This window comes from Trichoderma reesei, assembly GCF_000167675.1.
Source record: "Trichoderma reesei QM6a unplaced genomic scaffold TRIREscaffold_12, whole genome shotgun sequence".
Lineage (NCBI taxonomy): Eukaryota > Fungi > Ascomycota > Sordariomycetes > Hypocreales > Hypocreaceae > Trichoderma > Trichoderma reesei.
In genome coordinates this window covers 40,582-162,537 of record NW_006711159.1, presented here as the reverse complement: position 1 = coordinate 162,537, position 121,956 = coordinate 40,582, and the positions used below count along the sequence as shown (strand labels likewise).

The 121,956-nt window shown below is 53.2% G+C and overlaps 29 protein-coding genes across 29 annotated transcripts; 13 read left to right on the top strand and 16 right to left on the bottom strand.

Annotated features, from left to right (window-relative positions):
- Positions 1–7,869: 7,869 nt before the first annotated feature.
- TRIREDRAFT_36727 (uncharacterized protein) lies at positions 7,870–10,270 on the top strand (the record flags this gene model as incomplete). Its single annotated transcript, XM_006966169.1, has 3 exons — positions 7,870–7,933; positions 8,212–8,292; positions 8,511–10,270. Coding segments are annotated over 3 exons (1,905 nt in total), but the record flags the coding sequence as incomplete, so codon positions are not given.
- Positions 10,271–11,595: 1,325 nt separating this feature from the next.
- On the bottom strand, positions 11,596–13,009 carry TRIREDRAFT_108421 (uncharacterized protein; the record flags this gene model as incomplete). The annotated part of the gene is made up of 4 exons (XM_006966193.1): positions 11,596–12,056; positions 12,238–12,356; positions 12,434–12,567; positions 12,842–13,009. 4 exons carry the CDS (start codon positions 13,007–13,009, stop codon positions 11,596–11,598), a joined length of 882 nt encoding a protein of 293 aa, XP_006966255.1.
- A 1,824-nt stretch (positions 13,010–14,833) lies between these two features.
- Positions 14,834–16,239, bottom strand: TRIREDRAFT_122376 (uncharacterized protein; the record flags this gene model as incomplete). The annotated part of the gene is made up of 2 exons (XM_006966192.1): positions 16,156–16,239; positions 14,834–16,015 (listed from the first exon to the last, which is right to left on the bottom strand). The coding sequence occupies exon 2, from the start codon at positions 15,617–15,619 to the stop codon at positions 14,834–14,836; it is 786 nt and encodes a 261-aa protein (XP_006966254.1). The 5' UTR covers positions 15,620–16,015; positions 16,156–16,239.
- A 245-nt stretch (positions 16,240–16,484) lies between these two features.
- On the top strand, positions 16,485–19,669 carry TRIREDRAFT_108419 (uncharacterized protein; the record flags this gene model as incomplete). The annotated part of the gene is made up of 11 exons (XM_006966309.1): positions 16,485–16,630; positions 16,684–16,763; positions 16,851–16,948; positions 17,185–17,429; positions 17,464–17,756; positions 17,849–17,876; positions 18,007–18,034; positions 18,371–18,541; positions 18,686–18,912; positions 18,951–19,299; positions 19,478–19,669. 11 exons carry the CDS (start codon positions 16,485–16,487, stop codon positions 19,667–19,669), a joined length of 1,857 nt encoding a protein of 618 aa, XP_006966371.1.
- Positions 19,670–19,831: 162 nt separating this feature from the next.
- On the bottom strand, positions 19,832–20,418 carry TRIREDRAFT_108418 (uncharacterized protein; the record flags this gene model as incomplete). Its single annotated transcript, XM_006966191.1, has 2 exons — positions 19,832–20,212; positions 20,245–20,418. The coding sequence occupies 2 exons, from the start codon at positions 20,416–20,418 to the stop codon at positions 19,832–19,834; spliced, it is 555 nt and encodes a 184-aa protein (XP_006966253.1).
- Positions 20,419–23,441: 3,023 nt separating this feature from the next.
- TRIREDRAFT_122375 (uncharacterized protein) lies at positions 23,442–24,353 on the bottom strand. The gene is made up of 4 exons (XM_006966190.1): positions 24,247–24,353; positions 24,085–24,170; positions 23,870–23,941; positions 23,442–23,765 (listed from the first exon to the last, which is right to left on the bottom strand). The coding sequence occupies exons 1-4, from the start codon at positions 24,325–24,327 to the stop codon at positions 23,639–23,641; spliced, it is 366 nt and encodes a 121-aa protein (XP_006966252.1). The 5' UTR covers positions 24,328–24,353; the 3' UTR covers positions 23,442–23,638.
- A 1,653-nt stretch (positions 24,354–26,006) lies between these two features.
- On the bottom strand, positions 26,007–26,775 carry TRIREDRAFT_122374 (uncharacterized protein; the record flags this gene model as incomplete). The annotated part of the gene is made up of 4 exons (XM_006966189.1): positions 26,007–26,294; positions 26,373–26,441; positions 26,518–26,603; positions 26,692–26,775. 4 exons carry the CDS (start codon positions 26,773–26,775, stop codon positions 26,171–26,173), a joined length of 363 nt encoding a protein of 120 aa, XP_006966251.1. The 3' UTR covers positions 26,007–26,170.
- Positions 26,776–28,671: 1,896 nt separating this feature from the next.
- TRIREDRAFT_63717 (uncharacterized protein) lies at positions 28,672–30,393 on the bottom strand (the record flags this gene model as incomplete). The annotated part of the gene is made up of 2 exons (XM_006966188.1): positions 28,672–30,062; positions 30,129–30,393. 2 exons carry the CDS (start codon positions 30,391–30,393, stop codon positions 28,672–28,674), a joined length of 1,656 nt encoding a protein of 551 aa, XP_006966250.1.
- Positions 30,394–34,878: 4,485 nt separating this feature from the next.
- TRIREDRAFT_22564 (uncharacterized protein) lies at positions 34,879–36,052 on the top strand (the record flags this gene model as incomplete). The annotated part of the gene is made up of 3 exons (XM_006966147.1): positions 34,879–35,298; positions 35,463–35,539; positions 35,636–36,052. The coding sequence occupies exons 1-3, from the start codon at positions 35,178–35,180 to the stop codon at positions 36,050–36,052; spliced, it is 615 nt and encodes a 204-aa protein (XP_006966209.1). The 5' UTR covers positions 34,879–35,177.
- Positions 36,053–37,320: 1,268 nt separating this feature from the next.
- Positions 37,321–38,568, bottom strand: TRIREDRAFT_63919 (Cys/Met metabolism PLP-dependent enzyme; the record flags this gene model as incomplete). The annotated part of the gene is made up of 1 exon (XM_006966187.1): positions 37,321–38,568. The coding sequence occupies one exon, from the start codon at positions 38,566–38,568 to the stop codon at positions 37,321–37,323; it is 1,248 nt and encodes a 415-aa protein (XP_006966249.1).
- A 3,983-nt stretch (positions 38,569–42,551) lies between these two features.
- TRIREDRAFT_108412 (uncharacterized protein) lies at positions 42,552–45,362 on the bottom strand (the record flags this gene model as incomplete). The annotated part of the gene is made up of 11 exons (XM_006966186.1): positions 42,552–42,559; positions 42,680–42,712; positions 42,797–42,804; positions 42,875–42,920; positions 42,995–43,064; positions 43,324–43,417; positions 44,387–44,441; positions 44,590–44,596; positions 44,813–44,972; positions 45,061–45,151; positions 45,245–45,362. 11 exons carry the CDS (start codon positions 45,360–45,362, stop codon positions 42,552–42,554), a joined length of 690 nt encoding a protein of 229 aa, XP_006966248.1.
- Positions 45,363–45,400: 38 nt separating this feature from the next.
- On the top strand, positions 45,401–47,111 carry TRIREDRAFT_63532 (uncharacterized protein; the record flags this gene model as incomplete). Its single annotated transcript, XM_006966308.1, has 2 exons — positions 45,401–45,469; positions 45,633–47,111. 2 exons carry the CDS (start codon positions 45,401–45,403, stop codon positions 47,109–47,111), a joined length of 1,548 nt encoding a protein of 515 aa, XP_006966370.1.
- Positions 47,112–47,913: 802 nt separating this feature from the next.
- Positions 47,914–48,956, bottom strand: TRIREDRAFT_108409 (uncharacterized protein; the record flags this gene model as incomplete). The annotated part of the gene is made up of 2 exons (XM_006966185.1): positions 47,914–48,850; positions 48,943–48,956. The coding sequence occupies 2 exons, from the start codon at positions 48,954–48,956 to the stop codon at positions 47,914–47,916; spliced, it is 951 nt and encodes a 316-aa protein (XP_006966247.1).
- A 773-nt stretch (positions 48,957–49,729) lies between these two features.
- On the top strand, positions 49,730–51,825 carry TRIREDRAFT_22563 (uncharacterized protein; the record flags this gene model as incomplete). The annotated part of the gene is made up of 2 exons (XM_006966146.1): positions 49,730–49,900; positions 49,991–51,825. 2 exons carry the CDS (start codon positions 49,730–49,732, stop codon positions 51,776–51,778), a joined length of 1,959 nt encoding a protein of 652 aa, XP_006966208.1. The 3' UTR covers positions 51,779–51,825.
- A 12,197-nt stretch (positions 51,826–64,022) lies between these two features.
- TRIREDRAFT_122371 (uncharacterized protein) lies at positions 64,023–66,442 on the top strand. Its single transcript, XM_006966307.1, has 3 exons — positions 64,023–64,603; positions 64,670–65,683; positions 65,751–66,442. Exons 1-3 carry the CDS (start codon positions 64,450–64,452, stop codon positions 66,098–66,100), a joined length of 1,518 nt encoding a protein of 505 aa, XP_006966369.1. The 5' UTR covers positions 64,023–64,449; the 3' UTR covers positions 66,101–66,442.
- A 2,129-nt stretch (positions 66,443–68,571) lies between these two features.
- TRIREDRAFT_78895 (uncharacterized protein) lies at positions 68,572–70,609 on the top strand (the record flags this gene model as incomplete). Its single annotated transcript, XM_006966306.1, has 7 exons — positions 68,572–68,843; positions 69,069–69,204; positions 69,235–69,363; positions 69,460–70,011; positions 70,086–70,173; positions 70,243–70,438; positions 70,546–70,609. The coding sequence occupies 7 exons, from the start codon at positions 68,572–68,574 to the stop codon at positions 70,607–70,609; spliced, it is 1,437 nt and encodes a 478-aa protein (XP_006966368.1).
- Positions 70,610–71,548: 939 nt separating this feature from the next.
- TRIREDRAFT_108405 (uncharacterized protein) lies at positions 71,549–71,854 on the bottom strand (the record flags this gene model as incomplete). Its single annotated transcript, XM_006966184.1, has 1 exon — positions 71,549–71,854. One exon carries the CDS (start codon positions 71,852–71,854, stop codon positions 71,549–71,551), a length of 306 nt encoding a protein of 101 aa, XP_006966246.1.
- Positions 71,855–73,803: 1,949 nt separating this feature from the next.
- On the bottom strand, positions 73,804–75,289 carry TRIREDRAFT_49099 (uncharacterized protein). Its single transcript, XM_006966183.1, has 2 exons — positions 74,379–75,289; positions 73,804–74,288 (listed from the first exon to the last, which is right to left on the bottom strand). Exons 1-2 carry the CDS (start codon positions 74,863–74,865, stop codon positions 73,972–73,974), a joined length of 804 nt encoding a protein of 267 aa, XP_006966245.1. The 5' UTR covers positions 74,866–75,289; the 3' UTR covers positions 73,804–73,971.
- Positions 75,290–77,226: 1,937 nt separating this feature from the next.
- On the top strand, positions 77,227–78,447 carry TRIREDRAFT_22560 (uncharacterized protein; the record flags this gene model as incomplete). Its single annotated transcript, XM_006966145.1, has 1 exon — positions 77,227–78,447. One exon carries the CDS (start codon positions 77,227–77,229, stop codon positions 78,445–78,447), a length of 1,221 nt encoding a protein of 406 aa, XP_006966207.1.
- A 391-nt stretch (positions 78,448–78,838) lies between these two features.
- Positions 78,839–80,588, top strand: TRIREDRAFT_63364 (uncharacterized protein; the record flags this gene model as incomplete). Its single annotated transcript, XM_006966305.1, has 3 exons — positions 78,839–79,357; positions 79,427–79,616; positions 79,690–80,588. 3 exons carry the CDS (start codon positions 78,839–78,841, stop codon positions 80,586–80,588), a joined length of 1,608 nt encoding a protein of 535 aa, XP_006966367.1.
- A 112-nt stretch (positions 80,589–80,700) lies between these two features.
- On the bottom strand, positions 80,701–82,368 carry TRIREDRAFT_108401 (uncharacterized protein; the record flags this gene model as incomplete). Its single annotated transcript, XM_006966182.1, has 2 exons — positions 80,701–81,949; positions 82,181–82,368. The coding sequence occupies 2 exons, from the start codon at positions 82,366–82,368 to the stop codon at positions 80,701–80,703; spliced, it is 1,437 nt and encodes a 478-aa protein (XP_006966244.1).
- A 931-nt stretch (positions 82,369–83,299) lies between these two features.
- TRIREDRAFT_78886 (uncharacterized protein) lies at positions 83,300–85,255 on the top strand (the record flags this gene model as incomplete). The annotated part of the gene is made up of 1 exon (XM_006966304.1): positions 83,300–85,255. The coding sequence occupies one exon, from the start codon at positions 83,300–83,302 to the stop codon at positions 85,253–85,255; it is 1,956 nt and encodes a 651-aa protein (XP_006966366.1).
- A 1,372-nt stretch (positions 85,256–86,627) lies between these two features.
- TRIREDRAFT_122366 (uncharacterized protein) lies at positions 86,628–90,556 on the bottom strand (the record flags this gene model as incomplete). The annotated part of the gene is made up of 2 exons (XM_006966181.1): positions 86,628–89,559; positions 89,781–90,556. The coding sequence occupies 2 exons, from the start codon at positions 90,554–90,556 to the stop codon at positions 86,628–86,630; spliced, it is 3,708 nt and encodes a 1,235-aa protein (XP_006966243.1).
- Positions 90,557–96,136: 5,580 nt separating this feature from the next.
- Positions 96,137–96,715, bottom strand: TRIREDRAFT_63710 (uncharacterized protein; the record flags this gene model as incomplete). The annotated part of the gene is made up of 1 exon (XM_006966180.1): positions 96,137–96,715. A coding segment is annotated over one exon (579 nt), but the record flags the coding sequence as incomplete, so codon positions are not given.
- An 894-nt stretch (positions 96,716–97,609) lies between these two features.
- Positions 97,610–98,319, top strand: TRIREDRAFT_108398 (uncharacterized protein; the record flags this gene model as incomplete). Its single annotated transcript, XM_006966303.1, has 2 exons — positions 97,610–97,815; positions 97,911–98,319. The coding sequence occupies 2 exons, from the start codon at positions 97,610–97,612 to the stop codon at positions 98,317–98,319; spliced, it is 615 nt and encodes a 204-aa protein (XP_006966365.1).
- An 866-nt stretch (positions 98,320–99,185) lies between these two features.
- TRIREDRAFT_22559 (uncharacterized protein) lies at positions 99,186–102,196 on the bottom strand (the record flags this gene model as incomplete). The annotated part of the gene is made up of 5 exons (XM_006966144.1): positions 99,186–99,815; positions 99,903–101,000; positions 101,076–101,454; positions 101,548–101,787; positions 101,964–102,196. The coding sequence occupies 5 exons, from the start codon at positions 102,194–102,196 to the stop codon at positions 99,186–99,188; spliced, it is 2,580 nt and encodes an 859-aa protein (XP_006966206.1).
- Positions 102,197–107,809: 5,613 nt separating this feature from the next.
- Positions 107,810–109,628, top strand: TRIREDRAFT_27599 (uncharacterized protein; the record flags this gene model as incomplete). The annotated part of the gene is made up of 5 exons (XM_006966163.1): positions 107,810–107,973; positions 108,043–108,738; positions 108,811–109,023; positions 109,097–109,155; positions 109,237–109,628. Coding segments are annotated over 5 exons (1,524 nt in total), but the record flags the coding sequence as incomplete, so codon positions are not given.
- Positions 109,629–110,159: 531 nt separating this feature from the next.
- On the bottom strand, positions 110,160–116,115 carry TRIREDRAFT_63347 (phosphatidylinositol-4-kinase; the record flags this gene model as incomplete). The annotated part of the gene is made up of 4 exons (XM_006966179.1): positions 110,160–111,644; positions 111,709–112,830; positions 112,888–115,845; positions 115,933–116,115. The coding sequence occupies 4 exons, from the start codon at positions 116,113–116,115 to the stop codon at positions 110,160–110,162; spliced, it is 5,748 nt and encodes a 1,915-aa protein (XP_006966241.1).
- A 379-nt stretch (positions 116,116–116,494) lies between these two features.
- TRIREDRAFT_78882 (proteosome beta subunit protease) lies at positions 116,495–117,403 on the top strand (the record flags this gene model as incomplete). The annotated part of the gene is made up of 2 exons (XM_006966302.1): positions 116,495–116,601; positions 116,666–117,403. The coding sequence occupies 2 exons, from the start codon at positions 116,495–116,497 to the stop codon at positions 117,351–117,353; spliced, it is 795 nt and encodes a 264-aa protein (XP_006966364.1). The 3' UTR covers positions 117,354–117,403.
- Between the last annotated feature and the right edge of the window lie 4,553 nt (positions 117,404–121,956).

The window sequence follows — 121,956 nt, the reverse complement described above, 5'->3', positions numbered from 1 at the left end:
CCGTGGCTGGACCATCCTTTTTAAGTTATTTAATATCTTTTTATTTAAAACTCCTAGGCTTATTATATTAATAGTATTTTAAAAAGTATAAGTAATATTTTTAAGTTTAATTATTTTATTATTTAATAATAGGATAATAATAATACTTATTCTTTTAGTTTTTAATATACTTTTATTAAATATAGCTATTATATTAGCTTTATTTAATATTTAAATAAAAATAAACTACTTTAAGTTATTAAAATAATATAAGTTATAGCCTAAGTTAATAATAATATTATCTTAATTAATACTATATTTAGTTAAGGTAAAGTTATAGTTTAAAGTATTATTTTATATAATCTTAATAATATTATTTTTATTATTTTTAAAAAGATTAGGCTTAATAAGGATATTTAAAGTAATTATTATATTAATAAATAATTATCTTACTTTTATAATATTTAAAATATCTTTAAATAGTCTCTTTTTTATTATAAGCTTAAATTTATTTTTTTTATTATTTTTAAATTCTTATTTTTATAAATAAAATTCCTAATATAAGTTTAAGTAAAATTAAAAATAATAATCTTTTAATTAAAGCTTAAGATAAAGTTTTTAATAAGTATTAAATATATATAGCTTTTTATTTACTAAAATAATATAACTATATTTTAGCTTTTTAATTTTATTATTATTAAACTTGCCTTATTCTTATTATTTATTATTATTTAATAAAAAAAGGGCAGGCTGCTTAAAAATACTAAATATTTTTTTAATTTTTACTTTTTTATTTACTTATAAGTATAAAAACTTAATAAGTTTATTTTTTTTAACCTTCTTACCTTAATAAAGATTTATAATTTAATACTTATACTAAGTCTTATTAATATATTTAAGGCTTATAAGTGCTATAGTTATAAACTAAGCTTTTAATACTTTAAAATATTAATAAGTAATATAAGTTTAGGCTTTTATTAATATATTAATATATACTTTTAAAAACTTAAATTAGCTATATTTTAAATAATTAAACTTTTAAATAATAATAAAGACTTTTTTTACTAAGGCTTTTAAAATAATAGTTTTTATTATTTTAAAAAGCTTTTTTATTATTAAGTTATTATTATTAAAGCTTTTATAATTAAGCTTTATATAAATTTTTATTAATAGGTTATTTAAAATAAATTTTATAACTAGTATATTATTTTCTTTTTAAATATTTTTCTTAGCTTAAGTAGCTTTTTTAGCTATAATATTTATTCCTTTAATAATACCTTAAAGGCTTATTAAATATATATTAATTTTAAATATTTATTTTTAAATATTTTAATTATTAAGGCCTTTTAGTAATATTATTAAAAAAAAAGTTAATTTATAAAGCTTTAAAAGTATTATTTTTTATAAATATTAGCTATATTATTTTAAGCTATACTATTTATAAATTTAAGTTAAGGTTATTATAATTAAAGTTTTTATTTTTAATAATAAATTTAAAATTATCTTAGCTTAAAGGGTTAAGTAATAATTATTTTATTAATATATAAGTAAAATAAAGTCTTTAAGTTTTTATAAATAAAAAAGAAAAAGGTTAATTTTTTAAGTTAAAAAAAAGGTAATTTATATTAAATTAAAGGTATAATTTATATTAGGTTAAAGGTATAATAATAATAGCATTATTTATTACTAACTTAAAGGTTTAAGTATAATTTTTTTATAATTTTTAAAAAAGTATAAGGCTTATAACTTAATAAAGGTGTAATAATAAGCTCTCTTTTTTTATAAAAGGCTAGCTAAAGAGAAAGAAGGAAAATAAATAAATAGCTATAAACGCATTATAGGCCTAAGGCCTATAGTGTTATAGGGTGGTCCTAAGTTATTAAGGTGGGGACCACTTAATAAAGTACATACCTAGTGACGCCATGTTGCGTGAACGCCAAAGCCGTAAGAACTCGAAGGCATTGTCGCGCAGGTAGTACCGGCAAGGGCGTCTTGTTGCCATTGATACACGAGCAGGTCGTGGTAGGCGGAGATGGTGGCAGAGGTGGTTAAGCTTTCGAGACAGGCCAAGTCTGGCAAGCGCCGCGTTGTGTGACTCGGGTCGGAAGACGAATCTCGACAAGCGTCAGCGGCACCTTCAGAGCCTTGGTACCTTTTGGCCCTTTCACACCTCTGATTGAACTGGGAGGCAAAGGGCGGGATATTGTCGCGAGGCTCACCTCCCCATCAGCCACCGCCAGCTCGCAACACTCTCGGTGTTCACTTGTATGCTGCTGCGATTGGCCTGCTACACAGGGCAGAAGGAGCTGAAGCAGGAGGGGTGACCGACCCGCAGGGGCTGAGAGAGGTCGGCGCCAGATCAGGAACGCAGGATGGCGAATGGTTGAGCGTTTCCCAATAGTTCTCTTGAGGCATTTGTCGGTGGAGCCTCTCCTGTTGATCTGGAGAAGCGACAACTCTGTTTCGACGCCATATTGGCGCACCATGTGCATCTTTATTTCGGCACGAGCAAGCCTCTCTCCTGCTGTCCTGTTGAGGAAATTGGGCCTCAGCGGCGGCAAACTCTAATCCATGGGCGCAGAGAGGCTTTGAGGGATTTGGCCGTTGGTTTTTCGGACGGTGGCGCTGGAATTGGGGTTGTTGGAGGGGGTGCGGCAGAGACGGTTATTGAAGAAGCAGCACCATCGTCCAGAGCCCATGATTATTCTCTTGACAGACAACAATACCGTACCTACCCAATACCTCAACAGTCTGGAGAAGGTCTTGTCCCTTTTGCTCCCAACATCTGGCAGGACCTACTCTAGGCATCCAGGGAGGCACGTTCCTTCGATACTAACCGAGGTACCTGCCAGCTATTGGCAAGCCGTGGCTTGCACTTGCATCAAACGTAAGGAAATCCTGTAGTTTGAGCACCAGGTTGCGGAAGGCGCTCGTGGCTCAGGTCCCAATGCAATTACTACTACCTTACTGCATAGGTTAAGGCACTTTGTACTCAACGACGGGAAGAATTCAAGTTCCTGTCGCGAGCCCTCCGCTTGCCTGGCCAGACCACATCTCACTTACAGGCAAGCCTTCTTGGATTGACAGAGCTTCTATGTAAATCCTTCAATCAGCACGGAGATCAGTTACCCGAACAAGGACTACTCCGCATCAACTTTGGATCATTGTACGTGCATAGGGTATAGTAGAAGTGTGATCAGGTCAAATCGCCGGCTTATTCGACCAGATCTTGTCAGCGATGACGACGGGCGGCTCAGCCCGACTCAAGGGATCCAGTGTATGTACGGAGTATTACTGATTATGCCAGTCTTTGTGAGCATCTTGGCAGGACCAAGGAATAATACTCGTACTCGCAGAGTGTAGACGCAAGCCCTGGCTGTGCTCGTGTTTCCAGGTACTCGTATGCGGTTGTATCGAATATCATATCGATGTGAAGCACCACACGATCCACATCCTGAGCAAAGCAGCGAATCAAACAGGGCACTCACTTAATATGCCTTCGGACATGTTTCTTGTATGGATACAGTTGCTTTGTGTTACGGTGCTTGTGACTGGCTTTGCCTTTTTACCTACCTTGTAACATGCCTGCCATGTTTGCCAGGGCATGATTCTACGAAGATAAATTGTGCATCCCATTTTCATTGCGCCCCGTCAACGCGTGAAAGGGGGTTCAGTCATTGTCCGAGGCGATGTACAAGGTCCGGACAGAGGTATCACGAAGCAGATTATGCTGCCACCCAGGTCTATTATTGTCCAACTTGGTGTAAGACATTCAATACTGGGAGACGGTAAGACGTGAGCCTCTCGGGGAAAAGGACAGGCTGGTCATCGGAGACACAGGGCAAGGAAGGCTTGTTGAAGGCAAGGCCGTGTAGAGCAGACAGTCGAGATACCTGCGAGTACCTCTCCGTCCTCCCCTCCGCCCCCCTCTGCGCGTCTCCCGCTGGTGCCTCCATTCAGCCAAAAGCGAGGCTCCACCTCCAGGCCAACTCTATCCGGCCGCATGGCCATTGCGGATGTTAGTGCAAACAGCGCCCATGCAGGAGCTACGCAGCAGCCAATTGGGAGCGGGTTGCATTCAGTTTATTGCCCCATGTGGACTAGCAGCCGACAGAGAACTGACTGCTGCTTCCGACGGGCTGCGACCCAGAACGCCGCTATGACGTCGATGGCCAGCTAGCGGCACAGACATGCCAGCCAATGCTGTGACGGCCAAGTCATGCAAGAGAGCGGGAGTCGAGTCCTCTCTGCAATAGGGAGGTCGCAGGTTTGCACTGGAGGTAGCTGGCTCGTACTCCGAAACTGTCTCAGGGAGGAGAGATGCTTGCGGTGGACAGGCCGATACATGGAGTTACTTGCAGATGTGAATCACCTCCGGCATGAACGATCAGGGCGGCTCTTGCCCGATTCGCCACGGTAGCTGTCTGAGGCAAACTTTGTGTGAAATTTTCGCCTTTAACCTTTTGGTCTTCTCTTTTTTTTCATCACGCATGACCAGATGACTCCATGGTGGTTTTCAGAATATGACCAGCACGGCCATCAGCTTTCGAAAATAGAACCGCGCGCTCCATAAAAACGTCAGGCCGGGCGCAAGCCAACACGAGCCAGGAATGACTGATCACTTCGATGCGCGGAGACGCACAGACGCACCCGGGGTGGCCTTAGCGCGAGGATGTTCAAACTGCGGCTTTAGCCTCTAGCTCTGCCTTCAACCTACCTGTGCGATGCAACTTCGGACCTTGGGTCTGCCGTCCACTTTGACGCCGGACATGTCGCAGCTTTGGCTTCTCGACATTCTACCGCTCTTCGTCTTCTGCTTCATTGCATCATCCACGGGTCTCCTTTCTGATGCCCGTTTACGAGCTAATCCTCGCTCGCCCCGGTGTTGGCTTCAGCCCGCAGCCGAGCCTTTGCTGCTAACCCTCCTAGTCCTTGACGCGGTCGTCCTTGGACTGAGCTGCTGCAGCTCTTCACGCGCGCAGGTATCAACTAAACTAACCGACACGGAGCCGGAGAGCTCGCTAGTGATTGTTCCCGACGAGGCGGCACGCCGTATCTGGGCGTAGGCCAGCAATCGATTCGGGCAGGTAAAAGACCGGGCCAAAAGTCACTTTGATTAAACAGATCCCACGAGCAGACCAGAGCGGGCAGACAGGCTGACCTGAAGGATCAATCAGCGGAAGCTGCAGTTCCCAACGAGGCACTGTTGCCGAGTGCCACGGCGAGCCAGCAGGGGTGCCTTTGAAGCCCCGGGTTCGAAAGCATTGCTTGCATATCGAGCCAGCCAGTACCTGTCGAGGATTCGTGCAGACAGGGAATACAGCGCCTGGAAGCAAGGGGATTCACTGCACGCCTTGCGGAGAACAGGGCAGCCGTTGATTGCGCGAGCAGGAGTGACGGCAGCAGACCAGCGAGGTGGGTAATGTGTGAAGTCAAGGAGCAGACTGCAGCGGGCTGAAGCTCCCTGTCCACGATGCGTCTTATCAGCTTATACGGCCACTGCGGCTGCAACTCCTGCCATCCCCAGCCCGGTTATTATTATCACTATTATCATCATCTCGACATTCCAGGACTCCAGACGCAATGAAATGCCCACAGAACGCTGTTGAACAACACCGATACAAGCCATACTTGGACGCTGCGCACGGGTCCTGCGTACCAGGCGCGTCCTCGCATGCCTGCATGGTATCATATCGCCGCCCAATACTTGCCCTCACACGGCGAGTTGCAGGGATGCGCCTGTTGATGCAAATACCTACCAACTGTAATCGTACAGTACGTACGGAGTAGCATTACAAGCCCGGGCACAATCCTGACTCTGCACACGGGCTGAGCTGCTGCAGCAGGCCCTCGTGCCTCATGTTCTCCTTGCTTGCCTGCCAAAGGCGACCGGACTTTTCAAAGTGAGGTGTCCATCTGTCGGCTTCCCCTCCCTCCAACTCCATGGCATGATCTCTGATGCAGCCTGATGCCCGCAAGAATAATTGGAAGGGAGCTGCACGAGACGAGAATTGGGACTCCATCTTCGTACATGCTTTTGTAGTGCGGCGACCAATCTGCTAGGCTTGGTGATGAGTCGGCAGCGTTGCTTGTATGTGATCCATGTCGCCTTTTCAGCCGTCTCGCTGCATCTGTGCTGTCATTCCGAGTTTGGCCCTGCTTGCTGCTGTCCATGAAGGCAGCGGTGGAGACGAGAACCTGTACCTAGTGCGCCCACTGCAGGTGGCTCTAGCGCTCCAGCTCCATGCACGCTCATCAAGCTGCTCGAGTCCATCCACCATTCAGCGCACGAGCCCCCCGACTCCGGTACCCGTCGCCCTCAACTACCCCTAGAGCGTCCACTGTGGCTGCTGGCCTTGTTGCCTGTTCGAGCGCCTCCAGGGCTCTCTCTGCACACGGCGCGGCTGGCAGTACCCCGTACCTGCGAGTACCTGGCATCTACAAGTGAGGTGCCTCACCTGTGTGCGACCTTGCGACACAACCAGGCTGCCTTGCCTCACTCAACCTCTGCTCCCTTGCATCAACGTCCATCTGTGCACTCCTCGCTCTCGCGCACGCCCCCTCCAACAGCAGGGCAAAGGCAGCCAAAATGTCTCCAGCCGCTGCGTCTTTGCAGCCAACCATTGATTCGCCGCCATCCGTTTGCAGCCCTCGATCCGCGCACCCACAAATACCTACAGCAGCGCACCCTTGGCCCGGCCCCAGCCTTTCTCTCCTCTCCCTCCCACCCCCGCCCGTCAAGCGTCGAGCATCAAGCGTCAAGCGGTTTTCTGCACGTCTCTGCGACCTCTAGCGTGCGCAGGGCGTGCTAACGTACGACATACCTACCTGCCACTGTCCTGGCCCGGCCATTACAAAGCTCCCGCTCCCTCTGCCATCCATCCCATCTCCACCTCCAACACCACCACCACCATAACCACCCTAAACCACCCTCCCTCTTCTTTTGCACACAACCTCCCGCCAGACATCGCGCCCACATCCGGCACCAGGTCCCCCAGCTCGCCAACGACTGCGCTTCTCTGCCAGTGTTTGTTTCCTGCGTCGTGTCGTGCCTCGCTGTGCCGTGCCGTCCTGTGCTGCGCTGCGCTGCGCTACGCTACTGCTGGTAGTTGAGTACATCTGCCGCTGTCGTCGAAGCTGAGCTGAGGAGAGCTGCTCCACCACGGTCAAGTCGAGTCGCGCTGCCTCCAACCATCGCCGATTGCCTCTTTGCAGACTTGCAGAGACGCGCACGCCGCCAGACAAAAAGTCGGTCGCCGCTCGTGTTTCCTCACTGCCGCCTAGTGCGATCGTCATCGTTACTGTCGCACACGCGTCGCGCCCCTCGTCCATCTGATTGCTGGACTATCAGAGAATAATAAGGTAACAAAGATCCGAGAAAAAGAACAAGTCGAGAGAGAAGACCCTTTTCCCTCTGCCTTGCCCCCCCATCCAGCCCACTGGCTCCCCCTCCCCCCCCTCCTCGATTCCAAGATTCGCAAAAGAAGAAAAGAAAGGTGCATCAGTCCCGTTTCCTCTGCGCAGCCATGGCCGGCCGTTCATTGCTCGTCTCGTCTCGTCTCGAGCCATTCATTCCCTAGGGCTGGAGCTCGTTGAAGCTGCGCGCCTTGGTCCTGTTGCGCCGCACTCGCGCTACACTACACCACGCTGCGCTGCTCTGGTCTCTGCTGCCCGTCTGTCTTGTCCATCCGGCTGGTTCCCTTCGGTTCGCCTCCGGCCACTGCCTGCCACACCCTTCCGCGCCCCCTTGGAAGCCAAATCTGCAGGTCAGGCCGTCTTCTTCTGCACCTCAACCATCCTTGGAACGTCGCCAGCCCAACTATTTCACGACACGTCGCCGCCATCGCTGCTGCCGCCACCGCCGTAACTGCTGGCTTGGATCTTCTTGTCATGTACTCCGCACAACCAACAGGCGCCGACGGTGCGACAATCAATCCCGCTGCCCTCAACTCTGGTGAGTTGTTGTTTCCATCATGTTTATATATTCTCTTCTCGACGTCGTTGCCCCTCCATCCCGGGCTTCTTACGTCGGCCCCCTCCCCCCACCAGATCTTGACTGCACGCGCCGCCTCAGAGAAAAAAAAAAACATACAGAAAAAACTTCATGGCACAGCTTGTCTTCACTTTGCGCGACGCTACACCCCTCTTCGCTTTCAGTTTACAATGCCTTGCGCGCCATTTGCAGCCTTGTCCTCTCGCGCCTTCATCATGCTGACCCGCCTACCATCATAGACATACTCGGCGCGCCGCCTCGGGGTGTCAAGCGGAATCGGTCCCCGGATCCCGTCGACTTACACCGGCCTGGCGATGACGGTATGTCGGCGATAGATCTTGTGTAGCTCGGCGTCCTGCACCGCGTTCCACAGAGTCTCCGGATATCCTCTACATGTTACATCCTGCTCCGTGCGACGACGCGCAAGAATACGGCCTTTCTGGAACGGGAGGAGACGGGAATGAAGCGACCAGACTTAGACGGTTTCATGCATGTTGGAGAGAGAGCCGCGCGCTGACTACCATCGTCGCTTTTCTAGGGAATCGCTTTCCACAGCACAAGCGAATAAGACCAATGAAGGCCCGAACGGCAGGAAGCATCTCCGAGGCCCCGGGGCAAGCTCCCGGCGGAACCGTGCCTCAAGCCATCCCGCCGCCGCAAGCGCCTCAACCCCAGAGCACTGCGATGCCGACCCAGACCACCTCAGCCTACCCTGCCCCGCCGGCGCAACTGCCGCCCAAGCCGACGCCGCCCAAGACGACGCTCAAGGCGCTCCCCACGGTGCGCGATCATACCACTGATCAGCTCAACCCTTCGGGCGATGAATACATACCGCGTGAGACGGACGAGTTCGGTGAGAAGAAGGTGATGCCAAACGGTCAGCTCCTTGGCGGCCGCCAGTACCGGTGTCGCACGTTCCTGGTTCCAAACCGCGGCGACAAGTTGTTCATGCTGGCCACTGAATGCGCGCGAGTGCTGGGATACCGAGACTCGTACCTCTTGTTTAACAAGAACAGGTCGCTATACAAGATAATTGCCAGCCAGGCCGAAAAGGACGACCTTGTTCAGCAGGAGATTCTGCCCTTCTCGTACCGCTCGAGGCAGATTGCCATCGTGACCGCCCGGTCCATGTTCCGGCAGTTTGGAAGCCGCGTCATCGAGAATGGCCGCCGAGTTCGAGACGATTATTGGGAGACAAAGGCCCGTAAGCAAGGCTTCACTGAAGCCGATCCCGCTGGCGAGAAACGACCCGGAGCCGCCAAGGCCAGGGAAGCCGCCGAGGCAGCGCAGAACAGCGTCTTGATGGGCAACCCGCATACGGAGATTGTGTATAACAACACGCCTGGACCGTACCCTGGTGCGCCTCAGCCTCACCTCGTTCAAGGTATGATGGGAGCACCCGGAAGCGCAACGAGAATGCCGGCATTAACAGTCGGACCAGACCTCAGTGACAACAGATCCCGGGACTACGGCGGCATTGTCAAGGGCGGGCCCCGACAGGAGATCACCGGACCCCCGTATCAAGACCAGACCAGGCCTTCCCCTCTGGTGGAACTTCACTCGCAGGCCCACCACGCCGCCGACTTCAACCGATCCGTGAATCAGCAGCGCGAGATGCGCGACAACTACCTTCAGGGCATCTGGCGCCGGCCACACGAGCAACCCGCCCAGTCTTCCCTCACGCAGCCCGTCGCCGGCTCGACCGACTCGGCTATTCCCACCAGCCGACCGTCGAACTCGCCTCACACCACCGCCGCCGGCATCGCCCAGCCCGGAGTTGTTTCCTCTCAGAGCCCGCAGATGATGATGACCGCGGCTCCCTACTCGCAGTCCATCAATGCGCAGAGCGCGCTCGGCCAAGCTCCCATCCGAGGTATGACCCTTTTGCCTGTGACAACCAAGCTGAGCATCCGCGAACCAACATCCTCTGTAGGCTCCACCGGCTCCATCAACACCGGAGCGGCTGGCTACAGCTACCAGCAGCCAAGCCAGGCCATGTGGTCTCAGAGCCCCCAGACTCCACAGACCAGCTACAGCAGCTACACCACGCAGCCGCAGGCACAGCATCCCTCGCAGTCTCCGGCCTCTCACCTGCGCCAGACTGGTGCCAGCCAGATGCAGCCCAGCATGCAGTTCCCTGGCATGGGCAGCATGCAGTACAGCGCCAGCCAGGGCATGTATGGCGCGGATCAGACGCCACGTCAATACATGCCTCAGACCACGCCTAGTGCGCAGTCGGCTTCGCAGGCCTGGTCGGGCCAGCACCAGCCGTCTCAGTGGTGGACTCCCCAGCAGCAGCAGTAAAGGCACCGCTTGTGAAGTGCAGGCCTTGAAACGATTTGGGGAGGTGAGGCCGTTGTTGTCGGAGCACGAAACGTCATGTGCGCTATGCTTACACCTGTCTTACACTTTTTCTTTATTCTTACCTTTGCGGCACACTCTTGTTTGAAGGGACGACTTCATTTATTTTATTTTTCCTTGCTCTTTCTTTCATTTTTTCTCTTCGTTTCTGGGACCGAGCTCCTGCAGTATTCCAGATACCCCAAGCATACAGGTTGGTTGGAGCGGCTTTTTGCTTTCTTGAGTCAGCGGCTCGTTTTGCAAGATGCGCAGCATCTGGCTCAGGCAGGATAAAGGAGTCGGAGGGAGGTCGGTAGGATGTTTTTTTTTTCTTTCCTCTTGTTGCTTCATCTCTACCCAACATTGTCATTCTCATCCCCCCTTTTCTTCTCTCGTTTTGTCTTTGCTTTATTTCTCTTCTTGGACCAGTGGTTGCACAAGAATCCCACGTCTCATGTTTCTCTAGCTGGGGCCCATTCCATTTCCGCAATGGCCATGGTAAAGCATCCGACGACTCTCTTTTTGTTTTCCCCTGCATTATTACTTTTTGTTGACACCATTTTTTACGGCCGAACGTTTTGTATGTGTCCAGGCGATGGGAATGTTATTCATTATCTGGACAAGGGATGTTGTCTTACGTGTTGTGTCGCTTTTGTTTGTAACGGTCTCATGATGGGAGGTTGACTCCTGACTTGGCATCTCCTTCACGGCTAATCTTGTGTGGGATGGAGGAGGGGGACAATGTTTCGCGTTTGCTGTTGATACCACTTTGGTTTGGTTTAGTTTGTCAGAGCACCCCACCTTGATGAGAGAGAAATTGAGATTTTCCTTTTATTTTTTGGGACGTTGTGTTGTTTGACAGTGTCAAGGGCGTAATGAGCGGTATGTATGTGTGTGTGTGTAAATCCCTGCCTGAGTGGTTTACTTGCTGTCATGCATGGTGTTGCGTGGCGACGACCGTGCAGCTCGGTAATAATCAGTAATGGGACCGTTGAAGTCTGATGGGGAATCGAGGGTAAATCGTTGAACATGGAAACTCTTCTCGGGCTCGAGTTGTTTCTGTTTGACATTGCTTTGACTTGATGTGATGTTCTAGAGACGTAACAGATTCCTCGTCTTCGACCTTGTCCATTGTGAAGAGGGCGATAATGTACAACGGCTCAAGTATATGACAAGATTTCAGATTGATGGCAAAGATACGAAAAGGCCTCACCCCCCTCAACCTCGCGCCTCCTCTCTCACCCCTCTATCACTTTCAAGCACCCCAGGCCCATGGGGATTTCTCAATCACTCTCATCCCCTTCCAGCGCCTCATCAGGCTCCTCTCTACTCCTCCGCTCCTCCAACGCGTCCTGCGTCTCGTCACTACTACCCTCGCCGTCTCCCGCCTCGTCCTCCTCCTCCTCACCAGCGGCGTTTTCCTCGTCATCCTCCTGCGTTTCTTCATCGCCCTCGTCGTCCTCCTCGTCGTCATCATCGTCATCGACTACATCGTCATCGTCATTGACAATGGCGTCGATTTCCTCGTCATCGTCGTCGCCTTCATCGTCGTCATGGGCGGCGGCGGCAGAAGAAGGGTCGACGCGGGCCTTTTTGGCGCGCGGGCCGGATGAGGAGGCGGCGGATGCTTCAGAGGCCATGGTCGTGTCGGCCATGTCGGTGTCGTCGCCGCCGGGGCCGTGCTTGGAGGCGCGGACTTTTTGGCGGTATGAGGTTCGTTTTTCCGTTTGGATGGCGTTGAATTCTGAAGGAGAGGGGGGAGAGGTACGTTAGATCAAAGACCAAAAAAACGTAACGGCATATAGTTGAGTGGAAAATAAAGAGTAGATGGCAGTGATGTGTAAGTGTAAAGACGTTGGTTTGATGTTGTGGATGGAAGGATGAGAGGATATGTGTTGTTGTCGTTGAGGACTGATGGGACATACTGGCAAACTCTGCCTCAAGAGGCCCCTTTAGGAACGAAAACTCAGTGTCATCTAGTGCCTTGAAGACGTCTGCGGGAAGAATCGTCTTTTTGCCAGCAGCAACAGTGTTTTCATTGGCGCTGATGGGGAACAGAATCGTTAGCATGAAGAATGCCTGACAAAGTCAAGGTAATTTTTTTTTCCCCAAGAGACTTACTGTGAAGCTAGATAGCTGATGAAGACGGTGGCGCTCTTGCTCAGGGCCAGAATGGCGTTGCCCTGGATTTGGGTGTTGGGGGGCAGGATTCCCTTTGCCAGTCTTGTGATGATTGACTTGGGGAGGTTCAAGTCCTGGAGAAACAAAAGTCAGCCTTGAATATACACGACTCGTACTGATTGCTCGGAGCTGCTGTTGCTCTTCCCTGGCCGCTGAATGGAACACGGGTATCATCAAGGGGGATTGCGAGGGTAGAAAGCAGCAAGTATGCATTTCTCAGGCTAGATCGATCCGAGCTCAGAGAAGTAATGTGTGTACATGGAAGATTGGCAGAAGAAGGAAACGCTGGCACAAGCATATGAAAGGAAGAAAAGAAAAAGCGAGGAAAGGAACCAGGAGACTTCTCACCTCTATGGTCACAGCATCCTCCGTCTTGCCCTTATCCTTATCCTTTTCCTTGTCCTTATCCTTCTTGTCCGCCTTGTCGTGTGTCTGCGCACCCTTTGCGGAAGAAGGAGAGGCCTCTTCAGCGGCCACGGGGGTGGATGGCCGGACGTCGGACTTTCGAGGCGGCATGTTTTGCTCTGTTCTTTTGGGAGTGAGGATATTGAAGAAGTTTGCTTCAAGAACAGGATGTGGGTTCTGGGGAAAGTGAAAAGAAAAAAGAGCCTAGGGTGGACGAGATGAGGGCAGGTGAGGATATGCGTCACTCGGGGGGGGCTGTTCTCGCGTTGAGTATCGCCGGTGTGAGAAATATTCGATGAGTTGAAGCCAGGAATAAGTGAAGAAGTAAATGTCAATCCGGTAATCTCTTCAAGTATAGCCTTGGGAAGAAGAATCAGTCGAGCAGACTTGGAAAAAAAAAAAAGTGGCGGCGAGTTTTTCGAAAGACTTTGGAGGGACCAAGAAGAAGCCAAGTAGAATGGTCCAGATCCAACTCCCCGAGTGAGGGTATATCCGCTTCTCTTAACCCAGCCTCAAGGAGGTCGAATCGACACGCAACGCGCCCTCTCCAAGCAGGAAAAGCACACAAGGCCAACGCAGCACCTCTCAGTAATTCACGGTGAAAAAGGCGGTCCAGGCAGTCGGTAAAAAGAGACGAATCAACCGGGGCAGCTTTCGTATATTCAAAGCGTGACTCGACTTTCGTAGTTGGGGGTTTTTTTTTTTTTCTTCTTCCGCCTCAGATGAAGGGGGGCTCTAGGGCGTAGAAGTGAGCGAGGGTAGAAGCGTGGTTCTCTGGGCTACTGCTGCTCCTTTTCGTCTCGGATAATGGGTGTATTGATACAATATAGTAAGGTAGAGAAACGGTTTCTGCGTCAATGATGGGCTTGACGATCTTCTGATACGGAGAGCTTGACGGAAGAAAACCGACGGGGAAAAAGAAAGGACAAGCGCCGAGAAGGTAGAAGGTGAGCTAGACGCGTTTGTGGCCCCCCCGCCGTGGCGCGTTAAGTGGTTTGAGCACCAGGGCGCTTGTACCCCATACCGCAGCCGCCTGTCTACTCCCGCGCTCTCCAATGGTACCTTGTACGAGGTGCTCGGTAAAACCACCAAGCATCGTTTCTAAGAAATACACATCATTCATCTTCACCTACTGCCAACCAGTATCTACCTAGGTATTCACTCTGTGGACCGAATTTGTGTGAGGCATTTGGCTATACTTTTTTTCAAGTACAGAGTAGTCAAGTCGTGGTTATTTTGGCTATAGCATTCTGTTGTGTAGTCGACTTGCTCCAAAGACGCTTCCACTTCACTCACTTTCCCCCCTGCCATAAGGTAGTCTGCTCAAGGAGATCGAGAGAAATCTCGTGTCCAAGCTCACCCCCTGGCCAAAATCAACTTTTCTCGTGTTTCCAAGTTGCTCCACCTCCTCCATCACCGTGTCCATGTCCCCAGCTGCTGGGAAGTATAAAAGAAAGCCTCACCGGCAGCGTCCATCGCTCGCAGGTGGTAAATGAGAGAAAGAACCAAACAAACTGGGTATATCCGTCATCCATTAATCAAATCAATCATGCTAACAAAAAAAGGCTCAGCCTGCATTCGTCGTCGCTTGCCAATGAAGAGATCAAAGGTGCCCGGCATACGAATCCTCCGCAGGAGTGATGAGACCCGCGTATGTAGAAGTAAAGTTCGCAATGGTGAAGAAGAAGTAGAAGAGAGATAGAATGAAAGGAAACGTGTGTGAAAAAAGTAACTTGTAAATGCGGTGATCCACAGACAACATCTCTTACACCCGAGAAGCGTGTGTAAGACAGTCATCGTTGTCGTTTTCCGCATGGCTGTCGAAACGTATATTTTGCTGCCCATCCGAGTGACTGGAGCAAATTGTTATCCGGAAGTCATCCTAGCCCAAGCAGAGTGTTCAGACTGCATCGGGTCATGACTTGCTACGACCATTCAGCCAATGGCCCGTCCAATATCTGACCTGAGCACCGCTGGTCGTGGTGAGAGACCAGTCAATGGAAAGTCGTCATCTCGAGAGCTGAAAGTGTCATGGCTTCCTGGCGTCGAGATGGTGGCCCTGCGGGCTGAGGGGGACCCTGACTTGGTGTACATATCGGCAGATGGCCGAGGCGAGTTTTGCTCTGAAGCATGGCCGTACCATTGGTCACGCCTCACGTTCGAGCCGAAGCTGCTTCGCGTGCTCCGTGAGCTCTTGGTCCGAGCATGGCGAGGAGGGTTGGCCTTGGACAGTCGGGCGGATGGAGCACGCTTGATGTTGACGTAGGCTTGGTCGCCCCGGACCGTCTCGTCTGTTAGGCCCGGCCGAGAGTTTGGCGCTCGGGCAAGAACCGGTGACGCTGGGATATCGATGCTCATCTTCCCGCGGACGGGGGAAAAGGGAGGCTGCTCATCCGAGATTCGATTCTGGTATACAATGACGGCTGGGGACTTGGCAGAGCCAATGGATGAGCTCGCATGGTGGCTGTGTTGAGCTCGTTTCGACTCGGTGAAAACGGGGGAGTGTGGCGGCTTTTCGTCGCTTCCAGCAGTATGTCTCCGGTCAACCTTCCAGGACTCAATTTCCTCGTCGTCTATCGGCGTAATCCCTCGGTTACGGAATCGAGCTTTGCGTCGTTGAACCCGGTAGTAGATGAAGCCACCCAGAAGAATCACGAATACGCCCGGAATGACTGTGGCCAAGATGATGGTGAGGTCTGAATGTGACAAAGATGAAGCCATGCCGTCTGATTGTGTCGTTCTTCCAGCGGGTGAGAGGCAGACTTCCGAGTCAAGGTTCGATGGAAGGCATAAACATGCCGGTATCACAAGTCCATTCGAACGACTCGATGTATGTTCCGATCTTGTGTTCTGGTCCAGGAAAGCGAGTGTGCGGATATCCCTGTGGCCTCAAGGTCGTCCTCTCCTTAACGACGGTATGGATTGGCCAATCAATGCTGAGATTGAGAATGTCCAAGTGAGAGCTTTGTTTCCAGCACAAGAGCAGTGCCGTCCTTCGGGTGACAGCGGCAGGCAATGCTTGGCGAGCCAGCTATGAAGGAGAAAAAGCGATTGGCTTCCCTTCCTCTAATAGCTGAAGAAGGATCAAGAAGCAGAAGAAGCAGAAGCGAACGGCAACTGGTGCCCACCGATTAGCTCTCTTTTTTTTTAATCTTCTCTCTTTGCGATGTTCACAACTTTTCCCAGATGTCGTGGGAATATTTCAAAACAAGATCGGACATATGAGGGTATGCAAAGCCAGCGGTTCATCAACTCACGCTCAAAGGCTCGAGAATCATATTCCAACCCGAATAGGCCCTGACAAAGAGCAAGTACTTGGAAGCGGCGTCCCAAGCACAGGTTCCTCTAGAAGCAGAGGGAGCAGAGGGGAAGAGGGGGGCTGTCGCAGGAAGGAAGGGGTGGATGGGATACTAATATGATTGTCCAGGTGCAAGATCATGGAGCCGCACGCGGGTGTGCGTGCATCTGCCGACAACCTTGGAACGGTGCTCATGCTAGCTGGAAGGCTTCGTATGATGTACAGTACTCGGTATAGACAGTACGGAGCATAGACGGAATCCGTACAAGTGTGCGTCCACTGGAGACCATGACACCTCTTGCACCTTCTGCGGATGGTGTCAAGGAGCGCAGGCGAGTCCAGGGGGTGGGAACGAGCCCACCAGCGATCCACACGCTGACCCTGGTTCAATGCAAAACAGCTCAAAGTCTTCACGGCGGATTGTTCCTGTGCGAGTATGTACACATGCTTCCACCTGGTCGAGCATTGGCTATTGTTCCGGTAATAGAACTCTCCGCATCTGGAGAGTATGGAGAATGCAGCAGCCGTGTCGAAGCTTTGAGCTCCAATCTGAATCTGAGGCTAGCCGTACGGTGGCGATGAAAGGCTGTAGAGGGTGGCCAGCGCGAGATGTGGAAGAATTGCTAGTGTGCCGAGCTGTTGACCGTTCTGCAGATAGCCCGGACGAGGCTATTGAGCTATTGAGCCATGGCACAGCAAGCACGTCTGCATGGACGCAACCCCTCAAGCCCATCCAGCCATTGAGCCAAATGGTTCGTGGGAAATGGGTGTGGATGGCCAGAGGTGGGTGCATGGCAAATCTCGTCATTCCAACCGGCTAGTCGACGCCCCCATTCTACCTCTAACAGCAGCAACAGCAGCTCCTGGCGAACGAGTCGCTCGCCATCAGGTGCCATGGCCCTCCGAGCCGGGTTGGGGTCCGCCTTTGGGGGATGATCAGGGGCTGGCAGACGCGTGGGGTCTCGAATAACGTCTTTCTGCGCCTTAGTCGCCCGACCCCTGGCAATGGCGCAGGGAAACGTGGCGCATCTCGCAGCAGACGTGTCAGTGGCACTACAGCACAGTCCTGACTCGAAAGGGCTGCGCGAGGGATGAAGCGTCGTGGCGGCGGCTTCTGGTTGGGGGAATCTGGAGGATTGACGGATCGAGGGCGGCCGAGGGTTGCCAGTCCGTTGGATGTCGCCTTGCCACGCAGTCACGGGAAGGCTCTGAGGAGCAGCTCTGCAGCTCTGGGTAGCAGCTCTAGCAGCTCTGGCAACTCTCGCAGCTCGATTGGCTGTTGGGCGAGAGCTATTACGCTTGGCCCGACGAACGGCGCATTCCAGCAGGGCCGGTCGCGGTCCTTTTTCTCGTTTCGCTCTGATCTGCCTCGTCTCGACGTTCGTCTATCGTCTGCACGGCATCAATGGCACGGCTGGGGCCAGCCAGGAACCAGGCACAGAATCTCGCATTGGGTCGGCAGTTGTCTGACCAAGACCAGAGTAGGATTGAGGGAAATCTGGGCCAAGGCTCGGATGGCCAGCCCCAAAAAGAGCAGGCCGCCGGGCAATCCGGGAGCAGGTATGTGACGAGTTTCGACCAGATGCCCTCGTGGAGGTGAAACCTGTGATCAAGTTGCAAGTTTGTCTTTTCTTCTGTTCACATCAATACAGGACAAATGATGAACCAAGTAGATAGTCAGTAGGTACTGCCAAGCACTACCATCGTCGCTTGGAAGCCGCACGTTCCGAGTCTCAGTGATATCGCGCTACCATTTGCGCAGTACTTGATCATTGATCCTGGTGCAGCTGATGTCGTGACTGCTGTATAGGTACAATCTCCAGATGCGCAACGATCATGTGCGGCATCGGAAGGAACGACAAGCATTCCTCCCTCCCAACTTCGGTTGAAGCCCGTAATCTGCCTGTTATCAGATAAGCTACCCGTGATAACAACTTGAAGACCACCATATCGACAGCTTCAACTTCATCCATCTGCAATCGGCCACGGACAAAGCAATCAGCATTCGTCAGCCTTTCCGCCCACAGCCGTCGCCCACAGCCTGCCCAGCCCTGCGTCGACTCGTCTCGGTCAAATTCTGCCCCCTTGCATCGATGCGTGACGGCAATGCATGCGCCTACTAGCACCAGCATCACTAGCACTATGCGCTGCAACCCAACACCTGCTCACTGCAGATTCGGCGAGCACCAATCCCACCTTCTAGTATCTCCCCGTCGCTGACAATTGCACACTTGCCTGCAGAGGTCTCGACTGTCCTCGAAGCAAAGCAGATACGGCGGCTCGGACTTTCTCGGCTTGCCAAATCCCAGCGGTCGCTCAAATGGAGCCTGCAGGTCGGTCTCAAGGTGAGTTCGGACATGCATCGACCCATCTTGCCGTCTCCATCTGGGGTCAAGGTTTGCCTCTTCGGCGGTGTGAGCCAGATGAGGCAGAAAGGGGGAAAGGAAGAGCAAGTGCTTGGGTTTTTACACCAACACGATCAGTGATAGCCCCTGAATGGCCAAATTACCAGTCTGTCTCTGTTCGATTTGAGTTGGCGACTAGGTGCCTGTGCTAAGCTAACCATCAACGAAGCACAAAGAGACACTGCAAGCACTGCTTGCTGGAACAATCAAGCTTACCTTGGAAAGTGCATTTCTCACGCCTTTCAGAAGGCTCGCCTCGCAGCTACGTTTGCTAAGCCGGCAGAACCGGAAGCATATGCAAGGGCTCATGAGTAATAGTACATACACCAAGAGCTCGCGATCTTCAAAGTCTGACTCGCCCGCAGCTGGGGCTGGATGGTCGAATCGAGGAGCAAGTGGGATACGATTGCGTCAAGCCAGTCCATTTAGAAACCTCTCCTCATGAGCCTCTGCCAGACACGAACGGGATGCCTCTGTGGCATGAGATGAAGGGCTCAGTCAGAAAGTCATTTTGGGAAGACTATCTCGGCCAATTGCTCTTCCAGCGTCCCAATCTGAAAATCTTCAGAACGGATGATATTGCCCTTCTGCTCGTGTCGAGCTATGAAGTACATCTGCTCGCTTATTCCTCCCCTGGCGCTCGTGTCGATAAGAAGAGCCCTGCTGTTCAACGGGAAGCAGCTGCGTTATTGCCCAAGGTATTCCCCATGGTCAAGAAAGCTAGCGCTTCTAATGCGCCGAGATGACCACGGGCTGAACGCTTAATGGCGTCTAATGGTCTGAAGGTACAGTAATAGCGCTTGCACTTTGACTTGGCGCCCAGTTTGATATTTCAGCCGTGTGAGCTGGCATCTAATTCCATGCTGCTCCGCACAGACTAACGACGAGCTACTCGAGCCGCTAGGCAATCTGAAGCACTTGCAAACGCCACGGCTGATTTTCCCGTCGATCAGCTCAGGAGAGATGCTCCAGAGACGAGACGGGCTGGACGGGATTGCGAGCTTCTTCCCTTTAGCTCTGAATGGCTGCGGCTGGGAGAGGTTCGGCGCGCTCATCACCTCACTCTAGTGCTGGGCTTGGACTCCGGAACCCCAGCATCGTGGAGGAGGTACAGTACGGAGTCCATAAACGACTATGTAGTTAGGTATGATTGTTCTGCTACAGTATTTCGCACTTGCAATCCTTGACGTCCGGCTGACATGCTCTCAATGCCCGTCGTTCCTCCAGCAGTCAGGATTGGGAAGATTGTCCATCTTCTTGAGCACAATCTTGCCAAGGGTGGGCGAGGAACCTGTGAGGTGCAAAATAACACCGGCCCGGCCTGCTCGGGGCGGCAGATGCGCGTGCTTTGCAGGTAAGCATCTTCGCGGCCAACAAGAAGCGAAGAGAAGGGGAAGTGAGATTGCCGGCTGGTCTGGTGCAACTCTGGCCTCGCATTCCGCGTGGAGCTGGCGTATCAACGGGAGAGGCCGTCCATCGCGAGGTGGCTTGAACGATCGAGGCTGTTTCGAGCAGGGGCTCCGCTTCTCCACTGCTCTCTGGCCAGGCACCTTTTTCTAGCTTGGTTGTGCATCCTTGATCCATGCGATCATGTGCCACAGGCTGCTGCTGCTGCTGGTGTTTCGTTTCACCGGGTCACTTACCTTCTCGGTCGTCTTGTCTGCCTGTCTTCCCACCTGAGGCCAAGAAGCACTTGAGCCAAAGTGTGGAGAGGGCTCGACTTCTACCGAGTCGAGAGCAGCGCACCAGATGATGACGTGCGGAGTGAAGAGAGCGCACAGCAACCACGCAGACAGGGGACAGCCAGAAAGGAACATTGAAGACGGAGCAAGTGGGTGGTAAGCTCACGCATGAAGAACAGAGACAGAAAAGCCTTCTGCAATCTTCTCTAACGCTCACCGCCAATTCTAGCGAGATTCTCTTTTCTTTCTTTCGATCCGTTCATGCCCACCCTTGCTCTTTTCTCACTGTGGCAAAACGTCTGGTGCGAGAGTCTTGGAGGGGGGCAAGCGGAGTCTCACTCGAACCGTCCAGGACTACTTCTCTGGCCCTCGTGTGCAGTCTCTGCAAGGGAAGTTCAGCTGACCCTTGCTCCAATATGCAGCATATCAAACAGAAGAAAGGCTGGTGCTATGATCGGACGGCAACCCTTCCGCCGCCCATCCTGATTCTTAGGCTTGGTGGGCTGAAAGAGAGTTTGCAAAACGGTGTGCATGATATTATGCCAAACAGGTTGTCACAGTGCGGTGCTTGAGAGATTGACGAGCAACAGAGAGAGATCGCTCAACCCACGTTGTGGGCTTAATCAAACTGCTTCGTCTCTGTTCCGCACCATACTATATCTGCGACACCCTACTATTGTGCGTGACCAATGACGTGCAATGATTTACGGACGCTCAACATGACAGAAGTCCATGATGACGACGGCCGATAATCTCAAGTATGTACTCTGTACTGCATCTCATATTCCCTCGCACCAGTTCTCTGACAGGACTGCTCGAAAGGTCAGTCACCCGTTCATAGACACCTAATATCAGTCGCCAGCCCGCGCTCCCCCACTCATGCATGCCCATCGATTGAAGACTCATGATGAGGCTCTGGGTCGTGCACCATAGTCTCACCACGCGAATGCGACATCTACGCATCTGGGAGCGCCGCATCTTGACGGCATAGGCGCATGTCCGCGGAGTCTGCTCCGAAGCCAAAGGAGCTCTTTATCCGTGCGTTCGATGAGCTGATAACTTTTGGGTCGTGTATTCGCTGGCGGTATCGTTTTAATACTGTATCGGATCTGACGGACCTCGATTCCTATGTCCGCAGCGTCCATGCGGCACGCAGGGTTGCGGCCGCTTTTGCATGCAGTCGAATCCTATGATACGAAGCGCTTGGCCGGTATCAAGCGTCATCATACAGATCGTAGAGCAAAGGCTGTCGTTAGCCGGGTGCACGGACGGATCCTGTTGAGACTACTCGTGTGACTATTACCGTTCCATCAGCCTTGTTGGCAATGACAGCTCTGTTGTACGACGGACAAGTGGTTATTCATGTGAGTATAGTTGCCCCAACAAATGCTCCAAAGCGATGGGTTTCCGAGTCTAACCATATCACCTCCTTATGCTAATGTGAAAAGAAGGGTGCAGCTTGGATCGCATTACAACATTCTACATCAATGGTTCACAAATGGCTCTATCAGCCGGGTTGGTCTCTCCGTTGATACGAGCGAGTGTCTCCTCGCTGCCTAAATCTCAAGCAAAGCACTCATATGCCAGCTCGACCGATCTTCTGCAGGATACGTATCTCCGATTGGTCTCTGAAAGACATGCTGTAAACGGTTCCGTCGAAGCAGTCGTTGGCTGGTAAGTACTTGGCCTCTCAGAGAGTAACAACCTGCAAGCATCAGGCTATACCTCCTCGTGAATCCATTGAAAGCCCGTTCAAGCATCTCTTCATCGATGAGCCATGATGACACGGCCATTCAGCGTTTCATGTCTCGTTTAGTTGTAGAGCCATCATCATCCCGCTCCCCGAAGCCCATGAAGAATCCTCTTCTGATTGATCATAAGCCTTGTGCTTTGTCAAAGAACGACTTGGAGTGAAGAGAGCGTAGACTCCGGGCCGATATCACTAAGTTGTTCATGCGTCTCTCTACCCCAAAGTTCTCGAACAAGGATGCCTGTCCGTTTCACAATCAGCCACACGACGCTGACCTACCAATGAAAGCTCACCACGATCCTTCACCGCGGCAACACTCAACTCTCCGAGCCTTTTTTTTCTTCACTTGTCCCATCGTCCATGTTTACACTTTACGCTAGCATTGCCATCTCTCTCGTAGTATCGCTCGTGGCACGAATAAGCATTCACGGCCGAGTGAGATCCGGGGGGAAATGCCCACCGAACGAGAGCTGCCAACAATAGATCGTGTTCAATCTAGGTGATGAGCTGACTGGGCAAGAGTTGGCATTTCGGAGCTTTGCACTTCAGCTTGGGCACATACCACAGCTTATTCCCCTTTAGGCGGTCCTGCTGACCCCGTCTTGGCTCATACACATCGCCATCGTACATACCTCGTATAGCCTCCCTCCCAGCTCAGCTCAATGAAGCTATTCATATGGCGAGACCATGGCGAAACGTACAGTCTCCCATGTAGGTTGTGCGCTCAGAGTCAAGAGGTGTGTCGAATTTGCGCACAACTTATAGCAGCTCTTGGGAGAATCCTTGTAAAAGTGTTCATATGACGTGTAATCGGAGACGGAAAGAACAACAGAGTTTGCCCGTGTGCTCGATTCCTCTGCGTCGGATCTGGTTGAATGCTAAAAGCTGCGCTCGTGCTCCAGGTCGAATCAAGGAGGGAGGCAGCCAGCTGGAGAAGGCGAGGTCTGAAGGATACGCAGGTGGTCACTTATCCGACGAGAAGATATGGCATGCACTTTTGCTTGGGAAACTTGGAAATGGTGAGAAGAGAAGGCTTATGTTCTTCGCTGCCAAGTTTGTTGCGACTTACACAGATGCCCATCTCCGCCAAGGCTTCACGGACAGTTGCAATCATGAGATATGAGATTGGATAGGCTACAAGTTAGCATGAAAGACGATTGGTTCCGTGGTCTAGTTGGTTATGACATTTCGTTAACACGTTTAACGCCACCGAAAAGGTCCCCGGTTCGAGCCCGGGCGGAATCACCACTTTCTCTTTTTGCATCGCATAGTTAAAATGCTGTACTCTTTTTTTTTTTTCCTTTATGTGTCTAGACTTCGCCTTGGCATGTAAGTGTAGCAATGAAATGAGTTGCTGGTGTGGCTGCAAAGGTTTCAGGAGAGTGTCCAAGCCGGATCAAGCTGAGTCGAAGGGCATATTTCAGGGATTCGTAGTTTCGAGTATAATTGCTCCTCTAAGAGTGAAGTTCAACAATCATCATAAGATCATGCAGAATGCCCATCCATACAGCTTCTCGTGATTGAAGCAACAGCGTCGTCCCTTTGCCTGGTTTCATCTAGAACAACACCTCCACCATAAGTCCGACCACTTCTTCCTCATTTCAATCAAGGGAAAAGCCGGGTCAACGCGCAAGAAACCGATCGAACGTTGTGATCAGGCAAGTAGTTGTTGTCGAATATTGAGATGGCGTAGTAGATGGCCGAAGCTGCCGGATTGTGGCAGTTATCCTCGCTGCAAAGAGTAGAAGGAGAAAGCCCCCCGGGTCAGTAAAAGGGACAGAAAGAGGGAGATGTATATATCCGATAGGATGAGAGGGAGACAAGAATTGAACTCACTTGTAAAGGGTGCAGGAGACGTAGTAGGGGCTTGGGAACTGCTGCAGTTGGACTGAGCTCACGTTTCCGACGCTTTATACGAGTAAAGAGCATTGATTAGCACATCATTTGCCCTGGAGGAGACTGTCTTTGACCTCGGGAGCAGAGTTGATACGGTGCTGATGGGTTACGGCCGTCAGGCGAAAAGAGGATGGGAGATGATGGGGGGGACTTACATGCCCTGGGGCAGCTGAAGACACTTGTCGACTCGGAGAGCGATGAAGGAATTGCCCTGGTAGTCTGGCTCAGTGTAGAATGTTGCCTTTATTGACCTGTCGTTAGCGATCACTATAATCGTCTGCCTCGCAACGGGCCCATGAAGAGAGAGGCAGACTCACGATAGGGCCGACGGGGATGAGCTGGGCGACTGCGACCGAGGCAGAGGCAATGATGCACGGGAGCAGCTGAGTGAAATGCATGATTGCGACTGTCTACGGCTTGTGGTGGAAATACAGGCAAGTTGTAGGATTCGGGGGGGGATTTGCAATCAGAAGCTCAGGGGGTCAATCTCAGCACACACGTCTACGAGTGTATATATATGCTATATATATACGTGAAGCCTGCGTACTAATTCTCTCTCGATTTTGATGTCTAATACTTACAATCGTAAGATGGTCTCAATGTAGAGAGAGTGAGACGGCGTCGGCCCGCCACCCGCCAGAGACATGTCATCTGATTGTCTCATCCTGTCTGGAATGCGTTCTCGACACACTCTGCAGTTGTCCTTTTGCAGATTGCTGCACATCTCCAAGCAGTGTTGTATGTACAGACAAAGAGCCTAACTGACCTCTCCTATTGTTATAGCATGGCTATCTGGTTAACTACCGATGCCCTCTCATAGCTTCAAAGTTGTCGCCTATATATACATCAAGTTGGTCTATCAAGAGTTCGATATACTATGTGCATACCGCTTCCGGCCTCCAGAGATTGTTCATGAATCTAGAACTTTTGGCTGTTGGGCGGCATAAGACATAGATGCTAGGCCAAGTGAAGCATGTGATGAGTACTTTTTGTTCCATTGTCTCATCTCGAGGAATTTCTCACACCGTCCGCCTGTTGATACTTGCGATTATAGATCGGCCAGTCGGAGTTGCGAAATCCTTGGCCTGTCTAAACATTATGATATTGCCAGCATCACCCATGTCTGGAGCATTACAGCTTGTATTGCTCCGACCGCTCGCTATTAGTCAAGGCCGAGGAGATGGGTGCATCGTCATGAAACTGCAACTCATGAGTATTGTCTGCAGGCCACACAAAACTGCTCAGATCGATACAAACCCAGCATGGCCAGGTACTTGCCATCTACAGATTGGTGAGCAGTGATGCTTCATGAGCATTAGTAGATGCCATTTACGCGGTTATACGGAAGTCTCTAGATCCTCTCAGGGAACGGAGCTTTGAGCCTGTTATCAGACATATCTTGCTTGCTATACAACGACGCTTTGCACACATCGTAGTCTTGAGAACAGGTCAAAGAGGCCCCCGAGCAAATTCAAAGGCCTCTATGAAGCAAAGTGCATAGCAGACCGTTTCCAGTACTATGTACAAGCAATACCTACGAGGGCCAACAAGTAGTACTCCATACGGGCAACGTTAGACCGCCCCTTGGAGAGACAATGTCTATCCCTCAGGAATGTGCGGCGACTGTCCATGCCTAATGAGGGCCTATCATGCGATCAAATGCTTCCAGATCAGCAGTCTCTTGCCCTCTTGGCTCGCATATCTCTCCTTTCGACGGGAGATGATCACGGATAGTCCGGCGAGCCTCCGGGAACGGGCCAGTTATACCCGAGACTTGATATCTGGGGGACCATCCGGCTTAGGTGGATTATCATCGCATTGTTTCCCTCTTTCTTCATTATCCAGTAGTGCAGTGCCGAATTATGGGATTCGCGTAATAACACTATGAGATCTTGTTGGTGCTACTAGCAGCGGTTGTGTGAAGACACACATATATACTGTACAGCTTGCAGAATCGATGACGACGGCGATTACTCCAATCCATATCCCAGCACTGCAGATCACTCCAAGTCATCAGCTACGTCAACGTTGAATCAACATTTACTAGCATTTCATGAGCATCATATCATCATTTTCTGTCGTAAGTCTCCCGTCATTTCAGGAGGTGTGTATAATATCTCAATGCACAATCGCTTCCTTTCCACCCCCCCTATTCCCATCCTTTGATAGCAGCGAAAATCGATCTGCTTTCTTCAATTGTACATACACAGGGCGGTAGTTTGTATGTACAAGGTGAAGCAGCTATCTCTTCTTCTTCATATCCTTGCAGAGGACCGATCGGACGTCGGTGTTGCGGCGGATATTGACCGGGCTGTTTGAGGTGGTTACGTATAGGATTGCGGTGGCAGCATCGCAATTATTAGACCTAGAGAAACAAAGGTAACAGTTCTTTTAGTCGACAGAGAAAACGGACACACCAGTCGTCTTGTGGGATGAAACTCACGAGTAGAGAGTGCAGAGTCTCGAAGCGGGGGAATCTGGCCACAATTTTGCTGATAGAACATGGCCATATCTGCAATCCATTAGCAGACAATTCTCACACTCTCTCTCTCTCATATGCCATGGCAAACAATGAAGACTGTGCATACAGCGGGTTGGCGACTTTGACGCAAGTGTCCAGACCACGGACGTCAAACTGAGACCCCGTCCAGCCAAATTCACGATACAACGTCACCTGTTGCGTTCTGTTAGCAGAGGGCTACGGCATTGCATTGCTCTGTGCTTGAGAGCAGATGAAGGGGAGATGGGGAAAGGAAACTGACGAGAGGGGCCACAGGAATGTCTTCGACTGGAGCAGCAACAACGCATGTTGCCAGCATAAAAGGGAGTAGGTTAGACAGAAGCATGACTGTAGGCCACTGGAGAGGTCGAACGAATAGAATGCTCGTAACTCAATGTCCTCAATCTTCGAGATCCCTAGATGAACGCGGATGGGTAATGAAGCGCGTGAGCAACAAGGTCGGGATAGTGTCATGGACTGTTGAAACACAGAATCCGCCAAAGAATGGAAAAGCATAACAGTCTTGCTCCTCGCTTCTTATACACCATACGTATAGTAATAGATATAGCACACCGCACCTTTACACCTTTACACCTGAATAACTTGACACCTCAGACGGGGCCTCTTGCGCATCCCACAAAAAGCCTGCTTTTCTTTTTCCCGCTTTCATCCAATTGCAGAAGCACACCGTGTGCCTGATATGCAAGGATCGCCGTCTGCTGAGGTGACTATTCGTTTTAGTTAGTTTTTCTCCTCTCCGCAAATCGTGTTTCACATGACGCTGCTTTACTGTGCAAACGGCCATTAGCATCGAGGGTTGGGCAAAGGGAGGGAGAGCCGATCAACTTCCGAGACATTACTATTTAGTAGTACCTAGGTAGTAGTAGTATCTAGTATGGTAGTGAGTGAATGGTACCCAGGTGAGAAATAGCACACGAATGCAGCGCCCTGCTTAACTACTACTAGCAGCTGTCTTAAAACTTGCTTTCTCTGGGCCTTTTTGTTTTTTCATTTCGTTTCTATTTCTATTTTAAATCATCAACCCCTGCTTTCTTTTGTACCTATTGTATGGTTGACTTGTGTGTGTGTGTGTGTTATAGACAAGCAAGACTGTAAGATGTCCGTCTTCGCCCTTTTGCCCGCATCAGCTGAAAGCGTCCAGACTAAGGCAAGGCATACACAACGCTATTGTAACCGCTCCCTTGTTTGTCGTGACCAAAGGGCAAGCTGGATCTAAATAAGCATTCAGCCAGCTCTGGACAATTGACAGTGTCACGCTTTAAATAGAATATCGAAAACGTAGAAGTCCCCATCCTCTAATCAGGGAGGAAATAAACGCACAATCTTGCAACAGAGCGACTTGATTCCGTGGTTCCCCAGATCAAGAGGACTCTGGAAGTCCAAAACAAAAATCACTCTGCCCGGTTTCGCTCTCGCAGTACTCTGAACCTTTCTAAACATAAGGTAGGATCGATCCCCAAACCCAAACATTCAACATCAATAGTATCGGCTAGAAACGAGGGAAACAAGGGTAAAGGGGAAGTCGCAGGTAGATTGTGATGAGCTCATTGTACAAGAGTATTTTAACTATTGTCGTACGTTCAAGGATTCCACGTTATCGTACCCGCTTGATGTTCAGTGTACAGCTCAGGCTGGAACTTGACACAAAGAGTAGAGACGATTCCCGGGGGGTTAGAGAGACGACGAGAGAGCCCGTAGCTTGAGAGCAACAAGAGAGTCATCTGTACACTTATATACATATTTCGGGTCTCGCATGGTATCATCATGTCAGTAATACTGCCAGGGTCCAAGTCAGCATCTTCATATCCAGTGGCCTGGGCCGGCAACCAGTCCAATTCCTCCTACGTGGGATACCATCCGTCACCATTGATGGACGAGCTACAGATAGTCCGACTGACTTGCAACCTTCCAGCCATAACTCAGACTCATCTACCCAGACGACAGCACCATCATAAATCACAAACTCATGCTTGGAACACTTTAGACGTGGAATTGACATCAAATCAAACGGACGGTATAATATTATCCAGCAGTCAGCGCTGCTGTTCAAATCCAATCTATCAACAACTGCATTTTCCCGCTTCAGCATGGAGCAGTGTAAACGACAATATGCGGTGTTATCCATCCCTATGCCTGCCTTTGCCCCCCCTCCAACGCCAAATAACATGCAGAAGCAACCCGTAGCCTGCCATAGTAGCAATATCAAGATATTATAAGTAAATCATTCGAAAAGTTGGTCGTCAGTCAGAAACTCTAACTGGGTGGACGGATCATCCACCGCCGTCAACAGGTTGTGCGTATATTCGTTGGCCAGGCTGTTGCCCGCCGTCCATTCGTTGCGTCGTCGGTGAATCTCATTCATGCCCTGGCACGCCGTCTCGGCAATGTAGTGCAGCTCATCGAGGGTGTTGGGGTTGCAGTTTGTAAACACGCCGTCGATGCTCTTCTGCCATCCTGACGTGGTGTTTTCCACCGCAGTCTGGTATGCATTAGTATCGTAGTCGACGATCCGCACATAGTCGGGCCGATCCGTGAGTCGCTGAAGGAGGTAGTCCTCGCGAGAGTCTTGGGGGAGGTACTCGACGGGATCCCCGGTCGGCGTAGGAGGCTGACGGATTCCCATCACGACTTCGACAAAGCGCTGGGACAGGCTACGCGCCATGCCGCATGGGTCAATGAGGTCAAAGTCTGGGCTGGTGACGATTTCGTCTCGGATATATAGGTCGTACGCAAGGAACGAGGCTCGGCAGATGCGGAGGTTGGGCATGGTACAGCGCAGCATCATGGCCATCCACTGGTCGTCTTCTTCAGGCCGCTGGTTTGCAATGCCAACCCACAGCACCTTCTTCGAGTTGTAGTTCCAATCGCGGGACTGTTCCGTCTTCAGGTACACCTCGTTGAGATACAGCTCCTCCATGAGGGCTCCAAACTCCTCGGTGAACCGCCTAAAAACGTCCGGGGAGATCTCTACTCGCTTCAGCTCCAGGCACGTCAGGTTATCAAGCATGATCCGAGGCGGCGGCAGCACCCGCGCCCTCCACTCATCCACGGCCATCTGGTTGGACCTGGTCTGCTTCAGTCCCCGAGGCGGCCTGTCGTCATGCTCCATGCCAATTATGCACAAGGTCTCGAGGTGCTGCGCGTGCTCGATGATGTTCCAGAAGCACGACCCAAACATGCTCACGCGCGGCGGATCAGTCTCGTGCCGACGGAGGGCAATAACGAGGTGCTTGAGGACGGCCACGGTGGCCATGATGTTCATCACGTCGCTGGGGTTCATCCACAGGTGGCAGACGGCGATATCGGTGACATTCTCCAACACCAGGACCTTCATCGAGGCCGAGTCCTCCTCCGGGCGCGAAGCCAGCGCCTTGAAGGTGTTGGCGAGGATGATGGTGGCGGCGTTGCAGTGTCGGCCCACCAGTTGGAAAGGCAGGCTCAGCCGCAGCCGCTCGATATCACGGCAGTTGAAGAGGAGCGCCTCGACGGCCTGGTAGTATTCCTTCTCGGTAAAGGACATCTCGCCCATGCAGTAGAGGTTCTGTAGTGACTGGCAGAAGTCCATCATCCAGGGGACGCGGGCAAAGACTGTGTTGAGGAAGTCGACTTCCACTGGGAGAGCTTGTCAGCAAAACCACGACCACACTTTGCGGTCCCTCTCGCCGGGCAACGCCTTACTCTCGTCGCGAAGAACCATCAGGTCAATGTAGAGGCTCTTGCAGTGGTATCCCACCGTCTGCAGGGCATCCGTCCGCGGCCGGCCAAGGCGGCTCGTCTTGCTGAGGCGCGAGAACTCGAGCTCGAGGGTGCGGCATGCGTACGGCTTGAGGATGCGGTCAAAGGCCTTGCAGACGAGGCGGAGGTCGAGGACGGCATTCTTGGGGCCGGAGTTGACGCAGTGCAGCAGGATGGCGTCGATAAGCTCGGTGGGCAGACGATTCATCGCGTCGGCTGGTGGGCTGGAGGCGGGGAGGGCAGAGCCAGAGCGCCGGGAGGCATCTGTGCCTGGCCGGAGAGGGTGAGGAGACGGAGGAGATGCGCGGCTGTGGGCGTCAGGCTTCGATTTCCGAGCGCAAATGGTTGGGGGGAGGCTGGAAGTATGGCGGCACAGGCAGTTTTGGCAGTATTTCTCAAACAGGCTGCATGTGCTTGATTGGCAATGACATGGCGAGATGCACGTCGGGAAGCTTGGCGTCGATGGCGCTACACAGTATCCAAAGGGGTGTCTGCTACTTATCTTATCGCCTTGCTTGATCGCCGAGATACGGTTACCCTGGAGTTGAGCGTGATACAGGGTTTCCATTCCGCTGATCAGATACTATACACAGCGGTCATCCAGTGACGGCTGCAGATATTCGTAAGCTAGGCCACGGGAAGATTGACCCAACTGAATCATGTCTTGAATGGGGAGCTGCCTGCATCGGTGTGAGGAAACTGTAGAACAAAGAGCCCTCATTGTTGTGAATATGACCGAAGCGTTGCACCGCTTCCGATAGCGCTGAGAAAGGGTCCGTCCACTAGATCAGGTGTTACCTTTCACCGACCGCCAGGATCGCTGTGGTAGATAGGTTTGACCTTATATTACCTAGGCATACGTCTTCTAGTGACTCGGATGAGCCTAGAATTACTTCAAACTTTGAACTTTTATGTATTACTTGCATGCATTAAATAGATGTTAGATGGTGTAAGTATGTACTTCTCCAGGTCATGCCGTATGATGAGTCAGCACATACTCCAATAAGCTGCAGCTCGGGAATGGCCGCTCATCTGAATACAATGTGGAGCTTTGTGGCGGCTGGCGGCCGAGACTAGCGGCATCTTGCAGGCGGAGAGAGATTTGGCGATATGGAACAGAGAGGCCTCGTCTTTGCCAGGGCGGCCAAACGCTCACCGTTAAGGGGGGGCGCTGTCCCGAGGCAAACGGGGTCGAAGGGATGGCCAGACTTTGTATCGTCTCTCAAGTCAGCAAGACGGAGTCAGGGGGAGCCAGCCTTGGATCATGAGGGATCACACAACAGAACACAGAGTGGCATCAGAATGCAAGGTATACATCTCCTCCCTTCAGCCTCAACCACCAGGTATACCCCAAAAGTCAACCAGCAGAGGACAAGTGCTCAAAGAGTCAATTGCATGACAGCAAAGTCTCGACGCAGGAAAAAGGTTGGCGTTGACCTCTTTGACCCCGTGACCCTCTCGTGTAGTCGAGAATAGGGAGAGCGGGGGAGACGCCGGGCCCAGCTGACTGCGCCCGATCTCGCACGCAGCACGCCGACGATGAACGACATACATAAAAGTAAGAGACTGAGCGAGGACCAAGGAGAAAAAGGGAGTCTTGTCTGAAATTACCGAAATGTGCCCAGCCTCGAGACGAGCATCAGTGCTCCGTAGAGCCCGCCAGGTCGGAGCAGTGGCAAAGAAGGGAGGGGGGGGCTCAACCGCTCGCTCGGCTCTCGAGTGCCGGAATGAGGGACACCTGCGTGGGCACGAAACACTGGTTGACGGCTGCAAATTTGGGATTATCAATGGTCGAATAGGAGCCCAGCGGAAGGTCGGGCAAATATTGGATATCGGGCGTCAGATTGGTGTGCCGTAGCACGAGCACAAAGATGACTGTAGTGCAAGGGAATACATAGAAGTATAAGGTATAGGTAAGGTAGGTAGGCAAGGTAGATTAGTAGTAATAGCCCCGGCATGCGAACTCGACGAAAGGGAAGTGCCAGCGATCATCAAGATCATCGATCACAAAAGCGACATCACGCAATCGTGCAGCGATGGATCGACGAGGGCCGAAGGATGGTGTTGAGGCGCCCGCACATGTCGGAAATCGACGTCTGATGGAGTCGACTGTGAGATGGAGATGCAGAGATGGCTGCTCACAAGAGTGCTTACGTAGGTACCAGATGAGCTACGGGAAGATCTCACCTTCTGGATGGTGCACCTTCCTCCCTTGGGTATCGTGGTACAAGTCCAGCTACTTCACCATACAGGCTGAAAGCGAAAGAGTGGTGCCGTGGTGCTTCGGCTGGTCGTGTCTGGTCGCGTCGTGTCTTGTCTGCATCGAGGAGGTTTCATCGGCCTTTTCAGCGATAGGTCCATTCTCACACCCATGGTCGGAGACATCAGAAGACTCAGAAGTTTGACCGGGGGAGGTGCGATACGATGGGTGGCTTGTACCGCGGGCCCGTGCAGAAGTACCTCTGACCCCTGTCAGGTACCGCCAAGCGTGGCCCAGGGGAAATCGGCACGAGTTGCGGGGCGCAATTGGCGTGTCTGATTGGCGAGGGCCGCCTCTCTCGGAAGCTCTACGCAAGCTTCGTTTTTTTTTTTTTTTTTTTTATATCCCTCTTTGGCGGACGGAACGAAATGGAAAGCTCCCGCCACAGGCAATGAGAGAAAAAAGGGAGTCGTTTTTTTTTTCTGGCTTCCCCGATCCGCTTGTGCGGCTATCCGGCTCCAAGGAATTTTCCTTTCCACGGGTAGAAGATATTGCAGAGGAGATGAGCGTCGGCGGCGAATGGTACATCATTATAAAGTAATGATGCTGGTTGTGAGAACCGCGGGAGGCGTCGACGCCGACGTTGCGTGGCCCTAGTCCAGGAGCCGAGGAATACTTGTACTTGTACTTGTACGGGCGACGCAGGATCAGAGCGCGGGTTTACATGGCCGTGGAACGCCCTTGTGGTGTTGAAGGTGAAGTTCAAGTTGTCGTATGCCTGTTGCTCCAAGTACAGTGACAGTGACACACTGGTGGTGATGTTGAGGGCTGCGGTGAGCACCTTGACGGTCTTCATGCGCAGCGACAACGGATAGTATGGCGACAACCCCTTCAGAAGATGGTTGACTCAGATCTGTCTCTGCCAAGAGCAACAATCAGAGTCGGAGGGAGCCGGCGGACGACGAACAACACCAGAAGGGCAGCCCGTTTCCTGTGCGCCGTCCGCTGGTCACATGCACGACTTTCTTGTACGAGGCGGAGAGGGGGTGCCACAGCGAACCTTCTTTTTCATCGTGTTGCCTCGCACACAACAACTGCATGCCGCAGCATCGCCGTTTCTCACAGCCGAGGTGATGAATGAGCCTTTCGAGTCTTGGCTGAGTCGAGGGCCAAGAGTGAGCGACCCATTAGACGGCAATCGGTTGTCAATCGACAGCAGTCCGATTCCTTTCCCAACCACCCAAGCAATGCGTCGTCCTTATCGTGCCATCACCACATCGTCCCCCCTGAACAAATGATCCCGCTAGCTCGAAGTGCCAGCACCTCCAAAAGCAAAGGCCTCGACTAGACCGCGGACTAAGACTCCCGGCACCTTGGCGCGCAATCCTGGATACGGAATAGGGCCGTGACAGCGACCGCCTCGATTACGACATTGTGCTTTCTGGCGGGTGGTGGGCTCACGATGCCACGGCGAGTCCAGGTCGGACTCGTGGTTGAGTCGCCGCCATGGCAACGCCGGAACGCGTCTCGTGGAATAAAAAGGGCAGCACAGGGTCGTCGCAGCGCAGCCTGGGAAACAGGCCCCAAGTCAGACAGTCAAGCACAGAGGAGTCCAGAACCGGCGCTCAACCACGTGGAACAGAGCACGGCAACGCAGCTGGGTGTTTGCCCGCTTCTCTTGATGCCTTTCTTTCTTTATCCATGACATCAAGATGCGTCGGGCGCCCAGTCCTCCCTCTGCAGGAAGCGAGGCTTCAGCCACGCGAAGCCACCATTCATCGTAGCAGCTGCAGTACTACTACTGCTATTTAGTACCTAATCCCTCGTCGAGTGTACTGTACTTTCGTCTCATGCAAGAGAGGAATCGCATTAAGCGAACGGAAGAGCGGCCAAGTCTCGTCCTCCTCCTCTTCACCTCCAAAAGGTACCTTCACGCTTGTCCCATACGATGCCGCCCACACCACCATGACAGGAAACCCCCGCCCTTTTCTCACCTCTCCCAGCAGCTCCAAAAGGCACCTAAAAGCCCAGCATCCCTGGCCACGGTCGTTAGTCGACACGGACAACTCGGCGTTGGTGGCAGCCATTGCGGCCTTTGATTGGCTGTGCCCTGGCGCATGTCTGGCCCTGGCGGGTCCTGGCCTATCAGACAGCTCGGGGCTTGGCGTACCTGAAGTCACTCGAGGTACTTGGGGTACTTGCATGGAGGCCGCGGTACTTTGGGCGAGGAAGGAAAGACAGAGCAGAAGAGCAGGAAAACAAAGGGCGAAACAGTAATAATACCTGAATAGAGGTCCAAGGCCATGCCGGAAATGCCAGCCACGTTACTTGGACTGGGCCCCGTGCATGCATGTCCCGGATTGTACCAGTACTCGTACCTTGAAAGTGGGCAACCAGAAAAACCGTTGCCGCTTTCCCATGGTCTGTTCGTCGGCCTCGCCCTTGCTCTTCTCGTCGCCTTTCTCTCTTATTTAGGTTGACGGTCCTGACAGCTGGCAAGCCTCTGGCTCTTCCTTTTTCCTCCCTCCCTTCCCGCCTTTGACCCAGTAAACCGAGAACAAAAAATCCTTGACCGACCGGGGCTGCTGTTTTCTTCCTCCTTCTCACAACTCCATCACCCGCATCCGCATTCAGCATCAGCATAATAGCCCGTCTTCTCTGACGCCCATCGCCCGCCTCGCGTTTCGCAGCCTCTGCCCCCGTTCTTGGAGTTTTGCCTCGTCTGCGGTCTTTGTGCCCTGCCTCTTTTTCTTATTATCTCTTAACTTGATACCCCCAAACCGACGCTCAAGATGCGATCCTCCGCTGTTCTCGTTGCCGTCGCCGCTGCTCTGGTGTCGGCCCAGGTCCCGACCTACAAGAGCTCTCTTAACATGACTATTGATCCCAACACTGTTGCCCAGCAGCAGCGAGGTAAGAAGACGCTCTCACTGTCTGGCTCTGTGTCTCCTCGCGGCGGAGTGTTTTGGCGCAGAATTGCGCGAAAGCTCCGGAGCAGAGATCTAGGCTTTGTTTGTTGCGATTTCGGCCCAAGAAGCGTTTGCTAACAATTTTCTTTTTTTTTTCTTCGCCTTTAGCCGTTTGGTGCCAGGCCCAGACCAACACCTGCCAGGTTCTTTGCGACAACAACGCCGATGACAACGACTGCGACCAGGTGGGTTTGTCCGCAATCGTTGCCGCAGATCGATCTGCTGGTATTATTATGGGCGGAACAGGGAACATGCGCTGATCCATGCTCGTCTTGTCACAGGCTACTCTCAAGTACGACTGCACGTGCGCCTCCAACAGCTCGGCTCCTGGTCTCCAGTACTACACCCAGACGCTGCCCACCTTCATCTGCGAGCAGCTCTACGCCAACTGCATTCAGACCAACGCCGGCAACCAGGACGGTCAGCGTGCCTGCAAGAATAACATCCAGAAGCTGTGCGCCACCCAAAACCCTCCCACCGCCGCCGAGATCAGCAGCGCCGAGGACCAGAGCACCGCGGCCGCCACTGCCACCACCAAGGCTGCCTCTACTCACCATGCCGCGACAACCACTGGCGCCCAGACTGCCAGCAGCGCCGCCCAGTCGACCACCTCCAGCGGCTTCGCTGCTGCTACCCTGGGCCCTGCTGGCTCTGGTGCCTTTGCCATCGCTGCCGGTATCATGGCCTACATGCTCTAGATGAGCTGAGAGGTGTTTTGAAGCTGAGCTGCTGGCTGATTGGTCTATCGACCCCAGTCCCCCGGTAATGGTATGCACTCTGTGGAGGAGGAAGAAAGGGCACTGGGCCGATGCTTGGTTGAGGGGCTTTGCTCCTCTGTAAACCCAATTTGTTATCTAGTACACTTTTTTTCTGTTGTTTCCCATCAGGAACCTGATACCACCCCCCCCTTAACGAAACCCGAGACGACGAATATGATCGAGGGATTAATGATGGCTGCGCGTTCTTATATTTGTTTTTATTCCCCCTTGTTTGTCCCGGCCGCTTTGGTTCTTGTTTTACAAAGAGTGCGCCCAGTGGATAGTGCACTCCGATGCATGCCATTACGGTCACCTTTGCATTTAATCTGTGGAAGGCGTAGCAATGGTCGTCGTGTCGACCCGGGGGGGAAGAGCCTTTGTCTTTACATTGAGTTTGCTTTGAGATTCCATATTCACATGGCGGAGGCGAAGGGGAGTAGGAAAACTGTCTTGCGAAATAGATGACTGCGGAAAGCCCTGACGAGCTTGTGTGTGAAGTGTATTGTGAGGAGCGGTTCTTTTTGTGTGAAGTGTAGTACCTTATGTATGCATCATCATGATCTTTTGGACGGATGCAGTGGGAGCGAGTTGCGTATGGTACCTACAGTTGACGAGATAAGGTACATAGGGTATCACAGACATTGATCAACAGACATCAAGTCAATAGCTCCGAATAGTGAAGGACTTCCATGGTGGGCATTCACGCCGTCTCATTCAACCGTCTAAGTCGTACTACCATACGCATACACCCATTTGTCGCATCTCCATCGCCCAGTAACAAATGCAAAGTGTCTCTCTGTGTGTGTGTGTGTGTGAAACCGCAGAGAGGAGATATGACCCGCATATCGGGGGAATCATACCGACACGCCGTTCCATGCCCAGCTTTCAAGTGTACCGATTAAAGACATTGCCTTGTCTGGAACCCGTAGACCCAGGATGCGAGGTCAAGTCAGTTCGATACCGCTTCTTCCGCCTCTTGCGCAACCCATTTTTGGTTGCAGGTTTGCCTCTTTTTTGTTTTTGTTTTCTGTGGTGAAACCTGATGTTTGTGTATGCTGCTTTCCGCCGTCTATAAGGTTTTGATAACGCTCATGATTCGTTGGCCTGATGACCAGAAACCGACAAAGGAGAAAAGAAAAAAACAAGAATAATTTTTGAGAAATGATAGAAGATGATGAGAAAATGGAGAAGTGGGAGAAAAAGGTGGATTAGTTGCCATTGGCACCGTTGGTGCCGTTGGTAAAGGCGACGGCGAGCTCCAGGGCCTGGAGGACGTCGTTCTTGAGGTCCTCGGCGTCCTCGACACCGCAGCTAAGGCGGACGAGGTCGTCAAAGACACCGACGGCCTCGCGCTGGTCGCGGGGGATGCCGGCGTGGGTCATGCTGCTGGGGACCTCGCAGAGGGACTCGACGCCACCGAGGGACTCGGCGAGGGTGAAGATCTTTGTGACCTGGCAGAAGCGCTCGGCGGCGGCGTGGCCGCCCTGGATGCGGAAGGAGAGCATGCCGCCGCCCATGCCGTCGCGGTGCTGCTTGAGGGCGATGTGGCGGTGGGGGTGGGAGTCGAGGCCCGGGTAGTTGACGGCGATGACGTGCGGGGAGGCCTCGAGGGCGTGGGCGACGGTGGTGGCGTTCTTGCTGGCCTCGCGGGCGCGCAGGTGCAGCGTCTTGAGGCCGCGGTGGGCGAGCCAGGAGTCGAAGGCGGAGGGGACGGCGCCGATGGCGTTCTGGAGGAAGCTGAGGCGGGCCTTGAGGTTGTCGCTGTTGAAGGCGGCGACGCCCATGACGACGTCGGAGTGGCCGTTGATGTACTTTGTGACGGAGTGGACGACGATGTCGGCGCCCAGCTCGAGCGGGTTCTGGACGTACGGCGACAGGAAGGTGTTGTCGACGACGACGAGGACGCCGTGCTTGTGCGCGACGGAGGCGACGGCGCGGATGTCGACGAGGCGCAGCGTCGGGTTGCTGGGCGTCTCGATCCAGATGAGGCGCGTCTGGTCCGTGATGTGCTCGGCAATGTCCACCTCGATCTCGGGCGTGAAGGTGACCTTTACGCCGTGCGCCTTGGCCACCTGCGTGAAGTAGCGGTGCGTGCCGCCGTAGACGTCCGACACGGAGATGACGTGGCTGCCGGCCGCCAGCGACTGCAGGATCGTGGCCGTCGTCGCGCTGCCCGAGGAGAAGGCCAGGGCGTACCGCGCGTGCTCCAGCGCCGCCACGGCGGTCTCGAAGTTGTCGCGGTTGGGGTTGGCCGAGCGCGAGTACTCGTAGATGCCGACGGGCTTGCCCACGGCCGACTGGGCAAAGGTGGTCGACAGCGAAATGGCCTCGATGACGGCGCCCGTGGCGGGATCGATGGGCGAGCCGGCGTGGACGGCGAGGGTGCCGAAGGCGTGGACGGGGGTCGGCGGCCGCTGGGGGGTGGTGACGGGGTCAGAGGTCACGGGGGGAGACATTGTGATTTTTGTTGGATGAAAGATGGGGTGTTGAAAAGGAGGAATTGGGTGAAAAAAAAAAGAACAAAGGAGATCTGGGATGTTGATCTCTCTTTTGTCGCTCTGGAGCTGCGGATTGTTTGTTTGTTGGAGGGGCCGGATTTTTTTATGCAGGGTCTGCGTTATCTTATCTGCGGCAGCTCGGAGAAGAGAAAGCTCAGGCCTCGGGAGGATGAGAATGACGTCTTGGATCTGATTCGACAAGGACAAGACGGCCAACGACAGAGGATGGTGTCTCCTTTATTGTTTTTGTTCTTTCAACGAGGAAGCGAGATCGTGAGAGGAGGAGGAGCAGGGTTTTTTAGGCGGACACAGAAGTTCCTTTTTAACAGCAGCTAGAGAGACTGACTCCGGGGCGCTCGAGAAAAAAAAAAAATATTCGACTTTGACAAATCTCCACTTCAGGGACAAAGGCAGGGCAACTCTAAAAATGGTGTCATCCGCCGGCGCGGGTGGGTAATAATGCGTCAACTGGCTTGTCTCTTGGGCGATTTCTGTTAGTACTACTAGTACCTTGGGTAGTCTCAGCAAGCAAAATTCCAATGCCGAAAGAAGGGGGACGCCCTTTTTTATGTAATTGATGGGGAAGACGAAACAGGAGAATTGCTGCCCGCCCTTGCAAATCACATCATTCTGCTAGACGAACAGCAAATCCGCTCTGTCAGAGACGGGGCTGTTTCTGTTTGAGTCTCTTTGTAATACACGGGCTATCTACCTTACCTAGAACCTACCTTAGTACAAACTGTTAGTACAAACTGGGGGATATCCTGCTGTAGTATTACCTTGCCATCCCCTTTCGTTGCCTCTCTGTTCCAATTCGTAATGAATCCAAGTACTACAGGGCAGGCTGTACTTGGTAAGCCACAGGCCAATTGCTAATACAATGACGGCGCGTTTTCGAGATAGTTCTGTGTCATGGCGCTATGCAACGGCCATCGCTGGCCTTCGCAATCAGGAAAAGCCCGACCGACATCCGCACCTCCATCACGCTTTTTTTTTTTTTTTTTTTTTTTTTTTTTAAGTCCTCCTATTTACACCGTAATGGATTCCTATTTAAACCATAGTGGTCTATGCCTGTACTAAAATTATTACGCCTACACCACTATTCCTATAACTGCATACCTATCTATAGTATAAGCTAATAGTATATCTTATAGTCTATACTATAACACTAAGACTTTGCCAATTTTAACTGTTTTTTCACCTAGGTCCTAAATCTTAATATTATAAACATTAGCATTACAAGAATAAAGCACTTAGAGCTTAAAGGCCGTTATCTTAACGCGCTAATGTTTTTAGAGTTATCCTAAGGCGCCGGTCTTGCAGAGATTTACGCCTTCTTTAGCCTATTAGCATTAAATATATTAAAGGCATTGCCAGCGCTAGAGGCAGTAGAATTTAATAGCAACAACCTTAATAATAAGGATTTTAATATATTAGAGATAATAGTAGTAATAGAGCTAGCAGTAATAAAGCTAGCAGTAATAAAGCCAGCAGTAATAAAGCTAGCAGCCGCAGCTATTAAATTTAACAGCAAGGACCTTAATAAGGTTAGATTTAATAACTTAGAGTGGCTATCTATTATGTAATTTCCTAATAAGCCTGGCTTTATTAATCTTAGAGATTTAGCTTAGCTGCCTTAAAAAAAAATGCTATTACTGCTGCTGCTATATACTAAGAGGGTATTAGTACTACTGCCTATATATACCATGCTATTACAGTAAGCCTAGGAGATTATAAAAGCTCCCTAGTTAGCTAATAAAATCCTTAAAGTTCTCTAGTAAGCCTAAGAGGCTGCAGAAGCTATATAATAAGCTGCAGAGGATATAAAGTTATTACTAAAGCTATTAAAGGCTGCCTTAAAGTATTACTTTCCTATCCTGCTGCTATTAGTAATATATAATACATTTAATAAACTCTTTACATTTTTATAAACCTTCTATTATAATTACAGTCTTGCTCTTTATACTAAGCGCAGCTCTAACCCCTAGGTTATTAACAGCTAGCAAGTCTAAACTTATTATGCCCTTATTTATAACTGCGCTAGGCCCTAGACTTTAATAAGCACTAGGATTTAATAAAGTTTAACTTAATAAATAGGATACCCTTATAAAATTACAGCTTTAGCTACTAGACAGGCTAACTAGAAGTAGTCTTATTATATAGTCTATATAGATTATAACTATCTGCTGTTAATTAATCTATTAGGGCATATTATGCACTAGTAATAGACCTTAGCCTAATAATAATAAAAGAGAGATTTAGTAAGGTATTAAGCCCTGCTAATTAAAGAGATAGCCTAAATCCTCTAGAATAGTATAAGCAAGCCTACTTATTTCTAGTAATTTAATATTTATAATAACTACTAAAGGATTAAGATCTAAGCCCTTAGCAGCCTATTAGTAACCTAGGCCTAGATTAAGGAGCTGCAGAATGCTAACCTTTATTATTTTATTAAGACTAATAATAATAATAAGGTCTAAGGCATTATTTAGTTATATAAATAGTTAGAGATAATATAATAATGCTTTCTTAAAGTCTTTAAGATTAATAATATATATAAGACTAACTGTTTTAGTATATTCCTTTTTAAAGTTATTAGTATTATAAACTAAAAGTTAGTAGCTAACTTTGCCTTTAGTTTAATTAATATAAAGAAGCAGAATAAATACTAGTAGCTGTATAAAAAGCTAGAGGCTATTTAATAAGAGCTTTATATTCTAGCACTATCTATAATTATTATAAATAAAGAAGATACGCTTAAAAACACTTTTAATAATATATTTCCTTTATTATAGTAATAACTCTGCATTTACTATATAAATATAAATATCTTAGCCTAAATCTGCATGCGCTAAAAAGGCAATAATAATAAAGATAGTAATAATAATAAAAATAGCAATAATAATAAAAACAGTAAAAATAAAGTAGCTAATAAAAAGCTTAACTAGCTTAATAATAACCTTACTGCCTAAGCAGCTATATAATAAAAAGCTAAAAATAAATATCTAGCAGCAGACTTATAACTAGCTAATAAAAATAAGCTAATCTATAAGGGCATATTTTATAACTAAAAGCATGTAATATTTATTAATAATAAGGCAGACTTCCTATAAGCCTAGTTATTAATAAAAGAGAAATATAATAAGGAGAAAGATAGTATTTTATAAATATATATCCTTTAATACCTTTTTAAGAAGTATATACCTTATTATAAGCAGTAGGCTTATTACTTTATTAAGCAGTATTAAAATTATAGCTAATGCATTAACAGTCTTATAAAAACTGCTTATAAGAATATAAAGTTATATCTTCTTTTTAATATAAGTAACCTTTTCTACCTTTATATAGTAATTATCTTTATAATTAAGTAGAAGGAGATAGACTATATTTAAAATGCAGCTAGGCAGCAGATATAGCAGCAGCAGCGCTTTATTAGTTAAAGCTGGCTTAGTAATATTCCTTTAACTATTAGCTATATTACTATTAATCTTCTTATAAAGCAGCATTATCTTACTATAGCTGCAATGCTCTTACACTTAAATCTATTACTAAAGGGCTTAAAGCCTTATACTAGTAACTTCTGTATATAATATAGACTTCCTTATAGTTATATAATCTTTAAGAAGTTAAAGGACAGCAAGTCTTTAAAAAAGGAAGATATTTATTTATAATAGTAGCTAAAGAAGCTACTAGTATAATTCTTAGCTAATTACTATAAGAATATTACTAACTTTACCTTCTTTTAGAATCTAGAGAAGCCTCTCCTCTACCTATATAATTTAAATACTGTTTAAAACCTTTATAGCTAACTAAGAATTCTAAAAAATAGTAAATTACTAATACTAATAAGCCTTTAGGCTAATAATAAAGAGGAAAAGTAAAAGACACTAGCTTTATTATAAGCTAGGCCTTAGGCATTTTAATAACCTTATTAGCATGCCTTAGCATACTATTTAAATCTATTTATATAGCAAGTCTTATTATAATATAAAATATAAGGCAGCAGCGCCTTGCCTTTAGCTTTATCCTATAGCTAAGGATATGGCTAAGGATATAGCTAAGGATATACTAGCAGCAGCAGCAGCAGTAGCAGCAGTAGGGCCTTATCTTAGTTATTTATAGGTTCTAGATTACAGCTAGCTATATAAAGATTATAAATAAATTAATAACAGCTAAAAGCTCTTACTGCTACTGCTATTAGTAATAATAGTAATAATAGTAATAATAGTAATGCTATTAAAGAGGTTATTATTATCCTAGCTACCTAGCTAGTGTTAGCAGTCTAGGATAATTAAGATAACCTAGCCTAGCTGTAATTATATGCATATTTAATAGGAAACTAAAGAAAATGCTGTTTTTAAATAAATTAGCCTGCCTTAATTACCTAGTCTTAACCTCTTATGCCCTTCTTCTAGTAATATCTCCTTAACGGTAATAACTGCTAGTGTGTTATACTGTATTTTAGTATAGGTGTATAGATAATTATACTTAGGGGGTTAGCCTAGTTAGTGGCATGGACTACTACGGTTTAAATAGAGATATGCTATAGTGCAAATAGGAGGACTCTTTTTTTTTTCGCCCAGGCGACCAAGAAATCAACTTGATGCGCTGTTCATTCCCCCCTTGTATGTAGGACCGGCACGTTGCGTCCTTGCCGACGGGGTGCGACGCAATGCGGTCTGTGCGAGGACTTTGGCTGGACCTTTGTGATACCTTACCCTCTAGTTGCCAAACTAGGTAGGTATCTGGCGGCCTTTGCCTCTTGTCCTGCCGCTCGCTCGGGATGGGATTCGCGGGTGATTTCGATCTGTCATTCAATTCAGCTTATTCAGTACATACATATGGGCGGCAATCTCACCGCCCCTCGTCGTCGAGAATCAAAATTAGATCATCGGTCCTCTCCTGTGGGTGTCCAACCCCCTTCGTGTTTCTGCCCACGCTGGCGAATGGACGTTGACTGAGCTGTCGATCCGGTCCCCGATAGTCGTTTCCATCACGAGGCCGGCTTGCAGCGTTCTAGCGCCGTCCCTCCAACACGGGCGTGTTCAGCTCGGCGTTTTGGGCGACTACACGCCATCAAATGGAAAGCATAAATGTCATAGAACGGACTCGGAGTTTGTTACAAGAACTGAAGTTTCTCGCTGTAGACGAATGAAAACTCCTGCTAGCAATGAGTGAAGCCGAAGATTGGCAATATCTGCGGGCTGCTGGCTTCGCGGTCATGTCGAGCTATCATTGATGTCGTGTGTATCCGTACACGCCTACTAGTAGTAGCACGACTCAACAACTGCGGCCAGCGCCGGCTCACAGCCTCTGCACAGCGCAACTGACTTACAAATCAATTTCATGTCTGAAATGTGCGAGCCTTGGCTCCGTAATATCCCATGCGGAAACCGATCAAGAACTAGGGTCCTCCCGATGGCGCTTCTGGTGCTACGATGCCATGTAGGAGGTACTCACGTGGTTGCTTTAAGCAGTTGTCTTTACAGGCGTTGGGCGAGACGTGTTCCTCCTGGCTCGATTCCTGCACATTTCATGTCCCTTGCAACCTGGCAAATGGAAGGCGACAGTCTCTCTGATAAGCACGTTCATGCGTCTGCCTCCTCACATATCACGTACCTCACCATCCATTGACGTGATCCAAGTCTGTGCTTTGATGCCACCGCCATGAGTTTGCAGCTCATCTACATACTACCTCTGAGCCCCATCTTGCCTTGGGTATCTTGTTGCGGGTGAGCCCCATCCACCTTGTTGAACATGGACACCGTTTTTTTACCTGCCACCTCCCTTGATAGGCATTCCGATAAGCCACACGTCCAACGAGAGGTTCTCTGTTTTGGTAAGTTATTTCTCTGTAATATCGATATACTACTTGTACATGCTCTACATTATGGAGATGAAAGCGCCCGCCAAACACGGTATCGGGCAACGAACGCCCAACGATGCCAATTTCGCTAATCGTCGCCGCAGCTCACTAACCTTGACTCTATCCCAATTTTCCATCATGAATGATATGATATGATGAACATTACACAAGAATATAGGCCCTGCCAAAGAGCGTGTAATCGAACCTGATTATACAACGTCATCCACTCGATCCAGTCTCTGGCCGTTATCAATTACTAGTACCTAGGTACCCTGTGAAGCAGCAACCCATAGGAATAATTGGCGTCCCGGATGCCGCGGGCTTCTGGCCACTCACGCTCCCTCTCCTGCAGCCCTTCGGAGAAACAAAGAGCCCGGCAGGAACCCTTCCGCGTGGCAGTGCCCCCGGAGCGTGCCCCAGCCGCTGCTGACTAACCGCCTGCAGAAAGGCGTCCTGTCCTGTTTTCCAGCCGTCCTCGTACTCGTAAAACCATCGCCTATGCCTACTAACCTTACCTTTATGCCCATGCAGAAGCAAGGCTCGCCCCTCCAGACGTCGATATCCGTCTGAAGCACTATATCCACCATTGCTTGAGCCATCTCGTGTGCCTCGACCCCGAGCTCCGGCTGCTGCGGCGCTCCAGCTCCAGCTCCAGCTCTTCAACACTGCCGGATGCTGCACAATGCACAGGTGAAGAAGCCCAGCCGCACAACCACGTCGGATATCGCGATTTAGCCCCTTCTATCTGGTACCTACATATATACACACCAACTTGGAGCAGCAGCCAGCCCAGGCACAGCCAGAAACCCAATCTTCTCCAACACAGGGCCCGCGTGGCAATGCCGCCTGTGCGTGGCGCATCTAGGACCCTTGCTGCACGCATCATTTCGCGACCTCAACTGTGAATTCCTCAACACTTTCCATATGCCTCCTAGACGGTCGCACAAAAAGTCGCGCGCGGGGTGTCGGCGCTGCAAAAATCGCAAGATAAAGGTGAGAGAGGACAAGAGAAAACTGAAGCCGAAGGGGGAGGAAAAAAAATGTTCCCGACAATTTCCCACCGCTTTCGCTCTCCGACTTCCCAATGAAGAACCTTCTGCGCTTCGCGAATGCACGAGAGTCCATACTAATGCCACTGCTTTCGCTTGCTGTATAGTGTGACGAAGTTCATCCACGATGTGGAAATTGCTCCAAACATGGCGTCATGTGTGATTTCGAGAGTCGCCAAGTGCTCGATGAGCTGCACACGACCTCCACCCCGACTGTCAAGAGCCCGCAGGCGCCTATATCCGCGCCCTCTTCAGTAAGCCCGGTTTCCAAGACCGCGCCAGCACCTCCAACGACAACGACGTCGACGACGACAAATGCGACGACGGCAGCGTCACTGACGACAGCCATGCCCTCGTACGATGATCGCCGGATATCGCCGCTGCGACTTTCTCCCCCGTCCACCGTTTCGACACCGTCGCTCACGCTGCCGTCGGTCCCTATCATCACGTCCATGACCAGGCAAGGAGATAGGCTTCTGGAGTTCCAACTGTGGCACCAGTACATCACCAGCACCTCCAAGACTTTGGTCATGAATTCTCCCGCCAGTACAGACATCTGGCAGAAGGACGTCCCGCGCTTCGCCCTCGAGGGTCGGACGTACTTGATCGATGCCGTCCTGTCCGTGGCTGCTCTGCATCTGCGCTTCAAGAATCCCGATGACAAGGTCATGATCGAGGCCTCGCATGCCTATTCGGCGTCTACCTTGGCGGAATACTGCCGCTCATTGAACAAGGGCATCACAGCAGAGAATGCAGATGCCCTGTTCCTCACCTCCTGCCTCATCGCCTTCCAGGCGACGGCCTCTCGCCTGTTTGTCAAGGAGGACGGCGATCCCTCGGATCCAGGCGAGCCGCATCGCCGATATGCGCTGCCCCTCTCCTGGTTCCACGCTTTCCAAGGCGTCAAGACCATTGTGGCCACCTCCTGGCAGTGGATTCGTAATAGCGCCACTGTCAAGGTCGTCATTGACTCCCAGCCAGGCTTCATGGATCTGAACCCCCTCGGACCCGATTCCTTTTTTGGCCATCTTCTTGATGACTTGGACGAGGAACTGGAACAAGAGGACGAGGCTCACAGGGCGGCCACCAACCAGGGTTACTTCCATGCCGTCTGCGTCCTTAATTGGGCTCACAAGAATCACTACGCTCCTTCTGCGCTGGCCCTTCCATCAACGGTGTCGCGTCGTTATGTTGAGCTTGTCGAAGCCAAGAGACCTCGTGCGCTAGCCATTCTGGCCTGCTTCTTCGCGTTGCTAAAGCGTATGGACAATGTGTGGTGGTTGGATGACGTTGCCCGGCGAGAGGTCATGGGCCTCGTGAGCCTGTTTGAGACTGGTTCGAAATGGTGGAGGCACCTTGAGTGGCCCATCCGGATTGCGCTTTGGGACGGAGAAGCGGATGCTATTCCGGCCGAGATCTGGGGCGTGGAGCGCAAGGAGAACCCAAGCATGCCGTCTGCCGAGACGATACTCAACCACATTGACCTGATGGCCAAGATGATGGACAGCACCCAAGGTCCTCAGTCAATAGAGTCGATACCCGTGGTGGGCGATTTGGGCGGCTTGGTTCCTCCGCCCCTCGACTGATTTCCCTCCCGGAACGCCAATTCAGAAGTGTATGATTACGGCTGGCTTTGTGGCCGTTGGATTTCTTTTTCGATCATTTGTTTCATTATCTCTCCGTTTTTCCGAGCCTAGGGTTTGTCAAAAGATGGCGGCGTTGGTGTTCATGGCAACCACATACAAGATATACCAGCATGTTGATTTTCATTTCTTCTCTTCTCTTCTCTTCTCATCCCCCCCCTTTTGCCATTACTCCTTGAATTCTGACCCCCTTGATCTTGACTTTCATGTTTCACATCTTCATGTTTATCGAAAGCGTGCAGTATAGTCACTCACATATTCTCTGCTATGGGCTTATTCGGCGTTGGGAATGGGATGAAGGGGCATCGACGGCCTGATGACGGGACTAGTGGTTGAAGCTCTCTCGAGCTTCACAATAGAGGTTGATAAAGGAGGCGGCATCACGACACATAATACTGTGAGGATCTGTAACGAGTTCTGATGAAAACATGGCCAACTTACTTCTTTCGTAAAATTGAACTGCTCGTATCATGTCGAGACGTGAAAGGAGCGTGACTGTTATAACTAAGCCGATAGACGCGGACTGATTGAGAATGCCAAAGCTTGTGAATGCAGATGCATCACACCTTCTATTGCAATGATCCTGACATGAAATCTTTAGGACACTATATAGCAGTAATCGATAGAGCCGACTATGAAGCCACCCAAGGCGCCAAACTCCAGTTCCAAGCAATTAACCACGCCTACCAATTCTCTTTTCTAAACCCCCTCTCTCCGATTCTTTGTCGTTCCAGTGCTTACCAGCTTACTTCCTCGCCCTCTTGGGTTCATCCACGATGACATCCTCCAGCTCAACTCCGTCATCACGAGACCGCTTCAGGCCCTTCATCTTCCTCGTCTGCATCTGGCTCAAGTCCTGCTTGCCCAAGTGCACGCGACCCAGCTTGTCGCCCATAGAGTCCATGGTGACGTTCTTCTTCGTCCGCTCCTCGGTGCCGCGCGGCTTCTTCATGGCCTCCTTGAGCATGGCCTCGTCGGCCTCCTGCATGCGTCCCACCCGGAGGTCCATCCGGGGCCCAATCTCCTCGACCTCGACGCGGGGCAGCTTCTGGCCGCTGCGCTTGGTGCTGATTGTGTAGACGCGCAGGTGGATGGTGGGCTTGGCGTCGCCCTCGCCGGCGACGTCCTCGGCGGCGACGGAGATGATGTACTGCAGGCCCTCGACGTCGATCTTGTCCGACGGCTCGCCCTTGAAGAAGTCGAGGAGGATGCTCTTGGCGAGCGTGTACTCGTTGGGCACGGGGCTCTCAAAGGCGCTGCCCGCGAAGAGCAGCATGGGCCGCATGCCGATGGCGAACTTCTTGGTCTTGAACTGCGCGATGGAGCGGTACGTCTCGGGGTCGAGGTGCAGCTCGAGCATGTCGAGCACCTTGTGGCCAAAGGTGCGGATCAGCGTCATGGCGTGCGGGCGCTTCTTCTGCGAGGACCCAAAGACGAAGAGGCTGGCGTCGTTCTTCTCGGAGAAGAACTCGATGGAGGCGGCGTCCTCAAACGGGTGGATGGGGTTCTTCTTGGTGAACTTTTTGGAGAGGGGCTGGCGCATGGCAAAGAGGTCGTTCATGGCGTCCTGGACGACCTGCGAGCAGTTGTTGCCGCGGAGGAAGAGGCATGTTTTGGGGTTTTCGTTGGCCTTGGGCTCGCGCTTCTCGAGGGCTCGCTTGGAGCGGGCATTTCGGGGTTTTCTGTACGAATAACTCGTTTAGTTTTACTTGATGAAAGGGGGGAGGAGGACTTGGATAACCGTCAAAGTCTGAAAGAGGTGTCAAGTACTTACACTTGACGAAGCATTGTGAATGATGGGCAATGGTTGTGTGATTGCTCTCGTAATGTGAGTTTCCACCAAAGGCCGTTCGTCGTGATGTCGATTCTTCAGAAGCAAAAGAAAGAAAAAAAAGTGTTATCGATAGAGCAGCAAAGCTTAGACTGCACCGCCACGATCGACCAGCGAAACGTCGTACTCGTATCGCTGCCGCCCAACCCAGCCACAGAACCCCCCCCATTGGCCTGCATCGGCATCCCCCGCAATCACGTGCAGCCCCTGAGGCCTCAGCCCCATCGCGTCTTCGTCAGCAAGAGACTGAAGCTGACCAGCTTCGGACGGACCGGCGACAGCCTCGGTAGGCGCCTTTCCCCACACAACATAACAAACAAACCCGTTTCCTCCTGCAGGTGGAAGTGCCTGTGCCTTACTTAGTATTTGTGTAAGCGCCTTGCCTGGGACCGAGCCTCGATCATCTTCTTCGCAGCTGGAGCCGCTCTGCTGTCCTTGTTCCCCGTTCCTGCATCTTTCCCGCCACGTGGAGCGTCTGTCTTCTGTTGGGCCATCGTCGACCATTGCATCAGGCTGCCACAAACGAGTCCGTCTGCTGTGTCGCCGTCCGCGTCTTTGCCGCTTACTTCCTACCTGCTTACCTATTACATCTCCTATCTCTCTGCTTCTTCGGTTCTTCTCCTTTTTCTGCCCGCGGAGTCACGACGACGACGACGACGACGATCGATACCCCCGTGTACATACACGTTACTGCATTCGATACACCACTCCATACACATACATCGCCATCATGTCGTTCATGGGAGGTGCAGAATGCTCCACGGCTGGCAACCCCTTGAGCCAGTTCCAGAAGCACGTTCAGGATGACAAGACACTCCAGCGAGACCGCCTCGTTGGTCGGGGTCCCGGTGGCCAGTTGGGCGGCTTTCGTAGCTCGCCTGCGAATGCTGCTCAGGATGAGGTACGTGTCTAATTAATGCCCAGTTGTCTGTCTGTTTACATTGCCTCAGAATGCGCATTACTAATGCATGTCGCCTGCATGGTGTTGCAGATGGTGAACGGTTTCCTCAATGCCGGCCCCGGTCTTCAACAAGAGTTCCCTACCTTGCAAGGCGCGCCCGGTGCCCAGCTGGGCCCTGCACCAATCGCCAACTCGATGGCGCCGCAATGGGCGCAGGACTTCAACGCCCAGGGCGGCATGGAGCTCATGCACCAGGCGCCGCCCAGGGCTCTCTTCAGCCCCGAGGAGTTTGCCCGTTTCCAACAAGCCAACCCTGCGGCCGCCGCGGCAATGGCCCCTGAGATGCGCGGTGACATGTCCTCTGCGATGCCGCAGCAGCGGCCCATGATGGGCATGGGCATGGGCATGATGGGCATGCCGATGGGATACGGCCTTGCCAACCAGTCGATGATGCAGCCGATGTATCAGCAGCAGCAACAGCAGCAGCAGCCTGTCCAGCAACAACAGCAGGACCTCAAGGGCAAGGGCAAGATGGTCGAACTGGACGACAGCAAGTGGGAGGAGCACTTTGCCCAACTCGAGCTCCAAGACAAGGAGGAAGCCAAGGAGGCTGAGAAGCAGGCCACCGCTGCCGAACCAGAGCTCAACGAAATGGACAATAAGCTCCAGTCGGAAACTAACGAGTTTGGTGACTTCGAATCCATTTGGAAAGGAATCCAGGCTGAGACTGCTGCTGCTAGGTCGATGGTGAACGAGCAACAATACTTTGATCAATTCGATACCGAATGGGGCCAGGACCTCATGCCCGATTTCAACGGAGTCAACGACTGGGGACGATTCGCCGACCCTATCGTCGAAAAGTACATGTTTGAGCAGGAAAACATCTTCCGCGACCAGAAGAATGCGTTTGAGGAGGGTGTCCGCGTCATGAAGGAGGGAGGCAACCTGTCGCTGGCTGCCCTGGCGTTTGAGGCTGCCGTTCAGCAGAACCCGGAGCACGTTGAGGCTTGGGTATACCTGGGATCCGCTCAAGCCCAGAACGAAAAGGAGACGGCGGCTATTCGCGCGCTGGAGCAGGCCCTGAAGCTTGACCCGAACAATCTCGATGCCATGATGGGGCTCGCGGTTTCGTATACCAACGAGGGCTACGACAGCACAGCGTATCGGACTCTGGAGCGATGGCTGTCCGTCAAGTATCCCAACATTCTGGACCCCACAAACCTTCACCCCGTTGCGGACATGGGATTCACCGATCGACAACAGCTGCACGACAAGGTCACCAACCTCTTCATCAAGGCAGCCCAGCTTAGCCCCGACGGCGAGCACATGGACCCCGACGTCCAAGTCGGACTGGGCGTGCTGTTCTACGGAGCAGAGGAGTACGACAAGGCCGTGGACTGCTTCCAGTCTGCTCTTCACTCCTCCGAGCTCGGCACGACAAACCAGCAGGAACAGCTTCACCTCCTCTGGAACAGGCTTGGCGCTACTCTCGCCAACAGCGGCAGATCGGAAGAGGCAATCGCAGCGTACGAACAGGCCCTGTCCTTGGCTCCCAACTTTGTTCGTGCCCGCTACAACCTGGGCGTGAGCTGTATCAACATCAACTGCCACCAGGAGGCGGCCTCTCACTTCCTTGCCGCTCTCGACATGCACAAGACGATTGAAAAGTCTGGCCGCAGCAAGGCATACGAGATCCTAGGCGACGGAGCCGCCGGCCAAGTCGACCAGGCTCTTGACAGAATGTCTGCTCAGAACCGCAGCAGCACCTTGTACGATACCTTGAGGAGGGTGTTTACGCAGATGGGCCGAAAAGATCTCGCGGACAAGACGGTTCCCGGTGTCGACCCCGACATTTTCAGACCCGAGTTTGAGTTTTAGAGGCTTCCTGTTGAGCAGTAGCCCCGTTCTTTGAGCATGAAGACACTTTATTAGCGCAGTCATGACATGAGTCGAAACGGTCTTGTTTCCGGCTTTTTTTGCTTCGAAGCATTCTATACAATTTTGTAGTGACGATGACATTTTCACATATCTGGACAGATTGAGAGGACAAAATGAGATTTGAAGAAAGAAAGGGGATGGGGAGGATTCTCAGGATAAAGAACCTTTTTTTCCAGGAGTATAATTCGTTCAGGATGTAAGCGGGCATGGGATATATATACATATGGCTTTACACAGAATATATGAAAACAATGAGATTGATTACGACGATGAGTTGAGTTGACAGTACAAATGCACCATGGGCGGCCATGATTCTCTTGTCTTTGCTTGATTGTATCGTAATTGATGGTCCGCCCTTTTGGTTTTTCAATCATGACCTCAGATTGAATTAGCCCTGTCTATCCGCCTTCTACCTCTTTGATCTATCCCTCCCATACTCCATTTCCAGTCCGCAGAATCACAATGACAATAGCGATTCTTCTTCTTCTCAGAGCCCCTCTCAAACATCACACAAGACTGGGCGGATAACTGTCTGTTCGTAGACGATAAAGGATAAGACAAAGGTGACTAAGTCTCATGACTGACGGCTTGAACAGACTCAGAAAAAGCTCATGCAGCTTCGCATCTTTTTTTTTTCTTTTTTCTTTGTCTTGCGTGCGTGTCTCAGTTTAGAGTCGAATCGATGACGAGTCGTTTCTTTTCCTTCTTCTTCTTCTTCATCATCATCATGGTCTCATGGTAGAGTTCAAGACCATGCGTTACGTTACATACTAGTTCGATACGTCTCTACGGAAGCAAACATCTTGATGTTTCTTCATGAGAACTTTCGGAGGAACAAGATGTTTGAATACGACATCTGGATCCTGTGTTTCAAGCATGTTGAACAGAATTATCCCATCACGCTCACCCCGTCTCTTGGATATTTACCTTTGTGAGTGAGTCTCCAACAAATACCATGTGCTTCGTCGAGAAGCAACACGTGAAGCTCTAATGGGGGGTTGTATCACCTCATAAATCCCCCGGGCAAGATCTAGTAATACCTCACCTGACTCAGAGAGATTATTAGATAGTGGCGGGCCAGACCTCGTCTCTGTCCTTGATCACGCCTTGCCCGACATCAGCAGCACTCATATAGAGGTGCGTAGAATCCAATGAGAGCCTCCCCTTTGTACAACCTCATCGGCCAGCCTCACCGCTAAATAATCGACTCAAAGTGAGTGATGATTCCACGAAAGACAGAGATACCTGAGAAAGCCCGAGAATCCAAGCTGCTGACCTCAGGCATATCTTGAACCACGATATCATAGATCATCCATCCGTCATTCATCATCACACCTCGAACCCCCTCCGCGACTCAACCCCTTTTGCTTGTGCCACCTCATCCCCCGACTGATTCGACTGAGCTCCCCAACGCCAGAGACAGCATCACGTGTATGACTCCGTCCCCAATCCTTGGGCCCAGTGCACAACACGGCCCAGCCCCATCTGATGAGAAACAATTACACGCCCACCCTTTCGCCTCTTTCCGGCGCTCTCTCCCTTTTCATGGCTTTTCTTGCTCCGGGCCCATCCATCAGTACGGTGCGTGCCTGTTATTCTTTCCCATGTGCTTTCGGTGCCGCTGGCGGTGGCTCTTTGCCTCCACGACAAGCAAGCTCCTCCACCCCCTCCGCCATCAATCTTCCTATCAAAACAAACAAAAGACACCCTCTCCAAGGTTTTCCGCGGAGGATTTCATCCGAGAGGGGGGTAGGCTGCCAGAAAGCGCCATAACGGTCATGGTAAGTAGCTAGCCATAGAGCTTCCGCGAAGAGGGGGCTAGAAGCTCGATGGCTTCGCGTAGCAAGCGGGTAAGGCCAAGAGAGGCTTCCATTTTGACTTCAGCCACCACCACCACGTTAGAGACAGTGGGAAAACAGATTCAGACATCGAGGAGGGCCTCCAACATCCAGACTTCATCCTCTGCTGCCTGCTTAGCGAAATGGGTGTATGCAGTTCTCCATCTTTCTTCCCTCCCCAACTCTACACAGTCTCAGATCGATTCGCTGCTGCAAGAGACTGGCGCTGACTTGGCTCAAGGAAGGGGGGAGGGGGGCGTAACGCGAACGTGTTGGACATTCCAATCCTCCATCCAGGAATCCATGACATGTGGCTGCCAACGGGAGGGCGTGTTCATCAAACATTGATAATTACAAATACCGGCGGCGTGTACAGACGTGCAGACATCCTTGCCAAAGGTTGATAGAGGCAGGGAAAAAGAAAAGGTATGTTAGAGTCCTCAACAGCTCACATGTCGCCCATTCCTGCGCAACGACGTCGCCCATCAAGTGGAAATCAAACCAGAGTCAAGCTGATTTCATATCAGAAATCAGAATCAAATCAAACCTCCGACCCAATAGCAGTGGGCCAACGTCAATCCGTGTTTCACGGGCGCGCGGTGAGGCGGCGCCACCTCGAGAGCAAAGGGGGGGGGGGGAATACGTCGAGGTTTATGAAGCACAGCGTGCCAGGCCTTTCCTGTGCCGCGGGCCGGGAAGCTCCCTGTGAGATCATCACCCTATCATGTCGCACGAGTGACCCGTACACCGGCGTGCTGCGTGATGTTGATCTCGGCTCCAGTTCTGACGGCGCCTCTGTGCCCGTCATACCGGGCCACCACGATGGCCAGGCCGGACCGATGCAGGGCACAAGTATCCCGTGGGCAGTAGCCCGGGACCAAGGTGTGCTGTGAGCGGCTGAAATGCCAAGTCGTCCTTGTCAATGTCTCGGTGCAGGGCAGCTGAGAGGGCGGTACTGGGTACCGGAGCCCTCCCGAGTAAGGCACAGAGCAAAGATGAGGTTGTCAGCCAACAAATAATAGTGTCCCAGTGGATGGGGGCCTCCGAGTGACATGCAGCCTCCAAATTAGCTCCTTTAAAAATACCGGGAGCCGGTCGATCCATCTGGCAGTAACTGATCCTAGGGCAGTGAATCCACCTGAGCTGAACTAATGTGCAGTCAAGACCACACCCCCCCGGCTGGAGCTCTAAGCTTGCTCAAGGCCCTCTCCCGTAGGAGCTCTTTGGCCAGAGAGGACCCGATTTTGCAAGCAATGATGGTAAGTATTTGTACGATTAACCCATCTTGAGGTGCCATAATTGACGGCCCGCGTTCAAGCATGTGGGCATATCGCCAGCCAAAGGTCAGCCAAACTCATCACAGACAGGAGGCGATCTCACCAGTTTGGAAAGCAGATGCCAGCCCTTGTTGTACCATCTCCCAGCACTACCCTTGCATAAAGAGATCACATGTGAGACTTGCCGTGATTCGAGAACAGTAGCTCGGGCTACAATCAGCGCATACGGACTCTGGACGTGCAGTGGTTGCATCTAGAGAGCGATCTCGCACGTCTTTGAGACACTCAACCAGCCCTAGCCCGTGATTGCAGGTCCCGCGGTGCAATATCACCACCAGAGGAGTGGCCATGGAGCATGGCCTCCGTACGAAATGATCTGAGCTCCTCTCTTATGTCGGTGGCGTGCTGCGCAGAGGCACGGTGGCCAATAATTAAAGCCTCCTGCAAGGGAGTCCAAGCGGCGCACTGAAGTGGCCGATATAACGGCCTGGGCCAGTACCCATACTCCACATCTGGTGTATGATTTGGAGATGTAGCTGGAACCTCTCCCCCAAGTCTTGTTTTGTGCCCCGGGCATATTGGCCCGGCGTCGTAGGACCTCTGCAGTTGGAGGACGGCGTTGGGGGAAGGGGAGTCACACGGCTATCAGGTCCCCGTGCTTTGCCGCGAAGCAACGGCCGATGGTCCTGAGCCATTCGAGGCGCTGCGGAACGAACTCCCTGAGCTGCAGACTGCTCGACATGGTTGCATCATGATACGAAGCGCGACGACGGATATACTTGCGCTTGTACGCAACGTTTGGTTCTGACTCGTTACACCGAACATCTGCTTGGAAGCGAAAGTCGAGCCGATGCTGCCGCCGCTTCGAAACATGGTGCTGTCCATGATCAGTCTGTGACCAGCCTTTGACGTTGGTCGTGGATACCACGAGAAGACCCCAACCACCCACAACAGGTACCTCCGTAGTATAACATCATGATGCCCTGTCCTCCGTATGAAGTCACTGTGTACGATACCTCAACTCTTTGCCATGCTTTTCACAAGATGGGGTCTGGAGCATGTACTCCGCCTTTAGTCGAGTTGCACCCGTTCCTCTCGAACAGCGGACCAGGCCACAAGCCCAGATAAAAAAAGTCGGGACGAACAACGCGGCAAATGGCTTGGCCTGTCGGAGCCAGTCGGTGGCTTCCGTGCTCGGCGTGTGGCCCAGCGTAGGAGCCCACGTACGGAGTAATAGCCAATGAAGGCAACTCGGACGTACAGAGAAAGGACATAGTATCAGCATTGGACGTATTACTTTGCACTGGGCAGGCTGCTTGTTCGTATCACTCCCGGAGTCGCTTCGCAGTCCAGATAGCAGTCCTTCTGTGCTTCATATGCCAGCCATCAATCTTTCCGCCTTCAAATGGGACCATAAAGCCTGCCGTAGGGATTGATCTGTTGGCAAGCAAATTGTCCCGCAAAGCTCCATGAAGGTACAATCCTGCACAGCCATATAACTCTCTGCAGTAGACGGAGACCCGTTGGTTATTGCGGGTTCTCTGCATATAAGTCTCGGTAGCAGAAACATTGAGGCTTTCAAAGAAAGGGGAAAGGGGCGGGTTTGGGGAGTATGTTTCGTGCTCAGTAGGTAGACACCCTGGCAGTAAGCCGCATATGGCTGTGAGACTGACGGACTGCGTGGTAGGCATTGGACAGTTTGCATAAACTCGGATCAAACCCAACAAAGTGCCCGCTTATTAAACGTTGGGGGGTACTCCGAGGTTGCATGGAGGAACCAACCATAACGAGGTCGTGTCGAAGGCAACTCGATCTACCCATCTTTGGCTTTTGGTGACAAATTGCCATAGTCTGCTAAGGCCTTGTACCAGCTCGCTCCTCTCCTCAGGCCAGCACTCGGCTGTGATCTTGGCTGGAATATCGTACACGCCGGCCTATGAAGACATGTTGGTATGAAGTGTATTCTGCGCCTTCTGCGCAATTTGCCATCGGAACTAGTACTCCGCTCACAATTTGTGAGCAGTTGGGTGGCAAGGTTTGATGCAATGCAACTGCGAATGTGCTGCCACGGCACTCCGTTCCTCGTAAGTGCCACGGTCAAGACCAGTAGGAAGTGTCAGCCCGACTGCATGTTTCGGACGAGATATGATTCAAGCATGACCATGGCTCTTGATGCTGGCAGAAGACACGGCTCTGAATTGGGGTACTCGACCAACAGAAATTACCAGTTGAGGCGGCTGCGAGATTGGCCAGCTTGCTTCGTCTATACCGTCTGTCGTCACAACAAGCCGTTCAACTCCGAGCGAGACATTGTACTTGAGTGCAATACCTCATACTGCCTTATACCGCAGCGAGAGTAGGTACCAGTAGGAAGCCCGAGGACGATAATTGCATATGCCGCTGGCGCCAGCCCTGCTCCCATTCGGTGTCCGGTTGACAGAGTCGCTCATAAGCCAGCCCAGTCATCCACCAATTCTCATGTATCTGTCGACTCACAGTCCGTCATCATCTAGAGAAGCTTCGTCCACACATATCGTATACATATGCGTTCCTTGTCTCAGCGCTTGGAGCTGGCTTGGGAACGACTTCCCACATAGGCAGTGAGTACCCAATAGGTTCCACTCTGGAATAGAAAGGGCCAGCTTTGGATGTCTTATGACAAAAGGCTTTCTGGAAGTCGAGCGCTCATCGTCCTAGCCCAGATCAAGTTCTTCTTGGGTACAATTATGCTTTCCAGTACCTGCAGCATGTGAGCGAGTGCGGAGCTCCTGAGCTGGAAATCGCCGGATGAGTGTCTCGATCCTGTACGAACGCATTGACACTCATCGCTTGTATGACCCCATCCGCTCCAGATTCGAACTGACAATACTTGTGGCCTAAGAGCGATAGGTGCTTTCACAGGGAGTAGAATGGCTGTCGATCGGAATTACCCATATCTGGAGTGGACAAAGGGTTTGGATAGTACATCCACTGTCTGATGCAACGGATAGGCGGTCCATCTATCCCGTAGCCGTGTTGGTTCGAGGAGCACCAACAAGCTGATGGTGGAGGCAGTAATCCTGGAGGGTCGGTAGTCGCAAACTCTGGGTGAACCGTGCTAAGACGAGGAGTTGGCGTCTGGGTTGTTGACAGGACGAATCATCTTCTCAACAGACTTTGACCAGGCCTGTGGAGGATCTCAGCTGTAGGATCATGGCGAAGGGTATCTTTTGACATCAGACAAGGAAAGAAATTGAAGAAGCGCATGAAGATGAGTGAGAATCCAAGGGCCCTGCTTACATGACGCCTTGAATGACGCTCTGCCACTATACCCGGTACCAACTCTCTCATTTTCATTCGGCTGTGGATGGTGCACACCACTCGATTTGCCCCAAAAGCTTGCCCTTTCCAAAGAGGCTGAGCTGGTGTCTGTAAGGGCTGTGCTTCGACCAGTTTTGGAACACAAAGCGCACCCATTCCTGCTAGAACGGGCTGCAGATGGACGAATACGTAGCGTACATGTAGCGTGCCTGAGTAAGTCGTGCAGGGCATGCGAGACTGCCGAGCCACGAGGGCTTTTGGCACTTGTCGACATGGTGTGGCACACAACCGCATCTTTCCATTAAGCTTCTGCCACCCCATCAGCGCCGCTTTGTCGTAGCCATATGGCCGAGAGGCGCGCCGCTTTGTCCATCATTACTGAAGGCGGCCCGCGTGCGTTTGCTGTTGATTGACTCTTGACATGGCCAGGCGGCGCAGCGGAGGCGTCGAAGAACATTCCAGTTGGCGTCGAGAGCTTCTGCCATCTGGCCCACTGGCATCGAAAGGGTTTTTGATAATCTCTGGGACTGTCCGTGGTGCCTCGCCCCGGATGTCTTCCGCCGTCTGAGCTTACATTCCAATGCGCCGATATCAACCTGGGCCCTTTGCGCGTATGGACATGCATACTGTATGTCATTCGTGCTGTATTACAGCCAGCCGTCCTTCGTATACATACCTAGTGATGCTCCTGTATTTTGAACCACGTAGTTGCCAGACCGTCAGCAGGCAACAACTGTTGCTCTCCGTAGATTGCACTTGTGCATGTAATACTCGTATGCCGCGAATTTGGACGATCCCAGTGGTGCGCTACGGCCGGTTTCGATAAACCACCGAGATGCCCCATCTGCGTGGCTCGCTGGTCAGCAAGCCCACCCCTCACACGCTCGCTATCACCGGTTCCGACTTTCTATGGCCGATATCCCTCACGCCAATAATGGCGGCGGCCGACCGCGTCTCACGTGGCGGCGGAAGATCGCGCATATGCACCTTGGAGTGGAGCTGTGGGCACACCAAGTCCATCCCATCCACAGCGGCACGAGGAACCCTGGCTTGGCTTTCTCTAAAGGCTGCCATCCTGGCCAGTCAGAACCAGCCACGGCCAGCGAAAGCCGCCCCCTCCTTGTCCAGGTTCGAGCATGTTGTGAGCGGGACTGTTGCGGCCGGGTCACGGAGGATAGCGTCAAAATGGCAGAAAGGACCCTCCAACGGACATTGCAGGGTCTTCCTTCTGAGAGTGCCATCCCTAGCCATCCCCCCCCAGCGGCAGTTTATGCCGTCATTTGTCGAAAACGCATCCGTCAAACGTTCTTGGACAGAAAGGACCGTTCCTCTCGAAAACTCGGCATCATTCCGGGACTGTACGGCATTACCATAAGGGGTTTTGTGTCTTGTCAAGCATTTCGCCACTGTATGGGAGTCACGTTTTGACAGCCCGAGGGACCCTAGCCGGGTAGGAACGTGCTTGCGCCCGCCCAACGCTTTGGGTGCTGGAGGGGCGTGTCTGTATAGAGTAATCGCCAGGTATGCGAAGCAACGTCCAGTAGGCGACGCAACGTGAGGGCGAGAGGATCTCAACCGTGGCTACTGTACAGTAGCAAGCGTCGGTATCGCTATTGCTCAAGTCGCCCACAGAGATGTCGCTGTCCAGCCAGTGGTAGTACTCCCATCTGATGATTCTGTGGTTAGTCCAGGAGAAATCAATAGCGGTCTATTGGCCCCTGTAGGACAAGGAGCCCGTTAGCTCTTCCTGATGTGATGAAACAAATACAACTACTGAGAAGTCTGTTGTACTGTGTGCAAAGACTCAGCAAGCACTACGTACCTCGTACTTCGATACTCCTTACACTTGTAGGCACTCGATTCTTCCCGCCAGCTCCTCTCCTTTCTGGGAATCCGTATCGGCGCATGTGTGTGTACAGCACCACGCTATGTATGCGCCGAGTGCTGAGAGAGTTGATAGATCGGACGCCTCAGAAGCATGTGCTGTGCTACTTCGTACGAGTGTGTCGGTGGCTCCCCGCTCCCCAGAGCAGCAAAGAGTGGCATGCGAGGACCGGAGCGCACATCATCTCGAATTGGACGCAAGCAGCCTGGTCTCGGGAGCAGCAGGCGAGATGAGCTCAAATCATGTGAAAATGGAGACCTGGGGAACGCAGCCATGGCGAATCGATGGATTAGGTTGTGCCTTGTTTGGTGCGGGGAGAAGATGGGCTTGTGGACGGTAACAGGTCAGTAGCCGTGAGAATCGTAGGTAGCCTGAAAGATGGAGGAAAGGGGTGGTGACACAAGGCTTGCACTTGCCTCGAGAAAAGGCGCATGTCGGACGCGCCTGCGCCTACGGGGCACCGGTACCATGTACGAGTACGGAGAGCTTGCGCGGGCCCGGTGTGCACGGCCAGGTATCTGTACCGGACACCGCAAGGCTGCCAGCTGACCCCCTATCATTTGGCGAGCGACTGCATCTTGGCGCGCTGTAAGATGGAAGGCTGCAGATGCAGATAAAGACAAGGCTGAGGTGCATGTATCTTGAAACGCAGCGCTCTCTCTGCGCTATTCAAGCAATCTTCTCCAAACTCTGCTGCTCACCCGTCCTGCGCCCCTCAGCTTCCATCCAGCAAACATGCTCACGACGTCTGCGTCCAAGCGATTCAAGTGCCGCCCAGGGCGAAACGTGTCGCAGATGTAACTTACCACCTTGGTCGTAGCACCACTGCGAGCGAGTAGCTAATAAATTCCCACCCATCGGCGATTATAGCCTGACCCCCGCCCTTCAGGATCCTTGTCGAAACGAAGAGGTGAGAAGCACTTTGCCCACACGTGCTTGTTGCAGCTGGCTAACGAGAAAGTAGAAGGTACCTGCCATGCGTCCTGGGTTGCGCCGGTCTCTGCCGTACAAGTACGAGTGTCCGTAGTATTGAGGTCATCCAAAACTGTGGCATCAAGCCGCAGCAGCAATACCACCTCCCTCCTGACATCCGAAGTACTGCCAACCTCTACGCCATAAACCTGACGCAGAAGGCTGAATTCCAGCCAGACAACCCAAGACATCTACCACCTGCCTTCGGCAAGGTGGTACCAGCTAGCAGAAGCAGTGCGACGCCGCGTGCAGGAAACGCCCATCGCACATGGACACAAGTTCGTCCAGAGTCGGGCCAATCCGTCCACATGTGCGTGCCTGGGCTCCGTCCGTGCGGCGTCTAGGGCCATTCATATGCTGGTCCGAATGGTCCTTACGTGTGCCACTAACCACCCAGATCAAGCAGCATCGTGTGCGTGGGCTCTGTACATGGAAGAGGTAGCAACAGGGCAGGGTAGTATCATATTGCGCAGGCGGACTAGACGGAGGGCCTCTGGCAATGCCGTATTACTTGCACGGTTACCTTACTCCTACACCACCCTTCATCTTCAACCACCCAAGCACTCCGAGCGTTGAAAAGGTACCCGTAGGAATTGCAATCGTACCTTAGGCAAAAGTTTGGCTGATTGCCAGAGACGACTCGGAGGATACAAGGATGACGCCCAAAGCTACCTTAGCTAGGTATGTACTGACCGCCGTGCTAATCTCTTGGATCCCGGGTTTGCTGTCAAGCTTCTCAGCCAAAATCTGCCGGGCTAGTGGCTGTGGACAAGAGAGACGGTGGCTCTATGGTGGCGCTGGGTTGGAGATGACAAAGTTGCAAGGCCTTTTCAGCTCTTGCTTTCGCAGGGAAACACGGTTCAAGAGGGCACTATGTAGTAACAAGCATTGTGAGCAACGTGCAGCTATGCAAACCGCACTCCCATGATAAGAATGTTCGCCAGCTCTGTTGCTGAGCGTTGAGCGGACTGGACTGAAGCCGCCGTCACAACCGAGGCGCCTCACCGGCGAACCCCTACCACGAACGAGCTTCAGCCCTCTGTTTCTTTGCTGTTATGTTCGTAGCCCTACCGGAAGCTGCGCCATCTCGGAAGCACCGTGGTCTAATTGCTGTGCTCAACAACAGACCTCGGTTGAGCAGTGGCGGTGCTTAGATAGGCAGTACCGATGCCAAAAGTAAAAGAGGCTCGAGGCCGCAAAGAGGCATACTGTACACTTCGTGGAGAAGTTCAGTGCTGCACTGGTCATTAACGAGATGTCAAAAGACGAGAGGCAAAGATCACTCCCGGCCCCTGGCTCCCCAAACACGACCGGTTGTGCTGCCAGATCTAGATGGCAGAGGACAACGGCGGTATGCTCCCGGCCGTGATTCGAACATCCGCGTCAGCCCACAAGCCCAGGGAGGGCCAAACCGGGGCCAGGATCCAAAGCCAATCTGCGTCTCTGCGTCTGCGGCCAACTGGCTTGAGGGGCGTGTGCCTATCGCCCAAGCGGTCCGTCTGTCTGTCGTCCATGGTGGCTTCTCGTGCGCACGAGTTGCTAGCTGCTAGCTGCAGTAGCACCAGGTTGCCTGCATTGCATTGAATTCTGCTCCCAGTCTGGAGTAGCACCACATCCAGGAGCAGGTGCTCGTTTCCTCGTATGCGGTACTGGCGACTGTGGCAGAGACCCGATGCTGCTCTGCCCTTCCTGCCGCCCGCCGTTCCAGTTCGTCGAGCACAATCGGTCTGCGTCTGCAACCCGTCCTGTGCTGGCTCCCCCCAGATTCTCGGCGATATTAGCCTCGAGGTCTGGGTTCTAGGTTCGTTGTGGTGGCCGTACAGTGCAATCCAATGGACGTTTCGAACAGTGCTTCATGCCCCGAGTGGCAGGACGGGCGACCTCAAGGTAGCAGCCCTGTTCGCCGCCCCCCTGTCGTGGAGGGCAGAGGGCCTTGTGGATGGCTTTTGATCTCTGTTGGGATGGTGGAAAGCTTGGATGCTTCATTACGATGCCTGACCTGGAAGAAGAAGTAATACCTCCAGTACTGAGGTAGTACCTTTAGTGGTATCACAGCGGATTGCATGCACAGGTAGCACAGCTGCCAACATCCATCTTGCAACCCGCCTATCATTTCACGGAGCAGTACCAAGTTCGCCAAGTACCGCTACCTCGCGCCATTGAATCCCATCAGGTCGGGGTCGTTTCTCGATATAGCTCACACTGTATGCACGCCGTCCCTCGTGGCATTGAGTTCAGTGCTCTCTTCAATCTGGCCGCCACCTTTCATGCGTTGTTGTGAGTACTCGCGCTCTTACTGCGCTCAAGTACCTGTACTCGGCACCCACTGGTGACGACCCTGCTCGGCCTGCTCCAGCCCTGGTCTGTATCCCAGTCCATGGCCCCAACTCCCCCCCGTCCCCCCCCCGTGCTGCGTCTGTGTCAGAGTAGACAGCGGTGGCCAGGCGACTGCAATGCGCTCTTGGACGTCCCGTCGGCTCTGGAGAAGGGCCTCTGCGGCTTCGAGTTACCTACCTTACCTTACTGCTGCTAGTATGTACTATTACCTGCCGCCCTGCTCCCCCATCTGGGCCTCTGGCCAGTTAGAACAACGAAGTACGCCAGCACTGCGAGTGGATGCTCAGGACCTGGGGGTACAAGTACCGGTACAGGCACAGGCCCAGGCACAGGTAGCGGAGACCTCCCAGGCCGTCTCGCCCTGAGGCGCTGGGGGATGGGTACGAGTGCTTCTGTGGCCCGTCCCCTACATTGTCAAGTATAGCGTACCTCGCCTATGCCAACCTTTTTCTCCGATCCTCCCCCCCAAAAAGTTCCAATTCCAAAATCTCACATCGACCTTCCATTGCCTCTTCTTCTTCTCTTCCTCTCTCCCACATCACCATCCATGCCAAAGCTCATACTTTATGCTCTTGCGAGTCTCCTCAGCCCTTCCGACCATAGTATTCTTCCTCTCTTATTCACGGCGCAGCTTCACATGACGGCCCAGAGGTTCTCCTAGCCCCTCGTGTCTGTGTTGCTCGCGACTCTTCCAGTGAGCGAGAGCTTCGCTTCGCGCTCGCTTGCCAAGCAACCTCATTCCCGTCCATTCATTCCCTACCCGTGTTTGCCCACCGCCGTGAGAGTGCCAGCATTGGGCTTCCCGTCGACTCGATCTCGCAGCACAACGTTCTTTCGAGCATCATTGCCCAGCCGCTGTCCTGAGCAGCCGTCGCCACCCTCCTCTGCCCTCGTCTCTTGGCTGGATACCCACAGGTAGCCGCCGACATACAGGCAACCCGCCCTTCCACGGTCGAGGCACACTCTATCCACGCGATCGCTCGCAGTCACATTGTCGAGAGAATGGAATCGCAGTCGCAGCAGCGAATACTGCCCAACAAGATGGCGGGACTCCCCAATATCCTCAACAGCGAGGAGCGAGCCCCTTCGCCCGTTGTAGCCGCTCCCCAGTTGCGCGATTCTGGATTCTATTCCACACACGAGACGTCAAGCAAGCGTAGGTTGCCCCGAGTGACTTTCCGGACTGTCCCTCCGTCTGACTTGCTCACGATTTGCTGAACAGACGCCTCTACAGCTTCGTTCACGACCGCAGGTCTCAGCCCGGCCGGATCTGGCTACTCGTCCGTCGACAAGACGCCCTCCCCCGTCGCTACCAACATGCTACCTCACGCCTTGGTCTCCCCTGCTGCCAGCAACATGAGCGTGGCCTCCATGGTCTCTCCCAACCCAACCAGCAACATTGATCGGAGGTTCGACCGACCAACTTCGCTAGACACGGCCAGCATCTCAGGGGCAACCCTGGGAGAAGGGCTTGCCTCCATTGCAGGCAGCCGGCGTGAGAGCGTAGACAGCAGAATCGGCCGGGACTTTAGCGATATGCGGCTCGGCAACTCGCCGTACGCCAGCAACAACCAGTCCACATCCTCCATCCAGAACACGCTGCACCAGCAGCGTAACCCCAGGCCCAACTTTGAGGCCCTCGCTGTGCACCGAATCTCAAATGGATACCTGCCCAGCGCTGAGCGAAACCCAGAGCCTGCCAAAGTCGTGCGAACCGCTCCTACGATTACTGGTCCTACAACCGGGCTCATCGCCCGTGCAGCAGAGCCGACTAAGGGTCAGGCCTGGGCTTTTCCTGAGGACGATCTTCGAGGCGGAGGTGACAATCAGAGGGCTGGCAACAACCTCCCGAACAACCACTCGTCCTATGACGTTTCTCGCCGCAGCAGCATCACTGAGTCCATCGCCAGCAGTCAATTCACGACAGAGTCGAGACTGCCTCCGGGTCAGCGCAGATTCGACGATGGCTCTCAGCTTTCACGGATGAACTCATCCGACTTCCCTCCTGTCCACCACCACTCCATTCCTCACAAGCAGTTGAGCGGTTTACAAGCGGAAGAGACCAATGGGGCCTCGGGCTCGCAGCCCTACAGCAGAACCCCTGAGCTGCGAGTGAGCCACAAGCTGGCTGAGCGGAAACGAAGAACCGAGATGAAGGAGCTCTTTGATCAGCTGCGTGATTTGATGCCGCAGGAGCGCGGATCCAAGGCATCCAAGTGGGAGATTCTCACCAAAGGTTCGTAAATGTTTGCGCCGTATCCCTCTTAGTGTCCGTGCATGGAAACTAATAGTGCAATCGCCAGCCATCGCTGAGCACCAGAAGCAGAGTGAGCACATTCGACTCCTCCAGAACCACATCAACACGGTCATGGCCGACAATGAGATGTTGCGGCGAGAGCTGCAGGGAATTCAAATGGAGCGGCACTCCCAGTATATGGGCAGTATGGACCGCCAGCAAGGACAGCAGGCACCTCCCCCGGGACACGCCAGCCAAGCGGCTCCCTACTCATCTGATCCATATGCGAGCGCGCCTCGAACTGAGCTGCCGCCTCTCCGGTCCATCAGCAACGGGATCCCGAACGGCCCTGACTCCATGACGGGCGTGCAGTATGAGGCTCCACGGAGCAACGGATACCGACAAGAGCGATACTAGGGATTCGAGCTTGCCCAACGCCAGATGCTGCAAGAAACCATACCAGAAGATGCCGCACTGGAGTATGCTACGCCGGACTATGGTACGACGGACTACCCCCCGCCTTAATGGTCGCCTACGCTTGGCATGGTGATGGTGCTCATATGCGCCTTCTACGCCATGCACACTTACCCGCATTGTCAACGGAGCATGCGGAGAGAGTCTAAATGATGGAGGAGGACAACGACGTTGGGGAACCAATGCCGTCCCGCCACTCCGCGCTTAGATGCCCTGGATCGATTGTTGTTCGCCTTGCTCAGTAATGAAAGATCGGAATCGAAATCGCAGAAAATCAGAATAAAGAAAAAAAAAAAAAAGAGACCTTGGTCCACCAGACCGACATTTGAAGGCTCGGCATGAAACTGGGAGTTTGTTTTATTAGACTCTGATCTTGGTTTTCACATTGAGGTTCCTGGAATCCTGGATTTGGAAGATGGTTGTATAATTGCGGCAGACGTTGACAGCTTTCTTGGAAGCAGTCATACTCGTCTCCCTTTCTTGACCCATATCTTCCCCCTCATTTTTTCACCCTCCTTTTTTTCATTTTTCATTTCCTCCTCCCTTGTCTCTTCTCTTTTCTTTCTTAATAGGTACTGGACTGTTCTGTGGTTTCCACGCCAGATTCGGTCATGGTCGGAGGCGTTGTTTGATTTTTTACCTTGTGCCAAACACGGCGGCGGAATCAAAAGCTACTTTCAGCTGGGCTGCCAGGATGAGGGATTGGTGGACTTCGGAAAGGGATCATGCAACGGAACGTTTCTACAAAAGGGAGAGAAGAAATGCTTGGTTCTGAGGAGGCTATTGTGATGTATATACCCATTTGCTAAGCAAGCTTGGGGAGCGAATTTACCTCTGGAGAGCGGCCGGCCGTTGGCGGAGGATGACTGGCAATGCCGGTCGTTGATTTCCAATGACGATGCAAGGTAGCAACCGCACGATTGCTGTAGAAGCAATGGTTAATGATGCGGGGACTCCGAAAATGAGAGGTTTTGATCTAGGCCTTGCAAGGTGCCCTTTGCTTTGCTTCCTGAGCAGGACTGGTTCAAGTGACGGTGACTCTCTCTCTGTATGCTGCATCCCATATGCCCTCTCGCGGCGTGCGAGTGCTGTGAGGTTTGATAAGTGCAATTCTCCACGGACAAGGCTGTAGAGGTATGTAGTGGGTGGCGGTTACTTGACCTCATCTTGGTCGTCCGCAGTATGGACATCTCTCTGCGTTCGATATTTTTGCTCTGTTCTTCCATCTATCGGCAGGATGCGTCAAGGCAGGGACGAGGCTCTGCTGCCAAGCATCTTGAGCAAAGGATAAAAAGATAAAAAGACAAAAAAGACAAAAAGAAGAACGATTCAGGTGGCGCAGCCCTGCCGAGCTTGTCGAGTCATCCGGCTTATATTATATGGCTGTGCCTGTGATACCACTCTAGGTATCTGACTGATGACTCGCCTTTGTCCTCATCTGACTCGAATTATTACAGTACGCAGTAGTTGACTGGACTGGACTAGGAACTACCGTAATCCGTCTTGAGTATAAAACGGTCAGCCGGGACGGGGATCGCCGTTGTCTCCAGCAAATACAAGAGAGGCCGGAGTTGGTTCTTATGTATCATAGCGAATGAGTGTGCGGACTTTGCGGAGCGGACTTGCGGATTTTGATTGAACTACTACTATACCTTCCAGCACTATCATCCAGCCCCGGGTTTTCGGGGACCTTGCCGGAGTTTGTCACTGCAATTCGGGCTTCTCATATGAATGAATGCCGTACAAGTACGTAGTAGTTGCCTGTATTATATGAAGGATGGGCATTTTGAGCTTCGATTGGACGAAATTCATCTCTACGGTGGGTGAATATTACCATTTCCTCCTAATTCTTCTGGGGACGCGTGTCGTGGCTTTCGTTCTCTGTAGATGATGACGAAGGAAAAGGATTGGAAAAGAATCAAAAAGAGAAGGATTTGGGCAAACGTGATGATATGGAGTGGGTTAAGACTGTCAGATTGAAAAGGCGTGGTAGGTAAAGACAGACAGAGAGAGAGAGAGTGAGGAAGAAATTGTGGCGTTCGGTTTTTGGGCATCTTTATCGTCCCGGCGGGCGATAGTGATCTTTTAACTCCTTTCATCAGCAGACATTCGATCGAGCACATACAATCAGCCTCCCCTGTCTCTCCTTCCGACCATTCTATCTTCTTTCCTCTTTCTTCTTCTTCACCATCATCATCATCATCTTATCATTACCTATCTGCAACTCATCATTCCTCTTCTTCAATCGCGACGTGGTTGCCAATTGAACCGTATAGACACGCCACGACAACTTCGTACAGTGCATAGGTACCTACCTCCTACATACATAGCCTGCTGCTGCTACTATGACCTCGCTGTACGACCAGCTACAGCAGCACAGCTACACCTTTGGCTCCTCACCTCCCTCGCCGCCCATGGATTCCACCACCTTCACCGGCACCGGCACCGGCACCGGCACAGGCACAGGCACAGACACGAGCCCCCTCAGCAGCAGCGGCCTCGGCGCCAGCCTGCGCAAGCTGGATCGCGGCAACGGCGACGGCGGTGCGGCGTCGCGCCAGAAGAGCTGCAATGCCTGCGTCCGAGGCAAGCGGCGCTGCGACAAGCGGACTCCAAGATGCACGAGATGCGCGACCAAGGGCCTGGACTGCGTCTACCAGCGGCAGCCTCCTCCTCCTGCCTCTGCGTCCTCGACTCTTCCTCAGCAGAGCCAGACTCAGACTCAGACTCAGACTCAGCGGCTGTCGCAGCAGCTCTCACAATCGCAGGCGCAACAGCGGCTATCGTCACAGCAGCAGCAACACCACCACCATCAACACCAGCACCAGCACCAGCACCCATCTCCGCCCATTGCCTCCGCCTCCTCCACGGCAACGGTGTCCTCGTCGTGCGCCTCCGCCGTCGACGGCAGCTGCTCCACGCCCGAGATGCCGCCCGAGTTCGACATGAGCTTCGACATTGAGAGCCTCAGCACCGCAACCGGCACAAACACGAGCCCCGAGAGCCTCCAGCAGGACGGGAACCTGCATCTCGGCGGCGAGCCCCAGGTGCACCACCACCATCACCAGCACCACCAGCCCCAGCACACGCCGGACCTGGGCTTCATCGTGGACCTGATGACCGCCGCCGACGACACCGGCCCGGGCAGCCTGTGGGACCTGACGGGCTTCGGAGTCGGCAGCAAGATGGATCTCCCGCCGGTGCCCGTGGTGCCGCCCTTGCAGACGCAGACGCAGCAGCCAATGCAGTCTCAGGAGCAGGAGCAGCAGTCTCAGTCTCAACAACAGCAGCAACAGCAGCAGCAGCAGCAGCAGCAGCAGCAGCCCGTCCGCGACCTCTCGGTCCTGCAGCACGAGGATCAGTGCATCATGGCCGACGTGCTGCAGGTCCACGACCCCCGCAGCAAGATCGGCTTCATCGTCCAGAGCGTCTCGGACATGTACGTCACCTTCACCCAGCGGCGCGAGGCGCCCTTCATGCACCCGCGCCTGTGGATGGCGCAGCTGCCCAAGACCATCACCACGGCCTTTGCCGCCGCCTCGGCCTACTCGACGCGTACGCCGGCCACGAGGGGCTGGACGCTCAAGGTGCTGCTGGACGCGGTGCGCGAGGTCCACCGGGACGGCGAGAGGGCGACGACGCACGCGGACCGGCTGGCCAGGGTGCAGGCGCTGCTGCTGCTCAACTCGATGCGCATCTTTGACGGCGACGTGAGCATGCGGGCGGCGGCCGAGAGGGAGATGAGCGTGATGCTGGCGTGGGTCAAGGACCTGGTCGTGGTCAAGAACGAGCTGGAGGAGGGCTTCCCGCCGGCGGTCTTGATGACGAGAGACAAGCCGCCAAAGAGCTGGGAGGTGAGTGCATTAAATCATACACACCTTATCTTCTTACAAGATCGAGAAACTAACTCCTCTTTTCTTCTGTTTAGAGCTGGATCCTGCTCGAATGCACAAGGCGAACCATCATGATTGGATTCGCCATCATGTGTCTCGTCTTTGTCCTCAAATCCGAAGAAGGTTTGTATCCCCCCTTAATCTCCCCAGTGATGAACCGCTCAATTGACGCATGCTACCACCAAAACCCAGCCCCCGCCGACTTCTGGGAAGACGGCCACAGCTTCACGGCCTCGCGGCACCTCTGGGAGGCTACGTCCTCGGTCGAATTCTTTCGCGCCTGGCGCGAGAAGCCGCAGTACTGCATTACGGATCTGAGCTTCAAGGAGTTTTGGATGTATGCGCGGCCGGACGACATGGATGAGTTTACGAAGCTGATGCTGACTACGTGAGTTTTTTTGTTTTCACCCTTTCCCCCTTTTTCTCTTGATCTCTTATTGTAAGGAGGTTTCTTTTAGGTTTCAATGCTAACTGGGTGGTTTTCGGTTATTATAGGCAAGTTGGTGTTGATGCCATTGAGCACTTTCTCACCGGCGATACATCTATTCCGGTGCAATGAGCTACAAAATCGGAAAACAATGGCATCAAAGTCGGAATTTCTCTGCCATGAAAACGAACAACGGCCACATTTTCAATTCAAGGTATATCAACACAACACAACGAAATCTCCCATCTCAGCAATCACACACACAGCAAATATATCCTAAACCAAAGCTCCGAGAGTCAGGATTTACGGGAAACATACATACCACTCTTACAAAGGAACTCTTGGTCGGGGACACGGTATGAGGCGTTGGGTGCATTTTTTTTTTTTTCAAAGGGAAACGGCCTCCCTTTTATTTCTGTGAAAATCTTGTCATTCACTCATAAAGAGGGGGTTAATTTATGGTGGAATATCAAGTTGAAGAACGGACATCATGTCTTGGATCAACCAGCTCATTATAGAGTCGCGATGCTGGACAACGCGCATCATCATCTTGGGTTTTTGTGGGACACTTACGGCTATGCATTTCGGGGAATCATTCGGGTCATTATCGCTCCCATGCCGTGGACACTGGGAATGGGCGAGAAACATGGCTCGGCTATAAGAGATAAGGACACAGAGACAAAGGGCAAACTTCTATGCGACGTGTGATGTTGACTGAACTCAAAACATCGCTTTTCATCCATTTCTCTGTGGTACATTTGGTGACTCATGAGACAAAGAATTTACGAGTAAATCAACGTCAAATTCCCAACCCTAATCTGGCTGATATATCCCTGGTAAGCAAAGAGGCAAAAAAAAAGAAAAAAACAGAAGCAACAAAACCATCAGACAAGTCAAAGAAACCAACGCCGAGACCATTTTCACACATCATTCCCATCGTATTTTACTCTTTTGAGGTACCACGCACATGCGCTGAGATGCGATGCAACAGACTCTCCGAGCGACCATCTCCGAGCAGCCAATAAAGAAGCAGCCAGTATATTATCGAGCAGCCGACAACAATTGGACGTCTTAGATTTTGCCCGGCTTCATCAGGGGCTGGCCTATGAGGCCGCCCAAGGGAGCATGACTGAGCGTCACCTTGCCGTCCTTTGCATCCTGTCGCGCGGTAGGCGGACTGCCCATGTCATGCACCATCTCCCGAGCCTTCTGGCGCAGACCCCTCTTTGCTTTGCGCTCGTGGACGTCCAGCAACGGCTTGCCTTCCTTCTCCTTGTAGGTGGTGTAGGCGGTCGAGGCCGACGAGAGGGAGGATGTCTCGGAGCTGGTGGATGGACGCCGCAAGGCAGACGCGGTGCTGGAGGGGGCGTCGGACATGGCTGCGGGCGATGTAACGTATGGGAGCACTCTCGTATACGGCAGAGGCGAAAGAATCCTCAGAAATGTGTGATGCTTCCTCAACGGCCGGACTGGCTAGCTTGGGTGCGCTCTCGCAGCCGAATTGACGCAAGCTTGCAGCTTGATGATGCGACTCGGGACACGAGGGCTGGTCGGTGAGTCCACCGTCTCTTGACCGAGGGTAAGGAATCCGCTATAGTGTGTCGAGGTCAAGACGAGACTTGACCACTTGGGCAGCACTAATAGACGGGGGACGCCTCGATCTTGTTGGCTGATTGTCCGAATTGATTCCCAAGACAGCAGGAACAGGAAGCCGATGGGCAATGAATAGACGCCAAACGAAAGTTGATAAGAAAACAAACACAGGCGTAGCAGCGAATCGCTTGGATTGGACTGGATTGAGAGAAAGAAAAGAAGCGTGAGGGGGTGGCGCGCCCAGGCTCTTCTTATTCTGCTGCAATCCCCAACTTGCTGCCGGCAACGACTAAGAGCAGCAAGACAGGGCTAGAGGTGCGAGCGAGATAAACAGATAGGTAATCCTCGTAGGCACTTGTAGGCTCAGCTTGCGGTTGATGGTGTGGTCACTGCGGTCTCGAATCCCGGCCAGACTGGCCCAGTTTTGATTCGGGCATGGCAGCCAGCAGCACAAGCGGTTTGCCGGGCCATCCCCACGCTTTTGCACTCTCGTCCTGTCGCTTCCCCAGTTTCCCGTCCTGGTTCTCTTGCTCAGGCTCACGCTCACACACCGGCCGGGGACTGGCAGCTTAGCACATGGGACAAGCGCGTGGCACAAGACGCTAGCAACTGATGCCATCCCTCGACTCGTGGCTCTCTGTCGTCCGTTAGTCTGGCCCGCCCCGTTCGTTCGTCATTGTGATAATGCCTGTGCTATAGCCAGCAATTCAGCAGACAGACATCACCAACCGTGCTGTATAGCCGGCGGCCCAACTACTTCTCTCGCTGTCTCTCTCTCTAATCTCTCGTTGCTGCTGAGGATCCGGCAGGTAGACAGCAGGAACCCGGCTCAATCCCCCCCCCTCCAAGCTGTTGATAACCCCAAGGCCTCTGGCCACTCAGGCTCCTCCAGCTGCGGCGCATCCCTGCAGTTAGTGGGGGAAGAGCCAGTAATGCTTGATAACAGATGGCCGCTGCGGGGGCCTAGAACGAGAGACGACGCTGGCACTCTGCATCGTGGCGTCTTTGGGGCGACGGGTTTGTTTCTGGGTAAATAGGCAAGAGATTGAGGGCGAGGGGGGGTGTGAGAAGAGGATGGATGATTTTTTGCTGGAGAAGAGTGAGAAGAAAGGAGGAAGATGATGAGGAAGAGGAGGAAAGAGGAAGAAGAGGAGGAAGAAGAAGATGGTCACGATGATTTTGACTGAATTTGATTGGCTGGAGGAGCCTCCCGAGAGGAAGGCATGTTGATGTCTGCGTTCTTTCCCTCTTTAACTGCCACGATGCCTCGCTAGCAGATGCGACATGTGATGCTTCCCACGTATCTTCAGTTGGACGAATCAAAGGTACGCCTATGAATCAAGGGCTCTCGAACCTACCCAGGTATTATTACTTAGTACCTGGTTCAAGTTGCTAGGCATCATTCCGGGATTACGGTCTTCAGTCCTTGTTCTTTTCCTTCATCGCATCTATTTTGTGACTTCACCTGAAAGAACCCCTACCTCGTTGGACTTATAGATGCTGTCAGTTTGGTCAAGGCCCGCTAGATGCTCAGCAAGACTCACTTGACGCTGCCTTGCTTCTTCATCTGCTCTCCGGACAAACAAGGAGCTCACGCAGTCCCACTCTCCTCGGTCCCCAGCTGAACTGTGGTAACGATATTACAGTATCTGTACCTACTGGGTACTGGCTTACTTATACAGGACCATTGAACGCCGAAACTCCCATCATGCATACCGGCATCGACGCACCAGTCGATAGCCCCTGATGCCCACGTCCCAAAGAGAAGCAACCAGCCGATACGAGCCACGAGTCTCAGCTTTGATCCAAGCGAGAGAGGCGAGTTTAAGGTGAGAGTACAGGAAGAAGAGAAAGGCAAAAAGGATCACAAGCAAGGCGCTCCGCTCTGACATGACACATCCTCACTGATGCTCGCCAGGGGTGAAGCGCTCGGAAATCTCGACGCGAGCCTGGCCCAGATCGCGCACCTTGGCCACGAGCTTGTCCTCGTTATCCAGCGAAACAATGTCGTCGGCACCGCCAATGCTGACTCCGTTGACCAAGATGTTGGGCACCGTCCTCCGCCCCGTCTTCTTGAGGAGATAGTCTTGCAGATGGGGGCCGAGCGGGTGCTCGTCCAGCTCGACGACAAAGGGCTCCGGGGTGATTGTGTACTTTTCCAGGAGGATGCCCTTGGCACGCTTCGAATACGGGCAGTAGCTCTTGGAGAAGATGATGACTAGTAGTCGCACACGTTAAAACGTTAGCAACAATGAGAGCATAGGTGCCTAGGTAATGCAAAGAACAGAAATCACTGCGATTGACGTACCAGGCGACTTCTTCAAGATGCTGTTAATCTCCACCTCGGCTTCGTGCTCTTCCTTGGTCTCTTCCTTGACCTCGCCTCCGGCCTTGACCTGGCCCTTCTTCACCTGCCCCTCGGCCGAGCTGCCCACGCCAACGATGCGGCTGGGGATGTCGGGCTTGGGGCTCTTCTCGTTGGCCTTGTCCTTTGCCTCCCGCTCAACGGCCTGCAGCCGCTCCTGGAGCTCCTGCGCGGCCACCTTGTCGTCCCCGTCAATGTCGCCGTCGCCGTCCCTGTCGGCGGGTATGTGGCCGGCCTTTTCGCCCGTCTTGGCGTTGATGACGGGCTGCCCGCGCGCCGTCCCGCGCTCCATGGCCTCTTTTGTTTTCTCGTAGAAGCCCTTGAAGCTGACGTCGGTTTCCGGCTCCATGCCCGAGCTGTAGAAGAGCACGAAGACGACGGTGAGGACGACGGCCACCATGAGGAGGCGCATTCGTCGCGGGGAAGGCATCGTGTCCGGAGATTCGTGGGGTCAATCGACGCGGCGCGCGCTCTGCAATGCGATGCGATGCGATGCGATGGCGAGGACGAGGACGAGGAATGCGCTGGACGAAGAGCTGGAGGAGTTGTTTTTTTTGGCAAGCTCTAGAGCAGCATCCAGAGGAAGAACCTGTCTGGGCGCGCGCTGCCTGGCAGCTCGGATCTTCAGTATAGGTAGAGTAGAGAGTAGCGCGAGCGACAAAGTGCTGCTCGGGTCGCGGTTGATGGTCCTTTCCGATTGCCCTGGATCGAAGTTGTTCTCTGTCGCAGGAGCGGCGGGTTTCTCCTCCGTGGTACCGTGAAACGAACCGTGCCTGTACTTATGACGAGTTCGATGATGTAGAAGAAGAATCAACGGTCGAGCTTTGAGAAAGGAGGACGAGAAACGAGTGGCCTAATAATCGATGGAAAGTCGGGACTCATTCAATTCATTGGAGCGCATTGCTGGGGAGCTCGAACTGGCGAAGGCTGGGGGCCGTGCGATATCTTGAGGCGGCAACTGTCTTGACGAGGGTGCTGGATTCGAGGATGCGGATTTCTATGTAATGCAGCTGGCCTTTGTGATTGAGAGACATCTTTGGCATGCTCTTGTGCCGCATTAGGTAACGAGGACAGTGCGGATACAGTTCTTGGGTGTACCACTTCGCCACTGCAGCTCTTGTTGTACGAGACAAATACATACACTGAAGCCCTTGTATGTATTTTGACACAGAATATTTGTTTGTTCAATATATTGTCTACTTGAGTCTTTAACTCCATAGAATATCATAGCATGCCATGCTCCGCGTAGTTCAGAAACGCCGTATGCCTCATGCCGCAATCATCGGTCTATAACACAATCCATTCATTACAAGCCGTTACCTCCCTGTGCTGCCCGGTTCAGTGGACGAGACCCTCCTCGAGCCGATTTTCGGACCAATTCCTCGGGCTCTGTAAAGGCTCGCCCGCATTGGCATTTGTGCTTGTAAGTCGGGAAAGGCGCAGGTTGTGGACGCGGGCATGGAGATGTTCATGTCTCTTGAAGTGGTGAGACCCAGTTGGCATGGCGTGGGCGCCAAAGACTGCGACGAAGAAGAGGTAGAAGAAGACGAGAATTAATGACAGCATTCTTGCGCTTGACAGGTCTATGCTTGGTATGGCTTTCAAGTCTCAATTCGACAGGAACAAAAGGGAGAGCTGTCGCGGCAGGGAGCGGAATCAGAAGCATTTCTTCCATCTTGCCGGGCATAGGGACCTGGGTTTATATCCATCTGCCGCAGCTGCAGGCCAGCCACCTTTGCGAATTTCCTGGTCTGCGCATGACGGATGCGACCTTGGACAGTCAATATACCAAACCTTGTCGCATGATTCGTGTTCTAAATTCAGGTTCGACGGTTACAAGATGGGATGGCCGTAAAACATGAGACAACTGGGGAGCGCACTTGGTGAGCTCCTAGACACGCACGGATGCGGAAACGGATTCGGACATGCACTGACTAGGAGATACGTTTGGCTGCCTGACATTTGTACAAGAGGGAATTTTCCGTACGATCGTGTGATATTGAGGAAGTTGCTCACCTGCACTCGTTCTCAATCACCTTTCAACTGTTACATGAATGGCTGGAGAAGAGTGAACTGTCTATAGCTTTGGGGACATGAAGACAAGCTTGCCAACTGGATCCCAGCCCCATTGAGCAATGTGATGTACGCATCGTCATCAAGGAAATCATCTTCATCATCCATCCAGCCGCCACATGAAGACAGCCTTGTACACTTTGACCAACAATGGCTTGCAGTAACAAATGATAGAAGATATATATCGTTGAGGATAATTCATGGGTGTCTATACATTTGGCAAGTCGTGGCGCGCTGTAAGTGAGTGGCAAAAGAACTGCTTCTTTGGGATTCCACGTTAGTCGCTGAGTCATGCATCTCCGCCAATGAGATGGCGCCAAATCTCAGGTACGAGATTTCGCCTCCAGGCGAGTTTGACAAGTTGGACAGAACTGCTCGTTTGTTACAAGAAGCTAGCGAGCATCTTCTTATGTGTCCTTTTCAACCAGTTGACTCATTTAAACAGAGGTTTACTCACTCCTTATCTCGACTCTTGCATCTTTGTTCCATTCTTTAGACTGCGTTCTCTCATACATGCTGATGATTTGGTTGGAAGCGTTGTTACATACATGATCTTGTACACGCCATAAGATCACCGCTCTGAAATTTCCGTACCTTTTTATATAACACCACGAAGTGCGGATCTTGGATACCAACTCTCAGCAAACGCACCCTTTGAACCATCCTTCTCTACTTCAAATTTCTACTACAAAAAGCAATGCCTTCCGTTCACTCAAAGATGAGGCCTCTGGCACTCATATTTGCCCTCATCTTGGGCCTATTGCTCTGCTTAGCAGCCCCAGCAACGGCATCGTCATCATCATCACAACACTCTCCCCAAGCGGCATCAGACGAGTCAGATTTAATATGTCACACATCAAACCCAGACGAATGCTATCCCCGGGTCTTCGTACCAACGCATGAGTTCCAGCCAGTCCACGACGACCAGCAACTCCCAAACGGCCTCCATGTCCGTCTCAACATCTGGACCGGCCAAAAGGAAGCCAAGATCAACGTCCCCGATGAGGCCAACCCTGATCTCGATGGCCTGCCCGTCGACCAAGCCGTGGTTCTCGTCGACCAGGAGCAGCCAGAAATTATCCAGATCCCCAAGGGCGCACCAAAATACGACAATGTCGGCAAGATCAAGGAACCCGCGCAAGAAGGAGACGCCCAAACGGAAGCCATTGCTTTTGCAGAGACGTTCAACATGCTCAAGACCGGCAAGTCGCCAAGCGCCGAGGAGTTCGACAACGGACTGGAAGGCCTGGAGGAGCTCTCCCACGACATCTACTACGGGCTCAAAATCACAGAGGACGCGGACGTGGTCAAGGCGCTATTCTGCTTGATGGGGGCTCGCGACGGCGACGCCTCGGAGGGAGCCACGCCGCGCGACCAGCAAGCGGCCGCGATCCTCGCCGGCGCCCTGTCCAACAATCCGTCGGCACTCGCCGAGATAGCCAAGATCTGGCCTGAGCTTCTGGACTCGTCGTGTCCTCGCGACGGCGCCACCATCTCTGACCGTTTCTACCAAGACACCGTCTCCGTTGCCGACTCTCCGGCAAAGGTCAAGGCCGCCGTCTCGGCCATCAACGGCCTGATCAAGGACGGCGCCATCCGAAAGCAGTTTCTCGAAAACAGCGGCATGAAGCAGCTCCTCTCGGTCCTGTGCCAAGAGAAGCCGGAGTGGGCGGGAGCGCAGCGGAAAGTCGCTCAGCTGGTGCTGGACACCTTCCTGGACGAGGACATGGGCGCCCAGCTTGGCCAGTGGCCCAGGGGCAAGGCATCGAACAACGGGGTGTGTGCGGCGCCGGAGACGGCGCTCGATGACGGATGCTGGGACTATCATGCGGACAGGATGGTGAAGCTGCATGGGACGCCGTGGAGCAAGGAGTTGAAGCAGAGGCTGGGAGATGCGCGCAAGGCGAACAGCAAGTTGCCGGATCATGGCGAGCTGTAGATGGCATGTTGTCGTTTTACCTTGTGTGTATATGTATATACCTATGTGTGTGTATGCAGGAGATTTACCCGTATGTGGTAATCTGTAAATAAAGATACCCTTCCAATTGATTCAGGCTATAGATTCTATTTTTGTGTCTCTGAGGACATGCATTAAGCAAAGGTCGGGGGCTTTTCTATCCTTTTCGTCAAAGTTCCGTGTCTGCTGATATGGCGGTCATCGCCAACCCACCTTTTCGCTCTGCCCCTCCAAAACTTCAACTCCCATCCTCAACTTTTCAACTACCGCCAGCTCATCCAACACAGGCTCACCGAATATTCATCACCCTCATCAAATCCACCATTCTCTTCAGATGCCTGCCTCACACAAATTGACTTGAAACGAACACATCATGTCTTCTTCTTCACCCGTTGAGATCCGTCCACACCCCTCCAAAGGCCGCGCCCTCCACGCAACCAAATCCTTCCCTCCCGGCGCCGTCATCTTCTCCTTCACTCCCCTCCTCCTGCTTCCCACCGTCGCCTGCCTCACAAGCGTCTGCTCGCACTGCCTCCGCCCCGGCGAACCCCGTCTCTGCTCGCGCTGCCATGCGGCCGCGTACTGCGACGCGACGTGCCAGGCAGCCGCATGGAAGGCGGTGCATTCGCGCGAGTGCAAGGCCCTGACCAAGACCATCAGGGACGAGGAGCGGAGGCGGATGCTGCCGACGCCGACGAGGGCTCTGATTCAGGCTCTGCTGTGGGGGAAGATTCGGGACGGGCTGGCGGATCTGGAGGGGCATGTGCTGGAGAAGAGGGCGGAGGGGGATGAGTGGAGGGATATCGAGATGATGGCCGTGGCGGGCTGTGCGTTCTCGGGGTTGGGCAGGGGTGACCAGGATGTGCGGATGGCGGCTGAGATGCTTTGCAAGGTTTGTTTGGCTTCAGGACTGTTACTTGATATTGGGAGGCGGTGGATGCTAACTGACAATGTGTGATAGATTCAGAACAATTCTTTCCAGAGGTTTGATTCCGAACTGGGCGTTGCCGGACTCTATCTCGAACCTACTCTAGCCATGGCCAATCACTCCTGCATCCCGAATGCATCAGTCCAGTTCATCGGGCGAAACGCCCTCCTCATCGCCGAGAACCCCATCCGGGCTGGCGATGAGATTGAAATCGCTTATACGTGTAAGTGTCCCCTTTACTATCAACTTGACACATAAGTCTTCGCGATATTAACGCAAAATGCGTCGTCCTGTAGTCTACACAGATCCTCTGCCCAAACGCAGAGAAGCACTGGCTCACTATAAGTTTACATGCCAATGTCTTCGTTGCCGGGATAATCTCAACGTCTATCAGGTCGCAGCCATCTCCCCCTGCGTCAACCTCAACAGCCAGAGTCTCGTGCCAGATGTATCAAAACTTCGCAATCATCCTGCAACCAGTAGCGCCGCCAAGCAGGCCATTGTCAATCAGCACAGCGAGTCGGTGGAGCATATAGTGGACGCGTTGGCCGTGATCGAGTCGCTGTCGGAGCGGCGCAAGCTATTGAAGAGCGAGTTTATCAAGAAGAAGGCTCTAGTGGAAGAAGAGCTCTGGGCCGTCACGCCGCTGCCCGACATTCTGTATAGAATATCCATGCTTTACAGCGAGGAGGAAAACTACGCCTTTGCCCTGGCTGTGGCTTGTCTCGTCGCGACGGCTTGCGATCCGTATCAGTATCCCTCGCCTTACCATCCCATTCGACTCGCCGGCTTGTTCACAGTTGCCAACCTGCTTTCCAACACCGCCGCAGCAACGGCTTCCCAGACAAGTTCGGCTGTGCCCGTTTCCAACAAGGCGACCTTGGAGCAGGAGATTGAGGAGACGCTGCGAGAAATTGATCAGGCATCGCTGTGCCAGATGCTGCTTATTATGATTCTTCGGTACACACCAGATGAATACGGCACGGAGATCGGCCTAGCTGTCAGAGCCCGGGCGCTTCTGGATGACATTGAGAAGCTGGCGGGTAGAGAGAAGGAGACATCTCTCATTGACGAGTGGCGACGGGATCCTAGCAGCGAAAAGTCTCAGGCCTTTTTTGAGTTTGCTGTCGTGAAGCAAGTGGATGCCTTGGCTGGCCTAGGCAAGAAAGTCTTGAGACGGGATTTCGAGTCTTGAACACAGTCATCTACGTGTTGCTGGTGACCATATTGCAGGGTTGCGTCTGGTACGCTGCCGAGGCTCGTCAAGGCAGCTGGAAGTAGACTCATCCTCTGGAAAGCACATTGATTCAAGCTTTTGCCCATCTGCCACGCCTTGCAGTGCTCTTGTTTGACGATGCTGCCGCCGTCCGCCGTTGAACTGGAGTCTCGACCAGGGCCATTGTCCCAGGTGACGATTGTTGCTGTTCGTCGTAGGCAGCGGCGCCAAGGGTGGGATAACCTGACGAGATGGCCACCCGTTTGGGAGGAGTCGAGTTCACGATATGGCTGTCCTCTCTCGTCAACGGTGGCCTTTTCTTGTTGCGCGTGGTCGATCCGTAGTGGGACTGACTGCCTTCAGCCGCCGAACCGTTGTCGTACTCTGCATAAGAGGCTCGGATATCCTTTCGATTGGGATTCGGCGTGCCGCCAGCCACCCGAGCTTCCAGCCGCTGTATCCGGGTCCGGAAGAGGTCAAACTCCATCTGCAGCGACTCTACCTGGCTGGCCCTGTTGCCAATCTTGGAGATGTTGCTGGCGAGGATATCCAGCTGATGAGACGAAATAGACGGATCTTCATCCACCGAAGAATGGCGCATGTCCTGCTGCTGCGCAACAAGTTCAGACCGCAGCTGTGCCATCTCTCGCCTCAACGAAGCCACCTCTGAAGCATACATCTTGGACGTGGCAACGCCCTCCTGTGCGACCTGCTTCGCTTCATCCGCGTCCTTTTTCAGACGGGCATTCGCCCTCTTCACCTCTGCAATCTCCTTTTGCGCGGCCGATAATTCATTTCGGAGATGGTTTGTTTCTGTTTGCGACTTTTTGATGATTTGCCGGAGCTCCGTGACGACCCTGTCCGTCGTCTGGAGCTGCTGATCCAGACGAGCCACCACGGCGTCGCCGTCGCTGCTCCATTTCGCATCGCTCATTTGCGTCTTGAGGGACTTGATGTCTGCTTGCTGCCCTTCGCCTTCGCGGCGGACGTTTGCGACGGATTCGCTGAGTTGGCGCATCTGCTTTTCGAAGCGGGCTACTGTGCTGTCGAAGGCGGACATTACTTGGAAGCCGGCGGCGCCGATGCGCTGGATTTCATCTTGCTGGGCTTCGAGGTCTGCTTGGATCTGGATGATGTCGAAGCTGGCTCGACTTGGAGGTGGCTCGCCATTTTGAGGGTGGGGATTAGCCTTGCCGTTGAGGGGTGAGGAGGGCGTGGGTTGAGTTGTTGCCGGTTGGCCCCTGAGCTGGAGGATGCGCTGGATCTTGGGCTCGGCTTTGCGACGGAGGTCCTTGGCTGGCTTGAGGACGATGGAAGCGATGCGGAAGATGATTTGGCCACTGCGTTTTCTTTAGCATGAGCTCAATGAGACATCTTTGTTGGAGAAGGGGTGCTTGCTTGCCTGGTGAAGATGTGGTTTGAAGGACTGGTCAAGCACTTTTGCCCAATGTTTGTATGGCACGCTGAGCACTCGGCATCTCGGAGCTCACTATTTCGTAGGCATCTCATATCATTAGTGGTGTGATTTACAGAGCAGCATGATAACATGATACGGTAGGGGATGTCCATACCAGCCCTCAACAAGAGTGCCCACATCGCCAGTTCGAACAGCACCCGTGGCAGCAATCTTGTCCGCCTCGGCCTTGTCCTCCACGTACGCCACAGGGGTGATGTACTTTTTGCCAATCTGCGTCCAGAGATTGACGAGGGTGCCCAGCGTTGAGTCGCATTTGGCACATCTCACGGCGACAAGGTCCATGATTCTGCGGCTTTGAGTGAAAGATGTGAAAGTGAAGGGAGGCGATGTGTATGTTTACGGGATGCGATGCATTGGCTGCGGAGTTTTAGATTCTACCAGGTTTGCGGCTCAGTGATACAAGCAAGGCATGAGCAGCAAATCAATATTGCATTGACGAAAGAGAGATGATATCGCCAGCGTATCACTTGACAAAAGCTCTCAATGAGAGACTGGATGAAAGATGAGCGGTTCACCTGAGCAGCCAAATTCGGTCTGGAGTCGCGTTGAAGGAACCGCGAGGCTGCAGCGAACCGAATCCGGGGGGCGCTGAAGATGGCCTGTGATTGGCTGACTTCGAAGCGTCCCTGGCGGCTGCGATAAGATAAGGAATTCCATGCTAATTCTCGAGAAATTCAGGACCTTGAGCGTCAGCCTAACAACGATAAAACATCATCTCCCAACAATCAGCTTCTTTTTTTTTTTTTTTTTTTTTTTTTGGCGCCCAGCAGTGTGGATTGTGGCTAAATCATCGCGGATGGCGCTGGCCGGTGAAGTTCAGACTTAGACTTCATTTTCTTACTTTTGCCCTTTCGGGCCCTTTGTCTTCTGCCATCTCCTTAGCGAGGCCGGATCTCGTCTCTCAACTGTGTGTTTCGGCTACACCTGTTGTTTTCTCAGCCATCCAAGCCAAGCAGCAGCCACTTTCACTTGGGCTTCTACCGATATACGGACGTGCTCAGCCAGTGTGGGTATAACCTCTGTCTAAGAGCTAATCAAATCTCCCCGAGATCGTTACCTTTCTGGCCTCCGTCGCCAAAGACTCCGAGAATAACATCCGACCATGGCCGACGCCACCATCGAGGACGCAGGTACAAATACCGTCGACGCCGCCTCCCTCAACCAGAGCGAGGGCACCCTCAAGAGATGCAGCCCCCATGACACAGACGACAAGATGGACAACAACCAGGCAGAGTGGCAGACCGTCTCCCACGCGAGGAAGAAGGCCAAGAAGATGCCTCGCCCGGGCAAGGGAAACTACCCGGCCCTCAGCTTCTCCTCCGGCGCGCGGCTGCAGTCCATGCTCAACCTCAATGGCCTGCGAGACGTCATCACCTACATCTTTGCCGACGGCGCCGCCCCCAGCTGGATCAACGTCATGCACCGGCCGCAGTTCAGGAAGATTGTCGCCATCATGGTGCCCGGTCTAGAGGAGGCGCTCTTCAAGGAGGGCGTCGACTATGCCGCGTTTAACGAGCTGAGGGATGCGTATGTGGATGGCGACGAGGACGGAAATATCTTTGCAGCCAAGTCCCCGGACGACTACTACCCTCGAAAGCTGGACAAGGACGCTCTGCCGGAGCCGCTGAAGCCTTTCGCCGACATGTTCCCCCATCTGTGGCCCGTCAAGACGCCCGGCGACGAAAAGCACGGAAAGCTCAACTCCCCGCTGGCCACGTTCCTCACCGCGCCGCCACCCAAGGAGAAGACGTCACAAAAGGGAGGCGTCAAGCCCGCGAGGGAGCCCCAGGGATGGAAGAACGAGCGGACGCGCATCACCGAGTTCCTTGCCTCTGCCGAGGAGCTGACGGAGAACGGCTACCTGATACATCCGGCTCTTCTCCCGGAGGGGCAGCGACGAGACGACTTTGTCGCCCCGGACGGATGGGTCATCACCAGGGTGGACAAGCTCGAGGACGGCAATGTCCCCGAGGCCGAGATCGAACAGGGCAGCATCACGGCCGGCCGAGAGGTGCTGGCGCTTGACTGCGAAATGTGCATGACGGGCGAGAGCGAGTTCTCCCTGACCCGCATCAGCCTAGTCGACTGGGACGGCAACGTGGTGCTGGACGAACTCGTGAAACCCGACAAGCCCATCATCGACTACGTTACGCGGTTTTCTGGCATCACAGAGGAGATGCTGGCACCCGTGACGACCACGCTTCGCGACATACAGAAGAAGCTCCTTGACATCCTGCATCCGCGCACCATCCTCGTGGGCCACTCCCTGGAATCCGACACCAAGGCCATCCAGCTCGCCCACCCCTTCATCGTCGACACCTCCATCATATACCCCCATCCCCGTGGAGCCCCTCTCAAATCATCCCTGAAATGGCTCGCTCAGAAATACCTCTCCCGTGAGATCCAAAAAGGCGGCGCCCTGGGCCACAACAGCATCGAGGACGCCAAGACCTGCCTGGACCTGGTCAAGCAAAAGTGCGAAAAGGGCAAGCTCTGGGGCGCATCGGACTCGCAGGGGGAGAACCTGTTCCGCAGGCTGGCCCGCGCCGGCACGGCGTACAAGGCGCAGGGGGGCGACGCGGCCCTGGGCGGCGTTGAGGTCGGCAAGACGAGCGCCGCCGTCGACTGGGGCGACCCGTCCAAGGGCCTCGGCGCGGGAGCCACGCACCAGCTGGGCTGCAGGTCCGACGAGGACGTGACGAGCAACGTCATCCGCGCCGTCCTCGGCGACGAGGACGGCTCCGTCATCAAGGCCGGCGGCGTGGACTTTGTCTGGGGCCGCATGCGCGAGCTGGAAGCCATCCAGGGATGGTGGAACAAGAACATGCCCGACATGGACCTGGACGCCCTTGAAGACGCCGACTCTGCAGACTCGTCGTCGTCGTCGTCGTCTCCCTTGGAAAAGGCCCTTGCCCGCCTGACGGAGCGCCTCGTCCGCATCCACGCCGCCCTCCCGCCGTGCACGGCCTTCATCGTCTACAGCGGCTCCGGCGACCCGCGCCGCATGGCCCAGCTGCAGCAGGTGCACGCCCAGTGGCGCAGGGAGTACAACACCCCCGGCAAGAAGTGGGACGAGCTCAGCGTCAAGTGGACCGACGTGGAGGAGCAGGCCCTCAAGAGGGCTGTCCAGAAGGCGAGGGCGGGCGTGGGTTTCCTAGGCGTGAAATAGAAGAATGGAGAAGATGAAGACGAAGAAGGAGAAGAATAAGAATAAGAAGAAAAGCATGCCACATCGCTTGGCTTTCCTTTTTTTTCCCTTTTCTTTTTTTTCTTCTTTTTTTTTTTTTTCTAATTCACTGGTGTATAAACGATCATGATGCGCTTGGTCCCAGACGACAAAACTTGACGAATCTTCTTCCATGTCTCTTTCATTATATATATAGAGAGGGTTAAGGGGGGCTTTTTCTGCAAGCTCTGATAGACTGGGAAGCTTCTTTTGCTTGCAAAGACGAGAGATTTGGCTGCCCTTGATGCGCTAGGGTTTTTTTCTTTCACTGCATTCATGAGTTCCTTTTGCCCCTTTTTGTATATACTAGAGTACCTAGCTAGCTACACATCTGTTTCCTGTTGTTTTATTGTTGATGTTGCTGCTATACCCCCATGATGGCAATTCCTCCTTATTCGTTTCGTAACAATTGTTCACCATTGCGTGTTTCTTCAAGCGTGGAGGCAATCAATTACCTTGAATCGTGATTCTGTATGAGAAACAAAGATAACAGCTACCATTTCGTGGCCTCTTCGACAAGCACAGTCATCCCATAAGGTATTACCAACACAAAAGCTCAGACAAGGCCATGTCAAACATGTAAAGGCTGGCCGGATTACATCTCCAATTAGGACTTACACGTTTTGGTACTTACATAACCTCCCAACACTTCCTCCCCTCACAAAGGCCAATCAAAATCTTCAAGTGATGTTCGTAAATTTCTCCTCCTGCTACACACCAAACACGTCACTACATGCCCAAACATCCCAACAGCCCATCCTTTGATCCCGAAAACATATATCAAGACCCAGTCCGCCTTCTCCATGCAGCACTTGTGCAAATGAAGGGGGGGTCGGAAATGATCAAAACGCCAGCTACCGTAAAGCCTCCCCTTGTTCCCCCTGGATCAGCTCCTGGAAAATAAGAAGGGGGAAAATTTTATGTATCAACCTTGAAAACCCTTGACAAAGAAAATTGAGAGGAAAACAAAAAAAAAAAAAGAAATTAGTCACGTCACCCCTTTCCCACTATGCATTCGTGTTGCTTGCTGGGACATGTCCAGGTGACTCTATACAGATAGGGAAATCCCGACGGATCGGATTAGTAAAAGGCCCACGATGGAAGACAGGAAATCAGCCAAGAAGAATCAGCAGTCGGGTAAGACGAAGATGTTAAAAGCGTCACCAAACACGCTCAAGCTTGCTGAAGCGAAGAGAATCTCAGTTTCGTGCCGGTAATGGCGTTGCAGCCGATTGGCTTCCTTTCGCTGTTCATCTCATCTTCTTGCCATTGGTGTTCTTCTCTTCAGAACGCTGCCCGTAGTGGCTCTGCTGAATCAAACGTCTTTCGCGGAGTGCGTATCATCCACGACAGACGCGGCAGTGCTCAGCATGTCATCATCCACATGATGGGGGTCAATGCGGCTGATGCTGTGGTGGGAAACGGTTCCAAATCCGGCAGGATCATCCTGCGTTGCCGAGTCTATGCTTCTCAGATCAGGGAAGTCGAGCGACGACTTCGAAGGCGGCCGTTGGTCTGACCGCCTGTCTGAGCCTCTCCGCTCAAATGGGAGGCGTGGCAGCAGTGATACACCGCCTTGCTGGAGGGTCGACTCGGTTTGCGCTGTTTGCTGGGATGCTCGGCTTTCAGGACGCCTCGTCTGAGAATCTATTCGGACAAGGGGCGTGATCTGGGCGGTGCGATCGAGCACGGCCGAGTGTCTCTTGGAACTCTTCCGCGGAATGACGGGCGCATCATTATCAGCGTCAGACATGTCCTCATCGCTCACACCTTCACTATCCACCCCGTCTTGCGAGGCCTCTGCCTTCTTTGAACTCAAAGCGACGGCAGACTGAGACATCCGCCCGCGAGGGAGCCGATCCGTAACGGGGCTATCGGGCTCGCCGTTGTCAGACTCCGACTGCGGGTCGCCGTTGTTGTCAAGCAGCTCGCCTTCCCGACGCTTCGGTCTGCGGATCTGAGGCTCGTCGTCATCATCAGAGTCGATGGGTCCATTTCGAATGACTCCCATGGCCACTGGGATGCCCTCGGGCGGCGTCTCGTCTCCGAAACCTCCGTTTCGAACCATGTTCGGCGGCATCCTCGCACTTCTGACAACTTCGAAGCCTTTGCCCTTCTCCTTAGTTTTACCGCCAAAGAGCAGGCTGCGTAACCATCCAGCAGCGGTCGCGGCCGGTCCAGTGGGATCTGCAGGGCCAGTGCCGAGCTTCCTGCCGGGGCCTTCCGAGTTCAACGCTGGGCCTCGAACGCCATAGTAAAAGTCAACCTCGCGGGTTGAGTAGTCGGGTCGATTCGCGGGAAAGCTGATGGAAAGGTTGTTGCCGCCATGGCCGGGTGCTGGGGTGGCCCCTCGTGAAATCTCGGCCCCAGAGTCAGGAGCTTCAGGGGCTAATCCTCCGGCCTGGGCGACAGGCTCAATAGTGAGCGAGTCACGCCGGCTGTCGAGCTGGCTTGAATCGCCAGTCATCTCACGACGCCGCCGCGGAGGGCGATAGTACGGGTCAGAGGCTTCTACCACAAGTCCAGGCGGACCCTGGCGAGCGGCAGAGGGTGATGCGAGGAACGAGAATGTGCTGGCTTCGCCCGGTGTTCCCGGGACGTATGAACTCGCGGTGTCGACGTTCCGTTGTGCGGCTGAATACATGCTATCAAGAGCGGAGCTGCTCCGATGTCGATGGTGGGCCATGACGCCGCTGAGGCTAGCCACGGAGCCGCTGCGGACTCTACCACTTGGCATCACAAAGCCAGATTTGCCGCTATCCTCGGCATCCAGCATGGCGGCGGTAGACAGCTGGCTGGCCCGGGACGGTCCCTGGCGGTGGTTGACTCTCCTTGAGAGCTGCCTCATGCCGAAGATTTTGGACAGGCCACCACGGGTCAAGCCGGTGACATCGTCTCCACCGGCACCGAACAATCTCGCAATGACTTCAATAATGGTCTGCACAGCGCCAAGGAAGAAGCCCAGGGCGAGCACGCAAGCATGCAGCAGCAGAATGGCATAGCCTATCCAGCCCTTTGGGCCTTCGGTAACGCCCAAGCTAGGCACAAAGGTGACCATGAGGATGATGATGATCAATCGCAGACCTGCAAACAGGCTGTGGTAAATGTTCATCGAGGTGGCCTTCTGATATGGTCGAAAGGCGTAAATCATGATGATCTGAATGACCTCACAGATGGCCAAAAGCACAACCTGGGCAACGCCGCTCGGCTGCACTGCGCCAATGGCAACGCCTCTGATGACGTTGAGCAGGATCGGGATAAGCGCAAAGGCAGCGACCTCGTCGGCGTATGTATTGTATAGGGGTCCGTAGCGCAGAACCGTGGGCAGGTCATCAAACAGCACCGACTTGGGGCGCGTGATGATGATGAGCCACAGCAGATAAGCCGCAAAGCCAATGACTACGGCCAGTGTCAGCGCAGCCAAGGCAACGGTCCAGCCCGGCGACTGGCCGGAGACGACGAATTGGAAGCATGACAGAGCCACAATGGGGACCAGCATGAAATTGAAGACGATGCGCACCACGTTGCCAATGACAAATGGGATATTCTTTGCCCGCAGGTCCTCCTCGGTAGTTTTCCTGATCTTGCGGAAGATCCACTGAAGAGCAAAGCCAACCTGGATGAGAACAATGACGGAGGCAATGATGACACAGAGCCACACCATCATACCCGGCCACACATCTTCAGCCTCAGACATGCCAATGAGCTGAGCCATCTTCTGCAGTCCGAAGACGGTGCCTGCCTTGGTCACATAGATGCCGTCCTCCACGTTCTGCCAGGGATCGGCGTGGGCAACGAAGCTCTCGTTGAACATGAGCGATGACCACCCGACCTGGCTCACTACGGGCTGGAAGAATCCGGGGTAATCGAGGGTCAGGGCGCCCGTCAGAACGATGAATTGAATGTACTGCAGACAGTCGCTGAAACCAGGAGTGACCAGTCGCAGCAGGTCAGCGTCTCGGCCATAGTTGGCCGTCCAATGGAACACGTTGGTGGTGCCCCAGGGGCTCCAGATCCCAGCAAAAGGAACTGCGAAGCCAGCAAACAGCAGGACCAGAAGGGGCATGAACTTGAGCACCCAGGAGATGCTGCCCAGATCAGGGGTAATGGTGGCAGAGACACAGCCAATGTTTGTTGCTGCCTGATCGCCATTGATGACGAGAAAGGTGACGGCGAATGAGCTGAACGCATATGAGGAGAAGAAGTCGTGACTTAGATTGACCGACGGAAGCCCATACGGGAGGTCACTACACGATGAAAACTCATGTTAGTCAAGAATGTCTGCAAAATTATCAAGATGATACATAACACAGCTCTGGCAAAATGAAGATGGCCAAGCCCCTGTTGTATTGCAGCAGAAAGCCCAAGTAACAGCACAGATGGTGGTGGTGGCGGCGGCGGCGGTTCAAGAGAGGGGTGATGGCGATGATATGACATGACATGACGATGAGACGACGGGTCGACTTACACATTGCCAAAGGTAGGCGCCAAGGGACAAGTCCCATTGACGAGGCTCTCCGTGCAGAAGTTGGAGCGGTCGTTCCACGGCTCGTACGTCAAGACATTGACTCTCCGGACCAGCGTGGTGGCAAGAGTATCGACGTAGGGCGTCTGCTCGATCTTGCCGTTGGTGTCGTCGGGATTGGTCCAGTACGGGTCGTTCGGAGGCGGGAGCGGACTCAGGTTCTGCGAGCCCGTGACGTTGCCCCAGACAATGACCTGCAGATTGTTGTTGGGCGTCTTGGTGTCGAAGACGGCGTCGACATAAAGCGGCTGCCACTGCAGCAGCGGCGGCTTGTGCAGGCGGTACGAGTCGGGGAGGCAGTTGTCGAACTCGATCTGGACGGCGGCGGCCGGTGTCGCGACGAAGACGAGGGCGAGCAGGGTGAAGACGAGCCATGCCGGCCTCGCGGCCCAGGCGGAGATGCGGCCGCGATTGCTGAATCGGATGTTGCTTGAGCTATCGTTGCTGCTGCTCGGATTGCCGCACCTGGTCGTTCGCGCCCGGATGACGCAGCCTTGTTGGGTGCTCCCCTCCACGGATTGCTGCACCTCGAGCGCCGAACAAGAGCCCACGGCTACCTGCGTCGAGGCTGAAATATGGCGGCCCTTGACTGAGGCCGGAGACAGTGTGCGCGACTCATGCCGGCCGCAGAAGGAGGCGTCGTGGTGGCTGCTTCGGGTGCTGTCGCAACTACGGCGACCAGACAGATGCATCGTGGGCATCGAGAGCCAGGGGGCCATCTCTGCAGGCTGTCATTCAGACGTCGCGCATCTTCAGCGGCACAGCAGCAGAAATCAGGGGAAGAATGACGGTTGGGGCGGAAAAGAGGCGAGCGCAAAGGGCTGTGCGAGCGAGTGCAAGGGCGAAGCAGGAAAAGACAAACGAGGGACTGGAGGTTAGAAACCGTGAGGCGTTACGGAAGGGATTCGATGATTGCGCAGATGGAGAGAGAAAAGGGCAGCCCAGAGGAAGAAAAAAAAACGGCACGGACTGCGTGTTGGACGGCGCAGACGATGGCCAGAGCTGGGGTGGAGCGGCAAGAGTGGCAGTGTCTCGAGCTGCGAGTGCTCTAATCGGGGCCCTGTCTGGGGACTTGGGGGGGGGGGCCTTTCCGGGGCTCTCTGGCCGCTGGAGCTCAAGCGACAGCGGGCGAGGTGATGCAAGTACAGGCACAAGTACAGGCGCAAGCACAGGCGCGGGTGTCGCCTTGAGCTTGCTGGCCTGCTACGCTGAAGGTGGTCAAGTACCTCATAACATCCAGTTGAAAGTCGGGTACCTACTAGTAGGCAGTAGGTATACTTGGCTTTGCCAACGTCACTGGGAAGCTGTTGGAGCTCGGTTCTTTGCCTAGGTACCTACACGTAGGTAGCAAAATATAGAGGCATCTCCGACCTAATGATCGGCCTCAACAGCCCTACAGCGAATTCCAAGCCATCTTTCCAAATGTCTCATACTCTATATCGAACTTGCTCGGCGGCTCATGAAACCCTGTCCTGTTTCTGTACATAATGTCTGACAATTATCTGAAGCTAGAGTGCCTATCTCCATGTAGGTATTCATGTCCCGCGTCACTAAGCAACACGAGGTTACATCCAGCATCTCGTACGAGTAGCGGTACAGAAACGTCAACACGCATCTCCCAAAGAGGCGCCCGCCGGCCGGAGCATACCTACAAGTGCAAGTGGCAGTGCAACCTGCTGTGGCGCCCTCGGCCTGAAACGACCCGTTCCATGTCCCCAGTTACGAGCTCCCGCTTGTACCGGTACAAGGGGCAGTTGTACTTTCAATCAGTAGCCCGTTGACTTCATCGTGCATGCAGTCTTCACGATGGCTTCATGGGGGTCGCAATGCGCGACATCTGGCTCAGACGCTGTGCTACACAAGTATCTAAGGTATGCTTTGTTGATCTGATAAAGAGAGTGCTTTAATTATAGGATTTCCCAAATATAGTAATCTTACAAATTATAACGGCAGACAGCATAAATACAGATCCTGCTGACGGCTCAGCTACTTAACTCCTATATGCAACGGTGCTCTTACTGCCCTCCTGTGTTCGTAAACCCATCACCCAATCTACCTACCTAGGTATCAAGGCCAGCTGCACGCATCTTCTGTACATCCTTCGTAAAAGTGCCTGCCTGCTTGTCCCCCATGGAAAAAGGGGGAGGTGCCAATCATCCATCCCAACTTGGCTCACCAGCATCCTGAGTTGCGATTTCGGCTAGCCACTTCCAAGGAAAATCCTTCATGCAGAGAAAGATCGCAAGCCTGCTGCAGACCGGGAGTGCTTAAGCCAGATAAAGCTACGGAGGTGCTAGCAATTGTCAAGTTGCAAGCGACTCTCGGGCATCAACACCTCTTGGTACTAGGGCCACGATCCTTCTCTCCTCTCTCGCTTCTGCCTCGATATCTGTTCTTCCATTCTCCCACTCCAAGCAGGCGTTTCCCGCTTTCGACACTGCTTTACTAGGCTGAATACGAGTTCCTATTATGGTGCAGGTAACATGAAGCTGAACCCGCAGTAGCTGCTCGATACTTGAGAGCAAGCCTCATGGTGAAGAGTAGGCAGGGTTGGTGACGTTGGCACGGGTGCATTACCCTGATATCTAATTGCCTTCCGCGGAACCCCCCACAAGATATGATACTTTTATACCGACTCATATAGCATCTTATCAGATTATACAGCAAACACAGCTCAACATCCCCAAACTCCCCAAAACAGCCCATCACCGCCACAGCTCTTCCAACCACCTCGATTCTTACCTTATATACCCGCTCCATCAGCAGACACCCTTCAAATGTCCAAATACGAAGTGCCTCCCAGCCCCAAAGCCCGGCGCCGGGGGCTCCCCTCCCGCCTAGTCGACTTTTATCCTAGGGTCAACGTCAAGGTCTCCAGCCATTCCCAGCTCACTCATTGTGCCTATTTATAAACCAAAGTCCCCAAGCAAGGACGCCGGTGCTTAAGCCACCCTTGTCAAGTCGAACCCCCCTTTTGTCGCTTATGATTGGACAATGTGCGCGTCAGTAGGTATCTCTGAGTGTGTAAAAAGTACGGGCTGGCTTCTGTGCACTTGCAATGACTGTGAACGAGTGCTTCAGAATCCCAAAACTCAAGTATTGTTCGTCCAACGTTCATCTTCAAGCTCTCCACGACTATCACATCGACAAACATCAATCAATCCTACAAAGCACAAAGAAGAAGAGCGCAATCCGCGTATACGAGCCCTAGGTACACTCGCCTCTCCGTAGCATGGAATCCATGTAACGGTACTTGCTAGGTAGGTGCGGTATGCACCATGCACACAAGCCCTGACCCTCGCAAAGATCGTCCTCTAGAATTCATCGAAATCTGGAAGCCTCGTAATACTGCGCTGCATGTACTCCATTTATACGAAGCCAAGAAGGCATCAGGAACCAGGCAGGCGGAAACATAGACTTGATCAAGACATAATCTGCGAGAACAGTCACCTATCGTGAGTCGTGCTCTCGAACGAGTCGATTTGTTATGCTTGTTGGTACGAGTATCTCTCTAGTCATGCCGAAAAAACGCTTCGTGCGGATGCTCCGTACTTCGTATCCATACTGCAAGAGATGTCGGAGACGCAAACACCCCTGTAAGCTCCCCAGCAAGCTGCATTGCCGGTCCGGCATCGTCGTGTTGACTCCGTACCATATCCACTTTCTTCCATCGGATGCCAAATCATCCATGACGTCTACGCCACGAAACAATTCCATGCTTCTCTTGGGCAAACCATCTCCCGGATCTGCCGGCCATACCTTTCGCTGTTAGCGGTAAGTAAGAGAGCAAATTGGCATAGCGGAACCAACCACGTCAAAAGTGTATACCCAATGGCCTTCTAGCTTTGCTCTAGAAGCATACATCAATTGGACATGTGATTTTGACTACCTCTAGATGGTACGAGAAACTCTTCTTCCATTTGAGATGCCCATACTTTTCACGTCAGCAAAGATACACAAATTTCAACAGATGATTCCGATTTCGAACATCGACCCTTGATACAGTCAGATGCAGACACCCTTGCCTTTGGCTGCCGAGCGTAGCGTGTATTCCACATCAAGGTCCTGATCCTGAGTATGCTTCCACGCTTCCACTGCGTGCTGAAGGCCCTTTTCCACCTTGTCAGCTTCCTCCATGCTTTCGAACTCGATTCCCTGGCCCCAGTGACCTGGCACGACATCGTATCCCACCAATCGGGCGCGCCTGGCCAAGGACTTGACCTTTCGCAGGGAAGCCCTGAGAGAGGTCGAAGCATTCTGTACCGTCAATTGGGGAGGGATCACCTCCAAGGGAAGCCGACGAGTAGAAAGTCGCCTCGCAATGCCATGCCTCGCTTGTGAGCGTCGCCGCTTGATAAGGTAGAGTCTCGAATCCTCCATACTGCTCATCACCCTAGCGGGTGATGCAATATCCCGCTGCGTATCACCAAAGACGTCAGGCGTCCAAGTTCGCAAGACACCGTTGCCGGCACTCAAGCCATACTGAGCGGTATCTGGCGTTGGTGAAGTGACACCGGAGGATAGACTATTCATCAAGCTTGTTTGCACCATGCGAGACTGTGGGCCTGGTGCCTGCAACGAAGGATGCAGCTGTGAAACATGTTGTCGGGTTTGCGACCGCGAAGCTAGTTCAGAGACCTGCATCATGGTTCGGTTCGTAATGTCTCTCTGGCGGTTCCCTTGTACTCTTTGGGCATCTGGTCGAGAATAAGCCTCTTCGGCGGTAGAATAAGCGGTAGCTCGCGAGCCCACTCGTTGACCTGGCCGCTCATGTGCCACGTGCCGCTGGATGCGGTTCTGCCCAGGTAAACGGAATGGTATCACTCTACGATTCTCTGGGGCTCTTAGCCGTGACTGTGAAGGCGCAGATGCATGATTTCCGGTTGGGCTATCTCTCTGGGGCGCCCTCGTAGGAGGCATGAACGGAGAGTTCAGGTGTCTCCCGTTTCGAAGATTTCCAGACGAAGGAGGTGTTGGCCAGTCCGTAGGCATCCTGGTGCGGGAAGGGGATGCAACATGGTCCAAGTGTCCAGGCTCAGAATGGCGAGGAAGTAGACCGAGAGGCGGCCGTTGAAACCTGTGTGCTCCGTGAGTCGGATCCGATATTTCAGATTCAGCACTCATCGTATCAGATTCCGAATCTGCTTGGTTGTTCAGTGCATTCAGCATGGACTCGGTCAACGGCTGTAAAGGCATACGGCCAGAGACACCTTCAGTCGAGGTGGGCGGATGCTGACTTCTCTTGGTTGCCGTTTCATCTGTGGCAATTTGGAAGGCGTCGTTCTTACGCGAGAGGAGATATCTTTCAATATTTTCCGACGCACATTTTCTGGGAATGCGCGAGCTGACATTGGCTCGTTGAGCAGGAACAGGTGTAGCATTCATGAGCGAGAGGGGCACTTGTATATCAAGGCTGTTGGCAGTGCCTTCCTCATCAGTAGAGTTGCTGTCGGTACGAGCCATGTTCACAGTCCTTGAAGTCCTCATTGCCACCAGTGACTTTGCATCTTGTGCACAGGGTTCTGTGGGCAACAAAGAAGACGCGCCATCTTGGTCAGTTGTTGGGTCGTTGTGAGATGGCTCATTATGCGCAGTCGCCTGATCCGTGGTGTCCAAGAGACGACTGCTCGAGGGACTGTCTGGAGCTTGGATATCTGAGTTCTGGTCAGTCGCCATGCACGGCTGCGTACGTTCTTTCTCCTGCCAAACATACCACTTGTGACTGCCCCGGCATCACTTCGATGGTCCACGGGTCTCTGGGTCAAGAAGGGATCCTCGATGGAAGTCTGGGGATATGTCTTCTGGCACATTCCTTCGAAACAGGCAATGATGTTGTTCTCATTTGCAAACAAAACATCATCTTTCAGTGGCGTCACATTCGCATCGTAGCTGTAAGGTGGGCACCGGATATTGAGCTGCATGAAAGGGGTGGGTATGCTGGCAAACAACTCTCCAGAGCCAGCAACTCGGTTCAGGGCTGCCTTGAGAATGCTCGTGATCCTCTTACCAAGGCCACGGCTGGATGAGATTGGCCTCGAGTCAACAGATAGATAAATCCCTTTTCCTTTGATTGCTTGGACATCGAAACTGGGTTTTGGTATGAGAGCTTCAAGAATAAACACTTCTGATGTCCGTTGATGGCTATAGGTAGATGTCGCCTGATCACAACCTGAATTGCGAGACACATGAATGCAACTGTTCGCCAAGGCAGCGCCAAACATCTGGAGAGCGGCCTCCTTGGCTCCAGCAGCGCAAGTCGGAGCGTATGACCAGCAACTTGTGGCCTCTCCGAGTACCTTGAATGACAGTCTGACGTCGGGTCGGGCAAATGCGTACCCTTTGAGGAGATCCTTGGTAGATTGTATGTATTTGGCACTATACTTCAACAAATATTGCTTTCTTGGAGGCATGTTCTCGAAAAGCTTGGCGACCTGAACAGTTGTACCGACGGGTGCTGATACTGGTTGTCTGTTGTCAACGCCTCCAACGGCAGCCTTGAGTTGCAATCGAGATGCCACAACATCATTCATCGTTCGGGTGGTGACAGTGACGGAGCCGAGCGTATTGATAGCCGCAAGGGCCTCGCCTCGAAACCCTAGTGTCTCTCTGGCTACCACTCCGAGCTCTTCAAAGGAGGTCAGCTTGCTGGTGTGAGCTTGCCGGCCAAGAGAGCCGAAGTCGTCAACATCGATTCCGCGGCCATCATCTCGGACTCTGATGGTATCGAGATAATTGGATGAGATTGAGATCTCCACGAAGCTGGCTCCAGCGTCAATGGCATTGTCGAGAAGCTCCTTAACCACGTCGCAGGGGGTGTTGATGATGACTGAGGAGCCAAGAAGGCGTACGGTCGACTGAGGGAGAGCTGATATTGGCATTGTGAAGATGGACTAAGGCAGCATACTTGAGTTGGCAGATGTGGTTGATCTGGATAATGAAGCAAGGAATAAGCTACACAATGAATGGTGTTATCCCTCGGAAAATCTCACGATATCGCGGTTGGAAATGAAGAGTCGCAGCCATTGCACCATCTCCATCGAGGCCACTCCTTCCATTGCTTGACCATCTGTCTCCTGCCCATCTTGTATTTCCTCAAGACTTGATCAATCTCTCCTTCCGACACTGAGGAGCGAATCAGCTGAGTGTGAGGGCAAAGGAAGCTGCGATATCCTGCCACCTCCTGTCAAGTCCAAGCTCCAAGTGCGCAGGAAGTCGCCGGTACGCAAATGCAGCCTGTTGGTAACACAAGCAGCACACATGGAAAGAGGGTCCCGCAAATGACCCGCACGATACCGTAAGTATTGGTAGCTGCTTCATAATCGCGCCGCTTCAACGCGACCTCCCTCCGAGGTCATACGTTAGTGTCACCTGCCGACGACTCAGTTCCTGCAGCAGCAGAAATGACGTTTTCCCGCACCCACTTGCAGCTTCCAGCTCCCCCCAATCATGCAAGGTAAGGTGTGATGCAGTACAAGTATTAGGTACTCGGTACCAGCGACTTTCTTCAACTCAACCCCGCTGCTGCCGCCATTCCGCTTCCGCCTTGTGCCTGTCGCTGCTGCCCCGCCGCAAGCATCAGAAGATCAGTCAGCTTTGTCCGCAAAGGTCCCTTGAAGCTTTCGTCGCATGTTAGTCTCGTCCTCTCGGCTCTTGATTTCGACATCAATTATCCTCTTCATTCTCGGCATCAGCACTCTTGGATATCACCATCGCTCTCGTCACATCAATCCAGCATCTCTTTCTCCCCCAATAAACCAGCCATAGCAGATACCATGTCTTCCCTCAAGGGCCCGGCTCCTCAGCACCACGACGGCTCCAGCCTCCGCATCGGCATCGTCCACGCCCGCTGGAACTCAACCATTATCGACCCTCTGGTCGCCGGCGCAAAGGCCAAGCTGCTCGAGGCCGGCGTCAAGGAGTCCAACATTGTCATCCAGTCCTGCCCCGGCTCCTGGGAGCTCCCCATTGCTGTTCAGCGGTATGAGCTAAACCCCTCCCCTCTCTTTTCCCTCCCCTCCCCCTCCCTCACCTCGGATAACCGTTTTGCTGACACTATCATTCACTTTCCCAAAGGCTCTTCTCGGCGTCGCAAATCCAGTCCAATGCCTCCGGCGCCCCCTCAGCCACCGACCTCCTCGGCGCCTCAACCAGCGACCTAACCGCTCTCTCCACCGGCGCAAACTCCAGCGGCCCCTTTGACGCCATCATCGCCGTCGGCGTCCTCATCAAGGGCGAGACCATGCACTTCGAGTACATCGCCGACGCCGTCTCCCAGGGCCTCATGCGCGTCCAGCTTGACATTGGTATCCCCGTCATCTTTGGTGTCCTGACGGTGCTCGACGACGAGCAGGCCAAGTCCCGCGCGGGCATCAGCACCAGCGCCGCCGGCAAGGGCCACAATCACGGCGAGGACTGGGGCCTGGCGGCTGTGGAGATGGGCGTCAAGAAGAATGAGTGGGCGACGGGCAAGATTCAGGGCTAAGATGGGCTACTAGAGTTGCATAGCGTAATAGCATAAGGAAGTAAAATATGAAGAACAAATAACCATGGAGGAAAGCGGCCCATTGAGAGCCAATTGCCAGCTCCCAGGACTCTGACACATGCAGTCACCGGGCTTGTAGGCTCGATACCTCGTCATCTCCGTCATGAGGGCTGCAAAGCCGCTTTGGAATGAATCGACGGGCTTAATTCCACGATGACCGTCCTGATAGCCTTTCTCAACCAGCCTTTATCGTCATTGGGTTCCAAGGAGTTAGCGGCTATTGTCTTTTTCACGCCTCACGCACACACAGAAGAAAGCAATACGAAAGATGTTTGCTCGAAAGAGAGCCACTGCAGATAAATTATTCAAATTACGGCGTAGAGCCATCTCTATCATGCGTGACGCAAAGATGTCCAGACGAATGATCCAACCATTTGACGCCTCAGCGGGCGTCCCCAAAAATACAAAACATCTAACCTCGAAAGACAATTATTTTTCCTCTTTTCAATCACGTTGCGCTGGTTCATATAAAGGACCACGTATACTTCTGGACGGAGCGGTGTCAGGGGAGGCCCAAGTTCAGGATAAAAAAAAAAAACATCCCAAATCATATCATCGACCTCGTGCTCGGCCTTTTCCCCCCCTGACAACACAACAAGGGCGAATGAAGCACACGCACGTGGACATACGCACACCACACTCGCTCGCACGCCCACTTGCCCTCGCACTCGCACAAGTGTATGCTCGTACCACAGACAGACGCACGCCAAAAACTTCATCCATACACATTGACTCTTCGCTTGGAGCATAAGACAAAGGAGAGGGGGCGGAGAGACACGCCATGGTCGGTATGTGACATCACCTGCTCAGATGACCGAGCTCAGATTCTTCTTGCTTCTCCAGAGAGACCTCTTCTTCTCTCTCTTGTTCTTCATCGCCTCCCAACCCTCTTCATCGTCATCATCGTCGGAAACCGACTTGCTCACAATTCTCATTGACGTCTTGTTCTTGTTGTCAGTGAAAGCAGACAGAGCTCCGGAGAACGACTGCGACTGCATGTGGCCAAGAGGGCCATGGTTGATGGCCTGGGACACCGGCCTGTAACGGTTGGGCAGGCCGATGTTGCTTCGCTCCGAAGGTGCAATCGACGGGGTATATCCATGAATGGATGACCGGATAGATCCCGCATATCCGGGATGGGCCATCGGCGCCGAGCTGGGCTGCACCATGCTCATCGTTCGCATGCTGCCGTAGTCACCACGGCGAGGTTCCAGAGTCTGCTCGCCAACAACAGAGTTACGGGAGGAGAGATCGACCATTGACTGGTTACCCATCAGACCGCCAAACGGTTGCTGGAACGGCACCTGCTGCTGTGGCATGCCGCCGTTCTGATTTGCAGCCATCAGTTGCATAAACTGCATCTGCATCTGCATGAACTGCGACATTTGCTGCGTCATCTGGAGCTGAGCTTGATCGCCAGGAGTGAGCATCGGCGGCTGCATCGGCGGCTGCACCATGCCGGGCATCATGCCGGGCATTCCGCCTCCCATCTGAGCTTGGGGATACATCATGTTGGGGGGGACGCCGGTCATGGGGTCCATTCCAGGGGGGGTGTTGTAGCCACTACCCATGAGCCTCGAGGGATCAACACTGGGGCTTCCTCGTCGCATCGCCCTCTGTCGCTCCTCGCTGGCAATCACACCAACGAGGCCTCCAGGGGGCAAGGGCGACGGTGGCTTAGGGCCCATACCCATCTCGTTGAAGGACAGGGACTCCCTAAGTGCCGGCTGCGCAATGCTTGCTCCGATGAAGGGATCCTGGGGCAGGTTCCTAGCAAAGGCGGGGAGAGTGGAGTGGCGTCGGGAAGCAGCAGCAGATTCTCCCATGGCTGAAGACGGCCGTCCCGGGGCAAGCATTGCAGAGGCTCGGATGTTGGGGTTTGAGCCCATCATGCTGAGCCGGGTCGGCGGTCGGTTCTTGTTGGGAAATCCGTGTGCCTGCAAGATGGCGAGCGGAATCTCTTCGTCGTCGTCAGCCTCATCGGATGCGCCAGATGCACCGGACACGGCATTGGCGTTCGCGCTTTGGGGCGGTGGTGCTGCTGCTGGATCAAGCGAAGAGGTCCTGACGTGACCAAGCTGCGGTGCACTCAACGAAGCAGGAATGCCCAGTCCGTTTGTTGGGTTAGTTTCGCCCGTAACCTTCATCATCTGCTGGCGGTATACAGCCATGTGAGCCTCCTGCTTCCGCCTCTGCTTCGCCTGCTGCTTCGATTTCTCAGCCTCGTCCTCGTCGTCTTCGTAATTGATGTCATCCTCGTCATCGTCCTTCGACGTGCTGTTTGTCCTATCATGGCGAATCTTATCTTCACGGTACTTCTCGAATTCGGCCGGAGTCATAACCTTGTTTCGAGGCGCGCCGTCCTGCGAGGGCACAAATCGACGAGGCGCGCCGTCTCCGTTTCGGGTGCCATTGGAGTTGGGGGCTGGCTTAGGCTGTCGTGGAGCCACCGTGAAGTTATCCTCCTCCCGCCGGTACCGACCCTGCTGCGGGTTGTCGTCGAATTCGTCATCCTCAGCCGAAAGAAGCTGGATGGCAGTGTACGTTTCTGCCAGGAGCTGTGCATCCTCGTCATCTGGTGACTCGTCTGGACTCGGCGGTGCCTGGTGAGCCGGCGGTTGCTCGACCGGAGGGGACGACCTGGCGGGTGCTTGTCGGGGCGGCGACTGATATCGAGGAGATGAATGGTTGGGAACCCGCGGAGGGCTGTCGTATGTCGGCGAGCTCTTGTCCGATGAATAATCATCTACAACGACCTTGGACTGTGCTGTGTTCCACGAGCCGAGCAACGGCTCCGCCTGCGTCGTCGTATCCGGGCTGTGCGGGATCGGTTGTTGGGCCTGGGGGTTGCCTGTGAGGAGCCGGGGCGAGGCCAGGTCGTCGTTCTTGAGCGTAGCCATGCTTGCTCGCTTTTCGAAAGCTGATCCTGAGAACATTGATCCAAAGTCACTACCTACGTCCAGAACTTCGGGTCTGCGGGGGGCTGGTTTGCGGGTGATGGTTGGGGCGGATGGAACTTTGGGGACGGCTGGGATGGTTGGGACGGTTGGGGCCTGCGCGTATGTAGTCGTACCTCTAGATCCAGATCGTCCCGAATCGGCCATGATGGGCATCGGCGGCCGCAGGTCCGGCACGGGAGGGTCCTCCAGCGGCGGGGGAATAGTGTACTTCTTCTGTCCACCAAAGGAGAAAGTACGGCCAGCTTTGTCTAGAAACTTGGATCCGATGGACTTGTTCGAGCTGCCACGACCATGCATATCCGAGGAGGAGCTCTTGGGTGGCCGGCCGTCGTCGTGGAACAAGTTGCCGCCGCTGAAGTCGGCTGACGACGGAGCCGTGGATGCATTACTGTGGCGTGAAGAGGTGTCGGTAGACGTGGTGTGTGTCGTGTTGGACAAGCCGCTTCCACTTGACGATGCAGTTAGCGCACCGAACGCCAAACAGTCGAACGTTTCCAACGGTCAGGCATCTCGAACATGAGCTGAACAGGGTCGCAAACGACTCTCGTCACCGCCCAGGTCCCTTTCATCTAGCACATGATGGGGAGAGGTCCATACAAGCAGGCCATGGGGCTTGAGACTCACCGATTAGCCTTCATATCAGAAAACATGTTGTCGTCAGCCTGGAGATCAGGCTTCGAGAGCAGAGGCCCCGAGGCTCTCGCCATCTTGGCCCCTCCGTCAAACGACTTGACACCCGAATAGTCGTGTCGTTCCAAAACCCTAAACGAAGACTGTCCAGCTGGCGCTACCTCGGCATGATCGATTTCGTCTGCGGTGCTTTTCCGCCGGGCGAAGGCAACTGAGAATCTAGGCATGAAGACGACGAGTGAAGAAGCTTCTAGAGCAGATTTTGGAAGCACCTCCTATCCTGCAGCTCGACGGTGATTTTTTCCGACGGTGCCCAATTAATTTTCCGGTCGCTGAGGGGTGGCAACGGGTCAGCAGGCTTAGAACCCTGGCGATACGAGGTCCGGTGATAAATGGACGGATGCGACGAATAACAGATCGTCTGAGTGGCTGTCAGCTGTAATCGCGTCAAACTTGTTGGGCGACACAGAGCTCCACGGATGGCTGCATAGAGAGATATTCAACATTAGCAAATGCCCGTCTAACGCATGTCGTTTCCAGTTTTCGTCTCCCGGTATTTGTCAGTGAGGTCGAGTCGCGAGTGTGACAGGGCGGCAGTGAATCGACTTTGACTTTGATTTGGGGAGGAAAAGTCTGGACAAGGCTCCTCCTTGTAGGTAAGCCGGCCTGGCGGTGGGCAGGTATTTCGGGGTGAGACACGACCGGGTGGTTGGCCGGGAGCGTCCGGCATGCGCAAGGCTAGCAGAGAGAAGCGCGAGACTCACATTAATCTCGGGATTGACAGCGCAATAATGTAAGCGCGCAGGGCTCCGAGGTCGTGATTCCGGGCGTGAACCCAAAATTGGAAGCAAAAAGCAATGAATAGGAGGCGGGCAAGGAGATTAAAGAGATAACCCAAAGAAAGATACGAGGTGACAAGGCCGAAGGTCAACAGCAGACAAACAACGATGGAAACCACAGATACAAAGTAAGATACAGTGAAGACGGTGAAAGAAAAAAAAAACGTCGATGGAAAGCGGCAGTCGTTGATGCCAAACAAACAGTAAACAGAGGCCAGGGGCCGGCGCGATGAGCGAAAGGTATGCCGATCCGATGAAGAAAAGCCCAGAAAGAAGTGGAAGCCGGACAAGAACGAGCGAAGCAGCCGAGGCAGCTGTTCAACGAGGGGGAGAAATGAGCCAAACGGGCGTGTTCTTGGGCTGATGAGAGACAATGCAATACAAATCCAGGCTGTCGCTGAGGAGGACGCACCCAGAGCCTCGAATTCGACGTTGGTAGGCAATGAAGAGAGCGGCAGGAACAAGACAGCGGACGACAAGAAGGGGTTGAGAGAAGAAGAGAAAAGGAGTGCAAACTTCAGGAGAGCGACGGACGGCCAGGCGTTAAGATGCGTGTGTGCCGGCTATTGACTGGACTGGCTAGTTCGTCCATCCATCCCATCCCCATTCACCCACCATCCATCAGACTCGGTCCCCTGTCGGCCGGCAAAGCCTGGGCTGCGTCTGTTAGGCCGATCTCGTAAGCCATGGGTGCGAATGAGGCCAGGCCAACAAGAGACGGAGCTCAGTGCTCAGGTAGCCCGCCCCTATCCCTGCCTCGCTGCTGTCCCCTTCTGGCTCCCCTGTCTGCACACGGAGGATCCAGGCGCCTCTTCTCGCTAGCCATTGCGGTGGAGGATAGGAAAGACTGGATGCGAATCAGGTGGTGTGGTTGGGTTCCGGCTGCGACAGGTGTGGTGGGAAATTGCCCGGGGGTTCAGACCGCAGTGGAACGAACACCGAGCATTGACGACCTCGCGGACACATGATAATTACACGGAGAGACAAGCAGAGGGCAACAATCACAGAGACGCAACCCCAAGTACCGGCGCCGGCTCGTATGCATCTGCTTTGCAGTTCCAGCATCCTGCTCCTGCTGCCGTCCTCGGCTCCCTTCAGATACGAGTGCCTGTACCATCAGCCCGGGCGGCAACAGTGTGGAGGCTGGGGCTTAGTCCAGTTAGCGGGCGGTTATCACGGGTGGGGACGCGGAATGGCTGAGGTACGAGAAGTGTCCATATTTCGTACGAGAAGAATCCATCCGGCTGGTATCCATCGCTTGGTAGGTAGCTGGTGTTTATTTGTGGTATCAAGCTGTGCCAAGAGGCCCTTGGGAGGTTGGGTGCCCGCGCCCATGTGCGACTCCGAACTCCGTGTAGTAGAGCAACCACAGGACTCGCCGGCATCGAAAGGGCGTCTTTCTCGGACCAGGCCGTCAGCTAGACGTCGATGCTGGGTATGACGACCTCATCAGCTCGTGTGGAGCTGCAGTGAAGGTTGTTCTTGAGCTCGCACCGTTTTGTTGCGCATGCACATGCTTCGCAGACCTGCGCACGGAGTAGTATTTGACTGGAGCCTTCGTACATGCATGCATACCTAGGTTAGTAGGCGCAAGAGATTTGACTTTCAGTGATGGCGTTAGGGTGCGCTGTCCCATCTTCATGGCCTGCTGCCGAGAAAAAGAGCTGTTTGGCATTGGTTGCAGTCGGCGAGCATAGTGGCGTGCTTGATACACTCGGAATGATAGCACGGAGTAGTCCGGAGTGCTTCCAGGCATTGATTCTTGGGAGGGCAATGAGCTGCGTCCTGATTGGAATGCAGGCACTGTGGCATGGCTCAGGAAAACAAAGTCCGGAGAGCCCTGTCCATATGTATGTTGTTGTTCTTTCCCCTCCTCGCGGTCTTCTCTGGCACTGGTTACTTCCATCCAAAGGTGGGCATGCTGCGCTCTCGGCCATTGCCCAGGATGACCCAGCAAGTGGATAGGGCGATTGGGGCTGCAAGGCCGCGCAGCCAACGGGAAGTAAACGTGCAGGCTGCTGTCAAAATCGATCAATTGTTGCCGCTTTGCGTGGAATGGCGTGTTAACACTCAGCTCGCTCCTCAGCACACGGTCCAGGGGTAACTGGTCGCCACTGGCTAGCGCGCTCCCTAGCAGGCGTTGAAAGCAAAGTCGACGGGCCTTTGGATGGAGCAACTATCATGTCTTCAGCTGTATTACCATAATTGCGCACAGCAGGGCCAGGTACGCCTAATAGATGCGCCCGCCGGTTCCGACCTGGCGCAACGGTCCACTGCAGGCCCAGCATCGTCGAATATTTTCCATCATTATCTCGATGACAAGGTCTGTCTCATCCCTCCTTGCCGGGTACTTTGCAAGTACGTACTCGCACAGAGCAGCCCTCGCTGCAACTCTCGCACAACAGTAGCTGCCCTATTTTCGCTCCGTGTGAGACGGGCACCGGTAATAGCAACGTTCGTCCAAAGGAGTAGGATTTGTGATGCAATACGGGGCACAGGGCTCTGATCCTCGAACAGACCAGTGCCAAGGGCTGGCGGCGTCGCCCGAGTGCATGCCACGCATTTGCACATCTCCATCTTGCCATCGTAGGTACTCATAGCGTGAACGTGTCGTGGCTGGCAGACTTTGACCATCGGCACTGTTGATCTTCAGGGAGGGCGAGAGATCATCAGCTCTTCGGAGTACGATCGGCACCAACAAGCTTTTTCCACGCAAACTGTGTGCGAGACTTTTTGTGGGAAAGGTTCCACCTCCACAGTCGCCTTTTGAAAAGCTTTGGTTGCGGACGACGACATCTGCTTTCCAGCCAGGTACCCAAGGTACCTCAGCAAACCAACTGGAGTTGCCATTGAGCAGGCCCACCAACCAGCTGGAGGCACCAAGGCCGGCGATGCTGATGCCGGCCGCGAGCTATAAGAAAAAAAAAAATTCTCCTCGTATGCTGGCTCCATCGTAGTCCACCCTCGGTGTTGTCAGGAGAGGATCTAGTGCTTGTGACAGGGCTCGCATCGACGTTGACCGGCCTGTTCATGCGGTGGTGAGATATCAATGGCATCATGTATCCGTACTTTCTCAGTTGAACGCACATCGTCATGAGCAGCACGCGCCTGGATGAGGCCTAGTCGATACGTAATACCCAGGTGCTTGATAACTCTGTGGAGGCCAGAGACCAGAGTTTTCGGTGGGCCGCGCAATCCTGGATGGATGCATGCGGGGGGCTCAAGGTTCGACGCCTCGCGTGTGGCTGTTGGCACTTCGTACCTCTTCGTCCCACGTCGCACAGCTGCTCGAGGTACCTCCGTTGACTGCGTTGGCCCTTTTCCAGGAACGGCCTACCCGGGATCCAGGAACGGACGTCACAGGATGGCATGATGGAAAGTCAAAAACCATCAAGAGTGATGCATCGAGAACTCAATTTGGCCAGCCGAGAAAGCTGATGAAGATTGTCAGTTTGTGTGGTTGATGATGAGGCGATGGGGGGAACTCTGTGGTATTAGAGAAGCAAGAAAGAAAGAAAAAAAAAAGAAGAGGTGGTGGTGAGGAGTCTCATCGTAGGTAGGCAAGAACCGGAAACTACCTACAATCGACTGTCTACTGCGCTCCTGCCGATAAATTCAGCAGCGACTTGGTTGCTCCTGCCATCCACGCAAGCAAAACAAGACATCGCTTTGTCAGCACGACATCAGCAATCACCACCATGTGTGGTCAAAGAAGCCAAAACCATGAACAACCCGGGATCGGAGCTGTTCCCCGGCTTGACTTCACATGCTCCGGCGTCTTGCTGCCATATCAGCAGCCGGCCAATGCCATGATGCATCATCATTTCCAGCATTCCGTTGTTATCAGGTACTTGGGCAGTACACGCCAAGCCGCTTCCACCCTTCTCTCCCGGCCTGGAATAGACCACACGGAGCGACACGAGACAAGCCAGCGCCTCATTTGTTTCCAAGACACTCTCGCCAAGAAGCTTCTCAATATAGGGGCGGGCACGGCACCTCTTTGGGCGGATCCGTACAGCTCTCAACGACAAGGGGTATCGAGTTCTCCCGGAATGAACTGCCCGGGCTTGGGCTCCTCTCCAGCAGTTGATTCTGTTCTACTATCTGACTGCTATGCTGCAGCGGGCATGTAGCTCAAGCATGGTGATGGCTCTTCTCAGATCACGTCCGGACTGGAGCTGCATTCTCCTGAGCGGATCGATGGAAGCATGGGTTCGAAGCTCTAATCGTGCGCTAGGCCGACCTCCGCCGCTGTGCGTCTCCGGCGCTGCAGTTTTCTTCGCCCGGACTTATTCTCCGACGAGCCGCCAGCTTTGCCGCGGCGGTTTCCAGGCAGTTCTAGACCACCAGCATCGGCTCTGCCATTGTCCATCGTTCGCGGACATGCGTCGTCGCGCTCGTCCTCGGTTCATACATCTAGCCTTGTGTGTGCCTGGGCAAGTGGCGAAGCGACGAACGAGGCCGCTCTTCTAAGACTCGGGAGCTTGTTTGACTAGCATCTCGTAATGGGCAAGCCATCTAATACCCAGCCGGCGACCCATCGCGGTTGGATATGGCAAAGTCAGTCTTCTGCTAGCTGACGCCTCGCGCACCTTGACCTCGCGCTAGGTACGCGGCAGAGTTGTTCTTATTAGCTTGTTGGTGATTGAGCCGCGATCGAACAAGATTTTCGCGCTACGTCATCTTGCGGATTGACCTGGGGATGCGTCGGTTCCTTACTGTTGCCCATCTCGTCTCTCTACTTGGGCGCCCAATTGATCCAAACGTACTGGTTGCTGCAGAGCGTCTGCAAAGATGACCTCGCCGGACCGGCCTTGGCTTACCCATGGCGAAGGCCTCTACCATTCTTCTCTGCACACAAGGACAAATACCCTGACCTCTCTGATACGGACCCGATCTCAGCAAAGCCTGTCGAGTCTACGGCCACCCTCTGCGGCACCGCGTCATCATGTAGAGGACGAGGAGGCGGGCTCCATGCGAAACTCGTGGATGCGCAATGAAGATGAAGACATCGAGAGGCTTCTGAGAGACGAGCACCGGTTGTCACGGATCCTCCTTGGCCCGCAAGCGCGGAGCTTGAAGCTCATCGGGAGAAGCAACCCGCGATATCGCTGGGAACGGTATTGGAAGACGGAAGAGCAGCTCAGTGCCATGAAAAAGCCCATGTAAAGACTGCCCGAGTGTCCCCGACGGAAGTGTAGAGCCGATGAGCTGACTCTTGTCCCGTCTTGAAGACGTGAATACTACCAGAGAACGAATTCCCTGATACAGCAGTACATGTACATCGACTGCCTTCTCGACTCGTCCATCCCCCATGAGCTATTGAACGAGTATGCGGACGAGCTCGAGGCCTCGGCTTTCAAACCTGTCGATGTCCCTGATACCATTGCCGAAGAGACGCCACAAGCATCCTACCAGACGCCGTCACATCTCGACCAAGTTGCCGGCTCATACGGCTCGGTCAACAACATCACCAGTGGGAAAAGTAGTAGCTCATCCTCTACGCTCAAGGCGCCGGCACACCCCCAAAGGCGAACACCCAAAGACATTTTCCGCTCTTCCGAAAATCTGCCCCTACTACAACACCAGGGCGATGAAGAGAATGAGCCACACTCGCGACCGCAGACCCCCGAGCTGGTTATTTTGCCCAAGGAAGCTGGACCGCGGCCGAATCTGCCGTGGCTGGAGGACGGCGACCTAGACCATGACGACCCTATTGTGACACTGGCCATATGGATCAACCTCGTTGCAAACATCATCCTCCTGGCAGGCAAGATTGCCGTCATCATCTCTGTTCCCTCCATGTCCGTTCTTGCGGCTCTGGTAGACGCAGTTCTGGACTTGCTGAGTACTGCCATCGTCTGGACCACTACAAGGCTGATCTCGTCAAGCCAGAGGGATCAACACAATTACCCCGTTGGGCGGTCACGGTAGGCTTGCGTTTTGCTATACGTTGCGGATTCTGAGAAGATGTTTCCTCACTAATCACCTGAAAACCCTAGGCTGGAACCTCTGGGAGTCCTGGTCTTCTCGGTCATCATGATAACCTCCTTTTGCCAGGTTAGCCTGCAATGTATCCAGCGGCTTGCTGGGCCTGAGCACAAAGTTCTCCAACTGAGCATGCCGGCCATCATCATCATGATCTCGACGATTGTCATCAAGGGCGGCTGCTGGCTGTGGTGTCGTCTCGTCAAGAACTCGAGCGTCCGCGCCTTGTGGGTGGCCCCTCGGTTATTTGCCGCCAATTGCCCATTAGTATGCAGGCTGACCCCCTATCTTTCTCAACAGAGCCGATGATGCGATGACGGATGTCATATTTAACATTGGCTCCATTCTGTTTCCTTTGGGTAGGTCCATCAGGCCTCTTCTCTCTCATTCTACTCCGTATTTGACGCCTTTTGCTAACAAACGGAATCTCCACTCGCCAGTGGGCTTCTATGGCCACATCTGGTGGCTCGACGCTTCCGGCGGTCTCTTGCTCTCTCTCTTTGTCATCTTCATCTGGAGCCGCACCTCAGCTCAGCACATCCGCAACCTCACGGGCTTCTCCGCCCAGCCCGACGAGCGCAACCTCCTCCTTTACCTCACGATGCGCTTCGCCACGGCCATCCGCCAGATTCAGAACCTGCGTGCGTACCACGTGGGCGATAAGCTCTTCGTGGAGGTGGACATTGTGCTCTCGGCCAACACGCCGCTCAAGGACAGCCACGACCTGAGCGAGGTGCTGACCTATTTCCTCGAGTCAGTGCCCATCGTAGACAGGGCCTTTGTGCACGTCGACTATCTAAGCTACAACGCACCGACGCACATGCTCAAGCAGCCAGCCTCATGACACGACTCGACATGACAGGTCTTATTTTTGAACGAGGGTCGCCCCACTGCGAAGGAAATAGCATGCTACGGTATGACGTGAGCTATTTTCCACGGTAATTGCTGATTCGGTGTCTATTTTTTGCTGTTATCATTATGAACTGCTTTTGAGGTGGTGCGTTGACGAGTATTTTTAGCCAGCCGAATGTTCATAGATCGATACCTCATGTTTGAATGTCGCGATTACAGTTAAGTAAAGCTCGATATGACTTGTGTGCTTGTTAGGTATGAATGAAAACTACTGCTATCTATAGGTGTTGTATATTGTGAAATCATCGTAAAGTGAACCCTTTCTCTTCTATTAATCCCCCTTTGCCCTCAGGGTGAGTGAGTTATTACCGAATCGTCCTCGCAGCTTTTCCAAGAACAGGAGAAGAAGCGAAAATAACGAACAGAACAGAGCTGTAAAGAAACGAACAAGACAAAAAAAAACGAATTGAGAATGATGATAAAATTGGCCAATGGAATACAGCCCGCCCACTCAGTAAGGAATTCCGTTGGTCAGCAACTGGAACTGGTCGTAGATGCCCGTGCTGTAGCTCGAATAGCTCTTCTTGATCAGGTCCTTCATGAAGTCGGCAGCCTCGCGCTCCGTCTTGTCCATGACGAAGCGGTCCCTAAAGTTTTGCACGCTCTCTGGCTTGAAGCACGGCAGGCCGCTGTCCATCATGAGCTGCACGATCTGGCTGAGCTTCTCGCAGTACTGCCTGCTGGCGAGGAAGGCCTTGATGCAGAGCTGCTCAAAGGCCTTGAAGCTCTGGTGCTCCGTCGAGCCGCCCATGACGGCCATCATCTCGCTCGTCAGCTTGAAGGGCGCGCGCTCGAACTTGATGCCGCCGGGCGCAATGTCGAAGCAGAAGCCAAAGTCAATGTGCAGGATGTGGCCGGCGTCGTCAATCATGATGTTGCCGTTGTGCCGGTCCTTGAACTGCAGCAAGAAGGAAATGACCGAGTAGGCGGCCATGGACTTGACAAAGTTGCTGCGGGCCTGCTGGAAGCGGAGCGAGTCCTCGTTGCCGTACTTGGACACGAAGTAGTCGTACAGTCCGTTGACGGCCTCGCGGCCGAGCATGTCTCGCGAGATGGAGTTGGGCAGCACCTCGATGACGCCGCAGCCGGGGGCCGTCGCGGTGACGTGGTACGGGAAGACGAAGACGTCGAGGCCGACGTTGTGGAAGATGCCTCGGAAGGCGGCAATCATCTGCAGCGCCAGCACGTCCTGTCGGCAGTCGTCGCCGACCTTGAAGATGCATGACTGCCATATCTCGACGGTGTTGTCCTCGGGCTCCTTGCCTTCTGCCGTTGCCGTGCCCTCCAGCAGCTGGTTCTCTTGCTCGAGCCCGCCCTTGTGCTTCTTGATGCGGAAGGTGGCCATGTAGGGGGCCTTGGCGTGGCTCTGCAGAGGCTTTCCAGACTTGCGGTCGATGCCAATGACGATGCCGTCGGCGTCAATGGGAAGATAGACACCGACGTCGACTTGGATCTTCCGCAGCTCTTCCTCAATCTTCTGCTTCTTCTCTGGCTTCGGCCGTTTGATGTACGGCTTGAGCTTGCCTGAGATACTGGTGACTTCATCGAAGAAGGCAAACTCTCTCTGGTAAAAGTCCCTGTCCTCAGGGGCAAAGCTGTCGACCATCTTGGTCATGATGGCGTCAAGGGTTGGCTTGATAGCGTCAGGGATCTGAGCATCGTCGTCCTTGTACGCGTTGGCCTTCATGTTCCAGATAATCTGGTGTGCAAAGTGCTGAGAAAACTGCGCGGTCTCGAGGATATATCGCTCCACGTAGCCGAGGGTATCGTAACGCAGCGTTTGCACAATTTGAGGCACGTAGAAGAACGTGATGTCCACGGAATGGCTCTCCAGAGCTCGCATGGCGTATTGAATGAGGAAAGGATGATCTCTGTATGCTGGCAGGAAAAGAGTCACGGCAGTGAGCGGATTGACTGGCTCCCAAAACAAGAGATACTGTTACACTTTGATTAGACTTGCCCAACACGCGAAGTAGTGATAAGGAGGAAGGGGTCTTTACCTTTAGCTGATGACCGACATCGTCAGGTAGATGTCCTCCGAGGATGAGCGAAAGGGCTTCAGGCTCAGAAATGGCCTTTTCCGGCATCGCAAGGAGCAGCGATCTGATCTCGCGAGTCAACCGGGGGTAGTGGAATCTCGTCGCCAGCTCAATGGCAATTGCCGGATCTTCAAACCAGGCAGTAGGCACCAGGGGCAGCAGAGCAGCCTCGATCGCAGCCTTGGACGCGCCGTGATGAAGCGTCAAGTGAGCGTGATGCTGGGTGACGGGGCTTATCCACACTGTCAAGCGTGTTTGCTCGTTCTCCAGCAGCAGTTGCAGCAGCTGTTCCTTGGAGCGTAGCGAGTTGACGCCAGACGTGTTGGCTCCAATGGGAGAAACAACTTTCATAGCGGCGAGGACGTCGGAGATGAGGCGAAACTCCGTCTTCAGCTGCACAAGGTTGCTGCCGAACGACCATCTGGGCGAGTTCCTGAACCAGGAGAGCCCGGCTGACAGAATCTTGCCCTTGAGGCGATACTGGGCAGTAGCATTGATGATTGTGCTCCATCGTAGAACCTGTAGACCAAAGAGCACAATCTGCAAACGCAGTTCTCTTGCAAGTGGATGGGACGTGCACTGCTTCACGGCGTCTAGAGTCAAGTCGAGCATGCGAATAAAGATGCGCTGAATGTCGGGGCAGCCAAGCCTGGTAGCGTTGAAGTGGCTGCTGAAGAACTGAAGCAGACGAGCGTGAGGAGACAGAATGTCATGCACCAACTGCCGTCTCTTTGCAAGCATCTCCAGCTCGCTTGGCGCGAATTCCTCCTTGAGGAAGAACGGGTCGGGATGGCTCAAAGCTGGATGGAACAGGCCGACCTTGCGAGAGATACTCAGCTCCCACTGCTGAGCGATGGAGTTGAGCAGCTTGGGCTCCAGCCGTGGATTCTCATTCATAACACCGAGCCACAACGAAACGCCAAGCTTAATGGACTGCTTCGTGAAGAGAGCAAATGGTATGTTTACGAGATAGCGAGCGACGGCCGACTCATCTTTCCCGCCACGGCACAACAGGGCGGCTGCTCGTCTGAGAATCTCGCGAACCTCATTCAGAGACGTGGACTTCTTACTCAGGATTCGAGCCTCGATGTGGGCCAGAGCAGTGGCCGCATTGGCACTCTCAATCACCGTGGTCTGAACAAACGACGACCGGCGATTCATGTTCATAAAGGTGATCAACTCGGATCCTCTGTCCGGCAGCGTTTCACCATAGCGGTACTCCTGGCGAGTTGTATACTGAGCGATCAAGTCAGATGCTGTGTTGAGAGCGGTGTCTCCGACGCGGTCAAGAGACTGCAGCCTGCTATCCGTCGAAGGGATGATGGATCCAACTTCAAGAGCGAAAGATCGACCGAGCGATACATGGCCGTATGCACCGTCGTCTTCGAACTCTGACAAGTATGTCTGGAGAAGGCCCTTGACGTCCAGTGGCGCTAGGTTGATGGCAGTGGTCACCCACGCCTTGGCCTTTCGGTTAAGGGCGTCCAGAGTCCAGCGACGGAAATCATAATCGTCCGATAATTCTAGCGTCACATCGCCAAGTTTGGAAGTGAAGATCGATCGTGGCGTGTAGATGTCGGTCTCAGCCTCCAGGCAGCTCGTCCACAGGAGGGAGAGCAGCTCCAGCAGAGCAAAGAGAGATGTCCTGTGACACAAGGCTGAAGGGACGTCCCTGATGATACGGTCCGCGCAAGCAAATGCAGCCTGTTGGACTCGCTCAATGCGATGACAACAGTTGCGGAAGATGGAGACAAGCTGAGTAGCGGCGTATTGCGAGGAGAAGCTTGGGTCGATGCCGGCGAGCGTCTTCTTCAAGTATTTGTCAACGACAGCAGCAGCAATTCCCTCCATTGTGCTGCTGACGTCTCCCTTGCGCATGGCCGGCTCCAAGAAGTACGTCAGAGCCTTGGTGCAGTCGCCGGCGTCGGCGCGGAGACTCTCAACCAGGTAGGCAGCCTGAAGGAAGATGACCTTTCGGTAGCTGAGGCTCTTAATGTCAGCTGCCTTTGAGGGTACGAGCTCGCTGAGAAGCTTCTTCTGCATCGCCTCTCGGTCGTTGCTGTGTCCTCTTCTCAGGATAGTATTGAGTTCGATGTCGCTCTCGACTTGCTCACTGCGCGAGCTCGCCACCAGCGCGGGAGAGTGCACGGCAATCATGCGAAGCTCATCGATGTACTTCTTGCCGCGCTCAGTAGTGGTCATAAAGCCGTGTACAACAATATTGAACCATGCGTCTCTCAGAAGACTATACGAGTCATCGTTCGCCAGAGGCTCCGAGGCAAGATCATTGCTGGCCATGAAGACAGCGAGAGGATGGAGTAGCTCGCCAATCTCTAGAGCAGCCAACTGTACGTCGGAATCCTTGGTTTGCCCGGATGCGTGAGCGTCTCCGAGGGAAATGATGCTGTCCAGCAGATGCTCCCAGTAGATGTCGAACAAGGGAGAATCCCGACGCAGGCGAGCAGAGATGTGAGCACGAGCTCTCTTGACTGAACCCAGAAGGAAGTCCTTCTTCTCCACCACACCAATGTGGCATATCTTCGAGTAGAGCTTGAGGAGAGAGCGGAATTCCAGTTGGCCTCCACTAAGGGCCAGCGTAGCGGCGCCGGCGATGACTTGAGTGTCTACACTGACGTTGACCTTGTCCAACTTCTGCAGCAGCATAGACTGAGCGAGAGCAGTAATCTTCTCATCATCGCATGCTGCTGCGATGCCGCATATCGCCTGGACAACGTTGCCGTAGATGATGGCCGTTTCTTCCTCGCCGTTCATCTGCAGAGAAATGGCGCTCCCCGTAGAATGCCTGTTAGCATACACAGGAACCAAGTTCGCCTCGCCAGCGGTGCCGTTGGCCTGCAGTGCGATGGCTGCATCTGAGCCGGGACTCAGCACGTTGCCCAATGTATATAGAGTGCTGATGACTGCGTCTTTAGAGAGCAGCTTCAGGACATATGCCAGACTCTTCGATGCTACCGCGACAGTGGTGCCCTGGGGTACAGTCTGGACGAGGAAACGGGGCAGCACGCGGCTGACGGTCGATGAGAATGCGGGAGCTATGCGACAGCTCAGAGCCAGGCACTGCAAAACAGTGGATGCCAATGTTTCATCGGTCATCTGCAGAGGGTCTTCCAGTGCCTCCTGAAGCCAAGTAGTGAGAACATCCGCATCCGCAATCTCCTCGTTCAGCAAAGCACAGTTCAGGTACGTGATCATGGCACCGGATTTGACTGCAAAGGCGAGCTGTTGCTGGGAGTGAGCTCCGAGCCGTACGAAATCCGCACCGGCCTCAATGTAGTGCATCTGCTCTATAGCAAGGCCGGTATACGTCTCGACTGAGCTGGTATCGGCCTCTGCATCTAGACTCGAGCCGGCTTTTGGGTTGCCGTCCTTGGACATGAGAATATCCAGGATGTGGGTAGTGCGAAGGCGCGCACCATCCGCGACCATCAAAGAACTGCTCGCCAAGACGAGCCACATAAAGCTGCGCTGCAGCAGCATGGCCCCAAGGGGCCTCCCCGCGGCAGCATAGTGGCGCAGATGCCTCTTCCACTCCTTGACGTCTCTGTCTGAGCTCAGGGAGTTGCGGATGGTGGAGATTGCGGTCTCGACTGCAACCAGGAAAGGTTCAGAGAGGAGCTGTCGGATTTTCTGTACAAGGTATAGTCGACCGTCTACTCTCCAGAAATCTGCCTGGGCGGATACAGCATCGAGGAAGCCAACGAGCGCAAGAGCAACGGTAGCGGTGCGAATCGCATCGTCCAGATGGGGGTTCTCAGGATCACCAACGTGTGGCGATAGCACGTTTTCGGCCACCTTGATGCAGTCGTTGGCAAAGTGCCAGATGCCATTGGATATTTCCTCGTGAAGCTCGCGATGATTGATTCCAAGCGACAACAACGCGGCCGTAACGTGGAAGGCGAGAGACTCTGTCGGAGACGGTTCGATCTTGCGGAAGAAGGGCGATGGCACAAACACTTGGGTATGGATGTCGAGCATGTAAGGTATCAGTCTATAAGAGAGCTTCTGGGCACTCTGGCTGGATTGGATATTCGGCGCCGTCTTGCAGAGCGCAAGAAGCACTTCGAACTCGCGAATGGACTATATAATAAGTATACTTGGTTAGCTCCTGGCCTTCGCCTCCCATCGTGTAAGCCGAGATGCGAGAGGTTTGCTGACCATGGGGACGATCCCCAGAGAGCCGTTTGGCTTTGCGTCGTGTCCGGACCGGCCATGTTCGCCTCCCCGTGCTCCAGCATGGCACGCCTTGTACAGTCGATCGAGGTCTGATTTGTCCGTCGAGGTCGCAGAGCTGGCCGCCGAGAGCGCCGCAATCTTCTCCAGCGCTCTGGCGCGGATGTCGCGCGTCATGGCCGCAGTTCCCGGTGTCGCAGAGCTGTGATTCAGCACGACTGGGTGATGGTTCAGCTTCCTTCAGCTTCCACAGAGCAGCGCAGACGAGTTTCCGCAACGCCCGAGTGGAAAATGGCGACCAACGCGGAGTGACGGAGATGCGATCCTTTTCTCGCTCCCACCTGGTATTAAGGGGTGGTCACTGACCAGAGGCAATCAGGCTGCTTAGTCATCGGAGCTACCCCCCCAGTTCCAGGCCTAAGCAAGGCTCCCACTTGACGCGTGCATGCTGTTGCGATATAGCATCAAAGACCCAACGTCAGGCCATCGTCTGCTACCATCAACCTCTTCTCCCGTCAACGAAGCTCCGGAAAAGCACCGTCGAAACACCGCAAAGATGGCCGCCATGTTCAGCCAAAACCCGCTCATGAACGGGCCCAACTATTCCTTCTCAGATGTGCCCAAGACGGCCCACGGCGAGCCTCGACAGCACCGCTTCAACCCGTAAGTCATCCAGCTTCACCTCGGAGCCTGCTTGTTTGCAGTCCATTGACCCCATCAACTGCAGCTACTCCGACAATGGCGGCTCTACGCTGGCCATCTCCGGCGCCGACTTTACCATCATGGCGGGCGATACCCGTCACACCAGCGGCTACAGCATCAACTCCCGGATGGCTCCCAAGGTCTTCAAGATCGGTGGCACCACTGCCACCCAGGAAGATGCCACCATCGTCCTGTCTGTCTGTGGATTTGCCGCAGACGGCGAGGCCCTGCGCGATCGTCTGGACACCGTCTGCAAGATCTACCGCTACCGACACGGCAAGCCCATGTCGCTCAACGCCTGTGCTAAGCGGCTGTCTACCATCCTCTACCAGAAGCGATTCTTCCCATACTATACGCATGCCATGCTCGGTGGTCTTGACGAGGAGGGCAAGGGTGCAGTCTACTCCTACGACCCGGTTGGAAGCTACGAGCGAGAGCAGTGCCGAGCTGGCGGTGCTGCGGGCAGTTTGATCATGCCCTTCTTGGACAACCAGGTCAACTTCAAGAACCAGTACATCCCCGGCAGCGGAGAGGGCCACGAACTGAAGGAGAGGGAGCGTCGCCCCTTGACAAGGCCAGAGGTTGAGACTCTTGTCAAGGATGCCTTTGACGGCGCTGTGGAGCGTCACATTGAGGTCGGCGATTCTCTGCAGATGCTGATTATCACAAAAGACGGCATCGAGGAGGTCTTCCTGCCTCTAAAGAAGGATTAGATTATGAAGCCTGTTCTATGTCTCTTGTTTTGGAATGCATAACGATGTACATTAGCCGTTCAATTCTGAACGCTCAAGAAGCCTCATCTGGACGCACCCTGGACGTTTCAACCCCATGTGACCGTGATGTCTCTTGACAAGTCCGCTTCACGATACCTGTACTTGTAGCCACGCAGCCCTGCATCCCCGATGGCATTACCCACACACATCTACTTGGATCTACGACAATGACTGCAGGGTTAGAGGCGGTGTGTATTTTTGTACGGAACGAGGATTGATGCTTTGGAGCAAGAGCCTGTACGCTGGCGGCATCCCAGTGCTACAGCCGCCCATTCTGCCCTTCTTCGAGGCGCCGAGTCCTTGCAGCCGGCTCTGCAAGGATTCAGAGCAGGGAGACTCGGGACCGAGCATCCGTCAGCCACCTGGTCTGATTTCCTTCAACCCTGCGTAATGAGTGGTTGGTGAAAGCTTTCTCGCCAGTGCCGGATACTTGTCATCGAGAAGCCCCGGTTGGACGGCTGGCCAAGGCAACTCGGCCAATCCCACGAGAGAGAAGAAGCTGCAGACGAGCTGACTTCGTCAGTCTCAACGACGCCTTCAGCCAACTCAGATGAAGCTGATACAGATATCTGGACGCGAGCCGAAGTCAACCTCGGATAGACGAAGATTGTCTCGCCCCGTTTCGATGTTCAGGTGATGAGATACTGCCTAGGATCGAGATGCAGCGGCAACCTCGTATACCTACATGGATGTAAGTCTGCGTCATCTCTCAAGTGAAGGTTGTCTGAAACTAGAGTGCTGTTCTGCGACAACTCGTAAGGGAACAGCTCCCCAACCATGCGTTTGCATTGCATTCTCATCGCAAATCTGATCCATTTGGGCCTTTACACTCCCTTAGAAAAGAGACGGTGAGGAACTTGAGGCTATTCCGCAAGATGTGGCTCGACACCCCGTGTTTGGGAGTCTGTGCCCACAAGCTGGAAGCTTTGTCAAGCTAGAATGGCACTTCAGGAGCGACGCAGCTTAGGCTCAACAATATCAGATATCAGATATCGGAGGCCGATGCTTGCCTTGTATGCAAGAAGCGATAATGCAATTGGTGCGGCTGCATAGGGTCCATCAATGATGGTGTTATGCATCTGTAAGGTAAAGGCTAGGAAGCATGCCTTGTAGACACCTTCATTGCTTAGGAAGAGCGTACAGCTCATCTCGGAGGCAAAGACAGCGCGTTGTGAGAACTGTTGAGAATTGTGGACCACTTGTCCTGAGGCAAATTGGTCCTATGTCGAAGCACTATGGTTCGGTATGAACATATGCCCCCAAGTCGGCTCTAGAGGCTGGAGGAATCGATGATCAGGATGCTTGACCTATACATTCTCACATAGGTAGCCTGGCGCCATGTCCTATCAGGATCATCGCCCAGATGAGTTAGTACTCGTATGCAGAGCCGAGTTTGTGATAGTTTCCAGGGCTTGAAGGCCACCCCGTCCCAACAAGGCCTTCTCGGAAGCACTACGTCCCGAATCGCTTCTCACTGCGTGGCTCCCCCCCATTGAACGTGATGGCGAAAAAGCAAGGATCCAGCCCTACCACGATTACGTGGCAAGCAGCAGACGTCGCTCCGAAACACGTGGTGAGAGCTCCCTGGGCCATCATGGCGGAGGCACCGGCCGAAGTCTCGCGGGTGCGGCGGCCAATGCAGTTCCGCATGCCTCCCTTGCCTCCAATGCCGCAGCAGGAGGGCCATGTCAACATCAAATGGCGGGGTATCCTCCAGAAGATGCCATTGAGCCCCCCTCTGGCGCATTTTAGAGGTCGAGTACCTGTACAAACAGACTGAGAGGCCATACCTAGGTAGCAGAGGGGCTTCCCATCCTCAGTGCACGCATATCCGTAGGGACAACTGCAGCGTGTGCATCGAGCGTCCCCATCAGCGCAGTGTAGCAATCGCGAGGCGCAGCCTGTCGGCCATCCAATGAAAGTCATATCTCGAACACATCGCTCATTTGGCACTAGGCGCTTGGAGAAGGGATATACAAGCCCTGAGGCAGGTATGGATAGCATTTTACTAGGCGGATTTGCTACTCGCAGTGTGATCGCACTCGTACCGACGAGCTGAGCTGGCAATGCAGCCACTGTGGCGTGCAAGATGGGTATTCGCCTTCAGCTTCTCTCGGCACGCTTGAGAGCTCGGCGTATGAAAAAGGCGTTCCTGGATGGTCTTATCCGCGTTGGTCAACATGGCGATCGACCGTTCGCGCCTACGTGCTGTCAAAGCAGCCTTGTGCTGCGTTTCGAAGGCTGTCGGACCCGGGCGAAGCTGCAACTGCGAACTTTTCGCCACCGCAGGAGTCGAGCTGCGACTGAGCGCGAGAGGTTTTGTCGATCTAAAAGTGACGAGTAACTGGTCCAGGCGAGGGTGCCCTCTGAAGGAGTAAAGAAGAAAATCAATCAGTAATGATTCAGCCGGCAGCGATGGAAAGTGAGCCTACTAAGGTACTTTCGTACACTCTCCGTCGATGGGCCGAGACATGCCGGAAGCCATGTACATTCTGTAGGGACCCCAGCGATCAGGGCAATGAGACACGAGCATCTGCAATCGGATGGAAGTGATCGCGAGTTAGTGGCGTCATTGAGTCGCTTCAGTCCTCAGTCCGAGGCTGTGGTCCCAGGCAGCTTCTGACCCGAGCGTGATGCAGATCGTGTAATTGGGACGACAGGAGGTGGAAAGGAGACAGAGGGCAGACGAGGCTGGAGCAAAGTCGACAAGCTACGTCACACAATGCGGGGAGTATGTAATCGAATTCAGAGATGGATGCAAGATGCTTGACAGAGGACAAATCTGTGAATGTCTGCAGAGGCCAGGCCAGCACCTGTCAGGCAGCTTGACGGCCAAGCAGGTTTGCCGTACTCGCACTTGGGTACGAGTATGTCGTCATTGCCCGCGCCAGCTGCGATGAGATGCAGGTGCTACCTGGCGTAGTTCCTGCCTTGTACATACTATTACATACCGCAGAGCGCGCGAGGAGCAGGTGCGGTTTATACCAAGCCAGGCAAGATCGGCGCTCTTGCAGCAGCAAGCTGGATAAGCGTCCACGATAACAGCTGGCAGCCCCAGCCTTGTCTCCTCTTGCTCCTCCAACTGCCACCGTCACCGTCACCGTCACTCTACCTTGGAAGCAGAAGCACGGATCGAAGACAGTCTGTCTGCTGCGTACAGACACAGATGGGATTGTCCGCATGGCGACGCAGATGCAGCAGCGCGGTCATGCGCATCCGCTAATGCACACACACACCACGGACGGCTGCCGGCCCTGCAGCCCTGGAACTGGCGCGCGTCTCCACGTCGGATTTACTCAGTCTGGTCTGGTGGTACTACGACTGCCCTGTGCACCGCGACAAACCTCTACCGCGAAGCCACGGATCGCGCCTTTGGAAGCCGTGCGTTTTCCGGAATGGCCTGGTACCGGAGCATCACGTCCGCCCCTCTTCTCGACTTGCTGTGGGAAAAAAAGGCACGAAAACAATGCCCCTTGCGGAGTAGCGGTTTGCGAACTACTCGGACTATAGCACTGCTAGGCCAGGTACGCAGTACCTGCAAGCGGACACTCCTGCTTACGATGACATGCCGAGTGTGGACGGACCACCAAGTACTTGTACTCGGGGAAACACGTTCCTGGATGTTGGTTGTGGAGTTGGAGATGGAGATGGCTATGGAGATGGCTATGGATGCAAGAACGGGTATGGGCTGCGCTACGCGTCGGCCGGCCGTGGGCACAGCTTAAACGAGGGGTCAAGGTTTGGCGAGAACCTGCTTTTTTCGCCCCGTCGGCTTTGGTGCCTCTGACTTCATAGCCAGGGTCCAGCTCAAGGGTCCAAGCCAGGGTGGCGGTGTTCGCGGGGAAGGCGCCTCAGGGAATCCCGCCCTCTGTGGCCTCGGAGACCTTGCCGATTACTGAGTACTATCAGTGTAGGGCATGACTGGGAAATCGGAAGATTTTGGTCCAGCGCAGGTGCCGGCCTTGGCTTGTGACAGCTGGAGGGCGAGCAAGTCGGCTGCCCCAGGCGCTGTCGTTTGAGGCGAGCGCAGCAACGGCCCGCGATGCAAGGACGGGCTCAGTTGCCGGCCGATGGGGAACTGTGCAAATTCCGATACGGACGGCATCGAGAATTCCAAAAACCAGCATTTCCCCATGCCCGCTATCAACTGAGGCATGGCAAGGCGTCCATGCCCCTCCCGCAGGCCAATGCCATGGTGTGCGACCAGCCCAGGCGGTCAATTAAGGAATTTTTAGGTCGCGGGATGGGCTTCACACCCTTGCGTCAAGGAGGCTTGGCCGCGAAGGTACAAGGCCGGGACGTGAGAAGGGGTGGACCGGCAGCAGCAGAGATGGAAAGTGATCGACGGATACTGGACCGCGAACCAACAACTCGCCCATTGCTGGGCGCTGCTTTCAACGCGCCAGACGCCGTCGTCAAGCATCACCTCTCATAGCACTGCGTCAATGCAGATCCTGCTTGTTGCTGACGCTGTCACAAGCGCCCTCCGGAGCCTAGCGGACGCGGGAGCCGTTGATTCTCTGGACGAGGCAGCGACCGGCAC

Excerpts from the sequence above, each read along its gene's own strand:
- TRIREDRAFT_122375 (XM_006966190.1), bottom strand. The coding sequence starts at position 24,327 with ATGCATTTCACTCAGCTGCTCCCGTGCATCATTGCCTCTGCCTCGGTC. Across the intron at positions 24,171-24,246 it reads TCATCCCCGTCGGCCCTATC|GCAACATTCTACACTGAGCC; the intron begins GTGAGTCTGCCT and ends AGGTCAATAAAG. Across the intron at positions 23,766-23,869 it reads GTCTCCTGCACCCTTTACAA|CGAGGATAACTGCCACAATC; the intron begins GTGAGTTCAATT and ends TACTCTTTGCAG.
- TRIREDRAFT_122371 (XM_006966307.1), top strand. The coding sequence starts at position 64,450 with ATGGAATCGCAGTCGCAGCAGCGAATACTGCCCAACAAGATGGCGGGA. Across the intron at positions 64,604-64,669 it reads ACACGAGACGTCAAGCAAGC|ACGCCTCTACAGCTTCGTTC; the intron begins GTAGGTTGCCCC and ends TTTGCTGAACAG. Across the intron at positions 65,684-65,750 it reads GTGGGAGATTCTCACCAAAG|CCATCGCTGAGCACCAGAAG; the intron begins GTTCGTAAATGT and ends TGCAATCGCCAG.
- TRIREDRAFT_49099 (XM_006966183.1), bottom strand. The coding sequence starts at position 74,865 with ATGCCTTCCCCGCGACGAATGCGCCTCCTCATGGTGGCCGTCGTCCTC. Across the intron at positions 74,289-74,378 it reads CATCTTGAAGAAGTCGCCTG|TCATCATCTTCTCCAAGAGC; the intron begins GTACGTCAATCG and ends TGCGACTACTAG.